This window comes from Lithobates pipiens, unplaced genomic scaffold (genome assembly GCF_037356315.1).
Source record: "Lithobates pipiens isolate NorthernLeopardFrog02 unplaced genomic scaffold, aLitPip1_a1.2 Scaffold_162, whole genome shotgun sequence".
In the NCBI taxonomy this organism is placed as follows: Eukaryota; Metazoa; Chordata; class Amphibia; order Anura; family Ranidae; genus Lithobates; species Lithobates pipiens.
The window spans coordinates 1,230,391-1,365,719 of NW_027507750.1; the positions used below are offsets into that span (position 1 = coordinate 1,230,391).

The 135,329-nt window shown below is 51.3% G+C and overlaps 1 protein-coding gene and 1 pseudogene across 1 annotated transcript; one reads left to right on the top strand and one right to left on the bottom strand.

Annotated features, from left to right (window-relative positions):
* Positions 1-15,519: 15,519 nt before the first annotated feature.
* On the bottom strand, positions 15,520-67,061 carry LOC143986475 (uncharacterized; annotated as a pseudogene).
* A 30,311-nt stretch (positions 67,062-97,372) lies between these two features.
* On the top strand, positions 97,373-133,399 carry DUSP26 (dual specificity phosphatase 26). The gene is made up of 4 exons (XM_077484819.1): positions 97,373-97,558; positions 116,788-116,962; positions 130,317-130,528; positions 132,493-133,399. Exons 2-4 carry the CDS (start codon positions 116,796-116,798, stop codon positions 132,684-132,686), a joined length of 573 nt encoding a protein of 190 aa, XP_077340945.1. The 5' UTR covers positions 97,373-97,558; positions 116,788-116,795; the 3' UTR covers positions 132,687-133,399.
* Positions 133,400-135,329: the final 1,930 nt, after the last annotated feature.

Genomic DNA, 135,329 nt, shown 5'->3' on the forward strand with positions numbered 1-135,329 from the left:
CAGACTGTGACATCTGGTTGATTGGGACTCGGTGGGACGGGAGATGATCGGACATCAGATGTGACATCTGGTTGATCGGGACTCGGTGGGGACGGGAGATGATCGGACATCAGATGTGACATCTGGTTGATTGGGACTCGGTGGGACGGGAGATGATCGGACATCAGTGTGACATCTGGTTGATTGGGACTCGGTGGGACGGGAGATGATCGGACATCAGATGTGACATCTGGTTGATTGGGACTCGGTGGGACGGGAGATGATCGGACATCAGACGTGACATCTGGTTGATTGGGACTCGGTGGGACGGGAGATGATCGGACATCAGATGTGACATCTGGTTGATCGGGACTCGGTGGGACGGGAGATGATCGGACATCAGATGTGACATCTGGTTGATTGGGACTCGGTGGGACGGGAGATGATCGGACATCAGATGTGACATCTGGTTGATCGGGACTCGGTGGGACGGGAGATGATCGGACATCAGATGTGACATCTGGTTGATCGGGACTCGGTGGGACGGGAGATGATCGGACATCAGATGTGACATCTGGTTGATTGGGACTCGGTGGGACGGGAGATGATCGGACATCAGATGTGACATCTGGTTGATTGGGACTCGGTGGGACGGGAGATGATCGGACATCAGATGTGACATCTGGTTGATCGGGACTCGGTGGGACGGGAGATGATCGGACATCAGATGTGACATCTGGTTGATTGGGACTCGGTGGGACGGGAGATGATCGGACATCAGATGTGACATCTGGTTGATCGGGACTCGGTGGGACGGGAGATGATCGGACATCAGATGTGACATCTGGTTGATTGGGACTCGGTGGGACGGGAGATGATCGGACATCAGATGTGACATCTGGTTGATTGGGACTCGGTGGGACGGGAGATGATCGGACATCAGATGTGACATCTGGTTGATTGGGACTCGGTGGGACGGGAGATGATCGGACATCAGATGTGACATCTGGTTGATTGGGACTCGGTGGGACGGGAGATGATCGGACATCAGACTGTGACATCTGGTTGATCGGGACTCGGTGGGACGGGAGATGATCGGACATCAGATGTGACATCTGGTTGATTGGGATTCGGTGGGACGGGAGATGATCGGACATCAGATGTGACATCTGGTTGATTGGGACTCGGTGGGACGGGAGATGATCGGACATCAGACGTGACATCTGGTTGATTGGGACTCGGTGGGACGGGAGATGATCGGACATCAGATGTGACATCTGGTTGATTGGGACTCGGTGGGACGGGAGATGATCGGACATCAGATGTGACATCTGGTTGATTGGGACTCGGTGGGACGGGAGATGATCGGACATCAGACTGTGACATCTGGTTGATTGGGATTCGGTGGGACGGGAGATGATCGGACATCAGATGTGACATCTGGTTGATTGGGACTCGGTGGGACGGGAGATGATCGGACATCAGACGTGACATCTGGTTGATTGGGACTCGGTGGGACGGGAGATGATCGGACATCAGATGTGACATCTGGTTGATTGGGACTCGGTGGGACGGGAGATGATCGGACATCAGATGTGACATCTGGTTGATTGGGATTCGGTGGGACGGGAGATGATCGGACATCAGACGTGACATCTGGTTGATTGGGACTCGGTGGGACGGGAGATGATCGGACATCAGATGTGACATCTGGTTGATTGGGACTCGGTGGGACGGGAGATGATCGGACATCAGATGTGACATCTGGTTGATCGGGACTCGGTGGGACGGGAGATGATCGGACATCAGATGTGACATCTGGTTGATTGGGATTCGGTGGGACGGGAGATGATCGGACATCAGATGTGACATCTGGTTGATTGGGATTCGGTGGGACGGGAGATGATCGGACATCAGATGTGACATCTGGTTGATTGGGACTCGGTGGGACGGGAGATGATCGGACATCAGATGTGACATCTGGTTGATTGGGACTCGGTGGGACGGGAGATGATCGGACCTTGCATGATGATGTGACATCTGGTTGATTGGGACTCGGTGGGACGGGAGATGATCGGACATCAGATGTGACATCTGGTTGATTGGGACTCGGTGGGACGGGAGATGATCGGACATCAGACGTGACATCTGGTTGATTGGGACTCGGTGGGACGGGAGATGATCGGACATCAGATGTGACATCTGGTTGATTGGGACTCGGTGGGACGGGAGATGATCGGACATCAGACGTGACATCTGGTTGATTGGGACTCGGTGGGACGGGAGATGATCGGACATCAGACGTGACATCTGGTTGATTGGGACTCGGTGGGACGGGAGATGATCGGACATCAGATGTGACATCTGGTTGATTGGGACTCGGTGGGACGGGAGATGATCGGACATCAGATGTGACATCTGGTTGATCGGGACTCGGTGGGACGGGAGATGATCGGACATCAGATGTGACATCTGGTTGATCGGGACTCGGTGGGACGGGAGATGATCGGACATCAGATGTGACATCTGGTTGATTGGGATTCGGTGGGACGGGAGATGATCGGACATCAGATGTGACATCTGGTTGATCGGGACTCGGTGGGACGGGAGATGATCGGACATCAGATGTGACATCTGGTTGATTGGGACTCGGTGGGACGGGAGATGATCGGACATCAGACGTGACATCTGGTTGATTGGGACTCGGTGGGACGGGAGATGATCGGACATCAGATGTGACATCTGGTTGATTGGGACTCGGTGGGACGGGAGATGATCGGACATCAGATGTGACATCTGGTTGATTGGGACTCGGTGGGACGGGAGATGATCGGACATCAGATGTGACATCTGGTTGATCGGGACTCGGTGGGACGGGAGATGATCGGACATCAGACGTGACATCTGGTTGATTGGGACTCGGTGGGACGGGAGATGATCGGACATCAGATGTGACATCTGGTTGATTGGGACTCGGTGGGACGGGAGATGATCGGACATCAGATGTGACATCTGGTTGATTGGGACTCGGTGGGACGGGAGATGATCGGACATCAGATGTGACATCTGGTTGATTGGGACTCGGTGGGACGGGAGATGATCGGACATCAGATGTGACATCTGGTTGATTGGGACTCGGTGGGACGGGAGATGATCGGACATCAGACGTGACATCTGGTTGATCGGGACTCGGTGGGACGGGAGATGATCGGACATCAGATGTGACATCTGGTTGATTGGGACTCGGTGGGACGGGAGATGATCGGACATCAGACGTGACATCTGGTTGATTGGGACTCGGTGGGACGGGAGATGATCGGACATCAGATGTGACATCTGGTTGATCGGGACTCGGTGGGACGGGAGATGATCGGACATCAGATGTGACATCTGGTTGATTGGGACTCGGTGGGACGGGAGATGATCGGACATCAGACGTGACATCTGGTTGATCGGGACTCGGTGGGACGGGAGATGATCGGACATCAGATGTGACATCTGGTTGATCGGGACTCGGTGGGACGGGAGATGATCGGACATCAGACGTGACATCTGGTTGATTGGGACTCGGTGGGACGGGAGATGATCGGACATCAGATGTGACATCTGGTTGATTGGGACTCGGTGGGACGGGAGATGATCGGACATCAGATGTGACATCTGGTTGATTGGGACTCGGTGGGACGGGAGATGATCGGACATCAGATGTGACATCTGGTTGATTGGGATTCGGTGGGACGGGAGATGATCGGACATCAGATGTGACATCTGGTTGATTGGGATTCGGTGGGACGGGAGATGATCGGACATCAGATGTGACATCTGGTTGATCGGGACTCGGTGGGACGGGAGATGATCGGACATCAGATGTGACATCTGGTTGATTGGGATTCGGTGGGACGGGAGATGATCGGACATCAGACGTGACATCTGGTTGATTGGGACTCGGTGGGACGGGAGATGATCGGACATCAGATGTGACATCTGGTTGATCGGGACTCGGTGGGACGGGAGATGATCGGACATCAGACGTGACATCTGGTTGATTGGGACTCGGTGGGACGGGAGATGATCGGACATCAGATGTGACATCTGGTTGATTGGGATTCGGTGGGACGGGAGATGATCGGACATCAGATGTGACATCTGGTTGATTGGGATTCGGTGGGACGGGAGATGATCGGACATCAGACGTGACATCTGGTTGATTGGGACTCGGTGGGACGGGAGATGATCGGACATCAGACGTGACATCTGGTTGATTGGGATTCGGTGGGACGGGAGATGATCGGACATCAGATGTGACATCTGGTTGATTGGGATTCGGTGGGACGGGAGATGATCGGACATCAGACGTGACATCTGGTTGATTGGGATTCGGTGGGACGGGAGATGATCGGACATCAGATGTGACATCTGGTTGATTGGGATTCGGTGGGACGGGAGATGATCGGACATCAGATGTGACATCTGGTTGATTGGGACTCGGTGGGACGGGAGATGATCGGACATCAGACGTGACATCTGGTTGATCGGGACTCGGTGGGACGGGAGATGATCGGACATCAGACGTGACATCTGGTTGATTGGGATTCGGTGGGACGGGAGATGATCGGACATCAGATGTGACATCTGGTTGATTGGGATTCGGTGGGACGGGAGATGATCGGACATCAGACGTGACATCTGGTTGATTGGGACTCGGTGGGACGGGAGATGATCGGACATCAGACGTGACATCTGGTTGATCGGGACTCGGTGGGACGGGAGATGATCGGACATCAGATGTGACATCTGGTTGATCGGGACTCGGTGGGACGGGAGATGATCGGACATCAGACGTGACATCTGGTTGATTGGGATTCGGTGGGACGGGAGATGATCGGACATCAGATGTGACATCTGGTTGATTGGGACTCGGTGGGACGGGAGATGATCGGACATCAGATGTGACATCTGGTTGATTGGGACTCGGTGGGACGGGAGATGATCGGACATCAGACGTGACATCTGGTTGATTGGGATTCGGTGGGACGGGAGATGATCGGACATCAGATGTGACATCTGGTTGATCGGGACTCGGTGGGACGGGAGATGATCGGACATCAGATGTGACATCTGGTTGATCGGGACTCGGTGGGACGGGAGATGATCGGACATCAGATGTGACATCTGGTTGATCGGGACTCGGTGGGACGGGAGATGATCGGACATCAGATGTGACATCTGGTTGATTGGGACTCGGTGGGACGGGAGATGATCGGACATCAGACGTGACATCTGGTTGATCGGGACTCGGTGGGACGGGAGATGATCGGACATCAGATGTGACATCTGGTTGATCGGGACTCGGTGGGACGGGAGATGATCGGACATCAGATGTGACATCTGGTTGATCGGGACTCGGTGGGACGGGAGATGATCGGACATCAGATGTGACATCTGGTTGATCGGGACTCGGTGGGACGGGAGATGATCGGACATCAGATGTGACATCTGGTTGATTGGGACTCGGTGGGACGGGAGATGATCGGACATCAGATGTGACATCTGGTTGATCGGGACTCGGTGGGACGGGAGATGATCGGACATCAGATGTGACATCTGGTTGATTGGGACTCGGTGGGACGGGAGATGATCGGACATCAGATGTGACATCTGGTTGATTGGGATTCGGTGGGACGGGAGATGATCGGACATCAGACGTGACATCTGGTTGATTGGGACTCGGTGGGACGGGAGATGATCGGACATCAGACGTGACATCTTGTTGATCGGGACTCGGTGGGACGGGAGATGATCGGACATCAGATGTGACATCTGGTTGATTGGGATTCGGTGGGACGGGAGATGATCGGACATCAGATGTGACATCTGGTTGATTGGGATTCGGTGGGACGGGAGATGATCGGACATCAGATGTGACATCTGGTTGATTGGGACTCGGTGGGACGGGAGATGATCGGACATCAGATGTGACATCTGGTTGATTGGGACTCGGTGGGACGGGAGATGATCGGACATCAGACGTGACATCTGGTTGATTGGGATTCGGTGGGACGGGAGATGATCGGACATCAGATGTGACATCTGGTTGATTGGGATTCGGTGGGACGGGAGATGATCGGACATCAGATGTGACATCTGGTTGATTGGGACTCGGTGGGACGGGAGATGATCGGACATCAGATGTGACATCTGGTTGATTGGGACTCGGTGGGACGGGAGATGATCGGACATCAGATGTGACATCTGGTTGATTGGGACTCGGTGGGACGGGAGATGATCGGACATCAGATGTGACATCTGGTTGATCGGGACTCGGTGGGACGGGAGATGATCGGACATCAGATGTGACATCTGGTTGATTGGGACTCGGTGGGACGGGAGATGATCGGACATCAGATGTGACATCTGGTTGATTGGGACTCGGTGGGACGGGAGATGATCGGACATCAGACGTGACATCTGGTTGATCGGGACTCGGTGGGACGGGAGATGATCGGACATCAGATGTGACATCTGGTTGATTGGGATTCGGTGGGACGGGAGATGATCGGACATCAGACGTGACATCTGGTTGATTGGGATTCGGTGGGACGGGAGATGATCGGACATCAGATGTGACATCTGGTTGATTGGGATTCGGTGGGACGGGAGATGATCGGACATCAGACGTGACATCTGGTTGATTGGGACTCGGTGGGACGGGAGATGATCGGACATCAGATGTGACATCTGGTTGATTGGGACTCGGTGGGACGGGAGATGATCGGACATCAGACGTGACATCTGGTTGATTGGGATTCGGTGGGACGGGAGATGATCGGACATCAGATGTGACATCTGGTTGATTGGGATTCGGTGGGACGGGAGATGATCGGACATCAGATGTGACATCTGGTTGATTGGGACTCGGTGGGACGGGAGATGATCGGACATCAGATGTGACATCTGGTTGATTGGGACTCGGTGGGACGGGAGATGATCGGACATCAGATGTGACATCTGGTTGATTGGGACTCGGTGGGACGGGAGATGATCGGACATCAGACGTGACATCTGGTTGATTGGGATTCGGTGGGACGGGAGATGATCGGACATCAGATGTGACATCTGGTTGATTGGGATTCGGTGGGACGGGAGATGATCGGACATCAGACGTGACATCTGGTTGATTGGGATTCGGTGGGACGGGAGATGATCGGACATCAGACGTGACATCTGGTTGATTGGGATTCGGTGGGACGGGAGATGATCGGACATCAGATGTGACATCTGGTTGATTGGGATTCGGTGGGACGGGAGATGATCGGACATCAGACGTGACATCTGGTTGATTGGGATTCGGTGGGACGGGAGATGATCGGACATCAGATGTGACATCTGGTTGATTGGGATTCGGTGGGACGGGAGATGATCGGACATCAGATGTGACATCTGGTTGATTGGGATTCGGTGGGACGGGAGATGATCGGACATCAGATGTGACATCTGGTTGATTGGGATTCGGTGGGACGGGAGATGATCGGACATCAGATGTGACATCTGGTTGATTGGGACTCGGTGGGACGGGAGATGATCGGACATCAGACGTGACATCTGGTTGATTGGGACTCGGTGGGACGGGAGATGATCGGACATCAGATGTGACATCTGGTTGATTGGGATTCGGTGGGACGGGAGATGATCGGACATCAGATGTGACATCTGGTTGATTGGGATTCGGTGGGACGGGAGATGATCGGACATCAGATGTGACATCTGGTTGATTGGGATTCGGTGGGACGGGAGATGATCGGACATCAGATGTGACATCTGGTTGATTGGGATTCGGTGGGACGGGAGATGATCGGACATCAGATGTGACATCTGGTTGATTGGGACTCGGTGGGACGGGAGATGATCGGACATCAGATGTGACATCTGGTTGATTGGGACTCGGTGGGACGGGAGATGATCGGACATCAGATGTGACATCTGGTTGATCGGGACTCGGTGGGACGGGAGATGATCGGACATCAGATGTGACATCTGGTTGATTGGGATTCGGTGGGACGGGAGATGATCGGACATCAGACGTGACATCTGGTTGATTGGGATTCGGTGGGACGGGAGATGATCGGACATCAGATGTGACATCTGGTTGATTGGGATTCGGTGGGACGGGAGATGATCGGACATCAGATGTGACATCTGGTTGATCGGGACTCGGTGGGACGGGAGATGATCGGACATCAGATGTGACATCTGGTTGATTGGGACTCGGTGGGACGGGAGATGATCGGACATCAGATGTGACATCTGGTTGATTGGGACTCGGTGGGACGGGAGATGATCGGACATCAGACGTGACATCTGGTTGATTGGGATTCGGTGGGACGGGAGATGATCGGACATCAGATGTGACATCTGGTTGATTGGGACTCGGTGGGACGGGAGATGATCGGACATCAGATGTGACATCTGGTTGATCGGGACTCGGTGGGACGGGAGATGATCGGACATCAGATGTGACATCTGGTTGATTGGGATTCGGTGGGACGGGAGATGATCGGACATCAGATGTGACATCTGGTTGATCGGGACTCGGTGGGACGGGAGATGATCGGACATCAGATGTGACATCTGGTTGATTGGGACTCGGTGGGACGGGAGATGATCGGACATCAGACGTGACATCTGGTTGATTGGGACTCGGTGGGACGGGAGATGATCGGACATCAGATGTGACATCTGGTTGATTGGGACTCGGTGGGACGGGAGATGATCGGACATCAGACGTGACATCTGGTTGATTGGGATTCGGTGGGACGGGAGATGATCGGACATCAGATGTGACATCTGGTTGATTGGGACTCGGTGGGACGGGAGATGATCGGACATCAGATGTGACATCTGGTTGATCGGGACTCGGTGGGACGGGAGATGATCGGACATCAGATGTGACATCTGGTTGATCGGGACTCGGTGGGACGGGAGATGATCGGACATCAGATGTGACATCTGGTTGATTGGGACTCGGTGGGACGGGAGATGATCGGACATCAGATGTGACATCTGGTTGATTGGGACTCGGTGGGACGGGAGATGATCGGACATCAGACGTGACATCTGGTTGATTGGGATTCGGTGGGACGGGAGATGATCGGACATCAGATGTGACATCTGGTTGATTGGGACTCGGTGGGACGGGAGATGATCGGACATCAGATGTGACATCTGGTTGATCGGGACTCGGTGGGACGGGAGATGATCGGACATCAGACGTGACATCTGGTTGATTGGGATTCGGTGGGACGGGAGATGATCGGACATCAGACGTGACATCTGGTTGATTGGGATTCGGTGGGACGGGAGATGATCGGACATCAGACGTGACATCTGGTTGATCGGGACTCGGTGGGACGGGAGATGATCGGACATCAGATGTGACATCTGGTTGATCGGGACTCGGTGGGACGGGAGATGATCGGACATCAGATGTGACATCTGGTTGATTGGGATTCGGTGGGACGGGAGATGATCGGACATCAGATGTGACATCTGGTTGATTGGGACTCGGTGGGACGGGAGATGATCGGACATCAGATGTGACATCTGGTTGATTGGGATTCGGTGGGACGGGAGATGATCGGACATCAGATGTGACATCTGGTTGATTGGGACTCGGTGGGACGGGAGATGATCGGACATCAGATGTGACATCTGGTTGATTGGGACTCGGTGGGACGGGAGATGATCGGACATCAGATGTGACATCTGGTTGATCGGGACTCGGTGGGACGGGAGATGATCGGACATCAGACGTGACATCTGGTTGATCGGGACTCGGTGGGACGGGAGATGATCGGACATCAGACGTGACATCTGGTTGATTGGGACTCGGTGGGACGGGAGATGATCGGACATCAGACGTGACATCTGGTTGATCGGGACTCGGTGGGACGGGAGATGATCGGACATCAGATGTGACATCTGGTTGATTGGGACTCGGTGGGACGGGAGATGATCGGACATCAGACGTGACATCTGGTTGATTGGGACTCGGTGGGACGGGAGATGATCGGACATCAGATGTGACATCTGGTTGATTGGGACTCGGTGGGACGGGAGATGATGAGCCGGAAGGTGTGACATCTGGTTGATCGGGACTCGGTGGGACGGGAGATGATCGGACATCAGACGTGACATCTGGTTGATCGGGACTCGGTGGGACGGGAGATGATCGGACATCAGACGTGACATCTGGTTGATCGGGACTCGGTGGGACGGGAGATGATCGGACATCAGACGTGACATCTGGTTGATTGGGACTCGGTGGGACGGGAGATGATCGGACATCAGACGTGACATCTGGTTGATCGGGACTCGGTGGGATGGGAGATCCCAGTAAAGCTGCAGGAGTGGGGGGGAGGGGAGGAACTAGTCCGCCTCTAGGATCTGCTCTATAAAACGGTACCGAGGTGATGCCGGCAGCGGCTCATCCGGTGCAACCACTGAAGGTCGGGTGCCGGTCGGTGGGCGGGAGGAATGACAGGTGGAATTATCTTGGTTGGTAGAATGGACGGGATCTGCACCAATCAGAGAGGGTCTGGGAACGGCGAGCTCCGTCAGTAAATGTTCTCCACGTTGTGAAGTGCCGGCTCCGCCCTCCATCTATAGGGGGAATGAGGAGGACGGCACACCCAGAAGACCAGGGAGGTCACCATGAAGGGGGGGTTGGGGGGACGATGTCTAACATGCTGTTGCTATTAGTAACCAGGACTAGTGGGAATGTGATAGCAGCCAGCGGGGGGGTAGTATTGGGTTTGGGTGACGGTGTCCCCTGGTAGAAGGGGAAGTGGTCTGACCCCCTCCATAGTGCCCCACACACCACCTGGACCGATATCGGGGCACAGGGACCCTATGGACCTACCTGGAGGTACTGGGAGGGAGATGACAACGCATGGCACAGCTGGTGGAGTGGGGGGCTCTGCGGTTAGGATTGCCACCTGTCCGGGATTCACCCAGACAGTTCGGGTTTTGAATCATGCATCTGGGTTTCAGACCACCTGGAACCCGGACACATTATTCAGACTGGACCATGGCTTCCCAGCAGGGTTGCTGGCTGCAGTTTTCTAAGCTGAGAGTGTCTGTTACCCTCTCATTCACACTGCCCAAAGCCGAAACTGACAACCCCCCTCCCCCCCACACACACAGATGGGAGGTGGTGGGAAATTTGAAGTGCAGCAGCCTCAGATACATCTGGATGGGAGGTGCCAAGGGGTGAGTGAGCTCACCATCCATCCCCGTCTGTGACTGAAGTCTCCCCTCCTCTCTCCTGCCTCTGAGTGAGTACACTAAGGCAGCGTACACACGCGGGGATTGTCTGCCCAACTAAGTCCGTCAGACAATCCGACAGACAGTCTGTTCAAATTTTGAATGAACGGACTTGACCACACACGATGAGCAGACAGTCCGCTGAAAGCTTGCGCGATGACGTGTACAGCACGTACGACGGGACTAGAAATACGACGTCCAATACACTGCAATGCAACCTTCAGCCGTGTAAATCCTTTCTGAGCATGCGCCATACTTAGTCCGTCCAACTTGCCTACTCACGAGCGGACTGTCCGCTGAAACCAAGTTTGGATGGACAAAATTACGGAAATTCCGAAAGACTTAGTCCGTCAGACTGTCCGCTGAAAAAGTCCGCTGAAGCCCACACACGAGCGGACTGTCCGCTGAAACACGGTTCAGCGGACTAAGTTGGGCAGACAATCCGCCCGTGTGTACACGGCCTAAGGATAATCAGAGTTCCCCTTTATATCAAAGTGCTGTTTTTACATCAGAGTTCTCAGGGTTCCCAGAGATGTAGGGGAGAACTCTGAGGACTCTGCAGACTCCGATGTAGGGGAGAACTTTGGGGACTCTGCAGACTCTGATGTACGAGAGAACTCTGGGGACTCTGCAGACTCTGATGTACGAGAGAACTCTGAGGACTCTGCAGACTCTGATGTAGGGGAGAACTCTGGGGACTCTGCAGACTCTGATGTAGGGGAGAACTCTGGGGACTCTGCAGACTCCGATGTAGGGGAGAACTCTGAGGACTCTGCAGACTCCGATGTAGGGGAGAACTCTGGGGACTCTGCAGACTCTGATGTACGGGAGAACTCTGAGGACTCTGCAGACTCCGATGTAGGGGAGAACTTTGGGGACTCTGCAGACTCTGATGTACGAGAGAACTCTGGGGACTCTGCAGACTCTGATGTACGAGAGAACTCTGAGGACTCTGCAGACTCCGATGTAGGGGAGAACTCTGGGGACTCTGCAGACTCTGATGTAGGGGAGAACTCTGGGGACTCTGCAGACTCTGATGTACGAGAGAACTCTGGGGACTCTGCAGACTCTGATGTACGGGAGAACTCTGCAGACTGATGTACGGGAGAACTCTGCAGACTCTGATGTACGGGAGAACTCTGGGGACTCTGCAGACTCCGATGTAGGGGAGAACTCTGGGTACTCTGCAGACTCCGATGTAGGGGAGAACTCTGGGGACTCTGCAGACTCTGATGTACGAGAGAACTCTGGGGACTCTGCAGACTCTGATGTACAGGAGAACTCTGCAGACTCTGATGTACGGGAGAACTCTGCAGACTCTGATGTACGGGAGAACTCTGCAGACTCTGATGTACGAGAGAACTCTGAGGACTCTGCAGACTCTGATGTAGGGGAGAACTCTGGGGACTCTGCAGACTCTGATGTACGGGAGAACTCTGGGGACTCTGCAGACTCTGATGTAGGAGAGAACTCTGGGGACTCTGCAGACTCTGATGTAGGGGAGAACTCTGGGGACTCTGCAGACTCTGATGTACGAGAGAACTCTGGGGACTCTGCAGACTCTGATGTACGGGAGAACTCTGCAGACTGATGTACGGGAGAACTCTGCAGACTCTGATGTACGGGAGAACTCTGGGGACTCTGCAGACTCCGATGTAGGGGAGAACTCTGGGTACTCTGCAGACTCCGATGTAGGGGAGAACTCTGGGGACTCTGCAGACTCTGATGTACGAGAGAACTCTGGGGACTCTGCAGACTCTGATGTACGGGAGAACTCTGCAGACTCTGATGTACGGGAGAACTCTGGGGACTCTGCAGACTCCGATGTAGGGGAGAACTCTGGGGACTCTGCAGACTCCGATGTAGGGGAGAACTCTGGGGACTCTGCAGACTCTGATGTACGGGAGAACTCTGCAGACTCTGATGTACGGGAGAACTCTGCAGACTCCGATGTAGGGGAGAACTCTGGGGAATCTGCAGACTCTGATATACGGAAGAACTCTGCAGACTCTGATGTACGGGAGAACTCTGGGGACTCTGCAGACTCCGATGTAGGGGAGAACTCTGGGGACTCTGCAGACTCTGATGTACGGGAGAACTCTGCAGACTCTGATGTAGGGGAGAACTCTGGGGAATCTGCAGACTCTGATGTACGGGAGAACGCTGGGGTCTCTACAGACTCTGATGTACAGGAGAACTTCTACATGAGAGTCTGCAGAGTCCCCAGAGTTCTCCCCTACATCAGAGTCTGCAGAGTCCCCCCTTACAGTGTAATGGAACTCTGCGAGTTCAGATATAAAATGGGAACTCGGTGGACTCTGATGTAAGGGGGGGCTCTTGTGATTAATTTCTTTTGATTTAACTACAAAATTTATGAATATTTTATACCATAAAAAAACAAATTTGCGTGCCGCTAAAGTGTCCGGGTGCCTTTCAGACAAGATGGCAACCCTACCTGCGGTGTCCCCCTAAAATGCTGCATTGAGGGAAGAATCTGTGTGGTGTCACGGGAATTTCGTGTATCTGGCTCACCTCTAAGTTTGGGGTGCCGCCTTAATGCCGATTCTTGCATGACTGCGGCCCCTGTCTAGTTCCCGGGCAGCAGCATGCGCGTCAGCGAGGAGTCCCTGCTTAGGAGAATTTGGCTCCGCCCACACAAGCACATCACTTACCTGTAACAAAGTAGGTCCCGTATCATGTAGAAATCTTCTCTGCAGGGTGCCCGGTCCTCTTCCCGGTGCTGAACTGCCGGCACAGCGGGGGTTAATAACTTCAGGTCTTCTGTCAGCTGCAAAAAACAAACAAATTGCTGAATGGGGGAGGAGAGTCTGTCAGTCATCTGGCTCTCCCCCATTCAGAGATGGTGCTTAAACAATTGGGGGGGGGGGGGGGGGGGGGGGCTGGGTCCCCTTCCAACTATCTGGAAGCTGAACTGACCTGAAGACCTGAAGCTGTGCCAGAAGCCCAGCGCCAGGAAGAGGACCGGACACCCCGCAGAGAGGATTTCTACAGGGAGCAGCAGCCTGCGGGATGTGAGACAAATTTCCCTCTACACCGATTGGAGAAAAATAACTGCTGATTAAAAGTCATCTTTAAACAAATGACGCGAAGCTCTTATGTATCTGTTCTATTCCAGGAATATTCACATATTCTCCAGCATGCTGGTAATTCCGAGTCACAACAAAAGAAATGGCCACTTTCATTTCATTTAACGGCCACCATAAGCTCAAATATCGGGATTTGTCTAGAAACCCCCCCCTCCCCCCCACATATATTCTTTGGAGGGTTGGCCCTTGGGTGGCCCCCTACCTATAGAGGTAGGTGTTCCTTTATGCAGGGCAGGTTGCCTCATTATGGGAGTTTCCTATACAAGGACCACATGTGTACTATTGTACCCTTTTTACCCTCTGTCTCTTCTGCCCCGGGGGGGGGGGGGGGGGGGGATTGTTGGATTTCCATCCCAGCCCCCCTTTTTCTCTCTCTCTGGATGGGTTGGACCCTTGGAGTGTATTGGTGAGTCTTGCATTCTATTATTATCTTTGTTACTGTAATTATGTAATCTGTTTATGTTGTGATTGTTTGCAGTTTTTAAAGAACCCCCCCGAGTCCTCCTGAAGAAGAGGGGGGGGGGTCATCCGTGAAACGCGTTGAGGCGCGTAGACCGTGATGGAAGCTTCCCCTGAAAACGACTGTCTGTGATTGCGGTGGTTTCGGTCTATGTGTGGGGATATGTGTGGGGATATGTGTGGGGATATGTATGGGGATATGTGTGGGGATATGTGTGGGGATATGTGTGGGGATATGTGTGGGGATATGTGTGGGGATATGTGTGGGGATATGTGTGGGGATATGTGTGGGGATATGTGTGGGGATATGTATGGGGATATGTGTGGGGATATGTATGGGATATGTGGGGGATATGTGTGGGGATATGTGTGGGGATATGTGTGGGGATATGTGTGGGGATATGTGTGGGGATATGTATGGGGATATGTGTGGGGATATGTATGGGGATATGTGTGGGGATATGTGTGGGGATATGTGTGGGGATATGTGTGGGGATATGTGTGGGGATATGTGTGGGGATATGTGTGGGGATATGTGTGGGGATATGTATGGGGATATGTATGGGGATATGTGTGGGGATATGTATGTGGATATGGATATGTATGGGGATATGTGTGGGGATATGTGTGGGGATATGTGTGGGGATATGTATGGGGATATGTGTGGGGATATGTATGGGGATATGTATGGGGATATGTGTGGGGATATGTGTGGGGATATGTGTGGGGATATGTATGGGGATATGTATGGGGATATGTATGGGGATATTATATGTATGGGGATATGTATGGGGATATGTGTGGGGATATGTGTGGGGATATGTGTGGGGATATGTGTGGGGATATGTATGGGGATATGTATGGGGATATGTGTGGGGATATGTGTGGGGATATGTGTGGGGATATGTGTGGGGATATGTGTGGGGATATGTGTGGGGATATGTGTGGGGATATGTATGGGGATATGTATGGGGATATGTGTGGGGATATGTATGGGGATATGTGTGTGGGATATGTGTGGGGATATGTATGGGGATATGTATGGGGATATGTATGGGGATATGTATATGTATGGGGATATGTATGGGGATATGTATATGTGTGGGGATATGTATGGGGATATGTGTGGGGATATGTATGGGGATATGTGTGGGGATATGTGTGGGGATATGTGTGGGGATATGTGTGGGGATATGTGTGGGGATATGTGTGGGGATATGTGTGGGGATAATGTGTGGGGATATGTGTGGGGATATGTGTGGGGATATGTGTGGGGATATGTGTGGGGATATGTGTGGGGATATGTGTGGGATATGTATGGGGATATGTGTGGGGATATGTGTGGGGATATGTGTGGGGATATGTGTGGGGATATGTATGGGATATGTGTGGGGATATGTGTGGGATATGTATGGGGATATGTGTGGGGATATGTGGGGATATGTATGGGGATATGTGTGGGGATATGTATGGGGTACATATTGGGGATATGTGTGGGATATGTATGGGGATATGTGTGGGGATATGTGTGGGGATATGTATGGGGATATGTGTGGGGATATGTGTGGGGATATGTGTGGGGATATGTGTGGGGATATGTGTGGGGTATGTGTGGGAGATAGTGTGGGATATGTGTGCTATATGTGTGAGGATATGTGTGGGCATAATGTATGGGATATGTGTGGGATATGTGTGATATGTGTGGATATATGTGGGATATGTACACGATATATTTCACATATATTTTATAGTTGCACTATGTGTGATATGTTGTGATATGTGTGGTATTTGGGGATATGTGTGGGGATATGTGGGGATATGTGTGGTGATATGTGTGATATGTGGAATGTATGTATATGTATATGGATATGTATGGGGATATGTATGGGGATATGTGTGGGGATATGTATGGGGATATGTGTGGGGATATGTGTGGGGATATGGATATGTATGGGGATATGTATGGGGATATGTATGGGGATATGTATGGGGATATGTGTGGGGATATGTGTGGGGATATGTGTGGGGATATGTGTGGTGGCATATGTGTGGGGATATGTGTGGGGATATGTGTGGGGATATGTATGGGGATATGTATGGGGATATGTATATGTATGGGGATATGTATGGGATATGTATGGGGATTGTATATGTATGGGGATATGTATGGGGATATGTATGGGATATGTATGGGGATATGTGTGGGGATATGTGTGGGGATATGTGTGGGGATATGTGTGGGGATATGTGTGGGGATATGTGTGGGGATATGTGTGGGGATATGTGTGGGGATATGTATATGTATGGGGATATGTATGGGGATATGTATATGTATGGGGATATGTATATGTATGGGGATATGTATATGTATGGTGATATGTATATGTATGGGGTATGTATGGGATATGTATGGGATATGTATGGGGATATGTGTGGGGATATGTGTGGGGATATGTGTGGGGATATGTGTGGGGATATGTGTGGGGATATGTGTGGGGATATGTGTGGGGATATGTGTGGGGATATGTGTGGGGATATGTGTGGGGATATGTGTGGGGATATGTGTGGGGATATGTGTGGGGATATGTGTGGGGATATGTATGGGGATATGTGTGGGGATATGTGTGGGGATATGTGTGGGATATGTGTGGGGATATGTGTGGGGATATGTGTGGGGATATGTGTGGGTATGTGTGGGGATATGTGTGGGATATGTATATGTATGGGGATATGTATGGGATATGTATATGTATGGGGATATGTATGGGGATATGTATATGTATGGGGATATGTATATGTATGGGGATATGTATATGTATGGGGATATGTATATGTATGGGGATATTGTTTGGGGTATGTATGGGGATATGTATGGGGATATGTGTGGGGATATGTGTGGGGATATGTGTGGGGATATGTGTGGGGATATGTGTGGGATATGTGTGGGGATATGTGTGGGGATATGTGTGGGGATATGTGTGGGGATATGTGTGGGGATATGTGTGGGGATATGTGTGGGGATATGTGTGGGGATATGTGTGGGGATATGTGTGGGGATATGTGTGGGGATATGTATATGTATGGGGATATGTATGGGGATATGTATATGTATGGGGATATGTGTGGGGATTGCGGTCCGCAGGGGCAAAGTTTCAAAGGCACACATTGCTCGTGTTGCAGTGATGGAATTTTTACATGATTTTGTTTTTAATGAAGTTTTGTACATAAATTTGGTTGTGGCACCTAAAAAGAATCCATCTTTTCCTCTTTCTTTTGTCAGATGGTATTTAGGATGTGGTGATCACTACATTCTACTGAGCCACAGCAAACCCCGAACTGCACCGATCGTACCGGTGACGGACCGGCACTACACGCTGATCCCCTTCATAGCAGAAGTTCAGAGGACGGCTCCTCACAAGAAGAAGGCTTACTATGGCAGCGCAAGATCCTCATCAACCAATCAGAGGCTTTTCTCCAGAACCTCACCACAGAGCGGGGTACTTCCTGTCCCGGGACTTCGCTCTTCCCAGATCGTGCCCCATTATAAAGGGGGTCAAATGTCAGCAACCTCCGATCGATATCAGACGTTCCTCACTTCAAATACAGAAGTTCCACGCTCTATATGCCCATCAACACAAGCCCAAAGCCTGGTGACCCTGGCCTACAGGGGGCGGCCAAGCACTTTCACTTTGCTCTTTTATCCTCTTTAAAGGATTCCCCTCTCTTGACCCCCCCCCCCCCCCCCCCCCACCTCCCATCCTCTGTAGCAAAGGGGCAGAGTCAGGAAAGACATTTGCATAAATGCAGGTGTATAACCCTAAGAACCCCTGCCTGCAGGCGAGTAACTGAAGCACGCGGGTGCACAAGCGGGTCCCGTGCGCATCTGCGTGCGTGCAATTGGCACCAGGCATGCTATTTAAACTGCACTAGTTGTCTACGTCGGTGCCGTTTGGTCTATTACACTCCTGAGCGTCTGTTCCTGTGTTGATCTTCTGTTGCTGACCTCATCTGTACCTGACTCTGCCTGAATGCCGCCTGTACTGACCCCTGGCTTTGCTGCTCCTGTCTGCTCTCTTGGATGATCAGCCTTGCTGTTACTGACCCCGGCCTGGTTCCTGACCACCCTGCTGCCTCCTGCACCTTGATCTGCCTGAACGTTGCTGACCTTGACTGTCTGACCCTCCCTTGGCTCTCATAACTTCATCAGATGACCCATTCTTGCCTCCAGCTCCGATCCTTTCGCATTTTGTGCATACAGCCAGTCATCTCTGCGCACCCTAACGCACATCAGCACCGACCAGCAGAAGACTCTACAGGTACTCCTGCCACTCTGTGCTCCGGTATTCCCTCTTACCTTGCCAGGACTCCTGAACCAGATTTGTAAGAGGCCTACCTCTGCTGCGCTTCACACTCCATTTCCAGGTAAGTTACAGGCAGTGTTGTTGTTTTTTTTTTACTTTTTTTAGGCCTGTTACTGATTAACATTTTCGTGTTTAAACGATTAAAAATGAAATCAATTAATTGATCAACTAATTTTGATTAATTATAAGGCACATACAGATCCAACTACTTTTATCTGATCTCCTTGCATTGCAGCTTTACATTAGTGAGTGGTAAATGTGGTATACACTATATATACAATCACCCGACACTAGTTAGTTTCCACAATCCATGACTTGACTTCACAGTTCACACAAATACGTTCTCAATTCAAACTGTAGCACTGATGTAAGTTGTTTTTTTTCCACATTAGCGCGACAATCCCTCCCCCTCCGGTCTAACCAATCACCCTCACCTTATGGCATGGAGCCCTGTGCAGACAGGTGGTCATGCAAGCGGGTATCAGAAGGGTTAACAGGGACCATAAACTTCTCTAACATCTCCTTAGATCTCAGCAAGGACGCCGGGTCATGGGTAGAAAGAAAAGATTTCAGTGCTCACCGCTTAAAGCGGGGTTCCACCCTAAAGTGGAACTTCCGCTGATCGGAACCCTCCCCCCCCTCCGGTGTCACAATTGGCACCTTACAGGGGGAGGGGGGTGGAGATACCTGTCAAAGACAGGTATTTACACCCACTTCCGGGCATAGACTCCAGTGGGAGTCTACGCCATTTCCTGTCCTGCCGCGCTGTCTGCTGGGACACACACGGGTCCCAGTGACAGCGCGGACAATTCCTATTGCGCTGCGCGGCTCGCGCATGCGCAGTAGGGAACCGGGAAGTGAAGCCGATTCGCTTCACTTCCTGATTCCCTCACCTAGAATGGCGGCGGCAGCAGCCGAGGGCCGAGCGATCGATCGGCCTCGGCATCGCTGGAACCCGGGACAGGTGAGTGTCCATTTATTAAGAGTCAACAGCTGTAGTATTTATAGCTTCTGGCTTTTAATATTTTTTTTTTAGGTGGAATCCCTCTATAACCACTTGCCGACCAGCGCACGACGATGTACGTCCACAGAATGGCACGGGCAGGCAAATGGGCGTACATGTACGTCCCTTTAAATTTGCCGCCCTGCCATCGGGAGCACGCCGGCGGCGGCGCGCTCCCGCGCTGGTCGGGAACCCCGTGAGTCCGGTCGCAGGATCCGCGGACTCGATCGCAGCGGGCATACCCGCAATCGTCTCACGGGGCGGCCGAATGAAGAAAGGCCGTGTAAACAGCATTTCTCCATTCTGCCTAGCAACTAGTGACGCTGATCTCTGCTCCATGTGATTGGAGCAGAGATCAGTGTTCACTAAATGAAAGCCCAACCCCCCACAGTTAGTAACACACCCCTAGGAACACTTAACCCCTACACTGCCACCCACTGGTTAACCCCTTCACTGCCAGTGTCATTTACACAGGAATCACTGCATTTATATAGCAGTGATTACTGTATAAATGACAATGGTCCCAAAAATGTGTCAAAAATGTCCGATGGGTCCCCCGCAATGTCGCAGTCACAATAAAAATCGCTGATCGCCGCCATTACTAGTAAAAAAAAAATAATAAAAAATTATTAATAAAAATGCTATAAAACTATCCCTATTTTGTAAACGCTATAACTTTTGCGCAAACCAATCAATAATGCAGGACTTTTTTTGACTCCCTGCCAGTGCAGCGCCTCAGTGTGAAAGCACTCGGCTTTTACATTGGGATTGCAGTTGCAGCTTCTTTCAGGCGCTTTACATGCGCTTTTTTTTAACGCTAAAGCGCCTGAAAAAGGCCCCAGTGTGAAAGGGGTCTTATATTCAGAGGGTGGGGGGGGGGGGGGCTAGTGGATCATCATTGCGTCATTGCGAGGCCCCACTGGGTGAACCCCGAAGAGCCTCTCGATGATGTCAGAAGACGGGACTGAGGCTGAAGGTCCTCTCAGTTCAGATTTTAATCTCACGTTAAAGCTAAAGCCCCCCCCCCCCATATCTCCTGGGGGGCTTCCAGGCCCAGAATGAATGAATCCCACACAGAATCATAGTAGCCGAAGCCGGGGGTCCTCGGAGGTCCCTAGGCACCAGATCCCGAGCTGCCTTTGGTTATCCAGCACATTTATTAGGAATCGTTATAAAAGCCCCCGGGTGTGATGCGCCCCCAGTAGTTTGTTGGAGAAGCTACAATGGCGAGTCGGGAGAATAAGCGGTTAATGCAGCTGAAGAGTGGAGACAAGAAGTGGCTGAGAAATGCTCGGAGGGGAACCATCGTTCACAGTGCTCTCCGGCCCGGCAATGTATTAAATATGTGACAGAGAGGAATCGCAGCCATAACCCGACTCCGAGACAAAGAACGAGGACCGAGGACCAGGAAGAGCCTTTCCCTTCCACCCTCCAGGTCCCATGAATGATGGCCTGACACCAAGACTAATGCCCCCATCCCCTCCAACTAAAACACAATCAGCTCCTCTGTGGTCAGCAGATCCGACTCGCCCAGCATTGGTGGGAAGTTTCCTCCAAACACATTAAAAAATAAATAAATCTCTAAATGTATTTTTAAGGGGAACCATCACCTGGAAATTAAAGTTTTCATCCCCCCAGCCTGGTCAGGAATAACAGATGGGTTTTTTTCAGGGGGCAACTTTTTGTTGAGGATGTTGATGGATACCCGCTTTCTACTTCCCCCCCCCCCCACATCCACTGCCAATGATGGTGTTTCAACCTTCCTGTAGATCAGACTGGGTCCTCTTTTTGGGTCCTCTTTTTGCTGCACATGCAGGTTGCAGCCCCATTCATTCCTATTGATGAGTTGTCCAGGAGGACTGCGGACCACCACGAGTACGGCTCATCCTTCTTCTGAATGAATGAATGCAAAGAGTACAGATCTTCCCACCCGGTACAGCAACCCAAAATAAATCTATCATTAGTATATCCCCCCAGTACAAATTTCATTCCCAGTACACCCCCCCCCCCCCCCGGTAAAGATTTCCTCCCCAGTACAGAAACCCTCCCCAATACATCTCCCTTCCCAGTACAGATTTCTCCCCAGTACAGATTTCATCCCCAATACCGCCCCCCCCCCCCCCCCCAGTACAGAAACCCTCCCAAGTACATCCCCCTTCCCAGTACAGAGTCTTTCCCCAGTACAGATTTCCTCTCCAGTACAGAAACCCTCCCAGTACAGATTCCTTTCCAGTACACCCCCAGTACAGATTTCCCCCCCAGTACATCCCCCTCCCAGTACAGATTCCCTCCTAAGTACAGCTCCCCAAATATATAGGTGGCCCCCCAGTACAAATCTCCCCTTACCAGTATAGCTCCCCCAGTACAGATTTTCCCTTTGCCAGTACAGGCTCCCCAGTACAGATCCCCCCCCGTGCAGATTCCCTCCCGAGTACACCGCCCAGTACAGATTCCCTCCCCAGTACACCGCCCAGTACAGATTCCTCCCCAGTACACCGCCCAGTACAGATTCCCTCCCCAGTACACCGCCCAGTACAGATTCCCTCCCCAGTACACCGCCCAGTACAGATTCCCCTGCCGAGTACACCGCCCAGTACAGATTCCCTCCCAGTACACCGCTCAGTACAGATTCCCTGCCGAGTACACCGCCCAGTACAGATTCCTCCCAGTACACCGCCCAGCACAGATTCCCTCCCCAGTACACCGCCCAGTACAGATTCCTCCCCAGTACACCGCCCAGTACAGATTCCCCTCCCCAGTACACCGCCAGTACAGATTCCCTCCCCAGTACACCGCTCAGTACAGATTCCCTCCCCAGTACACCGCCTAGTACAGATTCCCTCCCCAGTACACCGCCCAGTACAGATTCCCTCCCCAGTACACCGCCCAGTACAGATTCCCTCCCCAGTACACCGCCCAGTACAGATTCCCTCCCAGTACACCGCCCAGTACAGATTCCCTCCCCAGTACACCGCCCAGTACAGATTCCTTCCCCAGTACACCGCCCAGTACAGATTCCCTCCCCAGTACACCGCCCAGTACAGATTCCCTCCCAGTACACCGCCCAGTACAGATTCCCTCCCCAGTACACCACCCAGTACAGATTCCCTCCCCAGTACACCGCCCAGTACAGATTCCCTCCCCAGTACACCGCCCAGTACAGATTCCCTCCCCAGTACACCGCCCAGTACAGATTCCCTCCCCAGTACACCGCCCAGTACAGATTCCCCTGCGAGTACACCGCCCAGTACAGATTCCCTCCCCAGTACACCGCTCAGTACAGATTCCCCTGCCGAGTACACCGCCCAGTACAGATTCCCTCCCCAGTACACCGCCCAGCACAGATTCCCTCCCCAGTACACCGCCCAGTACAGATTCCCTCCCCAGTACACCGCCCAGTACAGATTCCCCTCCCCAGTACACCGCCCAGTACAGATTCCCTCCCCAGTACACCGCTCAGTACAGATTCCCTCCCCAGTACACCGCCTAGTACAGATTCCCTCCCCAGTACACCGCCCAGTACAGATTCCCTCCCCAGTACACCGCCCAGTACAGATTCCCTCCCAGTACACCGCCCAGTACAGATTCCCTCCCCAGTACACCGCCCAGTACAGATTCCCTCCCCAGTACACCGCTCAGTACAGATTCCCTCCCCAGTACACCGCCCAGTACAGATCTTCCCTCACCAGTACACCGCTCAGTACAGATTCCCTCCCCAGTACACCGCCTAGTAGAGATTCCCTCCCCAGTACACCGCTCAGTACAGATTCCCTCCCCAGTACACCGCTCAGTACAGATTCCCTCCCCAGTACACCGCCTAGTAGAGATTCCCTCCCCAGTACACCGCCCAGTACAGATTCCCTCCCCAGTACACCGCCCAGTACAGATTCCCTCCCCAGTACACCGCCCAGTACAGATTCCCTCCCCAGTACACCGCCCAGTACAGATTCCCTCCCGAGTACACCGCCCAGTACAGATTCCCTCCCCAGTACACCGCTCAGTACAGATTCCCCCAGTACACCGCCCAGTACAGATTCCCTCCCGGAGTACACCGCCCAGTACAGATTCCCTCCCCAGTACACCGCTCCAGTACAGATTCCCTCCCCAGTACACCGCCCAGTACAGATTCCCTCCCCAGTACACCGCCCAGTACAGATTCCCTCCCCAGTACACCGCCCAGTACAGATTCCCTCCCCAGTACACCGCTCAGTACAGATTCCCTCCCCAGTACACCGCCCAGTACAGATTCCCTCCCCAGTACACCGCTCAGTACAGATTCCCTCCCCAGTACACCGCCCAGTACAGATTCCCTCCCCAGTACACCGCCCAGTACAGATTCCCTCCCGAGTACACCGCCCAGTACAGATCTTCCCTCACCAGTACACCGCTCAGTACAGATTCCCTCCCCAGTACACCGCCCAGTACAGATTCCCTCCCCAGTACACCGCCCAGTACAGATTCCCTCCCGAGTACACCGCCCAGTACAGATCTTCCCTCACCAGTACAGGCTCCCTAGTACAGATTTCCTATTCCAAAAAATGGCACAAAACTATTTCCCGCTACAAGGACCCCGACCAGGGATCTGATACAGACATCAGCAAGGGAAGAGCGATGAACAAGGTCGTCATTTCAGATTTCTGAGTATTTCCTACTACACTGGGGGGAGGGGCGCTGCAAATGGGTTCAATATAAAAGACAAGATTGCGTCGAGTTGCAAAATAACAAATATCTCTGGGATAAAACATTTCACACATGGAGAAAGACAAAGACACGCGAAATTGTAAATAGGAGATAAAGAAAAACTTTACCACCCATCAATTTGGTGTCAACTATAATAATTACTCTGTGCAGGGCATGGGAAAAGCAGGGGCAGAGCATAGGCAAAGCGTGGGCAGGGCATGAGAAAAGCAGGGCAGGGCATAGGCAAAGCATGGGCAGGGCATGAGAAAAGCAGGGGAAGGGCATAGGCAAAGCGTGGGCAGGGCATGAGAAAAGCAGGGGAAGGGCATAGGCAAAGTGTGGGCAGGGCATGGGAAAAGAAGGGGGAGGGTATAGGCATGTCGATTGGTATGTAGTGGTAGAATACTGCGCCTGGTGCTGCTTTAGTTGGGGATTTATACTCGATGCACCGAATATCATGTTGTGCTTTTCTGTATTATTGTCAAATGTCAGCAGCTCACCTCACATCTTCATCTCCAGATACTCATCCCGAGAGCCAGAGACTTCTACAGAAAGGATAGAATGTTCTTCACTATAATTGTCAGCCTGGCTCAACCTTCTCATAAAATTCAAGATGGCGGCACCTACTGCGGGGTGACTGGGATTCCCGGGGCTGGAAGGAGTCTGTTCTCCAGAACCCATAAAGGAAGGTCATTGGCTGAGACATCTTCTCTGGCGAAAGGCCAAAAAACCTGGAACTTCATTTAAAAAAACAAAAAAACAATTTAAATCTAAACTTGGGACCTTGCTTTGTGTACTGGCCCCAATCATTTGGTGGAGTGGGGATTATGGTGTGGGGGGAGGGGTGATTATGGTGTTGGAGGGGGGATTATGGAGTGGGGGTGTCTTCCAGAGGTTGGGCTTGGCCCCTTCGTTCCAGTGAAGGGAACTCTTAAGGCATCTTCATACCAAGACATTTTGGACAATTTCATGCTCCTAAATTTGTGGGAACAGTTTGGGGACGGCCTCTTCCTGTTCCACCATGACTGCACACCAGTGTACAAAGCAAGGTCCATAAAGACATGGATGAGTGAGTTTGGGGTGGAGGAACTTGACTGGCCTGCACAGAGTCCTGACCTCAACCTGATAGAACACCTTTGGGATGAATTAGAGCGGAGACTGCGAGTCAGGCCTTCTCGTCCTACATCTGTGCCTGACCTCACAAATGCTCTTCTGGAAGAATGGTCAAACATTTCCATAGACACCCTCCTAAACCTTGTGGACGGCCTTCCCAGAAGAGGTGAAGCTGTTATAGCTGCAAAGGGCCAACTCAATATTGAACCCTCTAGACTAAGACTGGGATGCCATTAAAGTTCATGTAAAGGCAGGCGTCCCAATACTTTTGGTAATATAGTGTATAGTTAATCTGGTTGAAAAAAGACACAAGTCCATCTAATTCAACTAACAGAGGAAAAAAAAAACACAAATAGAAACCTCCATATATACGATCCTATCCACACAGCTAATCCAGAGGAAGGGAAAAGCCCAATAAAGTATGCCCGGGGCCCGGGTTGCCCGGGTTGCCATGGATCGGTGTCGTAGGTTACTGTAGTGTGGGGTGGAAAGGGGGTGGGTGGGCAGCCGCCAGCACCATAACAACCAATAATACTCTAGGGCAGGATGCATGGCGTGGTGGACAAAGGGCCGTACGGGCGTGGTGCCGGCCGGTGAACAGATAAAGCATCCCGAGGCTCGGCACATGAACCCGAATTTATTGGAATAGAGCTGGAAGTCTGCGGCAGTTAATGAAGAATCAGTGAGCTGCCGCCATCTAGTGGGGACTTTGTATTATGGATCTCCTTCCAGTCATTGAGGAGAAAACGTGTGAAAATGATAATCGGCGCACTTTAGCGTTTGCCGGAGACCTTCCATCACCGCCGGTGAAATGGATGTGGGCGGAGATGTGTGAGGTTCATGCTGTGCCAGGCTTGGCGGGGGAGGAAAGCAACATGGAGGGTGCACACCGGGGCACCGATAATCACAATGATCGCAGGAGGCGCACGCTCTCCGCCCGTTATCTCATTCTAAGGAGAGATCGCTGTTCTTTTGGAAGGTGGGGGGAGGGGGGCGCAAGATGTTTAATGAGATTCACCGATATATAAAAATCCAATCAGATTAGTGATGAAGACGCCGGATAACGGGAAGATCCCCCCACCCCCCCGGCACACCGGCCATGGGAAGGGGATTAATGCAGCCGCCCCCCTCAGGGGTCTCACCGACGCCGGGGGATGGTCAGGATTTTTATATCGATTATAGGGACAATAATATTCGGGGACAAAGTGAGAGAAAAATATACAATTACATAAAAAAGAAGATACAATGGCTCTGACCCTAGGAGCTTACATTCCATTCCAGTAGAATGCGTTGTGTCCCGGCAATGCCATCCGTCCTTCTATATATCAGCATAGCGGGCATGCCCCTCCCCCGCCTTACAGCTATAGAAGCACAGAGCTGCTTCTACAATCTGTACCAGCTCCCGCTGGCTGGATGCCAACACCATTCCTCGCCCATCATTTCCTTTTCATTCATATCCAAGTGAAAATCAGCACTGAATGTTGGGGGGGGGGGGGGGGGAGGTACAACAAATTGAGCTGTATTATTTGGAATGATGAATCATTATCGATACAAATTCTACCTCTAGGTCCCTTTTCCATTTCTGGATTTGATATTTCCAATATATGACCAATAAAAGATCAATACCAATACAAAACGTGCCAGTGCCCTCCCTCCCCATGAATAGACCCCTCCCCCGCTGTACATTGGTACATTCCCCCATAGCAGTGCCCTCCCTCCCATGAATAGACCCTCCCCCGCTGTACATTGGTATATTCCCCCATGGCAGTATCTGGCTTCCTATAAATAGACCCTCCCCCACTGTACATTGGTACATGTCCCCCATGGCAGTGCCCGGCTTCCCATGAATAGACCCTCCCCCGCTGTACATTGGTATATTCCCCATGGCAGTGTCTGGCTTCCTATAAATAGACCCTCCCCCGCTGTACATTGGTACATGTCCCCCATGGCAGTGCCCGGCTTCCCATGAATAGACCCTCCCCCGCTGTACATTGGTACATTCCCCCATGGCAGGGGCTGGCTTCCTATAAATAGACCCTCCCCCACTGTACATTTGTACATGTCCCCCAGGGCAGTGCCCTTTTCCCCATGAATAGACTCCCCCCCCCCCTGTACATTGGTACATGTCCCCATGGCAGTGTCTGGCTTCCCATGAATAGACCCTCCCCCACTGTATATGGGCACTTCCCCCATTTCAGTGTCCTCCCTCCATGAATAAACCCTCCCCCTCTGTACATTGGTGCATTCCCCCATGGCAGTGCCCTCCTTCCCATGAATAGACCCTCCCCCGCTGTACATTGGTACATTCCCCCATGGCAGGGGCTGGCTTCCTATAAATAGACCCTCCCCCACTGTACATTTGTACATGTCCCCCAGGGCAGTGCCCTTCTTCCCATGAATAGACTCCCCCCTGTACATTGGTACATGTCCCTCATGGCAGTGTCTGGCTTCCCATGAATAGACCCTCCCCCACTGTACATTGGCACTTCCCCCATTTCAGTGTCCTCCCTCCCATGAATAAACCCTCCCTCTCTGTACATTGGTGCATTCCCCCATGAGAGTGCTGTCATTCCCATGAATAGACCCTTCCCTGCTGTACATTAGTACATTCCCCCATGGCAGTGCCTTCCTTCCCATGAATAGACCCTCCCCCGCTCTACATTGGTACATTCCCCCGTGGCAGTGCCCTCCTTCCCATGAATAGACCCTCCCCCTCTGTACATTGCTACATTCCCCCATGGCAGTGCCCTCCTTCTCATGAATAGACCCTCCCCTGCTGTACATTGGTACATTCCCCCATGGCAGTGCCTTCCTTCCCATGAATAGACCCTCCCCCGCTCTACATTGGTACATTCCCCGTGGCAGTGCCCTCCTTCCCATGAATAGACCCTCCCCCTCTGTACATTGCTACATTCCCCCATGGCAGTGCCCTCCTTCCCATGAATAGACCCTCCCTCTGCTGTATATTGGTACATTCCCCCATGGCAGTGCCCTCCTTCTCATGAATAGACCCTCCTCTGCTGTACATTGGTACATTCCCCCATGGCAGTGCCCTCCTTCCCATGAATATACCCTCCCCCACTATACATTGGTACATTCCCCCATGGCAGTGTCTTTCTTCCCATGAATAGACCTTCCCCCACTGTACATTGGTACATTCCCCCATGGCAGGGCCCTCCTTCCCATGAATAGACCCTCCCCTGCTGTACATCGGTACTTCCCCCATTTCAGTGTCCTCCCTCCCATGAATAAACCCTCCCCCTCTGTTCATTGGTGCATTCCCCCGTGGCAGTGTCTTCCTTCCCACGAATAGACCTTCCCCCACTGTACATTGGTACATTCCCCCATGAGAGTGCCGTCCTTCCCATGAATAGGCCCTCCCCTGCTGTACATTGGTACATTCCCCCATGGCAGTGTCTTCCTTCCCATGAATAGACCCTCCCCCACTCTACATTGGTACATTGCCCCGTGGCAGTGCCCTCCTTTCCATGAATAGACCCTCCCCCTCTGTACATTGCTACATTCCCCCATGGCAGTGCCCTCCTTCCCATGAATAGACCCTCCCCTGCTGTACATTCGTACATTCCCCCATGGCAGTGCCCTCCTTCCCATGAATAGACCCTCCCCTGCTGTACATTCATACATTCCCCCATGGCAGTGCCCTCCTTCCCATGAATAGACCCTCCCCCGCTGTACATTGGTACATTTCCCCGTAGTAGTGCCTTCCTTCCCACGAATAGACCTTCCCCCATTGTGCATTGGTACATTCCCCCGTGGCAGTGCCCTCCTTTTCATGGATAGACCCTCCCCAGCTGTACATTGGTACATTCCCCCATGGCAGTGTCTTCCTTCCCACGAATAGATCTTCCCCCACTGTACATTGGTACACTCCCCCATGGCAGTGCCCTCCTACCCATGAATAGACCCTCCCACACTGTACATTGGTACATTCCCCCGTGGCAGTGTCTTTCTTCCCATGAATAGACCCTCCCCTGCTGTACATTGGTACTTCCCCCATTTCAGTGTCCTCCCTCCCATGAATAAACCCTCCCCCTCTGTACATTGGTACATTCCCCAATGGCAGTGCCCTCCTTCCCATGAATAGACCCTCCCCGCTGTACATTGGTACATTCCCCCCATGACAGTGTCTTCCTTCCCACGAATAGACCTTCCCCCACTGTACATTGGTACATTTCCCCATGAGAGTGCCGTCCTTCCCATGAATAGACCCTCCCCTGCTGTACATTGGTACATTCCCCCATGGCAGTGCCTTCCTTCCCATGAATAGACCCTCCCCCGCTCTACATTGGTACATTCCCCCGTGGCAGTGACCTCCTTCCCATGAATAGACCCTTCCCCGCTCTACATTGGTACATTCCCCCGTGGCAGTGACCTCCTTACCATGAATAGACCCTCCCCCGCTCTACATTGGTACATTCCCCCGTGGCAGTGCCCTCCTTCCCATGAACAGACCCTCCCCCTCTGTACATTGCTACATTTCCCCATGGCAGTGCCGTCCTTCCCATGAATAGACCCTCCCCTGCTGTACATTGCTACATTCCCCCATGGCAGTGCCTTCCTTCCCATGGATAGGCCCTCCCCCGCTGTACATTGGTACATTCCCCCATGGCAGTGCCCTCCTTCCCATGAATAGACCCTCCCCCGCTGTACATTGGTACATTCCGCCATGAGAGTGCCTTCCTTCCCATGAATAGACCCTCCCCCGCTGTACATTGGTACATTCCCCCATGAGAGTGCCTTCCTTCCCATGAATAGACCCTCCCCCGCTCTACATTGGTACATGTCCCTCCTGGCAGTGCCCTCCTTCCCATACTTTATGCTAGCTTGCTTTTTAGCTCTACAAATGTCCAGAATGAAATAAGAAGCTCCCCTCCCCAGTAGATGTGGGGTTCGCTGTAAGGTGCAGGTAGCTATGATGTCCATGGCTGGGGAGGGAATTTGCATTGTCAGATCGGCAGGACTGAGGCCCCCCGGAGGAGGAGTCCTGGCACACACTGCCGACCATTGTATGGCCAACCTGACATCTCACCTCTTCCTGATACCAGGGACAATCCAGGAGAAGATGGGAGAGGATGTCATATACCTGAGAATCCGGTGAGTTCTATTCTTAGCACCTTGATAATATAGAAAGGAGAACGTTCCGGGGAGACATCTCACTTCAATGTGCGGTGATGAGAAACAATCAGAACTCATCTGAAGGGCATTTCCCACTTCTAAAAAAAAAGGTGTAAATGAAATAACCAAAGATGCCAAATCAGCTAGAAACCCTCACTGAAGACTGGAAGAAGGAACCGACTTTCCAGAAAATGAAATACGTGATGTTGGAGACATGGAGTAGGAGGATGGCTGCAATGACTGTATTGTGAGTCAGCTTGGAGCAGAGCTGCTTCCAGGGACACAACCCTACTGGGTTCAATCATGGCGCAACCCTACTGGGTTCAATCATGGCGCAACCCTACTGGGTTCAATCATGGCGCAACCCTACTGGGTTCAATCATGGCGCAACCCTACTGGGTTCAACTATGGCGCAACCCTACTGGGTTCAACCATGGCGCAACCCTACTGGGTTCAACCATGGCGCAACCCTACTGGGTTCAATCATGGCGCAACCCTACTGGGTTCAACTATGGCGCAACCCTACTGGGTTCAACCATGGCGCAACCCTACTGGGTTCAACCATGGCGCAACCCTACTGGGTTCAATCATGGCGCAACCCTACGGGGTTCAACTATGGCGCAACCCTACTAGGTTCAATCATGGCGCAACCCTACTGGGTTCAACTATGGCGCAACCCTACTGGGTTCAATCATGGTGCAACCCTACTGGGTTCAATCATGGTGCAAACCTACTGGGTTCAATCATGGCGCAACCCTACTGGGTTCAACTATGGCGCAACCCTACTGGGTTCAATCATGGCGCAACCCTACTGGGTTCACTCATGGAGCAACCCTACGGGGTTCAACCATGGCGCAACCCTACTGGGTTCAACCACGGAGCAACCCTACTGGGTTCAACCATGGCGCAACCCTCCTGGGTTCAACCATGGCACAACCCTTCTGGGTTCAATCATAGTGCAACCCTACTGGGTTTCAACCATGGCACAACCCTACTGGGTTCAATCATCGCACAACCCTACTGGGTTCAATCATCGCACAACCCTTCTGGGTTCAATCATGGCACAACCTTTCTGGGTTCAATCATCGCACAATCCTTCTGGGTTCAATCATCGCACAACCCTTCTGGGTTCAATCATGATGCAACCCTACTGGATTCAATCATGGTACAACCCTACTGGGTTCAATCATGGTACAGCCCCACTGGGCTCAATCATGGTACAATCCTACCAGTCTCAATCATGGTACAACCCTTCTGGGTTCAATCATCGCACAACCCTTCTGGGTTCAATCATGGTACAATCCTACTGGATTCAATCATGGATGCAACCCTACTGAGCTCAATCATGGTACAACCCTGGGCCACTTGTACTGAGACAGCAGCCACAGGAGCACAGCAACATATGAGTGCCTGTAATCTGTCCAGTAGTCAGTGTGGCAGCAGTAAGCAGGTGGATGTGACAGTAAAGCAGGCTGGTGGTAGATGAACTGGCACTGGGCTTGGCTGCCGATAGACTGTAGTAGGCAGCTGGGAGCAAGAACCAGATGAGAGCTTGCTGGACTGGGAGCTAAAGCAGGCTGGATCAGCAAGATGCAGGGCCAGACAAGCCGGGTTGGTAACGGTTGGGCAGATCAGGCATACACAGCAGACAGCAGGGTGGTTGGTTCACAAGCCGAGTCAGCAACGTGAGATCAATCAAACGTTCCCATTTACCCCTTTGTATTGTGGTGTCATGTGCGTTATCACAAAGCATGGCCGCTCTGATGGCAAGTGATGGTCCATTGTGGTACAATTCATTCTCAGTGGCAGCTCATAGCATTAGAACAGAGCAGAGCGGCACACGGGAAGCCAAGGCACAGGGGAAGACGTGGCATGCGGGAATCTGAGGCACATGGGAAGATGTGGCACACAGAAAGCAGCAGCACGCGGGAAAACACGGCACATGGTAAGACGTGGAACTATCATTCCATGAAAAGGTTGGGGGTCATAACTGATCACATGTGCAGCACCATGACAACTGCAGATCAAAGAGAGGCCAAGATGGCGGCTGTAAAGGAGAGGGGGGTTTAGTTTCACCTGTGAGGAAGACACGGAGACCGGCATTACTGACATTTTCTTTGAGGAATGCTAACTGCCTGGCCGTCATGCTGATCAGGGGCTTCCTTACATCACCTGGAATAAGTATGTAGGCAGACTGCAGTATATCCTCCCACCTGAAGGTGGCACTGTGCCATTTCCTCAGGGTGACAGGAGCCCATTGATGGCTAAATGTCTCCTGCTATGGGCTCCAAGCAGCCATCTTGGGGAGGACAGCAATTCCATTGGATAACAAAATCTTGCCAGATTTGGGCAGCCATCTTGACTGAAGATTCCATAAAGAGTTGAATTCTGTCACTGAGTGTCCCTGCAGCGTGAGAGTAAAAGAGAGAGGGAGCCCCCGCTGGTCATGGAAAGGTACCTGATGGGGGGATTCCCATTAAAGGGGGTCCCCTGTCAGCCAGAACATTGGGGGGCGCAGTGTGACGCCCTCCCAGGGAAGTTCTCCTCCTGAATTCTGTGGTATATAAAGTGCCTGATATATACAAGAGCGCCCCCTTCTGTCTGGAGAAGTGAAAGTCCTGCAACACATAAGGTGCCATCGCAGTAAATTGTCTTCTTTCTTTGATCAGTCGATGTCTTCAGATGGAACGATCCTCCATTACAGACTCAGATTGGCAGCAGGGGGGGGGGGGGGGGCAATGGTGGTTTGCTGCTGTTTCAGCCAATGAGGAGGGAGGGTCCCAGATGGCCGATGCACTTGTGGAGATCGCTGGATGGAGAGGGTGCTCGAGTGAGTATCAGGGGGGCTGCCGCACGCAGAAGGATTTTTATCTTAATGCATAGAATGCACCTTCTGCCTTTAAAACCCCTTTAATTTTAGGACATATAAACACAATAAAATACACAATTGTTCGGTAAAATATAAAAAACGAAGTCACACCGAGTAAATAGATCCCCAACATGTCACATCTTAAATTTGTGTGAGCCTGGGAAACGGCGACAGACTTCAGTCCCTGATATTTTCCATAGGCGACACATTATAAGACCCCCTATAGGTCCTCAGTGTAGAGTTCCCCGGGAGGTCTGGTGTAGAATTATCGCTCTCACTCCGGCATGCACAGCGATATGTAACATGTATATTGCAATCGTGCGTTGTATTTACAGTCATACATGTGTGTTTATGTTTGGAGGGGGGCTCAACATTTTTGGGGTGTTTTATGTTCTTCAGGGTGTATAATAATAGGGGGTGCTGTGAACTTCATAAATTATACTAAATTTTGTGCATTACAAATAAAGTGCATGGAGCTTAACTAAATAATAATGAATAATTGATTGATAATTCAGTGCTGAAATAACAGTGATTTGAAATACTTCAAAACACAATAAATAAATAATGAAACAAAAAGTCTATAAATGGATTGGGATGGGTGAGCTCAGTTATGGGGGGTGGAGGAGATCAGTTATGGGGGATGGAGGAGATCAGTTATGGGGGATGGAGGAGCTCAGTTATGGAGGATGGAGGAGATCAGTTATGGGGGATGGAGAACCTCAGTTATGGGGGGTGGAGGAGATCAGTTATGGGGGATGGAGGAGATCAGTTATGGGGGATGGAGGAGATCAGGTATGGGGGATGGAGGAGCTCAGGTATGGAGGAGATTAGTTATGGGGGATGGAGGAGATCAGTTATGGGGGATGGAGGAGATTAGTTATGGGGGATGGAGGAGATCAGTTATGGGGGATGGAGGAGATTAGTTATGGGGGATGGATGAGATCAGTTATGGGGGGTGGAGGAGCTCAGTTATGGAGGAGCTCAGTTATGGGGGATGGAGGAGCTCAGTTATGGGGGATGGAGGAGCTCAGTTATGGGGGGTGGAGGAGCTCAGTTATGGAGGAGATCAGTTATGGGGGATGGAGGAGCTCAGTTATGGGGGATGGAGGAGCTCAGTTATGAGGGATGGAGGAGCTCAGTTATGAGGGATGGAGGAGCTCAGTTATGGGGGATGGAGGAGCTCAGTTATGGGGGAGGGAGGAGCTCAGTTATGGGGGAGGGAGGAGCTCAGTTATGGAGGAGATCAGTTATGGGGGATGGAGGAGCTCAGTTATGGGGGATGGAGGAGCTCAGTTATGGAGGGTGGAGGAGCTCAGTTATGAGGGATGGAGGAGCTCAGTTATGGGGGATGGAGGAGATCAGTTATGGGGGATGGAGGAGCTCAGTTATGGGGGATGGAGGAGATCAGTTATGGGGGATGGAGGAGCTCAGTTATGGGGGAGGGAGGAGCTCAGTTATGGGGGAGGGAGGAGCTCAGTTATGGAGGAGATCAGTTATGGAGGATGGAGGAGCTCAGTTATGGGGGAGGGAGGAGCTCAGTTATGGAGGGTGGAGGAGCTCAGTTATGGGGGGTGGAGGAGATCAGTTATGGGGGATGGAGGAGCTCAGTTATGGGGGATGGAGGAGCTCAGTTATGGGGGATGGAGGAGATCAGTTATGGGGGATGGAGGAGATCGGTTATGGGGGATGGAGGAGATCAGTTATGGGGGATGGAGGAGATCAGTTATGGGGGGGTGGAGGAGTTCAGTTATGGGGGATAGAGGACCTCAGTTATGGGGGATGGAGGAGCTCAGTTATGGGGGGTGGAGGAGCTCAGTTATGGGGGGTGGAGGAGCTCAGTTATGGGGGAGGGAGGAGCTCAGTTATGGGGGGTGGAGGAGCTCAGTTATGGGGGGAGGAGGAGCTCAGTTATGGGGGGTGGAGGAGCTCAGTTATGGGGGGTGGAGGAGCTCAGTTATGGAGGAGATCAGTTATGGGGGATGGAGGAGCTCAGTTATGGGGGATGGAGGAGCTCAGTTATGGAGGGTGGAGGAGCTCAGTTATGAGGGATGGAGGAGCTCAGTTATGGGGGATGGAGGAGCTCAGTTATGGGGGAGGGAGGAGCTCAGTTATGGGGGAGGGAGGAGCTCAGTTATGGAGGAGATCAGTTATGGGGGATGGAGGAGCTCAGTTATGGGGGATGGAGGAGCTCAGTTATGGAGGGTGGAGGAGCTCAGTTATGAGGGATGGAGGAGCTCAGTTATGGGGGATGGAGGAGCTCAGTTATGGGGGATGGAGGAGCTCAGTTATGGGGGAGGGAGGAGCTCAGTTATGGAGGAGATCAGTTATGGAGGATGGAGGAGCTCAGTTATGGGGGAGGGAGGAGCTCAGTTATGGAGGGTGGAGGAGCTCAGTTATGGGGGGTGGAGGAGATCAGTTATGGGGGATGGAGGAGCTCAGTTATGGGGGATGGAGGAGCTCAGTTATGGGGGATGGAGGAGATCAGTTATGGGGGATGGAGGAGATCGGTTATGGGGGATGGAGGAGATCAGTTATGGGGGATGGAGGAGATCAGTTATGGGGGGGTGGAGGAGTTCAGTTATGGGGGATGGAGGAGCTCAGTTATGGGGGGTGGAGGAGCTCAGTTATGGGGGGTGGAGGAGCTCAGTTATGGGGGAGGGAGGAGCTCAGTTATGGGGGGTGGAGAAGATCAGTTATGGGGGATGGAGGAGATCAGTTATGGGGGATGGAGGAGATCAGTTATGGAGGATGGAGGAGATCAGTTATGGGGGATGGAGGAGATCAGTTATGGGGGATGGAGGATATCAGTTATGGGGGATGGAGGAGATCAGTTATGGGGGGTGGAGGAGATCAGTTATGGGGGACGGAGGAGATCAGTTATGGGGGGTGGAGGAGATCAGTTATGGGGGGTGGAGGAGATCAGTTATGGGGGACGGAGGAGATCAGTTATGGGGGAGGGAGGAGCTCAGTTATGGGGGGGGGGAGGAGCTCAGTTATGGGGGGAGGAGGAGCTCAGTTATGGGGGATGGAGGAGATCAGTTATGGGGGGTGGAGGAGATCAGTTATGGGGGACGGAGGAGCTCAGTTATGGGGGACGGAGGAGATCAGTTATGGGGGGTGGAGGAGATCAGTTATGGGGGACGGAGGAGCTCAGTTATGGGGGACGGAGGAGATCAGTTATGGGGGATGGAGGAGATCAGTTATGGGGGATGGAGGAGATCAGTTATGGGGGATGGAGGATATCAGTTATGGGGGATGGAGGAGATCAGTTATGGGGGGTGGAGGAGATCAGTTATGGGGGACGGAGGAGATCAGTTATGGGGGGTGGAGGAGATCAGTTATGGGGGGTGGAGGAGATCAGTTATGGGGGACGGAGGAGATCAGTTATGGGGGAGGGAGGAGCTCAGTTATGGGGGGGGGAGGAGCTCAGTTATGGGGGGAGGAGGAGCTCAGTTATGGGGGATGGAGGAGATCAGTTATGGGGGGTGGAGGAGATCAGTTATGGGGGACGGAGGAGCTCAGTTATGGGGGACGGAGGAGATCAGTTATGGGGGGTGGAGGAGATCCGTTATGGGGGGTGGAGGAGATCAGTTATGGGGGATGGAGGAGATCAGTTATGGGGGACGGAGGAGATCAGTTATGGGGGGAGGAGGAGCTCAGTTATGGGGGGAGGAGGAGCTCAGTTATGGGGGATGGAGGAGATCAGTTATGGGGGGTGGAGGAGATCAGTTATGGGGGACGGAGGAGCTCAGTTATGGGGGACGGAGGAGATCAGTTATGGGGGATGGAGGAGATCAGTTATGGGGGATGGAGGAGATCAGTTATGGGGGATGGAGGAGATCAGTTATGGGGGATGGAGGATATCAGTTATGGGGGATGGAGGAGATCAGTTATGGGGGGTGGAGGAGATCAGTTATGGGGGACGGAGGAGATCAGTTATGGGGGGTGGAGGAGATCAGTTATGGGGGGTGGAGGAGATCAGTTATGGGGGACGGAGGAGATCAGTTATGGGGGAGGGAGGAGCTCAGTTATGGGGGGGGAGGAGCTCAGTTATGGGGGGAGGAGGAGCTCAGTTATGGGGGATGGAGGAGATCAGTTATGGGGGGTGGAGGAGATCAGTTATGGGGGACGGAGGAGCTCAGTTATGGGGGACGGAGGAGATCAGTTATGGGGGGTGGAGGAGATCCGTTATGGGGGGTGGAGGAGATCAGTTATGGGGGATGGAGGAGATCAGTTATGGGGGACGGAGGAGATCAGTTATGGGGGGAGGAGGAGCTCAGTTATGGGGGGAGGAGGAGCTCAGTTATGGGGGATGGAGGAGTTCAGTTATGGAGGGTGGAGGAGCTCAGTTATGGGGGATGGAGGAGATCAGTTATGGGGGACGGAGGAGATCAGTTATGGGGGAGGAGGAGCTCAGTTATGGGGGGAGGAGGAGCTCAGTTATGGGGGAGGGAGGAGCTCAGTTATGGGGGGTGGAGAATCTCAGTTATGGGGGATGGAGGAGATCAGTTATGGGGGATGGAGGAGATCAGTTATGGGGGATGGAGGAGATCAGTTATGGAGGATGGAGGAGATCAGTTATGGGGGATGGAGGAGATCAGTTATGGGGGATGGAGGAGATCAGTTATGGGGGGTGGAGGAGATCAGTTATGGGGGACGGAGGAGATCAGTTATGGGGGGTGGAGGAGATCAGTTATGGGGGATGGAGGAGATCAGTTATGGGGGGTGGAGGAGATCAGTTATGGGGGGTGGAGGAGATCAGTTATGGGGGATGGAGGAGATCAGTTATGGGGGATGGAGGATATCAGTTATGGGGGATGGAGGAGATCAGTTATGTGGGGTGGAGGAGATCAGTTATGGGGGACGGAGGAGATCAGTTATGGGGGGTGGAGGAGATCAGTTATGGGGGATGGAGGAGATCAGTTATGGGGGGTGGAGGAGATCAGTTATGGGGGGTGGAGGAGATCAGTTATGGGGGATGGAGGAGATCAGTTATGGGGGACGGAGGAGATCAGTTATGGGGGAGGGAGGAGCTCAGTTATGGGGGGGGGAGGAGCTCAGTTATGGGGGGAGGAGGAGCTCAGTTATGGGGGGTGGAGGAGCTCAGTTATGGGGGATGGAGGAGATCAGTTATGGGGGACGGAGGAGATCAGTTATGGGGGGAGGAGGAGCTCAGTTATGGGGGGAGGAGGAGCTCAGTTATGGGGGGAGGAGGAGCTCAGTTATGGGGGATGGAGGAGTTCAGTTATGGAGGGTGGAGGAGCTCAGTTATGGGGGGAGGAGGAGCTCAGTTATGGGGGGTGGAGGAGCTCAGTTATGGAGGACGGAGGAGATCAGTTATGGTGGAGGGAGGAGATCAGTTATGGGGGATGGAGGAGATCAGTTATGGGGGATGGAGGAGATCAGTTATGGGGGACGGAGGAGATCAGTTATGGGGGAGGGAGGAGCTCAGTTATGGGGGGGGGAGGAGCTCAGTTATGGGGGGAGGAGGAGCTCAGTTATGGGGGATGGAGGAGATCAGTTATGGGGGGTGGAGGAGCTCAGTTATGGGGGGGGGAGGAGCTCAGTTATGGGGGATGGAGGAGATCAGTTATGGGGGGTGGAGGAGCTCAGTTATGGGGGATGGAGGAGATCAGTTATGGGGGACGGAGGAGCTCAGTTATGGGGGACGGAGGAGATCAGTTATGGGGGGAGGAGGAGCTCAGTTATGGGGGGAGGAGGAGCTCAGTTATGGGGGGTGGAGGAGATCAGTTATGGGGGGTGGAGGAGATCAGTTATGGGGGATGGAGGAGATCAGTTATGGGGGACGGAGGAGATCAGTTATGGGGGGAGGAGGAGCTCAGTTATGGGGGATGGAGGAGTTCAGTTATGGAGGGTGGAGGAGATCAGTTATGGGGGGTGGAGGAGATTAGTTATGGTGGAGGGAGGAGATCAGTTATGGGGGGTGGAGGAGATTAGTTATGGTGGAGGGAGGAGATCAGTTATGGGGGGTGGAGGAGATTAGTTATGAGGGTTTTGTGATGCAACTTGAATCTTTACACCATCAGCAATGGCAAAGCGTCATGAGAAACCCCCCCCGGGGGATGTGAGTGAAATTCCTCCTCACCAGACCACCATGATGACTCCTGAAGAAGGCCAGTTGGGGTTTTTCTATTGGGGATCTGGCTGGTATATCGGAGGAGTTTGGCCGGAATCTTTCTAATTCTCCACCACAGTAACAGAAAACATGAAAACACAGAATACAGTTTAACCACTTGCCGCCCGCCCTATTACAAATTGACGGCGGCAAAGTGGTTTCATAATCCTGACCGGACGTCATATGACGTGATCAGGATTATGAGCTGCTGCGCTCCCCCGGGGGCGCGCATCGCGGCGATCGTTGTTGCGGGGTGTCAGTCTGACACCCGGCAACTACGATCTCGGTAAAGAGTCTCCGACGGAGACTCTTTACCATGTGATCAGCCGTGTCCAATCACGGCTGATCACAGTGTAAATGGGAAGAGCCGGTGATCGGCTTTCCCTCACTCACGTCTGTCAGACGCGAGTAGAGGAGAGCCGATCGGCTGCTCCTCTGACAGGGGGGGTCTGTGCTGATCGATTATCAGCACAGCCCCCCGAGGATGCCCACACTGGACCAACAGGGACACCACTAGACCACCAGGGAAAAGGTAATAAAAACCCATAATCCTCCCTAGACCACCAGGGTGCCAGTCAGCACAATGGGTGCCAATCAGTGCCCATAATGGATGCCAATCAGTGGCCACAATGGGCATCACTGATTGGCATGCATTATTGTTTGGCACTGATTGGCATCCATTACTATAACACCGATGCCGCCTATGAGTGCCCACCTGTGCCGCCTATGAGTGCCCACCTGTGCCGCCTGAGTGCCCACCTGTGCCGCCTGAGTGCCCACCTGTGCCGCCTATGAGTGCCCACCTGTGCCGCCTATCCATGCCCACCTGTGCCGCCTATCTATACCCACCTGTGCCGCCTATCCATGCCCACCTGTGCTGCCTATCCATGCCCACCTGTGCCGCCTATCCATGCCCATCCGTGCCGCCCATCTGTGCCAGCTATCAGTGCCAATTTGTGCCACCTATCAGTGTCCGTCCGTGTCGCCCATCCGTGTCGCCCATCCGTGTCGCCCATCCGTGTCGCCCATCAGTGCCGCCCATCAGTGCCACTTCATTGGTGCCACATTGGTGCCCATCAGTGCCACCTTATCAGTGCCCATCAGTGTAGCCCCATCAGTGCCCATCAGTGAAGGAGAAAACGTACTTATTTACAAAGTTTTGAAACTGAAACAAAAAAAAACATTTTTTTTTTCAAAATTTTCGGTATTTTTTTATTTGTAGCGCAAAAAATAAAAACCGTAGAGGTGATCAAATACCACCAAAAGAAATCTCTATTTGTGGGAAAAAAATGATAAAAATTTCATTTGGGTACAGTGTAGCACGACCGCGCAATTGTCATTCAAAGTGCGACAGCGCTGAAAGCTCAAAATTGGTCTGGGCAGGAAGGTGTTTAAGTGCCCCCCGGTATTGAAGTGGTTAATTAAAAGAGCGTTAAAAACATGAGCCAATCAGTAGGAGCCTTTCCTCGGCACTGGAGGGATGAAGCATCTGTCACCAGGTAGATGGAAGGAATAGCCGCCGCGCTTGCGCTGTAATGATCGGCGTGCGGTCCTCCTCCTCCTCCTCCTCCTCCTCCTCCGCCGCGGTGAGACAGGAAGTGGCCGGAAGTGAACGTTCCTGAGATGCGCCTCGCGGTCACTTCCGGTTACAGATGATGGCGGATGCTTTATACCTCCAGTGCGGAGTTAAGGCGCCTACTGATCACGGCTCATGTTTTGAACAATTTTTTGTGCTTTTACCTGAATTTCCTATCTCGGTTTTGGGGTCTCCGTATCGCCTCCCCCTGTTTTTTATATATACAGTGGAGTTTATTGGTGGTGACCCCAATCTCTGATCGGTGAGCGCGTCTCATTTACCACGTCGGGAGCATTTCCTCGCTAAGACTTGGCACTTTGTGTCTCCCACACGAAGGTCCCAAGACAAAGCAGCTTTACTAATGCAATTAAAATTCTAATTATTCTCCTCCCAGCGCGTTTCATATCCTCGCCGAGCATCAAAAACTGATTACCGACCCCGAGACTCCTAAATAACTCTCTGAAGAGCGGGGCGGCGGGAGACGCGCGGCCTTCACACAGCACAAAGGGTTAACTAATCACTGGCTGATAAGTACTGAGGGGTCCGTCATGGTGGACCTTCCTCGGCTCTGCGTCCCGGAGATTTCATTATCGGCGTTTAGCAGGGGCGCAGTGTGGCCGCCATGACATACGTCCTTCAAATGAAAGCTCCCCATGAGATTGGTGAAATCCCCTCCAATCCTATTATGGGCGCCAGACGCAATTACCGAGAAAATAAATATGAAGATGACTTCTCCGCCTCGGAAGTCATCGCGGCCCATCGAAGGACCATCTGAAGAGACGCCTCAAGGAATGACAATGAAATCGCTGCAATCCATCAACATTGTGCCCAATCCGCCATTTTACTTTGTCTGCCAATTGTGGAAATGACGTCTCAGCAAACGATTATCGCTAAGTGGGGTCTCATCATCGCCCGCAGGAGAGGAGACTGGGACTCTTCCATAACACGTCCATCACAGAAGGGTCATCATAAGACTGGACCGTGACAGGAGAAGAACAGATAAATGGGGAGGGGCAGTTCTGCCAATGACAACCAATGGGATCTCAGCTCTCCATTTTGGACAGGGATGGGCAGCACCTGATGGTATCAGGAAATCACCGATGAATAATAAAGATGGGACATGGCGGGAAGTGGTTGGTTCGATGAAAATGTTCTGTAGGTTCTCTACCCAGACAACATGGTGGAAATCAGAGATCCCCGGATAAGGGGGGCATGCCTTTAAAAAAATAAATAACTATCAACCCCCCCCAATAAAATCACAGCAGGGTGCCCTAGGTCCCCCCCCACCCACAGTATTGTCCTCTGCTCCCCTTAACATTACCCCCCTCCCTCAGAGTAGTGTCTTCGGCCCCCCCACAGTAGTATCCTGTGCCCCTCTCCCCCCCCCCACAGTATTGTCCTCTTGTCCCCCCACAGTAGTGTCCTCTGCCTCCCCCCCCACAGTAGTGTCTTCTTGCCCCCCCCCAGTAGTGTCCTCTGCTCTCCTTAACATCACACACCCCCCACAATAGTGTCCTCTTGCTTCCCCCCACAGTAGTGTCCTCTGCCCCTCTCTCCCCCCCCACAGTAGTGTCCTCTGCCCCCCCACAGTAGTGTCCTCTGCTCCTCTCCCCCCCCCCACAGTAGTGTCCTCTTGTCCCCCCCCCACAGGAGTGTCTTCTGCCCCCCCCCACAGTAGTGTCCTCTGCTCCCCTTAACATTACCCCCCTCCCTCAGAGTAGTGTCTTTGGCCCCCCCACAGTAGTATCCTGTGCCCCTCTTCCCCCCCCCACAGTAGTGTCCTCTGCCCCTCCCCCACAGTAGTGTCTTCTGCCTCCCCCCCACAGTAGTGTCCTCTGCCTCCCCCCCACAGTAGTGTCTTCTTGCCCCCCCCACAGTAGTGTCCTCTGCCTCCCCCCCACAGTAGTGTCTTCTTGCCCCCCCCACAGTAGTGTCCTCTGCCTCCCCCCCACAGTAGTGTCCTCTGCCTCCCCCCCACAGTAGTGTCTTCTGCCTCCCCCCCACAGTAGTGTCCTCTGCCTCCCCCCCCCCACAGTAGTGTCTTCTTGCCCCCCCCCCCCCACAGTAGTGTCCTCTGCTCTCCTTAACATCACACACCCCCCACAATAGTGTCCTCTTGCTTCCCCCCACAGTAGTGTCCTCTGCCCCTCTCTCCCCCCCCCCCCACAGTAGTGTCCTCTGCCCCCCCACAGTAGTGTCCTCTGCTCCTCTCCCCCCCCCCACAGTAGTGTCCTCTTGTCCCCCCCACAGGAGTGTCTTCTGCCCCCCCCCACAGTAGTGTCCTCTGCTCCCCTTAACAGTACCCCCCTTCCTCAGAGTAGTGTCTTCGGCCCCCCACAGTAGTATCCTGTGCCCCTCTTCCCCCCCCCCACAGTAGTGTCCTCTTGTCCCCCCACAGTAGTGTCCTCTGCCCCTCCCCCACAGTAGTGTCTTCTGCCTCCCCCCCACAGTAGTGTCCTCTGCCTCCCCCCCTCAGTAGTGTCTTCTTGCCCCCCCCACAGTAGTGTCCTCTGCCTCCCCCCACAGTAGTGTCCTCTGCCTCCCCCCCACAGTAGTGTCCTCTGCCTCCCCTCCACAGTAGTGTCTTCTTGCCACCCCCCCAGTAGTGTCCTCTGCTCTCCTTAACATCACACACCCCCACAATAGTGTCCTCTTGCCCCCCCCCCCACAGTAGTGTCCTCTGCCCCTCTCTCCCCCCCCCCCACAGTAGTGTCCTCTGCCCCCCCACAGTAGTGTCCTCTGCTCCTCTCCCCCCCCACAGTAGTGTCCTCTTGTCCCCCCCACAGGAGTGTCTTCTGCCCCCCCCCACAGTAGTGTCCTCTGCTCCCCTTAACATTACCCCCCTCCCTCAGAGTAGTGTCTTCGGCCCCCCCACAGTAGTATCCTGTGCCCCTCTTCCCCCACAGTAGTGTCCTCTTGTCCCCCCACAGTAGTGTCCTCTTGTCCCCCCACAGTAGTGTCCTCTGCCCCTCCCCCACAGTAGTGTCCTCTGCCCCTCCCCCACAGTAGTGTCTTCTGCCTCCCCCCCACAGTAGTGTCCTCTGCCTCCCCCCCACAGTAGTGTCTTCTTGCCCCCCCCCCACAGTAGCGTCCTCTGCCTCCCCCCACAGTAGTGTCTTCTGCCTCCCCCCCACAGTAGCGTCCTCTGCCTCCCCCCCACAGTAGTGTCTTCTTGCCCCCCCCCCACAGTAGTGTCCTCTGCCTCCCCCCCACAGTAGTGTCTTCTTGCCCCCCCCCCCCCCACAGTAGTGTCCTCTGCCTCCCCCCCACAGTAGTGTCCTCTGCCTCCCCCCAACAGTAGTGTCTTCTTGCCCCCCCCCAGTAGTGTCCTCTGCTCTCCTTAACATCACACACCCCCCACAATAGTGTCCTCTTCCCCTCCCCCCCCCCCCCCACAGTAGTGTCCTCTTGTCCCCCCCACAGGAGTGTCTTCTGCCCCCCCCCCCACAGTAGTGTCCTCTGCTCCCCTTAACATTACCCCCCTCCCTCAGAGTAGTGTCTTCGGCCCCCCCACAGTAGTATCCTGTGCCCCTCTTCCCCCCCCCCCACAGTATTGTCCTCTTGTCCCCCCACAGTAGTGTCCTCTGCCTCCCCCCCACAGTAGTGTCCTCTGCCCCCCCCCCACAGTAGTGTCCTCTGCCCCTCTCTCCCCCCCCCCACAGTAGTGTCCTCTGCCCCCCCACAGTAGTGTCCTCTGCTCCTCTCCCCCCCCACAGTAGTGTCCTCTTGTCCCCCCCACAGGAGTGTCTTCTGCCCGCCCCCACAGTAGTGTCTTCTTGCCCCCCCCCCCAGTAGTGTCCTCTGCTCTCCTTAACATCACACACCCCCCACAATAGTGTCCTCTTGCCCCCCCCACAGTAGTGTCCTCTGCCCCCCCCACAGTAGTGTCCTCTGCTCCTCTCCCCCCCCCCCACAGTAGTGTCCCCTTGTCCCCCCCACAGGAGTGTCTTCTCCCCCCCCCACAGTAGTGTCCTCTGCTCCCCTTAACATTACCCCCCTCCCTCAGAGTAGTGTCTTTGGCCCCCCCACAGTAGTATCCTGTGCCCCTCTTCCCCCCCCCCACAGTAGTGTCCTCTTGTCCCCCCACAGTAGTGTCCTCTTGTCCCCCCCACAGTAGTGTCTTCTGCCTCCCCCCCCACAGTAGTGTCCTCTGCCTCCCCCCCACAGTAGTGTCTTCTTGCCCCCCCCCACAGTAGCGTCCTCTGCCTCCCCCCCCACAGTAGTGTCTTCTGCCTCCCCCCCACAGTAGTGTCTTCTTGCCCCCCCCCCACAGTAGTGTCCTCTGCCTCCCCCCCCACAGTAGTGTCCTCTGCCTCCCCCCCCACAGTAGTGTTCCCTGCCTCCCCCCCACAGTAGTGTCTTCTTCCCCCCCCCCCCCACAGTAGTGTCTTCTTGCCCCCCCCCCCAGTAGTGTCCTCTGCTCTCCTTAACATCACGCACCCCCCACAATAGTGTCCTCTTCCCCTCTCCCCCCCCACAGTAGTGTCCTCTTGTCCCCCTCACAGGAGTGTCTTCTTGCCCCCCCCCCCCCCCACAGTAGTGTCCTCTGCCTCCCCCCCACAGTAGTGTCCTCTGCCTCCCCCCCACAGTAGTGTCCTCTGCCTCCCCCCCACAGTAGTGTCTTCTTGCCCCCCCCCCAGTAGTGTCCTCTGCTCTCCTTAACATCACACACCCCCCACAATAGTGTCCTCTTCCCCTTTTGCACAAATGACAGAACAACCCCCCCCCCTCCCCCCCAGATAACAATGACAGGGATGATATCATTTATAATGGCCACAAGACAAAAAATAAATTAGAAATGAATGAAAACAAATAACTTCATTTAAAATGTAATTATGAAACTTCTGAAGTCCCAATCAGGAGCAGAAGAATCCATTGTGAGGATTTCGAGGCTTCAAAGGTTCCATTCTGATTACTAATAATAATATTACGGCGTCCTTCACCTCGAGGGTTCATCTGCGAGTCAAGTCCTCCATTCCCCATCCCGGGGGACCATCAATTCCAAGCCATGCCGGGACATCCAGACACCAGATTGCTTTTATTTCCCCGAAATATCTTCAAAAAGCCCAAATCGTTCAAAAATCAACCGTCTCCCGTCTATAAACTGCATCCAGACAGGACAACGTTCCCCTCTGGCTACACTCTCCACCCAATCTAGACAGTCTAGAATCCGATGTCTATGGGAGCTCCACCGACAACATTCCGAGGTGGAATAATTATTATTATCATTTTCCCAGGAATAAGCTGCTGCCATTGGACACCATTGGACACCATTGGACACATTGGACATCATTGGACACCACTGGACATCATTGGACACCATTGGACACCACTGGACACCACTGGACACCACTGGACACCACTGGACACCATTGGACACCATTGGACACCACTGGACACCATTGGACACCATTGGACACCACTTGACACCACTGGACACCATTGGACACCATTGGACACCACTGGACACCATTGGACATCATTGGACACCATTGGACACCACTGGACACCACTGGACACCACTGGACACCACTGGACACCATTGGACACCATTGGACACCACTGGACACCATTGGACACCATTGGACACCACTTGACACCACTGGACACCATTAGACACCATTGGACACCACTGGACACCATTGGACATCATTGGACACCATTGGACACCACTGGACACCACTGGACACCATTAGACATCATTGGACACCACTGGACACCATTGGACACCACTGGACACCACTTGACACCACTTGACACCACTGGACACCATTGGACACCATTGGACACCACTGGACACCACTGGACACCACTGGACACCATTGGACATCATTGGACACCACTGGACACCATTGGACACCATTGGACACCACTGGACACCACTTGACACCACTGGACACCATTGGACACCACTGGACACCACTGGACACCATTAGACATCATTGGACACCACTGGACACCATTGGACACCACTGGACACCACTTGACACCACTTGACACCACTGGACACCATTGGACACCACTGGACACCACTTGACACCACTTGACACCACTGGACACCATTGGACACCACTTGACACCACTTGACACCACTTCACACCACTGGACACCATTGGACACCACTGGACACCACTGGACACCACTGGACACCATTGGACACCACTGGACACCACTGGACACCATTGGACATCATTGGACACCACTGGACACCACTTGACACCATTGGACACCACTTGACACCACTGGACACCATTGGACACCATTGGACACCACTGGACACCATTGGACATCATTGGACACCATTGGACACCACTGGACACCACTGGACACCATTAGACATCATTGGACACCACTGGACACCATTGGACACCACTGGACACCACTTGACACCACTTGACACCACTTCACACCACTGGACACCATTGGACACCATTGGACATCATTGGACACCACTGGACACCATTGGACACCATTGGACATCATTGGACACCACTGGACACCACTGGACACCATTGGACATCATTGGACACCACTGGACACCATTGGACACCATTGGACACCACTGGACACCATTGGACACCACTGGACACCTGTACAGGCTCTCCATGAACAAAACTACAACCCCCACGTCTTCCATAGAAGAAAGTCTTCCCCCATTCTCAGAAGACATCTGGGCCGGGCTCAGATTTATACATTTTATAGGTTTTCATGTAGGGCGGCCTAGAAGATAAATGTAAAAACTTCCTGACAAATGCCGGAATGAAACACCATGAAATCCAGATGTGAACCCGCTGATATATCATCAACCCAACTGGACCATTTATAGTCATCACCATCTTCTACCTGAAATGTTTCTCCAAAAGAGTCGATCAGTTCCTGGAGATGAGGGCTGAATGGCTTCTGGGAAAGGCTCTTCTCTTGTGATTAGTGGAAGTATGATGAGATATCGGTCACCTTGGGCCACTTTGCCATTCATGGACTTCTTACACCCGGGAGCATTCGAAGGAATTCATGGCCAACAATGAAAATTTTTCACAGAAATAATTCTTCTGGAATCATTTACTGGCTCAAACGCTTGTCTTCAATATGAAGGAACACAAGACTGTTGTATGAAGAATATCCCAACTACCAGAAGAGAAACCCACATCTGACAATCCGACTCTGAGAAGACCAGAAAAGAAATGGCATCTGTGGAGAAGAACCATCCTAAGGCAACCCCAGCACTCAACATCCATCCTAAGATGACCCCGGTACTGTACAACATCCTAAGATGACCCTGACACTGTACAACATCCTAAGATGACCCCAGCACTCAACATCCATCCTAAGATGACCCGGCACTGTACAACATCCTAAGATGACCCCGGTACTGTACAACATCCTAAGATGACCCCGGCACTGTACAACATCCTAAGATGACCCGGTACTGTACAACATCCTAAGATGACCCCGGTACTGTACAACATCCTAAGATGACCCCGGCACTGTACAACATCCTAAGATGACCCCAGCACTGTACAACATCCTAAGATGACCCCGGCACTGTACAACATCCTAAGATGACCCTGGCACTGTACAACATCCTAAGATGACCCCGGCACTGTACAACATCCTAAGATGACCCCGGCACTGTACAACATCCTAAGATGACCCCGGCACTGTACAACATCCTAAGATGACCCTGGCACTGTACAACATCCTAAGATGACCCTGACACTGTACAACATCCTAAGATGACCCCGGCACTGTACAACATCCTAAGATGACCCTGACACTGTACAACATCCTAAGATGACCCCGGTACTGTACAACATCCTAAGATGACCCCGGCACTGTACAACATCCTAAGATGACCCCAGCACTGTACAACATCCTAAGATGACCCCGGCACTGTACAACATCCTAAGATGACCCCGGCACTGTACAACATCCTAAGATGACCCTGGCACTGTACAACATCCTAAGATGACCCTGACACTGTACAACATCCTAAGATGACCCTGGCACTGTACAACTATCCTAAGATGACCCCGGCACTGTACAACATCCTAAGATGACCCCAGCACTGTACAACATCCTAAGATGACCCCAGCACTGTACAACATCCTAAGATGACCCCGGCACTGTACAACATCCTAAGATGACCCCGGCACTGTACAACATCCTAAGATGACCCCAGCACTGTACAACATCCTAAGATGACCCCGGCACTGTACAACATCCTAAGATGACCCCGGCACTGTACAACATCCTAAGATGACCCCGGCACTGTACAACATCCTAAGATGACCCCGGCACTGTACAACATCCTAAGATGACCCCGGCACTGTACAACATCCTAAGATGACCCTGGCACTGTACAACTATCCTAAGATGACCCTGACACTGTACAACATCCTAAGATGACCCTGACACTGTACAACATCCTAAGATGACCCGGCACTGTACAACATCCTAAGATGACCCCAGCACTGTACAACATCCTAAGATGACCCCGGCACTGTACAACTATCCTAAGATGACCCCGGCACTGTACAACATCCTAAGATGACCCCGGCACTGTACAACATCCTAAGATGACCCCGGCACTGTACAACATCCTAAGATGACCCTGGCACTGTACAACATCCTAAGATGACCCTGACACTGTACAACATCCTAAGATGACCCTGGCACTGTACAACTATCCTAAGATGACCCCGGCACTGTACAACATCCTAAGATGACCCTGACACTGTACAACATCCTAAGATGACCCCGGCACTGTACAACATCCTAAGATGACCCCAGCACTGTACAACATCCTAAGATGACCCCGGCACTGTACAACATCCTAAGATGACCCCGGCACTGTACAACATCCTAAGATGACCCCGGCACTGTACAACATCCTAAGATGACCCTGGCACTGTACAACTATCCTAAGATGACCCTGACACTGTACAACATCCTAAGATGACCCTGACACTGTACAACATCCTAAGATGACCCGGCACTGTACAACATCCTAAGATGACCCCAGCACTGTACAACATCCTAAGATGACCCCGGCACTGTACAACTATCCTAAGATGACCCCGGCACTGTACAACATCCTAAGATGACCCCAGCACTGTACAACATCCTAAGATGACCCGGCACTGTACAACATCCTAAGATGACCCCGGCACTGTACAACATCCTAAGATGACCCCAGCACTCAACATCCATGCTAAGATGACCCCGGCACTGTACAACATCCTAAGATGACCCCAGCACTCAACATCCATGCTAAGATGACCCCGGCACTGTACAACATCCTAAGATGACCCCAGCACTCAACATCCATCCTAAGATGACCCGGCACTGTACAACATCCTAAGATGACCCCGGCACTGTACAACATCCTAAGATGACCCCGGCACTGTACAACATCCTAAGATGACCCTGACACTGTACAACATCCTAAGATGATCCCGGCACTGTACAACATCCTAAGATGACCCCGGCACTGTACAACATCCTAAGATGACCCCGGCACTGTACAACATCCTAAGATGACCCTGGCACTGTACAACTATCCTAAGATGACCCTGACACTGTACAACATCCTAAGATGACCCTGACACTGTACAACATCCTAAGATGACCCGGCACTGTACAACATCCTAAGATGACCCCAGCACTGTACAACATCCTAAGATGACCCCGGCACTGTACAACTATCCTAAGATGACCCCGGCACTGTACAACATCCTAAGATGACCCCAGCACTGTACAACATCCTAAGATGACCCCAGCACTGTACAACATCCTAAGATGACCCCGGCACTGTACAACTATCCTAAGATGACCCCGGCACTGTACAACATCCTAAGATGACCCCAGCACTGTACAACATCCTAAGATGACCCCAGCACTGTACAACATCCTAAGATGACCCCGGCACTGTACAACATCCTAAGATGACCCCAGCACTCAACATCCATCCTAAGATGACCCGGCACTGTACAACATCCTAAGATGACCCGGCACTGTACAACATCCTAAGATGACCCCGGCACTGTACAACATCCTAAGATGACCCCAGCACTCAACATCCATCCTAAGATGACCCGGCACTGTACAACATCCTAAGATGACCCTGACACTGTACAACTATCCTAAGATGACCCCGGCACTGTACAACATCCTAAGATGACCCTGGCACTGTACAACATCCTAAGATGACCCTGACACTGTACAACATCCTAAGATGACCCCGGCACTGTACAACATCCTAAGATGACCCTGACACTGTACAACATCCTAAGATGACCCCAGCACTGTACAACATCCTAAGATGACCCTGGCACTGTGCAACATCCTAAGATGACCCTGACACTGTACAACATCCTAAGATGACCCCGACACTGTACAACATCCTAAGATGACCCCAGCACTGTACAACATCCTAAGATGACCCCAACACTGTACAACATCCTAAGATGACCCCGGCACTGTACAACTATCCTAAGATGACCCCGGCACTGTACAACATCCTAAGATGACCCTGGCACTGTACAACATCCTAAGATGACCCTGACACTGTACAACATCCTAAGATGACCCCTGCACTGTACAACATCCTAAGATGACCCCTGCACTGTACAACATCCTAAGATGACCCCTGCACTGTACAACATCCTAAGATGACCCCGGCACTGTACAACATCCTAAGATGACCCCGGCACTGTACAACATTCTAAGATGACCCCAGCACTGTACAACTATCCTAAGATGACCCTGGCACTGTACAACATCCTAAGATGACCCCTGCACTGTACAACATCCTAAGATGACCCCGGCACTGTACAACATCCTAAGATGACCCCTGCACTGTACAACATCCTAAGATGACCCCGGCACTGTACAACATCCTAAGATGACCCCGGCACTGTACAACATCCTAAGATGACCACGGCACTGTACAACATCCTAAGATGACCCTGACACTGTACAACATCCTAAGATGACCCTGACACTGTACAACTATCCTAAGATGACCCCGGCACTGTACAACATCCTAAGATGACCCCGGCACTGTACAACATCCTAAGATGACCCTGGCACTGTACAACATCCTAAGATGACCCTGACACTGTACAACATCCTAAGATGACCCTGACACTGTACAACTATCCTAAGATGACCCCGGCACTGTACAACATCCTAAGATGACCCTGGCACTGTACAACATCCTAAGATGACCCTGACACTGTACAACATCCTAAGATGACCCTGACACTGTACAACTATCCTAAGATGACCCCGGCACTGTACAACATCCTAAGATGACCCTGGCACTGTACAACATCCTAAGATGACCCTGACACTGTACAACATCCTAAGATGACCCTGACACTGTACAACTATCCTAAGATGACCCCGGCACTGTACAACATCCTAAGATGACCCTGACACTGTACAACTATCCTAAGATGACCCTGACACTGTACAACTATCCTAAGATGACCCTGACACTGTACAACATCCTAAGATGACCCCTGCACTGTACAACATCCTAAGATGACCCCTGCACTGTACAACATCCTAAGATGACCCCTGCACTGTACAACATCCTAAGATGACCCCGGCACTGTACAACTATCCTAAGATGACCCCGGCACTGTACAACATCCTAAGATGACCCGGCACTGTACAACATCCTAAGATGACCCCGGCACTGTACAACATTCTAAGATGACCCCAGCACTGTACAACTATCCTAAGATGACCCCGGCACTGTACAACATCCTAAGATGACCCCTGCACTGTACAACATCCTAAGATGACCCCGGCACTGTACAACATCCTAAGATGACCCCTGCACTGTACAACATCCTAAGATGACCCCGGCACTGTACAACATCCTAAGATGACCCTGACACTGTACAACATCCTAAGATGACCCCAGCACTCAATATCCATCCTAAGATGACCCGGCACTGTACAACATCCTAAGATGACCCCAGCACTCAACATCCATGCTAAGATGACCCCGGCACTGTACAACATCCTAAGATGACCCCAGCACTCAACATCCATCCTAAGATGACCCGGCACTGTACAACATCCTAAGATGACCCCAGCACTCAACATCCATCCTAAGATGACCCGGCACTGTACAACATCCTAAGATGACCCTGACACTGTACAACATCCTAAGATGACCCCGGCACTGTACAACATCCTAAGATGACCCTGACACTGTACAACATCCTAAGATGACCTTGACACTGTACAACTATCCTAAGATGACCCCGGCACTGTACAACATTCTAAGATGACCCTGACACTGTACAACATCCTAAGATGACCCTGACACTGTACAACTATCCTAAGATGACCCCGGCACTGTACAACATCCTAAGATGACCCTGGCACTGTACAACATCCTAAGATGACCCTGACACTGTACAACATCCTAAGATGACCCTGACACTGTACAACTATCCTAAGATGACCCCGGCACTGTACAACATCCTAAGATGACCCCGGCACTGTACAACATCCTAAGATGACCCTGGCACTGTACAACATCCTAAGATGACCCTGACACTGTACAACATCCTAAGATGACCCCGGCACTGTACAACATCCTAAGATGACCCCGACACTGTACAACATCCTAAGATGACCCCAGCACTGTACAACATCCTAAGATGACCCCAACACTGTACAACATCCTAAGATGACCCCGGCACTGTACAACATCCTAAGATGACCCCGGCACTGTACAACATCCTAAGATGACCCCGGCACTGTACAACATCCTAAGATGACCCTGGCACTGTACAACATCCTAAGATGACCCCTGCACTGTACAACATCCTAAGATGACCCCTGCACTGTACAACATCCTAAGATGACCCCGGCACTGTACAACATCCTAAGATGACCCGGCACTGTACAACATCCTAAGATGACCCCTGCACTGTACAACATCCTAAGATGACCCCGGCACTGTACAACTATCCTAAGATGACCCCGGCACTGTACAACATTCTAAGATGACCCCAGCACTGTACAACTATCCTAAGATGACCCCGGCACTGTACAACATCCTAAGATGACCCCAGCACTGTACAACATCCTAAGATGACCCCAGCACTCAACATCCATCCTAAGATGACCCTGGCACTGTACAACATCCTAAGATGACCCCAGCACTGTACAACATCCTAAGATGACCCCGGCACTGTACAACTATCCTAAGATGACCCCGGCACTGTACAACATCCTAAGATGACCCCAGCACTGTACAACATCCTAAGATGACCCGGCACTGTACAACATCCTAAGATGACCCCAGCACTCAACATCCTAAGATGACCCCGGCACTGTACAACATCCTAAGATGACCCCAGCACTCAACATCCATCCTAAGATGACCCGGCACTGTACAACATCCTAAGATGACCCCGGCACTGTACAACTATCCTAAGATGACCCTGGCACTGTACAACATCCTAAGATGACCCCGGCACTGTACAACATCCTAAGATGACCCTGGCACTGTACAACATCCTAAGATGACCTTGACACTGTACAACTATCCTAAGATGACCCCGGCACTGTACAACATCCTAAGATGACCCTGACACTGTACAACATCCTAAGATGACCCTGACACTGTACAACTATCCTAAGATGACCCCGGCACTGTACAACATCCTAAGATGACCCTGGCACTGTACAACATCCTAAGATGACCCTGACACTGTACAACATCCTAAGATGACCCTGACACTGTACAACTATCCTAAGATGACCCCGGCACTGTACAACATCCTAAGATGACCCCTGCACTGTACAACATCCTAAGATGACCCTGACACTGTACAACATCCTAAGATGACCCCGACACTGTACAACATCCTAAGATGACCCCAGCACTGTACAACATCCTAAGATGACCCCAGCACTGTACAACATCCTAAGATGACCCCGGCACTGTACAACTATCCTAAGATGACCCCGGCACTGTACAACATCCTAAGATGACCCCGGCACTGTACAACATCCTAAGATGACCCTGGCACTGTACAACATCCTAAGATGACCCCTGCACTGTACAACATCCTAAGATGACCCCTGCACTGTACAACATCCTAAGATGACCCCGGCACTGTACAACATCCTAAGATGACCCGGCACTGTACAACATCCTAAGATGACCCCGGCACTGTACAACATCCTAAGATGACCCCAGCACTGTACAACATCCTAAGATGACCCCGGCACTGTACAACTATCCTAAGATGACCCCGGCACTGTACAACATTCTAAGATGACCCCAGCACTGTACAACTATCCTAAGATGACCCCGGCACTGTACAACATCCTAAGATGACCCCTGCACTGTACAACATCCTAAGATGACCCCGGCACTGTACAACATCCTAAGATGACCCCTGCACTGTACAACATCCTAAGATGACCCCGGCACTGTACAACATCCTAAGATGACCCCGGCACTGTACAACATCCTAAGATGACCCCGGCACTGTACAACTATCCTAAGATGACCCCGGCACTGTACAACATCCTAAGATGACCCTGACACTGTACAACATCCTAAGATGACCCCAGCACTGTACAACATCCTAAGATGACCCCAGCACTCAACATCCATCCTAAGATGACCCGGCACTGTACAACATCCTAAGATGACCCCAGCACTGTACAACATCCTAAGATGACCCCGGCACTGTACAACATCCTAAGATGACCCTGACACTGTACAACATCCTAAGATGACCCCAGCACTGTACAACATCCTAAGATGACCCCAGCACTCAACATCCTAAGATGACCCCGGCACTGTACAACATCCTAAGATGACCCCAGCACTCAACATCCATCCTAAGATGACCCGGCACTGTACAACATCCTAAGATGACCCCAGCACTCAACATCCATCCTAAGATGACCCGGCACTGTACAACATCCTAAGATGACCCCGGCACTGTACAACTATCCTAAGATGACCCTGGCACTGTACAACATCCTAAGATGACCCTGACACTGTACAACATCCTAAGATGACCCCGGCACTGTACAACATCCTAAGATGACCCTGGCACTGTACAACATCCTAAGATGACCCTGACACTGTACAACATCCTAAGATGACCCCGACACTGTACAACATCCTAAGATGACCCCGGCACTGTACAACTATCCTAAGATGACCCCGGCACTGTACAACATCCTAAGATGACCCCAGCACTGTACAACATCCTAAGATGACCCCAGCACTCAACATCCATCCTAAGATGACCCGGCACTGTACAACATCCTAAGATGACCCCGGTACTGTACAACATCCTAAGATGACCCCGGCACTGTACAACATCCTAAGATGACCCGGTACTGTACAACATCCTAAGATGACCCCGGTACTGTACAACATCCTAAGATGACCCCGGCACTGTACAACATCCTAAGATGACCCCAGCACTGTACAACATCCTAAGATGACCCCGGCACTGTACAACATCCTAAGATGACCCTGGCACTGTACAACATCCTAAGATGACCCCGGCACTGTACAACATCCTAAGATGACCCCGGCACTGTACAACATCCTAAGATGACCCCGGCACTGTACAACATCCTAAGATGACCCTGGCACTGTACAACATCCTAAGATGACCCTGACACTGTACAACATCCTAAGATGACCCCGGCACTGTACAACATCCTAAGATGACCCTGACACTGTACAACATCCTAAGATGACCCCGGTACTGTACAACATCCTAAGATGACCCCGGCACTGTACAACATCCTAAGATGACCCCAGCACTGTACAACATCCTAAGATGACCCCGGCACTGTACAACATCCTAAGATGACCCCGGCACTGTACAACATCCTAAGATGACCCTGGCACTGTACAACATCCTAAGATGACCCTGACACTGTACAACATCCTAAGATGACCCTGGCACTGTACAACTATCCTAAGATGACCCCGGCACTGTACAACATCCTAAGATGACCCCAGCACTGTACAACATCCTAAGATGACCCCAGCACTGTACAACATCCTAAGATGACCCCGGCACTGTACAACATCCTAAGATGACCCCGGCACTGTACAACATCCTAAGATGACCCCAGCACTGTACAACATCCTAAGATGACCCCGGCACTGTACAACATCCTAAGATGACCCCGGCACTGTACAACATCCTAAGATGACCCCGGCACTGTACAACATCCTAAGATGACCCCGGCACTGTACAACATCCTAAGATGACCCTGGCACTGTACAACTATCCTAAGATGACCCTGACACTGTACAACATCCTAAGATGACCCTGACACTGTACAACATCCTAAGATGACCCGGCACTGTACAACATCCTAAGATGACCCCAGCACTGTACAACATCCTAAGATGACCCCGGCACTGTACAACTATCCTAAGATGACCCCGGCACTGTACAACATCCTAAGATGACCCCGGCACTGTACAACATCCTAAGATGACCCCGGCACTGTACAACATCCTAAGATGACCCTGGCACTGTACAACATCCTAAGATGACCCTGACACTGTACAACATCCTAAGATGACCCTGGCACTGTACAACTATCCTAAGATGACCCCGGCACTGTACAACATCCTAAGATGACCCTGACACTGTACAACATCCTAAGATGACCCCGGCACTGTACAACATCCTAAGATGACCCCAGCACTGTACAACATCCTAAGATGACCCCGGCACTGTACAACATCCTAAGATGACCCCGGCACTGTACAACATCCTAAGATGACCCCGGCACTGTACAACATCCTAAGATGACCCCGGCACTGTACAACTATCCTAAGATGACCCTGACACTGTACAACATCCTAAGATGACCCTGACACTGTACAACATCCTAAGATGACCCGGCACTGTACAACATCCTAAGATGACCCCAGCACTGTACAACATCCTAAGATGACCCCGGCACTGTACAACTATCCTAAGATGACCCCGGCACTGTACAACATCCTAAGATGACCCCAGCACTGTACAACATCCTAAGATGACCCGGCACTGTACAACATCCTAAGATGACCCTGGCACTGTACAACATCCTAAGATGACCCCAGCACTGTACAACATCCTAAGATGACCCGGCACTGTACAACATCCTAAGATGACCCCGGCACTGTACAACATCCTAAGATGACCCCAGCACTCAACATCCATGCTAAGATGACCCCGGCACTGTACAACATCCTAAGATGACCCCAGCACTCAACATCCATCCTAAGATGACCCGGCACTGTACAACATCCTAAGATGACCCCGGCACTGTACAACATCCTAAGATGACCCCGGCACTGTACAACATCCTAAGATGACCCTGACACTGTACAACATCCTAAGATGACCCCGGCACTGTACAACATCCTAAGATGACCCCGGCACTGTACAACATCCTAAGATGACCCCGGCACTGTACAACATCCTAAGATGACCCTGGCACTGTACAACTATCCTAAGATGACCCTGACACTGTACAACATCCTAAGATGACCCTGACACTGTACAACATCCTAAGATGACCCGGCACTGTACAACATCCTAAGATGACCCCAGCACTGTACAACATCCTAAGATGACCCCGGCACTGTACAACTATCCTAAGATGACCCCGGCACTGTACAACATCCTAAGATGACCCCAGCACTGTACAACATCCTAAGATGACCCCAGCACTGTACAACATCCTAAGATGACCCCGGCACTGTACAACTATCCTAAGATGACCCCGGCACTGTACAACATCCTAAGATGACCCCAGCACTGTACAACATCCTAAGATGACCCCAGCACTGTACAACATCCTAAGATGACCCCGGCACTGTACAACATCCTAAGATGACCCCAGCACTCAACATCCATCCTAAGATGACCCGGCACTGTACAACATCCTAAGATGACCCGGCACTGTACAACATCCTAAGATGACCCCGGCACTGTACAACATCCTAAGATGACCCCAGCACTCAACATCCATCCTAAGATGACCCGGCACTGTACAACATCCTAAGATGACCCTGACACTGTACAACTATCCTAAGATGACCCCGGCACTGTACAACATCCTAAGATGACCCTGGCACTGTACAACATCCTAAGATGACCCTGACACTGTACAACATCCTAAGATGACCCCGGCACTGTACAACATCCTAAGATGACCCTGACACTGTACAACATCCTAAGATGACCCCAGCACTGTACAACATCCTAAGATGACCCTGGCACTGTACAACATCCTAAGATGACCCTGACACTGTACAACATCCTAAGATGACCCCGACACTGTACAACATCCTAAGATGACCCCAGCACTGTACAACATCCTAAGATGACCCCAACACTGTACAACATCCTAAGATGACCCCGGCACTGTACAACTATCCTAAGATGACCCCGGCACTGTACAACATCCTAAGATGACCCTGGCACTGTACAACATCCTAAGATGACCCTGACACTGTACAACATCCTAAGATGACCCCTGCACTGTACAACATCCTAAGATGACCCCTGCACTGTACAACATCCTAAGATGACCCCTGCACTGTACAACATCCTAAGATGACCCCGGCACTGTACAACATCCTAAGATGACCCCGGCACTGTACAACATTCTAAGATGACCCCAGCACTGTACAACTATCCTAAGATGACCCTGGCACTGTACAACATCCTAAGATGACCCCTGCACTGTACAACATCCTAAGATGACCCCGGCACTGTACAACATCCTAAGATGACCCCTGCACTGTACAACATCCTAAGATGACCCCGGCACTGTACAACATCCTAAGATGACCCCGGCACTGTACAACATCCTAAGATGACCACGGCACTGTACAACATCCTAAGATGACCCTGACACTGTACAACATCCTAAGATGACCCTGACACTGTACAACTATCCTAAGATGACCCCGGCACTGTACAACATCCTAAGATGACCCCGGCACTGTACAACATCCTAAGATGACCCTGGCACTGTACAACATCCTAAGATGACCCTGACACTGTACAACATCCTAAGATGACCCTGACACTGTACAACTATCCTAAGATGACCCCGGCACTGTACAACATCCTAAGATGACCCTGGCACTGTACAACATCCTAAGATGACCCTGACACTGTACAACATCCTAAGATGACCCTGACACTGTACAACTATCCTAAGATGACCCCGGCACTGTACAACATCCTAAGATGACCCTGACACTGTACAACATCCTAAGATGACCCCGGCACTGTACAACATCCTAAGATGACCCTGACACTGTACAACATCCTAAGATGACCCTGACACTGTACAACTATCCTAAGATGACCCCGGCACTGTACAACATCCTAAGATGACCCTGACACTGTACAACTATCCTAAGATGACCCTGACACTGTACAACTATCCTAAGATGACCCTGACACTGTACAACATCCTAAGATGACCCCTGCACTGTACAACATCCTAAGATGACCCCTGCACTGTACAACATCCTAAGATGACCCCTGCACTGTACAACATCCTAAGATGACCCCGGCACTGTACAACTATCCTAAGATGACCCCGGCACTGTACAACATCCTAAGATGACCCGGCACTGTACAACATCCTAAGATGACCCCGGCACTGTACAACATTCTAAGATGACCCCAGCACTGTACAACTATCCTAAGATGACCCCGGCACTGTACAACATCCTAAGATGACCCCTGCACTGTACAACATCCTAAGATGACCCCGGCACTGTACAACATCCTAAGATGACCCCTGCACTGTACAACATCCTAAGATGACCCCGGCACTGTACAACATCCTAAGATGACCCTGACACTGTACAACATCCTAAGATGACCCCAGCACTCAATATCCATCCTAAGATGACCCGGCACTGTACAACATCCTAAGATGACCCCAGCACTCAACATCCATGCTAAGATGACCCGGCACTGTACAACATCCTAAGATGACCCCAGCACTCAATATCCATCCTAAGATGACCCGGCACTGTACAACATCCTAAGATGACCCCAGCACTCAACATCCATGCTAAGATGACCCCGGCACTGTACAACATCCTAAGATGACCCCAGCACTCAACATCCATCCTAAGATGACCCGGCACTGTACAACATCCTAAGATGACCCCAGCACTCAACATCCATCCTAAGATGACCCGGCACTGTACAACATCCTAAGATGACCCTGACACTGTACAACATCCTAAGATGACCCCGGCACTGTACAACATCCTAAGATGACCCTGACACTGTACAACATCCTAAGATGACCTTGACACTGTACAACTATCCTAAGATGACCCCGGCACTGTACAACATTCTAAGATGACCCTGACACTGTACAACATCCTAAGATGACCCTGACACTGTACAACTATCCTAAGATGACCCCGGCACTGTACAACATCCTAAGATGACCCTGGCACTGTACAACATCCTAAGATGACCCTGACACTGTACAACATCCTAAGATGACCCTGACACTGTACAACTATCCTAAGATGACCCCGGCACTGTACAACATCCTAAGATGACCCCGGCACTGTACAACATCCTAAGATGACCCTGGCACTGTACAACATCCTAAGATGACCCTGACACTGTACAACATCCTAAGATGACCCCGGCACTGTACAACATCCTAAGATGACCCCAACACTGTACAACATCCTAAGATGACCCCGGCACTGTACAACATCCTAAGATGACCCCGGCACTGTACAACATCCTAAGATGACCCTGGCACTGTACAACATCCTAAGATGACCCCTGCACTGTACAACATCCTAAGATGACCCCTGCACTGTACAACATCCTAAGATGACCCCGGCACTGTACAACATCCTAAGATGACCCGGCACTGTACAACATCCTAAGATGACCCCTGCACTGTACAACATCCTAAGATGACCCCGGCACTGTACAACTATCCTAAGATGACCCCGGCACTGTACAACATTCTAAGATGACCCCAGCACTGTACAACTATCCTAAGATGACCCCGGCACTGTACAACATCCTAAGATGACCCCAGCACTGTACAACATCCTAAGATGACCCCAGCACTCAACATCCATCCTAAGATGACCCTGGCACTGTACAACATCCTAAGATGACCCCAGCACTGTACAACATCCTAAGATGACCCCGGCACTGTACAACTATCCTAAGATGACCCCGGCACTGTACAACATCCTAAGATGACCCCAGCACTGTACAACATCCTAAGATGACCCGGCACTGTACAACATCCTAAGATGACCCCAGCACTCAACATCCTAAGATGACCCCGGCACTGTACAACATCCTAAGATGACCCCAGCACTCAACATCCATCCTAAGATGACCCGGCACTGTACAACATCCTAAGATGACCCCGGCACTGTACAACTATCCTAAGATGACCCTGGCACTGTACAACATCCTAAGATGACCCCGGCACTGTACAACATCCTAAGATGACCCTGGCACTGTACAACATCCTAAGATGACCTTGACACTGTACAACTATCCTAAGATGACCCCGGCACTGTACAACATCCTAAGATGACCCTGACACTGTACAACATCCTAAGATGACCCTGACACTGTACAACTATCCTAAGATGACCCCGGCACTGTACAACATCCTAAGATGACCCTGGCACTGTACAACATCCTAAGATGACCCTGACACTGTACAACATCCTAAGATGACCCTGACACTGTACAACTATCCTAAGATGACCCCGGCACTGTACAACATCCTAAGATGACCCCTGCACTGTACAACATCCTAAGATGACCCTGACACTGTACAACATCCTAAGATGACCCCGGCACTGTACAACATCCTAAGATGACCCCGACACTGTACAACATCCTAAGATGACCCCAGCACTGTACAACATCCTAAGATGACCCCAACACTGTACAACATCCTAAGATGACCCCGGCACTGTACAACTATCCTAAGATGACCCCGGCACTGTACAACATCCTAAGATGACCCTGGCACTGTACAACATCCTAAGATGACCCCTGCACTGTACAACATCCTAAGATGACCCCTGCACTGTACAACATCCTAAGATGACCCCGGCACTGTACAACATCCTAAGATGACCCGGCACTGTACAACATCCTAAGATGACCCCGGCACTGTACAACATCCTAAGATGACCCCAGCACTGTACAACATCCTAAGATGACCCCGGCACTGTACAACTATCCTAAGATGACCCCGGCACTGTACAACATTCTAAGATGACCCCAGCACTGTACAACTATCCTAAGATGACCCCGGCACTGTACAACATCCTAAGATGACCCCTGCACTGTACAACATCCTAAGATGACCCCGGCACTGTACAACATCCTAAGATGACCCCTGCACTGTACAACATCCTAAGATGACCCCGGCACTGTACAACATCCTAAGATGACCCCGGCACTGTACAACATCCTAAGATGACCCCGGCACTGTACAACTATCCTAAGATGACCCCGGCACTGTACAACATCCTAAGATGACCCTGACACTGTACAACATCCTAAGATGACCCCAGCACTGTACAACATCCTAAGATGACCCCAGCACTCAACATCCATCCTAAGATGACCCGGCACTGTACAACATCCTAAGATGACCCCGGCACTGTACAACATCCTAAGATGACCCCGGCACTGTACAACATCCTAAGATGACCCTGACACTGTACAACATCCTAAGATGACCCCAGCACTGTACAACATCCTAAGATGACCCCAGCACTCAACATCCTAAGATGACCCCGGCACTGTACAACATCCTAAGATGACCCCAGCACTCAACATCCAACCTAAGATGACCCGGCACTGTACAACATCCTAAGATGACCCCGGCACTGTACAACTATCCTAAGATGACCCTGGCACTGTACAACATCCTAAGATGACCCTGACACTGTACAACATCCTAAGATGACCCCGGCACTGTACAACATCCTAAGATGACCCTGGCACTGTACAACATCCTAAGATGACCCTGACACTGTACAACATCCTAAGATGACCCCGACACTGTACAACATCCTAAGATGACCCCAGCACTGTACAACATCCTAAGATGACCCCAACACTGTACAACATCCTAAGATGACCCCGGCACTGTACAACATCCTAAGATGACCCTGGCACTGTACAACATCCTAAGATGACCCTGACACTGTACAACATCCTAAGATGACCCCTGCACTGTACAACATCCTAAGATGACCCCTGCACTGTACAACATCCTAAGATGACCCCTGCACTGTACAACATCCTAAGATGACCCCGGCACTGTACAACTATCCTAAGATGACCCCGGCACTGTACAACATTCTAAGATGACCCCAGCACTGTACAACATCCTAAGATGACCCCGGCACTGTACAACTATCCTAAGATGACCCCGAAACTGTACAACATCCTAAGATGACCCCGAAACTGTACAACATCCTAAGATGACCCCGGCACTGTACAACATCCTAAGATGACCCCTGCACTGTACAACATCCTAAGATGACCCCGGCACTGTACAACATTCTAAGATGACCCCAGCACTGTACAACTATCCTAAGATGACCCTGACACTGTACAACATCCTAAGATGACCCCGGCACTGTACAACATTCTAAGATGACCCCAGCACTGTACAACCATCTTATGACAACCCCAGCACGACAACCACCCTAAAAACATCTTGGCACTGGACAACCATCCTAAGATGACCCCAACACTGGACAACCATCTTAAGACAGCTCCAGCACTGGACAACCAATAGGAAGTGACCACATCATGTAGGTGGTAGACACCTGGAGAAGGACCCACCTCGTCTCTGTACAGAAGAAGAGAAATGATTTGGGACCTGAATGTCACATGACTGTGGTATTAGGTTAGTAGAAGGGCACATTTATCTAAAGTTTTTTTATATATATGTCTACAATTAATTAGAGGGGGAGGGGGTGCTTGGGAGGGGAGCCCGGAGATCAACGTTAAAAGATGAATAGCATTCTCCAACTTTCTTCTGTTTAATTGGATTGGCTGAGCCGAGTCTTCTTTCCAGAAAGTAAATAAGTGATATCGCAATCTCCAGTCGCACCTTCAGTAACAATACATAGGAAGCGAGCAGGAAAAATGAAGGGGTCGCTAATGACTCTTCTCCTTAATGGGAGCAATCAATTACGACGATGACCCACTTAGAGCATAGAGCCATATTGGGAGATAACTTACTGAAACCTGCAACGCAGCAAACGCCGCCCCTCCCCCTCCCGCCAACCTGAGAACTCTTTCTCTGCGGTAATTGTTTCTCACACCTGGGGGAATCTGCTCATTTTTTTAAATTTGCAAAAACATTGATATTTGAAAGTGCTTGAAATGTGCGGTGCGTGTTTCTAAAATTGGGTCTGCACACTAGACAATATGACTTTTATCATTCCTCAAATTGTATGTGATCCCCACTCCCGCGGGAAATGCATTATTAGATAAACAGCCCTAAATGGAACTGCTTTTCTTCTAACAACAAAAAGCAAAGCGCATTTTCTACATGATTTCAGATTGGCTAATGCATCCGCCAGCACCTCGGCTACTTTGTCCAAGCGCATGCCACTAATTATATTACCGACGGGCAGATGTGGCGTGATGAGTGCTTTGAAAACCAAATGTGTTGAGGACCAGAGCGAGTCTGAAATTAACATAGAAAGCCGCCATGTACCATTTTCTGTCAATGTCTGCTAATGGGTTATAATGTGAGGGACAAAAGGTTAGTAAGGAGAATAGCAGATCGGGGTCGTTATGTATTCATGGCCTCGTTGTGACGGACCGGGAGGACTTCGCTTTTCCATGAAAGCAATATGCAGTTCTGATGAAGTGAACATCTCATCTGGGCAATGGCAAAGGCTTTGCATACGAGCAAAAAAGAAAGCCTTCAGAAAAAAAAAAAAATGGCAGATGTTTGCCCTACTGGAAGTCCAGTGATACCGCTGTGAAGCCGCCACCAATATTTATGAAGATAATTGACAGAAAACAAAAAAAAGAAAGGAGTGCCGTTGTGTAGTTGCATTTGGTTTTAGGTAGGTGCAGTCCACTTTCTCCACTGTAGGTGGCGCCCAACCAGAGAGGCATCACAACCTGAAGAGGAGGTCGGGGGAAACTCGGTTTCTCGGAGGTTTCTTGGAGACAACGTTCCAGTTGGCTGCACTGGATCCAGGTGACCCTTGATGGCCATCTTGGGTCACCAGATTCTTTTTAAGCCCCTGCTCCTCAGACTTTGGTAGCATAGGGCACCCCACCTTACCCTAAGGGACATCTGTCAGGGACAGTACTAGCGGCAGGGAAAGATTCCAGATGAGGAGGGAAAGTGTAGGGATCGCTACTTCTCTGGACATCTGCCTGCTTGTGTCAGCAAGATGGCCAGGCCACGTTGTGACCTCCTAACAGGCGCTGTCGGTTCGGCTGGGACCTGCTCTCGACACGCTGTTGGAATTCATGAGAGTTCCCACTTGGGTTGTCTTCCCACCTAGTTAGTTGTGAATTGTCTCGCTGTACTTCAATACAAGTTCTTTACATTATGTTGTGTTACATTGTGTTATTGCTGCCCCATCGCTCTGGACCCCACCGACAAGGGGATACCTTTATCCTGATTGGGCAAGACACAGGATCGTAGTCCTAAGTATGGGTTATCCTTCAGGTGATTGGACATTTGCCAAAATTCTGTAGGGTCAACCCCTCCCCTCCCCCCCCCCCCCCCATCCCAAGCAAACTTTTTTTTTTTGTGGTGTTCTTAGGTAACGGATGTCTTCTCTGAACTGAGAGAAGCTTACCTCTTTAAACCTGCAGCTTTCTGGGGTGGCTGACACCAGAGCCTTGGGGAACCATATCAGGACCCCAATGTGAAGGAGGTTTATGACATTGATTCAGGCACTGCGTCCTACATGGGCCCTCAATTTTAGTTAGCAGCAGGGTGCTGTTTAGGTCCAGGGCCACGTTCCATAAGAGGTGGAACCTCTTTTCCTGTAGCCCCTTTGGGGGTGTGATCATCATGGAGGGCAAAGTCAGGATGTGGCATGTCCCTGACATCCTCACCCTATTGATGAAGACATTTGCGGCCTTGAGTTAGGCCTTGAGTCCCTCATGGTCCCGTGATGCTGGCGCTCCAGTCCTTGAAATGAAGGGTCCCCGCCATGGAGCGGGAGTGCTCATGCTTTTCACACCCGGTGCCCTTTTTGGCCTCACTTTTTCACAAGTGTGTCATATAGGCTACTACTGCACCTCCGTGACCTTGACCTACCTGACCCCACCAGGAATATGCGCTTCATTTCTCCAATCAGCAACATCCAACATGACAGACATCACATGACACGTGACCTGGCATTGGATGTCTTCACTGCGCTCCAGATGAGATTCGTCCTGACGGGTTGTAATGACAAAGAGCTTCACTTTCATTGGTCGGGGTGTTTAATAATGGCCGCCGCTGCTCATTACACAGTTGCTAAACCTTAAGCCGTCTGGGATTTCTGAAGATTGTACAGATGGTGAGTTATCCCAGCAGTCTGAAAGATGTTCTCTTTATTACCAGACCACTGACAGTCCACGCGGCCAAAGCTCCTGATTAATGGCGGAATGGAGTCATTAATGACAGCGGCTCCATGCATGGAGCATTTCCATCAAGTGGAGAGTGTATTAAATCACGGAAATAATGGCATCCGGACTCCTCCATAGCAGCCGGAGAATATCATCCATTCCTCTTTCTTCTCATTTTCTCTTTGTGTGTCGGAGCCGTTTAGTAATTCTGAAATAATAATTCTCGTGGAATTCATCTTCACCATAACCAATCGAATCTTTCAGATCAAATCTCTTCTCTAACCTTCCTCTCCTCGCTCGTCCCTCTCATAATTACCCATCGTCTGCCAATTATCAGAATCGTTTCTTGTGGGTATTTTTTACTTGACCTTTCGCCTGGCTGTGTGTTGTGTGCCCTTCAATGATCATAAATTAACCGGACTGGAGACGCCGTGACACCGATTTCCTCTTAATACCATATCACAGCCGGGTGTTCAGGAACTTCATGTCTAGAAATAGGTTGTCCAGAGGGCCAGATATCTGCATCACCCATGCACCTCCCTACACCAACAATCACAACAACAACCACATCATCTACATGTATCTATCACACCATTGACCACCTACCACACCATCGACCACCTACCACACCACTGACCACCTACCACACCATCTACCACCCCATTGACCACCTACCACACCATCGACCACCCCATCGACCGCTTACCACACCATCGACCACCTACCACACTATCGACCACCAACCACACTATCGACCACCTACCACACCATCGACCACCTACCACACCATCGACCACCTACCACACCATCGACCACCTACCACACCATCAACCACCAACCACACTATCGACCACCTACCGCACCATCAACCACCCCATTGACCACCTACCACACCATCGACCACCCCATCGACCACTTACCACACCATCGACCACCTACCACACTATCGACCACCAACCACACTATCGACCACCTACCACCCCATCGACCACCTACCACACCATCAACCACCTACCACACCATCAACCACCTACCAAACCATCGAACCACCTACCACACCATCGACCACCAACCACACTATCAACCACCTACCGCACCATCAACCACACCATTGACCACCTACCGCACCATCAACCACCTACCACACCATCGACCACCTACCACACCATCGACCACCAACCACACTATCGACCACCTACCGCACCATCAACCACCCCATCGACCACCTACCACACCATCAACCACCTACCACACCATCAACCACCTACCACACCATCGACCACCTACCACACCATCGATCACCAACCACACCATCGACCACCAACCACACCATCAACCATACCATGGACCACCTACCACACCATCGACCACCAACCACACTATCGACCACCTACCGCACCATTGACCACCTACCACACCATCGACCACCAACCACACTATCGACCACCTACCGCACCATCAACCACACCATTGACCACCTACCACATCATCGACCACCAACCACACTATCGACCACCTACCGCACCATTGACCACCTACCACACTATCGACCACCTACCGCACCATCAACCACACCATTGACCACCTACCACATCATCGACCACCAACCACACTATCGACCACCTACCGCACCATTGACCACCTACCACACTATCGACCACCTACCGCACCATTTACCACCAACCATACCATCTGCATGCACCTCCCTACACCAACGATCCCCTACCACATCATCTGCATATATCTATCACACCATCAACCACCTACCACACCATCGACCACCAACAATACCATCTGCATGCACCTCCCTACACCAACGATCCCCTACCACATCATCTGCATATATCTATCACACCATCGACCACCTACCACACCATCGACCACCAACCACACCATCAATCACCTACCACACCATCGACCACCTACCACACCATTGACCACCAACCACACCATCAATCACCTACCACACTATCGACCACCTATCGCATCATCGACCACCTACCACACCATCGACCACCAACCACACCATCAACCACCAACCACACCATCGATCACCAACCACACCAACTGCATGCACCTCCCTACACCAACGATCCCCTACCACATCATCTGCATATATCTATCACACCATCGACCCCCTACCACACCATCGACCACCTACCACACCATCAATCACCTACCACACTATCGATCACCTACCACACTATCGATCACCTACCGCACCATTGACCACCTACCAAACCACGACCACCAACCACACCATCGACCACCAACCACACCATCGACCACCAACCACACTATCGACCACCTACCGCACCATTGACCACCTACCACACCATCGACCACCAACCATACCTTCGACTACCAACCACACCATCTGCATGCACCTCCCTACACCAACGATCACCAGCCACATCATCTGCATATATCTATCACACCATCGACCACCTACCACACCATCGACCACCAACCACACCATCGACCACCTACCACACCATCGACCACCTACCACACCATCGACCACCAACCACACCATCGACCACCTACCACACCATCGACCACCAACCACACCATCGACCACCAACCACACCATCGACCACCTACCACACTATCGACCACCTACCGCACCATCGACCACCAACCACACCATCAACCACCAATCACACCATCGACCACCAACCACACCAATGACCACCTACCACATCATTGACCACCAATCACACCCTCAATCACCTACCGCACCATCGACCACCTACCACACCATCAACCACCAACCACACCATCAACCACCTACCACACCATCTGCTTGCACATACCACACCATCGTCCACCTACCACACCATCGACCACCAACCACACCATCAACCACCAATCACACCATCAACCACCAATCACACCATCGACCACCAACCACACCATTGACCACCTACCACATCATTGACCACCAATCACACCCTCAATCACCTACCGCACCATCGACCACCTACCACACCATTGACCACCAACCACACCATCAACCACCTACCACACCATCTGCTTGCACATACCACACCATCGTCCACCTACCACACCATCAACCACCTACCACACCATCGACCACTAACCATGCCATCTGTATACACCTTCCTACACCATCAACCACCTACCACACCATCAACCATCTACCACACTATCGACCACCAACCACACCATCGACCACCAACCACACCATCAACCACCTACCATACCATCAACCACCTACCATACCATCAACCACTAACCACACCATCGACCACCTCGTCCTGGAAATGCCAGTTTCCTGGATGGTGTGTAAATCCCTGACCTCAATACTATGAGGCATTGTTCAGAAACAAGGATGCAGGATGCAGATAAAGAAAGTCATTGAAAAGTCATTATCTTTATGCTTTGATAAGTTATTCAAACTATTGAAGTTCCACCAGACAGCCAGCATTTGCAGTACAACAGCAGGCTTTATATTTCTCTCAGGTCAGCTTTTCATTCATTCACAGCTATCAAATCAAGGTCCAAAAAGACAGAAAAAGTAAGGGGCAATAGGATTACCCAATGTGACCCATCTCCATCTTCAGCTCTTTGTATTAATAAATAAATACAAAATAAAAGTGAGAATCCCTCTTGATATCTGCAGGTACGCTGACTTGGAGCTTCAGTGTAGGATTTGACCTGGATAGACTTGGAGCTCCAGTGTAGGGATAGACCTGAATAGACTTGGACTTCAAGTGTGGAGATAGACCTGGGTAAACTTGGACTTACAGTGTAGAGATAGTCCTGGATAGACTTGGACCTCCAATGTAGAGATAGATCTGGATAGACTTGGACTTCCAGTAAAGAGATAGACTTGCATAAACTTAGATCTCTAGTGCAGAGACAGACCTGTGTAGACTTGGACCTCCAGTGTAAAGATAGACCTGGGAAGACTTAGACCTCCAGTGTACAGATAAATCTGGGTAGACTTGGACCTCCAGTGTACAGATAGACCTGGACCCCCAGTCTAGAGACAGACCTGAGTAGACTTGGACCTCCAGGGTAGAGCTAGACCTGGATGAACTTGGACCTCCAGTGTAGAGATGGATCTTGGACCTCCAGTGAAGAGATAGACTTGGGCCTCCAGTGTAGAGATGGATCTTGGACCTCCAGTGTACCGATAGACCTGGATAGACTTGGGCCTCCAGTGTAGAGATGGATCTCGGACCTCCAGTGTAGAGATAGACCTGGATGGACTTGGGCTTCCAGTGTAGAGATGGATCTCGGTTCTCCAGTGTAGAGAGAGACATGGAGAGACTTGGGCTTCCAGTGTAGAGATGGATCTTGAACCTCCAGTGTAGAGATGGATCTTGGACCTCCAGTGTAGCAATAGACCTGGATAGACTTGGGCCTCCAGTGTAAAGATGGATCTTGGACCTCCAGTGTAGGGATAGACTTGGGCCTCCAGTAGGTTTGTCCCAATACCGATACTGCTACCGAGCATTTGTGCGGGTACTTGTACTCGCACAAATGTTCCAGATGCCTTAGCCGATACCTGTGATGGGAGACACAGGAAGTCAGAGGGCAGAGTCAGTGGGCGGTGAGCGGAGAGCAGAGCGGAGCGTGAGTACTCAAACAGAGTGCATGGCGGAGCCGTCACATTCAGTAATGGAAGTGACGCTCCCTGTTGCTGGTGTAACGACATATTCAGCGACCCATTGCAGTTTACTATGGAAGTGACATTCTTTTGCCGCCATCTTGCTGTACCCCACACTCGTCCACAGTAAGAAGGGGGAAAGCGGACATGTTGTTACACCCATGGGAGTTTCGCATTTTACACGTATTTATAACAGTAAACTGCGTTTATATAGTGAAAAACAGTACTTAGAACTCCCTCTGACTAGTTAGATGTTTAATTTTAAAAGCAGCGGCATCCCTGCTCATCTCACAGGTTTACTAATCTGACAGAAGTTCGCTGCTTTTAAAATTCAACATCTAACTCGTCACACAGAGTTCTAAGTACTGTATTTCACTATATTAAACGCACTTTACTGTTATAAATACGTGTAAAATGCAAAATTCCGGTGGGTGTAACAACATGTCCGCTTTCCCCCTTCTTAGTATATCCTTACTGTGGACGAGTGTGGGGTGTAGCAAGATGGCGGTGATGGAGCGTCATTTCCCTAGCAAACTGCGATGGGTCGCCGAATATGTCGTTACACCGTTGCTTGCTTAAAAATCCAGTCCATCTAGCCAGTGCCACTGCCAGCCACCAGTGTGTTCCACCTATCAGTGCGTGTAAAAAAAAGTATCAGTAAACGGTATCGGCGAGTACTTGAAAAAAAGTATCGGTACTTGTACTCGGTCTTATAAAAGTGGTATCGGGAAAACCCTAGCCTTCAGTGTAGAGATGGATCTTGCACCTCCAGTGTAGAGATAGACCTGGATAGACTTGGGCTTCTGTGTAGAGATGGATCTCAGACCTCCATTGTAGAAATATACCTGGATAGACTTGGGCCTCCAGTGTAGAGATGGATCTTGGACCTCCAGTGTAGGGATAGACTTGGCCCTCCAGTGTAGAGATGGATCTTGGACCTCCAGTGTAGAGATGGACCTGGATAGACTTGGGCCTCAGCGTAGAGATGGATCCCGGACCTCCAGTGTAGAGATAGACCTGGATAGACTTGGACCTCCAGTGTAGAGATGGATCTTGGACCTCCAGTGTAGGGATAGACCTGGGCCTCAAGTGTAGAGATGGATCTTGGACCTCCAGTGTAGAGATAGACCTGGGCCTCAAGTGTAGAGATGGATCTTGGACCTCCAGTGTAGTGATAGACTTGGGCCTCCAGTGTAGAGATGGATCTCGGACCTCCAGTGCAGAGATAGACCTGGATAGACTTGGACCTCCAGTGTAGAGATGGATCTCAGACCTCCAGTGTAGAGATAGACCTGGATAGACTTGGGCCTCCAGTGTAGAGATGGATCTCAGACCTCCAGTGTAGAGATAGACCTGGATAGACTTGGGCATCCAGTGTAGAGATGGATCTCGGACCTCCAGTGCAGAGATAGACCTGGATAGACTTGGACCTCCAGTGTAGAGATGGATCTCAGACCTCCAGTGTAGAGATAGACCTGGATAGACTTGGGCTTCCAGTGTAGAGATAGACCTAGATAGACTTTGGCCTCAGTGTAGAGATGGATCTCAGACCTCCAGTGTAGAGATAGACCTGGATAGACTTGGGCCTCAGTGTAGAGATGGATCTCAGACCTCCAGTGTAGAGATAGACCTGGATAGACTTGGGGGTCCTGGTATAAAGATTTCACCATTAAAGGCTTTGAGAGATAATGGAAAAGGTGGGGGTTTTCACTTGCTGAAACATATACTATATACTGTACTGTATATGGTTGGTAAAGTTTCATGGGACTCAAGCTATCTAAACAAACATATACTGGTAAAATCCATATTGTTTATTATAAGTCATGATAAGACCATAAAACTGACAAAAATGACCATCATCAAGAATTGTTACATCGATATCACATTGACATCCTCCTTTAATGTGCCTCCAATCAATAAGAAGCACAGGCATAGTCACCCTTCATATTTCCATGAGATGAAGAGACATTGAAGCAAGACTCGTACATTCTATGTGGATAGGGGGCCATCCACAGTACAATTATAAATTGCTGAAATCTACATAAAGCTGAAATGGTGTTTTTGGGTTGACGTCTTGTTCCCACGTCCCAGCCGTCCTTGCCTCCATTTACTACAGAGCTGTCACTGCTTCATCATAACCAAACACATTCATCAAACCGTTCTACATACATGTAGAGCACCCCCTAAGGAGCCGCCGGTGAAACTGATCATCCCCCCCCACATTAGTGCACACACAGCCAGGCACACAGCATTTTCCTCCCTCTTCCACCTGCTTGAAGGAACAGTCTAGGGTCCCTTCTTTTTAGGGTTTTTACAGGAACAATGAACTTGGATGGGGTGAAGGGGAAATGAGATCCCCCAAAACTGATGAACTGCACACTTTAAGGGCCCCTTCTCTATCTTAGAATAAAGTTAAGGTATCCCCGCGCTATCATCAAGGGCATAGGCTATCACTAAGGATAGGTTGCAGCAAACCACTGATAGGGGTATAAACCCTACCCCCCCCCAAATAACAGTAATGTGAAAATCAAATAAATGGTGTTGCGCTACCTTAAGAAATGAAATGATACTATAGTGCTTTGTGCATAAATGTATATTAACAGTTGTGCTAAATAATAAACTAAAAGGGATAATGTTTCCTCCTATTAAGTAGGTGTAGTAGAATTACCATAAGTTAAACAATTATATATTGCACAGTGTATACAAAATAATTCAAAATGTATAAAGTGCCTCAAGCAAATACAATCGTGAATAAATCGAATAGGTGAGTAAAGTGTCCAGTGCCTAAATATAGAAGCAGCAATAAACAAATAACAAGGTGTCTTGTGCTTTAAAATAGCTCAAAAATAATATATTCAAGAAAGGTATATGGAATTCCAAACGTGGCACACACCGTGCAGACTAAACAAAAACAAGGACAAAACAGCTCATAAACAGAGTCTTTATGTGGGCTTGAAGTGAATAAAGTGACCAGTGACTTATTCATTGCTTCTCCAGATAAGGTGCCAAAAACCGCGTCTCTAATCCTTATTTCCAGTGTTTCAGGGCACATCAGGTGGAGTGGCCCCTTACCTTCCTGCTGTAAGGTAAACAGCAGAATAAACAAATGGAAAGATCCAGGGATTATACAGTGGTGTGAAAAAGTGTTTGCCCCCTTCCTCATTTCCTGTTCCTTTGCATGTTTGTCACACTTAAGTGTTTCGGAACATCAAACCAATTTAAACAATAGTCAAGGACAACACAAGTAAACACAAAATGCAATTTGTAAATGAAGGTGTTTATTATTAAAGGTGAAAAAAAAATCCAAACCATCATGGCCCTGTGTGAAAAAGTGATTGCCCCCTAAACCTAATAACTGGTTGGGCCACCCTTAGCAGCAACAACTGCAACCAAGCGTTTGCGATAACGTGCAATGAGGCTTTTACAGCGTCCTGGAGGAATTTTGGCCCACTCATCTTTGCAGAATTGTCCCTAATTCAGTTACATTAGAGGGTTTTCGAGCATGAACGGCCTTTTTTAAGGTCATACCACAACATCTCAATAGGATTCAGGTCAGGACTTTGGCTAGGCCACTCAAAGTCTTCATTTTGTTTTTCTTCAGCCATTCGGTGGTGGACTTGCTGGTGTGTTTAGGATCATTGTCCTGCTGCAGAACCCAAGTTGGTTTCAGCTTGAGTACACGAACAGATGGTCGGACATTCTCCTTCAGGATCTCTTGGTAGACAGCAGAAATCATAGTTCCTTTTATCACGGCAAGTCTTCCAGGTCCTGAAGCAGCAAAACAGCCCCAGACCATCACACTACCACCACCATATTTTACTGTTGGTATAATGTTCTTTTTATGAAATGCAGTGTTCCTTCTACGCCAGATATACTTGGACACACACCTTCCAAAGAGTTCCACTTTTGTCTCATCGGTCCACAGAATGTTGTCCCAAAAGTCTTGGGGATCATCAAGATGTGTTGTGGAGAAATTGAGACGAGCTTTGATGTTCTTTTTGCTCAGCAGTGGTTTTCTCCTTGGAACTCTGCCATGCAGGCCATTTTTGCCCAGTCTTTTCCTGATGGTGGAGGCATGAACGCTGACCTTAACTGAGGCAAGTGAGGCCTGCAGTTCCTTGGACGTTGTTGTGGGGTCTTTTGTGACCTCTTGGATGAGTCGTCGCTGCGCTCTTGGGGTCATTTTGGGCGGCCGGCCACTCCTGGGAAGGTTCACCACTGTTCCATGTCTTCGCCATTTGTGGATAATGGCTCTCACTGTGGTTCGCTGGATTGCCAAAGCTTTGGAAATGGCTTTATAACCCTTTCCAGACTGATAGATCTCAATTACTTTCTTTCCCAATTGTTCCTGAATTTCTTTGGGTCTCGGCATGATGTGTAGCTTTTAAGGCTCTTCTGGTGGACCTTACTGTGTCAAGCAGCTCCTATTTAAGTGATGCCTTGATTGTGAACAGGTGTGGCAATAATCAGGCCTGGGTGTGGCTAGAGAAATTGAACTCAGGTGTGGACAACCACAGTTATAGTATGTTTTAACAAGGGGGGCAATCACTTTTTCACACAGGGCCATGATGGTTTGGATTTTTTTTCACCTTTAATAATAAACACCTTCATTTACAAATTGCATTTTGTGTTTACTTGTGTTGTCCTTGACTATTGTTTAAATTGGTTTGATGTTCCGAAACACTTAAGTGTGACAAACATGCAAAGGAACAGGAAATGAGGAAGGGGGCAAACACTTTTTCACACCACTGTATCCCTATTCCTGGCGGGTAAGTGCTGGCCACCACGGCTGATGTTTTGTATCTCTATAGCTTCCACACAGATCTCACTGCTCAATATTTTTCCCAAGGATCTCATAAGAAAGAGAGATAGTGAAGTACATATGGAAATTTATGTAAACAGATGTATTAAACAGGTACTCACAAAACGGGTAACAAAGACAGCTTTAAAAACAACCAAACGAGCGTTCCACTTGTCGTATGGACGTCACTTCCGGTATCCTAGTTCCTCCTATTCCGACGCGTATCGTCACCAATCGCGTGACTTCCTCAAGACCCCCGAAGTCGGAAGAAGAGGGCGGCGGCGAAGAAGAAAGCCGGGCTCCTCCGCTAGTAAAAGAGCTAGCAGAAGATAGTGGAGGAGTACGGCGAGAAGACCCCTGAAGACGGAAGAAGACCCCCGGAGCTGTGCAATAAACTATTTTAACCCTTGTGTGTTGTGTTTTTTTTTTACTTTTTTTTTACAGGTGAATGGGTAGGGGTACATTGTATCCCATACTCATTCACATAGGGTGGGGGGCCCCCTTATTAAAGGGGGCTCACGGATTCCGATAAGCCCCCCGCCCGCAGACCCCGACAACCAACGGCCAGGGTTGTCGAGAAGAGGCCCTTGTCCTCATCAACATGGGGACAAGGCGCTTTGGGGTGGGGGGCCGCGCGGCCCCCCCTTCCCCAAGGCACTCCCCCATGTTGAGGGCACGCGGCCTGGTACGGCTCAGGAGGGGGGGTGCTTGCTCGCTCGTCCCCACCCCCTTTCCTGGCCGGCCGAGTAGCGTGCTTGGATAAGGGTCTGATATGGACCTAGGGGGGGACCCCCACGCCGATTTTTCAGCGCAGGGGTTCCCCTTTAAGTCCATACCAGGTGACGGGGCCAGCGACGCCTCCTTCGCTGGTCCCGGCTACATGGAGACGCGTTCAAAATGAACAGACTTTTCTCCAGGCGGGAAAAGTACGTTCATTTCAAAAGTACGGCATACGCATGGTCGGATTGTCCGCCGAAATGCGAGTCCGGCGCACAGATTGGAGTGCAAAAATACTTTCTAAGTCCGCCGGACTTTTGGATAAAAAAAGTCCGCCGGAGCCCACACGCGGCGGGATTGTCCGGCGGACTTGAGTTTGCCGGACTTTTACACCGGATTGTTTGATCGTGTGTACGAGGCATTAGAAAAAACCTGTTAGAGTCTACAAAAGACTTGAGACCGGGGCGGAGGTTCCCCTTCCAGCAGGACAACGACCCGAAACATCCAGCCAGAGCTACAATGGAATGGTTTACATCAAAGCATATTCATGTGTTAGAATGGCCCAGTCACAGTCCAGACCTAAATCCCATTGAGAATCTGTGGCCAGACCTGAAAATTGCTGATCACAGACGCTCTCCATCCAATCTGACAGAGCTTGAGATATTCTACAAAGAAGAAGAATGGGCAGAAATGTCCTCTCTAGATGGGCAAAGCTGGTAGAGACACCCCCAAAAAGACTTGTAGAGAAAGGGGGTTCTACAAAGTATTGACTCCGGGGGGCACCATACAAATGCCCCTCCCCCACACTTTTCACATATTTATTTGTATCATTTATAATTTTCCTTCCACTTCACAATTATGTGACACTTTGTGTTGGTCCATCACATAATAATATATATATATATATGTATATAAATATATCATATACATAAAATCCCAATAAAATAAATTTATGGTTTTGGTTGTAACAAAATGTGGGGAATGTCAGGGGGTATGAATACTTTTTCCAGGCGCTGTATAGATGGTATTTGAATGACACCATAGACATAGGCTGGAGAATTCCAGAAGTATTTATTGTTTATTATGGAGCCATTCCTCCGGGATGAGTCTATTGGGTGACATCGGAGCGGCCGTCACCTTGAAGGACAATAATGGGAGTTTCCTCCATGGCTCCGCACATAGAAGTAGCTTGTAGAATATTTATTTGGCCTTTGACCTCGGGGACCTCGGGGGATGGTGAACACAGCCGCTCCCGGACAAGGAAAGAAGAAATAGCCGGGAGGAATCCATTCTAGGAGAAGCCGGACCTTGTGATATGAAGGTTAATTACTATATGGGAATCCCTCGTATCCGGTCTCATCACCGCGTTACAAACGTCTTCTGAAGGAGTCTTCGCCGCCTTCGCTTTACATCCAGGGATCCTTTCAGTTCTGCTGCCTGTGGGACGGAGGGATCGGCGCGGGAACGTTCGTTGTGTCGGACCCTCCCGTAGATCGTTATTAGCGACGGATCATCTCCCCTCATCTGATGCCGCCGTCTGTAGAAGGGGTTAAGGTGCGATGGGCGCTGCCAGGTGGGTCACCCCCCCCCCCCCCCCCCCCCCGGGTGGCGGCTCTTTGTGCGTCTCGGGGAAAAGGTGTCATTTCCCTGACATTGATCTTCTGAGAGAAAACACGAGGCAGGAGATAATTCCGGGATGAGAGCTTATTACACCTTGATTGGCAATTGTGATAAATGTCGGTAATTATCTTCTGACTCGGAACGTGTTAAGAAGATGCAGAAAGGTGACAGACAAAGCGCCGCTTATGTACTTACCTCCGGGAGGGTGAGCGGGATTCTGAAGAGGTTTGGGGAGGGCGGTGGGGGGGGGGGGGTCATTATTCTCCTTACAGAGAACGTTTACTAAGGCCCCTTTCACACTGGGGCGGTTTTCAGGCGTTACAGCGCTAAAAATAGCGCCTGTGTAGCGCCTGAAAAAAACCGGCCCCTTTCCCTCCAGTGTGAAAGCCGGAGGGCTTTCACACTGGAGCGGTGCGCTGGCAGGACAGTGAAAAAAGTCCTGCTAGCCGCATCTTTGGAGCGGTGAAGGATCGGTGTATTCACCGCTCCTAAACCGCTCCTACCCATTGAAATCAATGGGACAGCGCGGCAATACCGCCAGCAAAGCGCCGCTGCAGCGGCGCTTTGCGGGCGGTTTTAACCCTTTTTCGGCCGCTAGCGGGGGTTAAAACCACCCCGCTATCGCCCGCAGACCGCCGCTAAAACGACGGTAAAGCGCCGCTAAAAATAGCGGCACTTTACCGCCAACGCCCGCACCGCCCCAGTGTGAAAGGGGCCTTACCTGTCTGCAGATCGTTCCTCCACATTTCCCAGATATCATCTCCGGGGAGGTCCATGTTAACAGGAGCCGCGCCGCCAGGAGGCGTCTGATTTCTACTTTCCAGCGAACTGATTGGATTAGTAACGCTCCGGCATGTTGGGGCCCCAGAGTGAGCGCTCCAGCAAAGTTTCGAAAAAAAAAAAGGAATTCTTGATTTGTTATATCGCAATACATGTTCCTTCCATCCAGCCGCATCCAAACCATCCGTCCTGCTGAGGAGCCAACCGAGAATTCATTCAGTTTGTTTATTGATGAATAGAGAGGTCGGGATGAAGAGATCAATGTCAGTGATTGCTGATAATACCGAATGATGCCGGAAATAACTTCATCAGAGGAGATGACATCATCACAGAACGTGACATCATTCTAGGAAGACCTTCATGAAATAGGGGGATGGGGGATGAGGTTCAATATTGAGAAATGTAAAGTTATCACCATTAGAAGGGGCTCCCCTCCCCCACTGACTGTATACAATATATATATAGATATCCCCATATACAATGAACACACATTATCTGAGGCTCCCCTGGGAGGAGCGTAATGGAGAAGGATTTGGGGTGCTGTAGATCTCAGATTTAGCAATTGCAAAAAATATCAAGTCAAAGATAACAAAGCCAGCAGACTACTACTCAGATTCAATCGCCCCCCCCCTCTGGAGAACACTAAACCCCTTTATCTGGAGTATGAGGTTCAGTTTTGATCATCAATACTCAGGAAAGACATTGTTGAATTAGAAAGAGTACAGCTAATGGCAACAAGGGGGGAGGGGGTATGTTATGGGGGATGGAGGAGCTCAGTTATGGGGGGTGGAGGAGATCAGTTATGGGGGATGGAGGAGATCAGTTATGGGGGATGGAGGAGCTCAGTTATGGGGGATGGAGAACCTCAGTTATGGGGGATGGAGGAGATCAGTTATGGGGGATGGAGGAGATCAGTTATGGGGGATGGAGGAGATCAGTTATGGGGGATGGAGGAGCTCAGTTATGGGGGATGGAGAATCTCAGTTATGGGGGATGGAGGAGATCAGTTATGGGGGATGGAGAATCTCAGTTATGGGGGATGGAGGAGATCAGTTATGGGGGATGGAGGAGATCAGTTATGGGGGATGGAGGAGCTCAGTTATGGGGGATGGAGAATCTCAGTTATGGGGGATGGAGGAGCTCAGTTATGGGGGATGGAGGAGATCAGTTATGGGGGATGGAGGAGATCAGTTATGGGGGGTGATGGAGATCAGTTATGGGGGATGGAGGAGATCAGTTATGGGGGATGGAGGAGCTCAGTTATGGGGGATGGAGGAGATCAGTTATGGGGGATGGAGGAGTTCAGTTATGGGGGATGGAGGAGATCAGTTATGGGGGATGGAGGAGTTCAGTTATGGGGGATGGAGGAGCTCAGTTATGGGGGATGGAGGAGCTCAGTTATGGGGGATGGAGGAGCTCAGTTATGGGGGGTGGAGGAGATCAGTTATGGGGGATGGAGGAGCTCAGTTATGGGGGGTGGAGGAGATCAGTTATGGGGGATGGAGGAGCTCAGTTATGGGGGGTGGAGGAGATCAAGTATGGGGGATGGAGGAGATCAGTTATGGGGGATGGAGGAGATCAGTTATGGGGGGATGGAGAATCTCAGTTATGGGGGATGGAGGAGATCAGTTATGGGGGATGGAGGAGCTCAGTTATGGAGGATGGAGGAGCTCAGTTATGGGGGATGGAGGAGATCAGTTATGGGGGATGGAGAATCTCAGTTATGGAGGATGGAGAACCTCAGTTATGGGGGATGGAGGAGCTCAGTTATGGGGGATGGAGAATCTCAGTTATGGGGGATGGAGGAGCTCAGTTATGGGGGATGGAGGAGATCAGTTATGGGGGATGGAGGAGCTCAGTTATGGGGGATGGAGGAGATCAGTTATGGGGGATGGAGGAGATCAGTTATGGGGGATGGAGGAGATCAAGTATGGGGGATGGAGGAGATCAGGTATGGGGGATGGAGGAGCTCAGTTATGGGGGAGGGAGGAGATCAGTTATGGGGGTGGAGGAGCTCAGTTATGGGGGATGGAGGACCTCAGTTATGGGGGATGGAGGACCTCAGTTATGGGGGATGGAGGAGCTCAGTTATGGGAGATGGAGGAGATCAGTTATGGGGGATGGAGGAGATCAGTTATGGGGGATGGAGGAGATCAGTTATGGGGGATGGAGAATCTCAGTTATGGGGGATGGAGAATCTCAGTTATGGGGGATGGAGGAGCTCAGTTATGGGGGATGGAGGAGATCAGTTATGGGGGATGGAGGAGCTCAGTTATGGGGGATGGAGGAGATCAGTTATGGGGGTGGAGGAGATCAGTTATGGGGGATGGAGGAGCTCAGTTATGGGGGATGGAGAATCTCAGTTATGGGGGATGGAGGAGCTCAGTTATGGGGGATGGAGGAGCTCAGTTATGGGGGGTGGAGGAGATCAGTTATGGGGGATGGAGGAGCTCAGTTATGGGGGGTGGAGGAGATCAAGTATGGGGGATGGAGGAGATCAGTTATGGGGGATGGAGGAGATCAGTTATGGGGGATGGAGAATCTCAGTTATGGGGGATGGAGGAGATCAGTTATGGGGGATGGAGGAGCTCAGTTATGGAGGATGGAGGAGCTCAGTTATGGGGGATGGAGGAGATCAGTTATGGGGGATGGAGAATCTTAGTTATGGAGGATGGAGAACCTCAGTTATGGGGGATGGAGGAGATCAGTTATGGGGGTGGAGGAGCTCAGTTATGGGGGATGGAGGAGCTCAGTTATGGGGGATGGAGGAGATCAGTTATGGGGGATGGAGAATCTCAGTTATGGGGGATGGAGGAGCTCAGTTATGGGGGATGGAGGAGCTCAGTTATGGGGGAGGGAGGAGCTCAGTTATGGGGGATGGAGGAGCTCAGTTATGGGGGGTGGAGGAGCTCAGTTATGGGGGATGGAGGAGCTCAGTTATGGGGGATGGAGGAGCTCAGTTATGGGAGATGGAGGAGATCAGTTATGGGGGATGGAGAATCTCAGTTATGGGGGTGGAGGAGCTCAGTTATGGGGGATGGAGGAGCTCAGTTATGGGGGGTGGAGGAGCTCAGTTATGGGGGATGGAGGAGATCAGTTATGGGGGATGGAGAATCTCAGTTATGGGGGATGGAGGAGCTCAGTTATGGGGGATGGAAGAGCTCAGTTATGGGGATGGAGGAGATCAGTTATGGGGGAGGGAGGAGCTCAGTTATGGGGGATGGAGGAGCTCAGTTATGGGGGGTGGAGGAGCTCAGTTATGGGGGATGGAGGAGCTCAGTTATGGGGGATGGAGGAGATCAGTTATGGGGGATGGAGGAGATCAGTTATGGGGGATGGAGAATCTCAGTTATGGGGGTGGAGGAGCTCAGTTATGGGGGATGGAGGAGATCAGTTATGGGGGATGGAGGAGCTCAGTTATGGGAGATGGAGGAGCTCAGTTATGGGAGATGGAGGAGCTCAGTTATGGGGGATGGATGAGATCAGTTATGGGGGGTGGAGGAGCTCAGTTATGGGGGATGGAGGAGATCAGTTATGGGGGATGGAGGAGATCAGTTATGGGGGATGGAGGAGCTCAGTTATGGGGGGTGGAGGAGATCAGTTATGAGGGATGGAGGACTTCAGTTATGGGGGATGGAGGAGCTCAGTTATGGGGGATGGAGGACCTCAGTTATGGGGGACGGAGGAGATCAGTTATGGGGGATGGAGGAGATCAGTTATGGGGGATGGAGGAGATCAGTTATGGGGGGTGGAGGAGATCAGTTATGGGGGAGGAGCTCAGTTATGGGGGAGGAGCTCAGTTATGGGGGAGGAGCTCAGGTATAGATGACAGTTGAAGACTGTAGAGAGGAGGTGGTCGGGGGGGAGGTGGGAGGTGGTCGGGGGGGGGGGAGGTGGGGGGTGGTCGGGTGGTCGGGTGGTCGGGGGGGAGGTGGTTGGGGGGGGGGTGGTCGGGTGGTCGGGGGGGAGGTGGGGGGTGGTCGGGTGGTCGGATGGTCGGGGGGGGGGGGTGGTCGGGGGCGGAGTGGTCGGGGGGGAGGTAGTCGGGGGTGGTCGGGGGGAGGTGGTTGGGGGGGGGTGGTCGGGGGGGAGGTGGGGGGTGGTCGGGTGGTCGGGGGGGGAGGTGGGGGGTGGTCGGGTGGTCGGATGGTCGGGGGGTGGGGGTGGTCGGGGGCGGAGTGGTCGGGGGTGGTCGGGGGGGGAGGTGGTCGGGTGGTCGGGGGGTGGTCGGGGGGGGAGGTGGTCGGGTGGTCGGGGGGGGGAGGTGGTCGGGTGGTTAGGTGGTCGGGGGGGGAGGTGGGGGGTGGTCGGGTGGTCGGGGGGGGAGGTGGTTGGGGGGGGTGGTCGGGGGGGGAGGTGGTTGGGGGGCAGGTGGTCGGGTGGTCGGGGGGGGAGGTGGTCGGGTGGTTGGGTGGTCGGGGGGGGAGGTGGTCGGGTGGTCGGGGGGGGGGTGGTCGGGGGGAGGTGGTCGGGTGGTCGGGGGGGGGAGGTGGTTGGGGGGCAGGTGGTCGGGTGGTCGGGGGGGGAGGTGGTCGGGTGGTTGGGTGGTCGGGGGGGGAGGTGGTCGGGTGGTCGGGGGGGGGGTGGTCGGGGGGAGGTGGTCGGGTGGTCGGGGGGGGAGGTGGGAGGTGGTCGGGTGGTCGGGGGGGGAGGTGGTTGGGGGGAGGTGGTCGGGGGGGGGGGGTGGTTGGAGGGGGATATGACGTACAGACATATAATGGTGACTCCGGTAACTGTAATAAGCTGGTTACTCTTGGCTCCCTGAGGAGGACATTGGCCACGATTTGAGGTTCCAAGGAAAGGAGATTTCCTCTTAGATTTAGAGAAGAGTTGATCACTATTAGAGCTGTAAGGATGTGGAACCCCCTCCCCCGGGAAGTGGGATGAGCTGAGGAAAGAGGTTTCCATGTCATCCTATGGAAGCGGAATATGGGGGGGGGGGAGGGGCTCTGGGGACGGGATCCTATCTGTATAAACAGTTGTTCATCATGGTGATAATAACCGGCGGGACGGAGGAAGTCCCCACTTGTCAGGCAGTCCGGCACTCCTATAAGTAGTCAGCCCCACCCCCATCCAGCGATAAGCATGAGAGCAGAGGCTCTCTCAGCTCTCTGCCTCCTCATTGGCTCTTGCTGATGTCAATCACAGCTGGTGAGGAGGGGGCAGGGCTGAGCCACCCTCTGTGTGTCTATGAATTCCTAGGTCCCCCCATTCCTGCACAGCCAGGCAACACGCATTTTCCAACTTCCACACTGAGGCAGTAACCAGCCCATCGGCTTGTTTTTTGTGGTTTTATTGGAGGAAACGACTTGGATGGGGATGAGGGATTATGGGATGTCTAACTTGATGCATATTCTGGGCTGCACTCCCTCCGGAAGTCTCTATGGATCAGTAGCAAGATTTTCTCTTTACAGGAACGCTGCATCCCCCTAGGAGAACCTCACAAAGGCCCAACACTTGCAGAAAATACCAGCCCACCTGGCTGCCTTGTAAAATGTCCCAGAGCCAGCGATTTAGGTTAACCGTGACACTGTCCCTGTGACCACATGCTGCATCTGGCGGCCTTCTCTGGCGGTCTTCTCCCCTGTAGGCCCTGGGGGTGTAGAGGAGCTCACACTCTCCTTGTGACCACATGCTACATCTGGTGTCCCTCGGTGCTAGCCCGAAGGCAGAGCCCCCAGCCCCGGGGTCTCCTCCCAGGCCACATGACACAGCCTCTGCACTCCATCTTCCACCCTACTCCCCCACTGGCCTGGCTTTTCAATATTTATGGGCAAGTCTGACCATCCTGCCAGGCCTCCTGCCTGGGGATTGGTCCAAACTGCCATCAACATTCAGACCCCACCCACTAGCTTCTAGAAGTTTCCATGGACCTCCAGAACCAGGAGAAGGTGATAGAGGCCGGGTCTGCAGAACCTTCCAGCCTGACATTAAGCTGAATCCACGGCATTTACCAGACTCACCTAACTACTCAGAGTCAGCAAATGTACCTCACTACACTGTACACTAGAGGGTGCTACATATGGATGCCCACAGCCTGGCTCGAGAGCGAGCACGCATGTCTGCCTCCATAGCCAGCGGCTTCCTATGGGATCAGACTTAGAAGAGGAGGAGCCGGGGCGCCGTTGGGGGGATCCAAGAGGAGGAGAAGCCAGGAGCACCAACATAAATCCAAGATGGTGGCACCAGGGACCCGCGGAGGTTAGAAGAACCATCTGCAGGAAGACGGCGCTGGACTCCATGGATGGAAGGACGCGATTTGTAGCGGCTGTTTTTACATTTTCTACAAAGTGGGCGGAGTTTCTCTTTAGGTTGATGGAAGAGCGGAATAGAAGGATCCGGAACGGTTCAGCCAATAATTGTCTTCGATGGGTTCAGGTGAAAAAGTTAACGGCTGGAAAAACGAGTGACAATGCGGCGATAATGGCGTCCTGTCCTGGAGGGGGGAGGGAGAAGAATGGCCGGCGGCGGGGGGTCTCTCCGGTTATGGTGGAGAAATTGTCTCCATTTACGGTATAAATCGCCTCATAAGACTTCATTTCTGCACTTTTGCCCTTTATTCGGCGGTCACCTCCCGGCCCTCCGCTTGTATCGCTGCTCACAAAAGATATCCGGAGATAGAAGCCGAGGCCATCGCTGAATGGAGGGAGAAGAAGGCAAGAGAAAGGTCAACGCTTTCACATCTCCGCGCCATTCGTCCCCTCGCTGCCCTCTGCAGACTCATCCACCTTCCTCAACAAAAGATGGCATTTCTGTGCCGGGGACGCCGGATTTATACAGACCTTATCCGTCTCCGGAGGATTAACCCTTCCCCCACCCACCCATTGTAATCCCTTCCATGTGCCGAATCATGAATGCCGGATACATTGATAGATGATGGAGGGGAAGACATGGATGGATGGATAGAGACATGGATGGATGGATAGAGACATGGATGGATGGATGGGAAGACATGGATGGATGGATAGAGACATGGATGGATGGATAGAGACATGGATGGATGGATGGGAAGACATGGATGGGTGGAGACATGGATGGATGGATGGGAAGACATGGATGGATGGATAGAGACATGGATGGATGGATGGGAAGACATGGATGGATAGAGACATGGATGGATGGATGGGAAGACATGGATGGATGGAGACATGGATGGATGGATGGGAAGACATGGATGGATGGATGATGGGTGGGAAGACATGGATGATGGATGGGAAGACATGGATGATGGAGGGGAAGACATGGATGGATGGATGGGAAGACATGGATGGATGGATAGAGACATGGATGATGGAGGTGAAGACATGGATAGATGGATGATGGATGGGAAGACATGGATGATGGAGGGGAAGACATGGATGGATGGATGGGAAGACATGGATGGATGGGAAGACATGGATGATGGAGGGGAAGACATGGATGGATGGGTGGATGGAGACATGGATGGATGGATGGATAGAGACATGGATGGATGGATGGGAAGACATGGATGATGGAGGTGAAGACATGGATGGATGGATGGGAAGACATGGATGGATGGATGATGGATGGGAAGACATGGATGATGGAGGGGAAGACATGGATGGATGGATAGAGACATGGATGGATGGATGGGAAGACATGGATGATGGAGGTGAAGACATGGATAGATGGAGAGATGGATGGATGGATGGGAAGACATGGCGGCCATTGGATGGATGGATGGATGAAGACATGGCGGCCATTGGATGGATGGATCTACATGGTGGCCATTGTGGTGTGCGCTAAAGGGAACGCCGGTACACCCACGGAACCATTCCAGACCGCCAGACCAGTACACGGCATCCGAGCACCACCAACCGAAAACACCATTTCATTCATTTCTATTATTCAGATCAACCCCCAATCCATCCATCCATGTCTCCATCCATCCATCCATGTCTCCTTCCCTCCATCCATGTCTCCATCCATACATCCATGTCTCCATCCATCCATCCATGTCTCCATCCATCCATCCATCCATGTCTCCATCCATCCATCCATGTCTCCATCCATCCATGTCTCCATCCATCCAATGGCGGGGGCCTTGAGGTTTGTCTTCCACCAATGGTGGGTTGGTAGGGGGGTTTGGGGTGAAGCTCCAGGGAAGGTCACCAGTAGGAAGTCAGGAGATCCTTTGGGATCATTGATGGACCAATGGGAACTCCTCATCAGACTTCAGGAGTTTATCCAGAGTTAGGGAAGGACTCCGCTCCTCAGGAACTGCACCCTGATAGGAGGGAAAGAAGATCCCCTCCCCCCTCCATACCTCAATGCTTCTCTGAGGATGTGGACAGGAACAGGGAGACCAGGAACCTCAGCAGAGGTATCGGGGGAGGGGGAGACCTTTCCAGAAAACCCGCCACTGTGTCCCGATCGAGGAATTCCTATCGATGAATTCTTCCTTTTATTATTTCTATATTTTATTATTCAAATTCTATAATTTAATTTTTAATTTTAGTTCAATTTTATTTATTTTTCTATTTTTATTTTCAATTCTTTTATTTTTTTATGTCTTTCTTTTTTCACTGAATGGATTTTTATCCTCCCGACTGAAGACGTAACAAATGACAGGTTCTCTTCAGGGCTGAAGACACGGAGGGAAGGGAGAAGCTATTATAAGAGACATTTGTCTTGGGATTGTCGGAGGGACACACACGTTACAATCATGGCAGATCCCGATGTGCTCCGCCAATCATCTCCACAGACTGACAGATATTGTATTGGAGGAGATCTCGGGAGGAATCTTCTGAATGGCCACAGCCTCATCTTGTGGCCGGTTCAGTGAACTGCAGGTCTGGGAAAATCTCTAACGCTGTCAAATTCTGATCGCTGAGAAAACCCGATATTGATTGGCATTCCGCGAATCCCTTCCACTAATGAGAGCGACAATCTGACATCTGCATGCGCTGGCGGTGTGAGGAGCCGGCGGGAGAATTATTCAAGTCGTGTGATTATTCGGGAGCAAAGGTCACAATAACGCTCCGCCGATCAATACTTCATCCTCCTCTCTATAGAGATAACATGGCGGAGCGCGGCGGACGCAGACCACCCGCCCCTCCCATACGGGATTGTCACTATGACACTACCATTCATGATTATTGATCCAGAGATTATTGATCCAGGGAATGTCTAATTATTGATTGTAGGATTATTGATCCATAGAACATGTATACAGTGGGGAGGTTTTCTATTATTGGTTGGACTTTATGCGTCTTTTCCAGCTTAGCCATATTGTAGTGCTCACCCCCCAAAGGAGCCACCATTTTCTGGGGTCCCCAGAGGCCACAACTCTCCAAGCAGCACCCCGCTCTCTGAAACCCCCCCCCCCCCCCCGGGGGGGAGGGGGGGATATTTATTATAACAATTCCCCATAATTCTACAATCAAAGAATGGAGAACGGCCACAAACACTTCAATAAGTGGAAGAGATGCAAAATGAAAGATACACACTTTGTATTACACAAGGAGGAGCAGAGAATGACCCCCAATCACTATAATAGTATGGGGGGGGAGGGGCCGCCACTGGGGCAATGGTCCACCAGTCTTTATCAAACCTTCCCTGCTGGCCAGTACGTTGGGGCCCAAATCCAGCATCGTATTGCTCAAAATGAAGTCCTGGGAATTCAGGTGTAGGTGTCGGATTGGTGTCCCCAGGAAGCAATGCGGTTCCTCTCAGTATGGGGTGGAGGTGGGGGGGTAAGGATACCAGCAATAAAAAGAAAATATAATCTGCTGCACCCAAATAAATTTGAACAATGAATGAATGAAATACTTGTATAGCGCACAATGGGAACTGAATCGCCTCTAGGCGCTGGATGAAAGCAGCAAGCACCGGTGGGGGGGGGGGGTAGTTTTGGTATTTCATATTGGTAGGGTACGGCCAGCGGCCTTTCACCAGCTCCTAGGGGGACGTTTTGGTATTTCATATCTTTCCTCTCCGTGATCCCAGGTGGGATGGGGCTTTCCTCTCCGTGATCCCAGGTGGGGCGGGGCTTTCCTCTCCGTGATCCCAGGTGGGGGGGGGATTTCCTCTCTGTGATCCCAGGTGGGGCGGGGCTTTCCTCTCCGTGATCCCAGGTGGGGGCAGGGATTTCCTCTCTGTGATCCCAGGTGGGGGCGGGGCTTTCCTCTCTGTGATCCCAGGTAGGGCGGGGCTTTCCTCTCCGTGATCCCAGGTGGGGCGGGGCTTTCCTCTCCGTGATCCCAGGTGGGGCAGGGCTTTCCTCTCAGTGAACCCAGGTGGGGGCGGGGCTTTCCTCTCTGTGATCCCAGGTGGGGGTGGGGCTTTCCTCTCTGTGATCCCAGGTGGGGGTGGGGCTTTCCTCTCTGTGATCCCAGGTAGGGCGGGGCTTTCCTCTCCGTGATCCCAGGTGGGGCGGGGCTTTCCTCTCCATGATCCCAGGTGGGGCGGGACTTTCCTCTCTGTGATCCTGGGTGGGGGCGGGGCTTTCCTCTCAGTGAACCCAGGTGGGGCGGGGCTTTCCTCTCTGATCCCAGGTGAGGGCGGGGCTTTCCTCTCTGTGATCCCAGGTGGGGCGGGACTTTCCTCTCTGTGATCCTGGGTGGGGGCGGGGCTTTCCTCTCAGTGAACCCAGGTGGGGGCGGGGCTTTCCTCTCTGTGATCCCAGGTGGGGGCGGGGATTTCCTCTCTGTGATCCTGGGTGGGGGCGGGGCTTTCCTCTCAGTGAACCCAGGTGGGGGCGGGGATTTCCTCTCTGTGATCCCAGGTGGGGCGCAGCTTTCCTCTCTGTGATCCCAGGTGGGGCGCGGCTTTCCTCTCTGTGATCCCAGGTAGGGCGGGGCTTTCCTCTCCGTGATCCCAGGTGGGGCGGGGCTTTCCTCTCCGTGATCCCAGGTGGGGGCAGGGATTTCCTCTCTGTGATCCCAGGTGGGGCAGGGCTTTCCTCTCAGTGAACCCAGGTGGGGGTGGGGCTTTCCTCTCTGTAATCCCAGGTGGGGGTGGGGCTTTCCTCTCTGTGATCCCAGGTGGGGGTGGGGCTTTCCTCTCAGTGAACCCAAGTGGGGGCGGGGCTTTCCTCTCTGTGATCCCAGGTGGGGCGGGACTTTCCTCTCTGTGATCCTGGGTGGGGGCGGGGCTTTCCTCTCAGTGAACCCAGGTGGGGGCGGGGCTTTCCTCTCTGTGATCCCAGGTGGGGGCGGGGCTTTCCTCTCTGTGATCCCAGGTGGGGCGGGACTTTCCTCTCTGTGATCCTGTGTGGGGGCGGGGCTTTCCTCTCAGTGAACCCAGGTGGGGGCGGGGCTTTCCTCTCCGTGATCCCAGGTGGGGCGGGACTTTCCTCTCTGTGATCCTGGGTGGGGGCGGGGCTTTCCTCTCAGTGAACCCAGGAGGGGGTGGGGCTTTCCTCTCTGTGGCCCCAGCTGGGGACGGGGCTTTCCTCTCTGTGATCCCAGGTGGGGGTGGGGCTTTCCTCTCCGTGATCCCAGGTGGGGGCGGGGCTTTCCTCTCTGTGATCCCAGCTGGGGGTGGGGCTTTCCTCTCTGTGGCCCCAGCTGGGGACGGGGCTTTCCTCTCCGTGATCCCAGATGGGGCGGGGCTTTCCTCTCCGTGATCCCAGGTGGGGGCGGGGATTTCCTCTTTGTGATCCCAGGTGGGGCGGGGCTTTCCTCTTCGTGATCCCAGGTGGGGCGGGGCTTTCCTCTCTGTGATCCCAGGTGGGGGTGGGGCTTTCCTCTCTGTGATCCTGGGTGGGGGTGGGGCTTTCCTCTCTGTGATCCCAGGTGGGGGTGGGGCTTTCCTCTCTGTGATCCCAGGTGGGGGTGGGGCTTTCCTCTCAGTGAACCCAGGTGGGGGCGGGGCTTTCCTCTCCGTGATCCCAGGTGGGGCGGGACTTTCCTCTCTGTGATCCTGGGTGGGGGCGGGGCTTTCCTCTCAGTGAACCCAGGTGGGGGCGGGGCTTTCCTCTCTGTGATCCCAGGTGGGGGCGGGGCTTTCCTCTCTGTGATCCTGGGTGGGGGTGAGGCTTTCCTCTCTGTGGCCCCAGCTGGGGACGGGGCTTTCCTCTCTGTGATCCTGGGTGGGGGTGGGGCTTTCCTCTCTGTGATCCCAGGTGGGGGTGGGGCTTTCCTCTCCGTGATCCCAGGTGGGGGCGGGGATTTCCTCTCTGTGATCCCAGGTGGGGCGGGGCTTTCCTCTCTGTGATCCCAGGTGGGGGCAGGGATTTCCTCTCTGTGATCCTGGGTGGGGGTGAGGCTTTCCTCTCTGTGGCCCCAGCTGGGGACGGGGCTTTCCTCTCTGTGATCCCAGGTGGGGGTGGGGCTTTCCTCTCCGTGATCCCAGGTGGGGGCGGGGATTTCCTCTCTGTAATCCCAGGTGGGGCGGGGATTTCCTCTCTGTGATCCCAGGTGGGGCGGGGCTTTCCTCTCCGTGATCCCAGGTGGGGCGGGGCTGTCCTCTCTGTGATCCCAGGTGGGGGTGGGGCTTTCCTCTCAGTGAACCCAGGTGGGGGCGGGGCTTTCCTCTCCGTGATCCCAGGTGGGGCGGGACTTTCCTCTCTGTGATCCTGGGTGGGGGCGGGGCTTTCCTCTCAGTGAACCCAGGTGGGGGCGGGGCTTTCCTTGCCGTGATCCCAGGTGGGGGTGGGGCTTTCCTCTCTGTGATCCTGGGTGGGGGTGAGGCTTTCCTCTCTGTGGCCCCAGCTGGGGGCGGGGCTTTCCTCTCTGTGATCCCAGGTGGGGGCGGGACTTTCCTTTCTGTGATCCCAGGTGGGGGCGGGGCTTTCCTCTCTGTGATCCCAGGTGGGGGCGGGACTTTCCTCTCTGTGATCCCAGGTGGGCGGGGCTTTCCTCTCTGTGATCCCAGGTGGGGCGGGGCTTTCCTCTCTGTGATCCTGGGTGGGGGTGAGGCTTTCCTCTCTGTGGCCCCAGCTGGGGGCGGGGCTTTCCTCTCTGTGATCCCAGGTGGGGGTGGGGTTTTCCTCTCTGTGATCCCAGGTGGGGTTGGGACTTTCCTCTCTGTGATCCCAGGTGGGGGCGGGGCTTTCCTCTCTGTGATCCCAGGTGGGGGCGGGACTTTCCTCTCTGTGATCCCAGGTGGGGGCGGGGCTTTCCTCTTTGTGATCCTGGGTGTGGGGTGGAGGTATTTATACTGGGGGTGATTTGGGGGGTATTTGTACTGTCCTGGCATTTTTAGGCCTCAAGAAATGAGATTGGTCGTCAGTACATCAGGATTGGTCTCTATAACTTTCACACAAGCCAATCACACTTACTGGATTTTACCAAAAATTTATGAAAATGATGATTTTATTGGATGTTTTTGATTAAATATCACCAAAAGAAAGTTGTATTTGTGTGAATAAAATGATAGAAATGTCCTGTGGCTAGCGTGTCACATGACGGTCACATGACCGTGCAATCACCAGATAAAGTAGTGCAGCACTGAATAGCAGAGAATGATCATGAATGGGGGGTAAAACATTCCGGAGCTGAAGGGGTTCATAAACAAATATTTATGCCACGTAATGAATGGAATGATCGGTCTCTGTGACGCCGCGTATCTTTTCATATTCAGGCAGATTGAAGAACAAAGCTGAAGATACATCTACAGAGACTGTGGGGCGGGGAGAGCGATTGTTCTGTTGGGCCAATGGCAGTATGTCAGGGCCGGGCTCAGTCCTTCCTTCTCTGGGCTGGCCGCTCAGCTGACGGCTAATTGCCGGCTCCCATCTCTCTCCACAGTGACTCAGCTGTTGATGATATCCTGCTCGTCAGTCCTGCCTACTTAAGCCGTTCAGCCCAGAGGATCTCTGCCTTTACTTGGTCAACATCACAAGAGACTGTCTCCTGTGTTCCTGTTAAAGACTGGCTTTGCTGACATCCCTTCTGGCTCCAGATTCTGCTTGCTGTTCCTCTACATTGATCCCTGACTCCTGGCTTGGCTGACTATCCGTTCCGGTTACTGAACTCTGGCTACGTTTTGACTACGTTTGTTCTTTTTACTTTTATTATTAACCACTTGAGACCCGCGCTATAGCCGAATGACGGCTACAGTGCGGATCTCTTTTTCCGGGACTATGTCTATTGACGTAGTCCCGTGCACGAGCGCGGCACGCTCTGTGATCGGCGAGTCTACGAGACTCGCCTGATCACCGATCCGTGCAAGGGGTCGATCCCGACCCCTTATCACGTGATCAGCTGTCAGCCAATGACAGCTGATCATGTGATAGAACGGAGCCGGTAATCGGCTATTATTCCTCCTCGCGCTGACAGCACGAGGAGAAAAAAAAAAGCCGATCACCGGCGGCCCCCTGCCAGTGCCCACCTGCCCCCTGCTTTGCCTGCCTAAATAAAAAATGTCAGTGCCACCCAGCAGTGCCCACAGTGCCACCCAGCAGTGCCACCCAGCAGTGCCCACAGTGCCACCCAGCAGTGCCCACAGTCTGCCTCAACAAAGGTGCTGCACCCCAGTGCCACATATCCGTGCCCAGCAGTGCCGCCCATCAGTGCCCAGCAGTGCCGCCCATCAGTGCCCAGCAGTGCCACCTATCAGAGCCACCTATCAGTGCCCATCAGTCCCATCTATCAGTGGTACCTATCAGTGCCCCTTAGTGCCACCCATCCGTGCCACCCATCCATGCCACCCATCCGTGCCATCTTATCTGTGCCCGTCTTTGCCCATCAGTGCCTATTAGTGCCGCCTTAACTATGCCTATAAGTGCCCACCAATGCAGCCTATCAGTGCCCACCAGTGCAGCCTATCAGTGCCGCCTAATCAGCGCACTTCAATGAAGGAGAAAAATGACCTGTTCGCAAAATTTTATAACAAACTATTAAACATGATTTTTTTTTTTTTGCATCTTTTTTTGTTTGTTTAGCAAAAAATAAAACTCCGAGCTGTAACTAAATACCACCAAAAGAAAGCTCTATTTGTGGGAAAAAATGATAAAAATTTCATTTGGGTACAGTGTTGTATGACCGCGCAATTGTCATTCAAAGTGCATCAGCGCTGAAAGCTGAAAATTGGTCTGGGACTGAGGGGGGTTTAAGTGCCCAGTAAGCAAGTGGTTAAACAAGTGAGATTTGATTGTACTTCTGTCTTGGTCTTGGGTAGGACAATCCTAAGCGACCTCCTCCGCGCGTGTCATGGCGGGCTCAGAATCTGCGCATGGATCTCAGAGACGATTGGTCGATATATATAGACGGGTGGTGTCCCGGATTCCGCTGGTCGGGATTACGTCTTACTGACGATCATTGAGGCTTCTGTTTGGTATTCAGGATGGGGGAGAACTGAAAACTTCCCACAGAACTGCAACTAAACGTTTCCTTAGTGGGGGAGGGGAGGGGAAGGCCTCGATCACACGGATGTTGTCTGAGGGCTGCTCACTTCCTGTTTTCCTCTCCAAGACAGGAAGTGAAGGGAAATCTCCCTAGTGGGACACAGGCAGCAAAAATAAAATCTGATTGGTTTGAAGTCTTCTCTGCTGAATCCATTAAGATAAAAAAACAAAAAAACCTTCTGCCATTAGAATCACTGTAGCAGGGCTCCCACCAATCAGAAACAACTTTGCCCTGCGACTTCGTGTCCGACTGCCATGAACGGGATCTGACTTTGATCAGACCATTCCAGGCTCTTTGAGTCTGGTATGAATTTTAAGGGGGAACCCCATGTAAAAAAAAAAAAATGTGCCCCCCCCCCCAATATCCATACCAGACCCTTATCCAAGCATGCAGCCTGGTAGATCATGAAAGGGGGGGAGGAGAGAACACCCTTCCTGGACCATAACAAGCCACATGCCTTCAACATGGGAGGTGTTTCGGGGTAGGGTTAGATGGGAGCCAGCGTTGGAGGAAGAAGTCATCGGCGGAGTGAGAAGACCAGAGGGAGCTACGATGGGGGACTTTTCCCAAACCGCCTCTTGTAACACTGGACTTTTCTTTCGGTGACTGGGTAGGGGTACAATTTACCCGTCCTCATTCACATAGGAGGGGTGTGGGGTCTGTTAAAGGGGGCTTCCACCTTCTGATAAGCCTCCAGCCCGCAGACCCCCACAACCACAGACCAGGGTTGTCGGGAAGAGGCCCTTTTCACCTTAAAAAGTGCTTTGGGGTGGAAGGCGCAAAGCCCCCCTGCCCCAAAGCAGCCACCCCCCCATTTTGAGGGCATGCGGCCTGGTGTAGTCCGGGGGGTGGTTGCTCACCCCCCCTTTCCTCGGATAAAGCATTTCGGTGTGGTGTTCCCCCTAAAGATCCTCGGGGTACAAGTCTGATCACAGAAGAGTCATGTGACTTGTGCTCTGGAAGTCGGATCAGTGTGAACCGAACCTTAATGGAAGAAGCTGATTGGTTCCCATGAACAGCTGCCCCCGTGCTCCAGCTTTAGTAAATCTCCCCCATGGAGTCATTTTATTGGGACCAAATGTCTGTGTGTCTGTGTCTCCGTCCCCCTGTCTGTCTGTGTGACTCTCCGTCCCCCAACCCCCACTCCCACCGCCTAAAATAGAAGATTGCACAGCAGACTGGGAGTGCAGAGCGGAGCTGGAGTCAGGAGATACAATGGAGTCTGACAGACGCCGGGACATGTGAACCCCCCTCACCCACCATACATAGAGGTAAGTGAGCCATACACTCCTCATACACAGAGGTAAGTGAGCCACACACCCCTCATACACAGAGGTAAGTGATCCATACACCCCTCATACACAGAGGTAAGTGAGCCATACACCCCTCATACACAGAGGTAAGTGAGCCATACACCCCTCATACACAGAGGTAAGTGAGCACCTCAATGATTTCTATCTCATCATAATTAATGGTGGGGGGTTGTTTTTTGGGGGTTGGGCTTGGCCCCTTAGTTCCAGTGAAGGGAACTCTTAAGACGTCGGCATACTAATGCTGCGTACACGCGATCGGACATTCCGACAATAAGGTCGATGGATTTTTTCTGACGGATGTCGGCTCAGACTTGTCTTGCATACACACGGTCACACAAAGTTGGTCGGAAACAAGACGTACGACGAGCCGAGAAAAACGACGTTCTGTAGCTGGTGCGGCTCTTCTGCTTGATTCCGAGCATGCGCGGCGCTTTGTGCGTCGGAATTGTCTACACGCGCTCGCAATGCGATTTTGTTGTCAGAAAAGTTGAGAACCAGATCTCTAATTTTCTGCGACAGAAACTCCGATGGAAAGTGTCCGATGGAGCTCACACACGGTCGGAATTTCCAACAACGAGCTCCGATCGCACATTTGCCGTCGGAAAGTCTGACCGTGTGTACGCGGCATGAGACACTGCGGACAATTTCATGCTCCCAACTTTGTGGGAGGAGTTTGGGGACTTCCTGTCCCAACATGACGGCCCACCAGTGCACAAAGCAAAGTCCATAAAAAGTCCGTTTTTCTTTTTGATAGAAAATGACTTGCAGTCCATCCCCAAACATTATATATATATTTTAGCAGAGATCCTAGAGAATAAAATGGCGGTCATTTCAATTTTTTATGTCACACGGTATTTGTGCAGCAATTTTTTGAAACACAATTTTATTTGATGAATTAAAAAAAAAAAAACGATATATACCGGAGCGTTTTTGTATGATGTGAAAGGTGATGTCACGCCGAGTAAATAGATACCGAACATGTCACGCTTTAACCACTTGCCGCCCGCCCAATAGCAGAAGCACGGCGGCAAAGTGGTTTGAAAATCCTGACTGGACGTCATATGACGTGATCAGGATTTTGAGCCCCCGGGGGCGCGCATCGCGGCGATCGTTGTTGCGGGGTGTCAGTCTGACACCCGGCAACTACGATCTCGGTAAAGAGTCTCCAACGGAGACTCTTTACCACGTGATCAGCCGTGTCCAATCACGGCTGATCACAGTGTAAATAGGAAGAGCCGGTGATCAGCTTTTCCTCACTCGTGTCTGTCAGACGCAAGTAGAGGAGAGCCAATCGGCTGCTCCTCTGATGGGGGGTCTGTGCTGATCTATTATCAGTGCAGCCCCCCCGAGGATGCCCACATTGGACCACCAGGGATGCCACCAGACCACCAGGGATGCCCAGCACAAGGTATGCCACCCTAGACCACCAGGGATGCCAGTCAGTGCCCACAATGGATGCCAATCAGTTCCCACAATGGATGCCAATCAGTGCCCACAATGGGCATCACTGATTGGCATGCATTATTGTTTGGCACTGATTGGCATCCATTAGTACAGTATAATACAATACAATGCCGCCTATCAGTGCTCATCCGTGCCGCCTATCAGTGCCCATCTGTGCCACCTATCCATGCCCATCCATGCTGCCCATCCATGCCCATCTGTGCTGCCTATCCATGCCTATCTGTACCGCCTATCCATGCCCATCCATGCCAATCCGTGCCAGCTATCAGTGACAATTTGTGCCTCCTATCAGTGCCTATCTGTGCCGCCTATCAGTGCCACATATCAGTGTCCATCAATGCCAACTCATCAGTGGCACTTCATTGGTGCCACCTTATCGGTGCCCATCAGTGAAGGAGAAAACGTACTTATTTACAAAGTTTTGAAAACAACAAAAAAATATTTTTTTTCAAAATTTTCGGTATTTTTTTATTTGTTTAGCAAAAAATCAAAACCGCAGAGGTGATGAAATCCCACCAGAAGAAATCTCTATTTGTGGGAAAAATTGATAAAAATGTAATTTGGGTACAGTGTAGCACGACCGCGTCATTGTCATTCAAAGTACGACAGCGCTGAAAGCTCAAAATTGGTCTGGGCAGGAAGGTGTTAAGTGCCCCCCCCCCCCCCCCGGTATTGAAGTGGTTAAAGTTGCGCACACTTGGGGAATAGCGGCAAACTTTGCCGCATTGAGGGGCCAATGGACGGGGTCATGTATTGTAAGATCTTGGAGAGAACCTTCTTCCCTCATCCAGAACACTGAAGATGGGTCATGGACGGGTCTTCCAGTATGACAATGAATCATAACATACCGCCAAGGCAACAAAGGAGGGGCTCAAGAAGAAGCACATTAAGGGTATGGAGTGGCCTATCCAGTCTCCAGACCTTAATCCTATAGAAAATTTATGGAGGAGCTGAAACTTCGAGTTGCCAAGAAACCTTCAGGATTTAGAGAAGATCTGTAGAGAAGAGAGGAGAAAACCCCTCCTGAGATGTGGAAACCTCATCACCACCTACAAGAAACGTCTGACCTCTGTGATCACCAACAAGGGTTTCTCCACCAACTACTAAGGGGATCAAATACTTATTTTACTCCATTTATAACATTTGTATTGTATTGTAAAATACACCTCTGATAAGAATAAAGCCGCGTACACACGGGCGGACTGTATGGCGTACTTAGTCCGTCGAAACACATTTCAGCGGACAGTCCGCTCGTGTGTGGGCTTCAGCGGACTTTTTCAGCGGACAGTCTGGCGTACTAAGTATTTCGGAATTTCCGTAATATTGTTCCGTCGTACTTTGGTTCAGCGGACAATCCGCTCGTGAGTAGGCTAGTTCGACGGACTAAGAATGGCGCATGCCCAGAAAGGATTTACACGGCGAAAGGTTGCATTGCAGTGTATTGGACTTCCTATTTCTAGTCCCGTCGTACGTGCTGTACACGTCATCGCGCAAGCTTTCAACGGACTGTTTGTGCATCCGTGTGTGGTCAAGTCCGTTCATTCGAAAGTATGACGGACTGTCCGTCAGATTGTATGACGGACTAAGTTGGCCATACAGTCCGCCCGTGTGTACGCGGCTTTATAGACCCTTCATTTCTATGTAAAACTTACACAATCCGCAGGGGGGACGATCGTTATTTCCCCCTCTGTATAGTGTGGAGGAGTCCCGGGGACAGGTGGTTTGGCCGGGGTCACAGTATTGTGTGTCAGGAACGTGTGCTTTCCCAACATACCCACAAATGCAATGCCCTTTAACAGACACATGGGGGTGTTATTAGTTCTTAATGGGACCCCCGAGCATCTGCTAATGCATAGACCATGGTGCTGCAGCACGATTGTGGAAAAGGGTCACTCTTCTTTTCTGCATTTCTTGTGTGTAGGAACGTCCCACAGAAGTGATTGGGCTGCCCTACGATCGACACGTAGGGAACACGCTGAACATACGAGTGACCCAAAGACAAGGCAGTGATCTGCATTGTGTGCGATGGGCAGATATCCTCAGACTTGGGCTGTCTGGCTCGGCTCCGGTTATTATTAGTCTATGGCCGTCTGCCATCTCTGCGTCATGGACGTTCGTCCTCTAGGAGGACACCTGTTCCGGGAGGATTAGTGAGGCTGCAGAATGTTCACATAACAGAGAACATAAAATCACAGATTACAAAACAGCCGTTCCCGATTTCTTATACGAGAGCCAAACAATATCCGGCACCGAGGTCCAGGAACCGGGCCTGAGCCCCATTTCTGGAGAACTCCATCCCTGGCTCCTCCTCTTCTTGGTGTGCCACCAAAGTAAGCCACACCCTATTGTCACACACCTACACGTTTGATCATATTCCCATCCCGTGTCCCCATTCTTACATTCCCGTCCTGTGTCCCCATTCCTACATTCCCATCCCGTGTCCCCATTCCTACATTCCCATCCCGTGTCCCCATTCCTACATTCCCATCCCGTGTCCCCCATCCTACATTCCCGTCCCGTGACCCCATCTTACATTCCTATCCTGTGTCCCCCATCCCAAGTCCCCCATCTTACATTCCCATCCCATCCCCTGTCCCCCATCCTACATTCCCGTCCTGTGTCCCCATTCCTACATTCTCATCCCGTGTCCCCATTCCTACATTCCTATCCCGTGTCCCCATTCCTACATTCCCATCCCGTGTCCCCCATCCTACATTCCCGTCCCGTGACCCCATCTTACATTCCCATCCCGTGTCCCCCTTCCCAAGTCCCCCATCTTACATTCCCATCCCATCCCCTGTCCCCCATCCTACATTCCCGTCCTGTGTCCCCTATCCTACATTCCCGTCCCGTGACCCCATCTTACATTCCCATCCCGTGTCCCCCTTCCCAAGTCCCCCATCTTACATTCCCATCCCATCCCCTGTCCCCCATCCTACATTCCCGTCCTGTGTCCCCTATCCTACATTCCCGTCCCGTGACCCCATCTTACATTCCCATCCCGTGTCCCCCTTCCCAAGTCCCCCATCTTACATTCCCATCCCATCCCCTGTCCTCCATCCTACATTCCCGTCCTGTGTCCCCTATCCTACATTCCACTCCCCTGCCCCCCATTCTACATTCCCATCCCTTGTCCCCCATCCTACATTCCCAGCCCGTGTCCCCCATCCTACATTCCGTCCTGCGTCCCCATCCTACATTCCCATTCCGTGTCCCCCATCCTACATTCCCATCCCGTGCCCCCCATCCTACATTCCCATCCCTTGTCCCCCATCCTACATTCCCACCCCATGTCCCCCATCTTACATTCCCATCCCATCCCGTGTTCCCCATCCTATATTCCTATCCCGTGTCCCCAATCCTACATTCTCATCCCGTGTCCACATCTTACATTTCCATCCCGTGTTCCCCATCCTATATTCCCATCCCATTCCCCCATCTTACATTCCCATCCCCTATCCCCCATCCTACATTCCCATCCCATCCATTTCCCCGATCCTACATTGCCATTCCATTTCCCAGATCCTACATTGCCATCCCGTGTCCCCCATCCCAAGTCCCCATCCTACATTCCCATCCCATGTCCCCATCCGACATTCCCATCCTGTGTCCCCATCCTACATTCCCATCCCATCCCGTGCCCCCATCCTACATTCCCATCCTGTGTCCCCATCTTAAATTCCCATCAACTGTCCCCCATCCCAAGTCCCCCATCCTACATTCTCGTCCCGTTTCCCCCATCCTCCATTCCTATCCCGTGTCCCCCATCTTACATTCCCATCCCGTGTTCCTCATCCTATATTCCCATCCCAGGTCCCCCATCCTACATTCCCATCCCAAGTCCCCCATCCTACATTCCCATCCCGTGTCTCCATCTTACATTCCCATCCCGTGTTCCTCATCCTATATTCCCATCCCAGGTCCCCCATCCTACATTCCCATCCCATGTCCCCCATCCTACATTCCCATCCCATGTCCTCCATCCTACATTCCCATCCCATGTCCCCCATCCTACATTCTCGTCCCGTGTCCCCCATCCTCCATTCCCATCCCGTGTCCCCCATCCCGTGTTCCTTATCCTATATTCCCATCCCAGGTCCCCCATCCTACATTCCCATCCCAAGTCCCCCATCCTACATTCCCATCCCATGTCCCCCATCCTACATTCCCATCCCATGTCCTCCATCCTACATTCCCATCCCATGTCCCCCATCCTACATTCTCGTCCCGTGTCCCCCATCCTCCATTCCCATCCCGTGTCCCCCATCCCGTGTTCCTCATCCTACATTCCCATGCCAGGTCCTCCATCCTACATTCCCATCCCAAGTCCCCCATCCTACATTCCCATCCCATTTCCCCCATCCTACATTCTCGTCCCGTGTCCCCCATCCTCCATTCCCATCCCGTGTCCCCCATCCCGTGTTCCTCATCCTACATTCCCATCCCAGGTCCTCCATCCTACATTCCCATCCCAAGTCCCCCATCCTACATTCCCATCCCAGGTCCTCCATCCTATATTTCCATTTCATGTCCCACAACACTGCAGATGGCGGGAAGAGGTGAGTGGCGGTAAACATGGAGAAAATCGCGATCATATCTCCGGCTGGACATGATAAGAAATAATTGGAATTTAATGACTTTCTTTGTGAATATTATAAAATGTAATTGTAGGAAAAGTAATTAAATGGAGGAGAGAAAATGAAATTATTCTAATATTACAATCAGAGATATTACCGGAGAGTTCATTCCGGAATCTTCCTCTTCATTCCGCTGGAGTTCATAAAAGATTTATTAGAGAGATAATGGAAGGAAGAGAATTATCCATCGGAATACAGAGTGGAATTATTCCACGTTTCCTGAGCCGAGCGTTAGATGGAGAATCGGAATGTTCTGTTTCCTGAACCCGCCAATGGCGTTCCCAGTCCCGGAATAACGGGTCAGTATCGGGATTGTTCTTCCTGAGCTCCACAATGAGGAATATATAGAAATAAAAGTCACATCAATCCTGAGGGAAGGCAGGCAGAGGACATCGACTATTACATCCAGTCTTCGTCTCCTCCATGTAATCTCCATCTTCTCCATCCAGTCTTCGTCTCCTCCATGCAATCACCATCTCCTCCAGGTAGTCTTCTTCTCCACCACTCCTCCACGTAATCTTCGTCTTCTCCATACAGTCTTCATCTCTTCCATGCAATCTCCATCTCCACCATGAAATCTTCATCTCCTCCATGTAATCTCCGTCTCCTCCGCGCAATCTCCTCCGCGCAATCTCCGTCTCCTCCGCGCAATCTCCTCAGTGTAATCTCCGTCTCCTCCATGTAATCTCCGTCTCCTCCGCGCAATCTCCTCAGTGTAATCTCCGTCTCCTCCATGTAATCTCCGTCTCCTCCATGTAATCTCCGACTCCTCCGTGTAATCTCCGTCTCCTCCATGTAATCTCCGTCTCCTCCGTGTAATCTCCGTCTCATCCTTGTAATCTCCATCTCCTCCGTGTAATCTCCGTCTCCTCCATGTAATCTCCGTCTTCTCCGTGTAATCTCCGTCTCCTCCGCGCAATCTCCGTCTCCTCCGCGCAATCTCCTCAGTGTAATCTCCGTCTCCTCCATGTAATCTCCGTCTCCTCCGTGTAATCTCCGTCTCCTCCGTGTAATCTCCGTCTCCTCCATGTAATCTCCGACTCCTCCGTGTAATCTCCGTCTCCTCCATGTAATCTCCGTCTCATCCGTGTAATCTCCGTCTCCTCCGTGTAATCTCCGTCTCCTCCGTGTAATCTCCGTCTCATCCGTGTAATCTCCATCTCCTCCGTGTAATCTCCGTCTCCTCCATGTAATCTCCGTCTTCTCCGTGTAATCTCCGTCTCCTCCGAGTAATCTCCGTCTCCTCCGTGTAATCTCCGTCTCCTCCATGTAAGCTCCGACTCCTCCGTGTAATCTCCGTCTCCTCCGTGTAATCTCCGTCTCCTCCGTGTAATCTCCGTCTCATCCGTGTAATCTCTGTCTCCTCCGTGTAATCTCCGTTTCCTCCATGTAATCTCCGTCTCATCCGTGTAATCTCCGCCTCCTCCGTGTAATCTCCGTCTCCTCCGTGTAATCTCCGTCTTCTCTGTGTAATCTCCGTCTCCTCCGTGTAATCTCCGTCTCCTCCATGTAATCTCCGACTCCTCCGTGTAATCTCCGACTCCTCCGTGTAATCTCTGTCTCCTCCGTGTAATCTCCGACTCCTCCGTGTAATCTCCATCTCCTCCGTGTAATCTCCGTCTCCTCCGTGTAATCTCCGACTTCTCCATGTAATCTCCGTCTCCTCCATGTAATCTCCGTCTCCTCCGTGTAATCTCTGTCTCCTCCGCGCAATCTCCTCCGTGTAATCTCCGTCTCCTCCATGTAATCTCCGTCTCATCCGTGTAATCTCCGTCTCCTCTGTGTAATCTCCATCTCCTCCGTGTAATCTCTGTCTCCTCCATGTAATCTCCGTCTTCTCTGTGTAATCTCAGGCTCCTCCGTGTAATCTCCGTCTCCTCCGTGTAATCTCCGTCTTCTCCGTGTAATCTCAGGCTCCTCCATGTAATCTCCGTCTCCTCCGTGTAATCTCCGTCTCCTCCATGTAATCTCCGACTCCTCCGTGTAATCTCCGTCTCCTCCGTGTAATCTCCGTCTCCTCCATGTAATCTCCGCCTCCTCCGTGTAATCTCCGTCTCCTCCATGTAATCTATGTCTCCTCCGTGTAATCTCCGTCTCCTCCATGTAATCTCCGACTCCTCCATGTAATCTCCAACTCCTCCATGTAATCTCTGTCTCCTCCGTGTAATCTCCGTCTCCTCCGTGTAATCTCCGTCTCCTCCGTGTAATCTCCGTCTCATCCGTGTAATCTCCATCTCCTCCGTGTAATCTCCGTCTCCTCCATGTAATCTCCGTCTTCTCCGTGTAATCTCCGTCTCCTCCGAGTAATCTCCGTCTCCTCCGTGTAATCTCCGTCTCCTCCATGTAAGCTCCGACTCCTCCGTGTAATCTCCGTCTCCTCCGTGTAATCTCCGTCTCCTCCGTGTAATCTCCGTCTCATCCGTGTAATCTCTGTCTCCTCCGTGTAATCTCCGTTTCCTCCATGTAATCTCCGTCTCATCCGTGTAATCTCCGCCTCCTCCGTGTAATCTCCGTCTCCTCCGTGTAATCTCCGTCTTCTCTGTGTAATCTCCGTCTCCTCCGTGTAATCTCCGTCTCCTCCATGTAATCTCCGACTCCTCCGTGTAATCTCCGACTCCTCCGTGTAATCTCTGTCTCCTCCGTGTAATCTCCGACTCCTCCGTGTAATCTCCATCTCCTCCGTGTAATCTCCGTCTCCTCCGTGTAATCTCCGACTTCTCCATGTAATCTCCGTCTCCTCCATGTAATCTCCGTCTCCTCCGTGTAATCTCTGTCTCCTCCGCGCAATCTCCTCCGTGTAATCTCCGTCTCCTCCATGTAATCTCCGTCTCATCCGTGTAATCTCCGTCTCCTCTGTGTAATCTCCATCTCCTCCGTGTAATCTCTGTCTCCTCCATGTAATCTCCGTCTTCTCTGTGTAATCTCAGGCTCCTCCGTGTAATCTCCGTCTCCTCCGTGTAATCTCCGTCTTCTCCGTGTAATCTCAGGCTCCTCCATGTAATCTCCGTCTCCTCCGTGTAATCTCCGTCTCCTCCATGTAATCTCCGACTCCTCCGTGTAATCTCCGTCTCCTCCGTGTAATCTCCGTCTCCTCCATGTAATCTCCGCCTCCTCCATGTAATCTCCGTCTCCTCCATGTAATCTATGTCTCCTCCGTGTAATCTCCGTCTCCTCCATGTAATCTCCGACTCCTCCATGTAATCTCCAACTCCTCCATGTAATCTCTGTCTCCTCCGTGTAATCTCCGTCTCCTCCGTGTAATCTCCGTCTCCTCCGTGTAATCTCCGTCTCCTCCATGTAATCTCCGTCTCCTCCGTGTAATCTCCGACTCCTCCGTGTAATCTCCGACTCCTCCATGTAATCTCCATCTCCTCCGTGTAATCTCCGTCTCCTCCTTGTAATCTCCGTCTCCTCCGTGTAATCTCTGACTCCTCCGTGTAATCTCCGTCTCATCCGTGTAATCTCTGACTCCTCCGTGTAATCTCCGTCTCCTCCATGTAATCTCCGTCTCCTCCATGTAATCTCCCTCTCCTCCATGTAATCTCCGTCTCCTCCATGTAATCTCCGTCTCATCCGTGTAATCTCCGTCTCCTCTGTGTAATCTCCGTCTCCTCCGTGTAATCTCCGTCTCCTCCATGTAATCTCCGTCTTCTCTGTGTAATCTCAGGCTCCTCCGTGTAATCTCCTTCTCCTCCGTGTAATCTCCGTCTTCTCCGTGTAATCTCAGGCTCCTCCATGTAATCTCCGTCTCCTCCGTGTAATCTCCGTCTCCTCCATGTAATCTCCGACTCCTCCGTGTAATCTCCGTCTCCTCCGTGTAATCTCCGTCTCCTCCATGTAATCTCCGACTCCTCCGTGTAATCTCCGTCTCCTCCATGTAATCTCCATCTCCTCCGTGTAATCTCCGTCTCCTCCTTGTAATCTCCGTCTCCTCCGTGTAATCTCTGACTCCTCCGTGTAATCTCCGTCTCATCCGTGTAATCTCCGTCTCCTCCATGTAATCTCCCTCTCCTCCATGTAATCTCCGTCTCCTCCATGTAATCTCCTTCATGTAATCTTCATCTCCTCAATGCAATGTTTATCTCCTCCATCCAATCTCTGTCTCGGAGATAAACCAAATTGGATGGAAACAAAATCATTGGCCGCCAACAGAAGAGTCTGAAAGGAATCTGAAACAAAGTAACACCTTCATCATTAAAGAGGAACTTCACTCCTCCATCACCAGGAACGCCGTGTGATCCTCATCCTGCCCTCATTAGTACACAGAGAAGAAGGGAGATTATATTTGCTTGTTTTACACTTTTTTTCTACATTTCTGAAAGTGATACTAAACACGTCGTGTGATGTACATTCTCCTATCTCTGTATGGGGGTGACGGCTCTGTAATTATTGTAATTAAAAAAAAACATCTAAGTCCCTTTTTCCCAATGGATATCCAGCTGTCACGGGACCCAGCTCTCTCCCAGCCTGTCTGCAGGGAAACATAAGCAGGAGTAGCTTCTAGTCCTCTGCTGCTGGTCACGTGTTCATCCTTTGGAATACAGAGTAAAAATAAATAAATAATATCAATAAACAGTTTTAAATTGTCTTACAAAAATATATTTATTATTTTTTGGCAATATCATTGTGTGGACGGATTTCTCTGTCACGCCCCTCCAGCCTGTGTCTTAGAATAAGAGGGAGGTGAAGCCTCCATCAATCTACATGTAACATCCCGCCTCCATTGTGTTTAGCTGGTTAGTTGGCATGGAGGAGGAGGGAGGGAGTGGCCTGTCATTGTGTATACGCCCACATGTGTGACTCTATAGTCATATGGGCTGCTCAGATGTGATGGGAAGGAAATGCTCAGAATAGAAACACACTGAAAACTGAGCATGTGAGGAGCTGCCACCACAGCTCTGCAAAATCCCTAGCTGCATTGGGGACATGGACAGAAGGGGGAGATAGCGAGCAATGGGATCAGCCAGAATTTTCAGAAAAAAGGAATCTCATAGTGATGAGTGAGGATGAACAGCATGGACTACAACATTTATTCTTTTTTTTTATGGTGTGGGTTTAGTGACACTTTAAGTGTCTTCCTGGTTTCTGGCCTAGGCCAAAATGATGTCATACATCCCTGAGATAAGGGCAGTTGGGTTACCAGGAAGTAACTGCTACATGAATAATCTGCCCTTACGCAAGATGGCCGCAGCTAGAAATGCTAGGGGGTAGGGGGATTTCTTAGCAAAATAAATCAAGGAGACATGGGTGGATGGTGACATGGATAGATGAATGGAGACATGGATGGATGGATGGATGGATGGCGACATGGATAGATGAATGGAGAGATGGATGGATGGATGGATGGATGGATGGAGACATGGATAGATGAATGGAGAGATGGATGGATGGATGGCGACATGGATGGATGGATGGAGAGATGGATGGATGGATGGAGACATGGATAGATGGATGGAGACATGGATGGATGGATGGCGACATGGATGGATGGATGGTGACATGGATAGATGAATGGAGACATGGATGGATGGATGGAGACATGGATAGATGAATGGAGACATGGATGGATGGAGAGATGGATGAATAGGTGGAGACTGTGACAGACTCACCTGTGATAGAAGGCTTTTGGAGGGGACTGAATGCTAACCTCTTACCTACAGACTATGGGCCCTGGCATTCTGGTTTACTCCAAAACTGGTACTGCCTAGTTCTTGGTTGTAACATGTGGCTATAATATCTATTATCTATATTTAGACTGAAGAAAGTGGTATATGACGGAAGCACTCAAGCAGAGCGTGGGACATTCCGTTACATTGGTGGCAAGCAGTGGGACATTCCCTGCAGTCTGAGACATTCAAACCTCCACCTGGATCCAAGGTCCGGATAGCAGGAGAGGAGAGGAGAGGAGGAGGAGAGGAGAGGAGGAGGAGGAGGAGGAGGAGGAGGAGAGGTACAGATACCAGCCGCCATGGAAGAGGGATTCGGAAGGAGGTTGCGAGAGATGCAGATACAGCACAGAGGACCGGTATCAGAGCGGGTTCTGCTGGGATGGTTTGATTCTATCCGCTGGGAACTCTGGAAAGAAGCTCTAGCCCGTGAGCAGCAACACCAGGGAAAACTTCTCTCCCCCTTCCAGGAAAGGTCCTGGTCGCAGTACGAAGTGCGAATGGTGGTTTTACAGGTGGCAACCACATAAGGAATTGAAAGCTCCGTTAACCAGGCTGGTCCAAGCGGAGAAGTGGTTGGACGAGAGCTGGAGAGCCCTCCGCTGGTATGTACCCCAAGTGTGCCCGTGGACAACGGACGACACCCCAACAGCAGCCTTTGGCTACGGCGTTCTGGGGCTGTTATTGGAGAGGCTGTCTGCAGACCCTGACTTTGGGAGCAATTTGGAGTGGCGTTTGGAGGAAATCTCGGAATACAGAGAACGGATGCTGAATGTCTCAGAAGTTCCCTGGGCACTGGAAGATTTGGAGTTTTTAGCCAATCAGGAATGGGAGCTGGAGATCACCTACAGACAGCTTCTAGATTCTGCTCAGCAGGTCTGGGCTCCCTTTGCCTGGGACTAGCCAGAAGTACCAGCCGGCTGTCCTGAAATCCTGGCTGAAGAGTCGGCAACGTGGCAAAGTAACAATGCGTTTTGCTCATCTCCACCTGCAGCTTTGGATGCAGAGCTCTTATAATAGATGTAGCAAGTTTTGACTGACCTTGAGGATCCTGTTCCTGCACAGGATGAGCTTGGATGGAGGAATGCATCTGTCCAGCAGTCGGGTAAAGGTATGGGAGATGGAGGAGCTGGTTCATCTTCCCATTTGTAGTCCCAGAGCTCAGGAGAAGACGTATGCCTGGGGGGCCCTTGGAGTGATTCAAGTCTGCTATAATGTAAGTAGGTCTAGAGTGCCTCCTAAGGGTCTTTCACCCATTGTTATGTGTGCTAATTAACTCAGCTATTGTCTGAAGGTGTTCTGTGTTTATACTTATGAAAATGTGAATTGTTCCTTCTGAGCTTGGAGCCGGCAAGTCTGACCTGCAATGAGACATCCAGGTGGGTAATTAAAGACCCTCTGTGATGGGATTAGCCACCTCGTAATACTAAACCACTGTGTGATGTTTTGGGTAAATATTTGGGTCACTGTGTATGTGGTGAGTGACCTCCTCCTCAAGTGTATAAAAACCTGTATTCTTGTTCAAATAGACAGTACCAGCTTTGCAGCCAAATGAGTCCCACCTAGTTCTTAATTGTAATTTGTGGTTATAATATCTAATATCTATATTCAGACTGGAGGAGGTGGTATATGACGGAAAAACTCAAGCAGAGCATGACAGGGTTCTGTTACAGAGACATGGATAGATGAATGGAGACTTGCATGGATGGAGACATGAATGGATGGATGGATGGGGGCATGGATTGATTAAGAGATGGATGAATGGAAACATGGATGGAGACATGGATGAATGAATAGAGACATGGATGAATGGATGGAGAGATGGATTGATGTAGACATGGGTGGATGGAGACATGGGTGGATGAATGGATGGATGGATGTATGGGGACATGGAAGGATGAAGACATGGATGGATGGAGACATGGATGGATGGATGGATGGATGGATGGAAACATGGATGGATGGGGACATGGAAGGATGGAGACATGGATGGATGGATTGAGACATGGATGGATGGTCACATGGATGGATGGATTGATGGATGGAGACATGGATGGATGGATTGATGGATGGAGACATGGATGGATGGATTGATGGATGGAGACATGGATGGATGGTCACATGGATGGATGGATTGATGGATGGAGACATGGATGGATGGATTGATGGATGGAGACATGGATGGATGGATTGATGGATGGAGACATGGATGGATGGTCACATGGATGGATGGATTGATGGATGGAGACATGGATGGATGGATTGATGGATGGAGACATGAATGGATGGATTGATGGATGGAGACATGGATGGATGGTCACATGGATGGATGGATTGATGGATGGAGACATGGATGGATGGATTGATGGATGGAGACATGGATGGATGGAGACACGGATGGATGGATTGATGGATGGAGACATGGATGCATGGATTGATGTATGGAGACATGGACGGATGAATGGATGGAGAGATTGATGGATGGGGACATGAATGGATGAATTGATGAAAATATGGATGGATGGCTGAAGACATGGATGGATGGATGGAGACATGGATGGATGGAGAAATGGATGGAGACATGGATGGATGGATAAATGGATGGGTGGAGAGATGTATGAAGACATGGATGGAGAGATGGATGAATGGAGTCATGGATGGATGGATGGGGGCACGGATGGATGGAGACATGAATGGATGGATGAATAGATGGAGAGATGGATGAATAGATGGATGGATGGATGAATAGATGGAGAGATGGATGATGGATGAATTGGTGGAGACACAGATGGGGACATGGATGGATGGATGGGGACATGGATGGATGGATGGAGACATGGATGGATGTATGGATGGGGACATGGATGGATGGAGAGATGGATGGATGGAGACATGGATTTATGGATTGATGGAGACACAGATGGTGACATGGATGGATGGATTGGGACATGGATGGATGGGGATATGGATGGATGAATGGATGGATGGAGACATGGATGGATGGATAAATGAATGGAGTCATGGATGGATGGATGGGGGAGTTCAGTTTGAATAATGAAAAGGAATAAAGGTGTTTCAGTTTGTGGAGTTCGGATCTGATGTGGCTGATGTTTCCGTTTTAAATGTGTATTTTGTTCCTATTTTTCCCCAGTAGATGGAGCTAAAGCCTTCTTTTTTTCATATAAAAAAAATGCTATAAAAAGCCGCGCTAAGGTATATACTAGGTTGCTGCCGCCCTATAAATCCTCAGCCCCCAACAGAAGGCTGGGGATGTGTAAATTTTATATAAAGAAGTACTAGGGCCCCCCTAGGCACTACCCCAAAAAGTTATTATATGAACTAAGTCAATATTTTGGGGGAGTCTCCAGATTCCTCTCTACCACTCGAGGCCGGAGACCCTCCTAAGCAATGGGAAGAGCTGAGTGTCTTCTCTATCGGGAGATCACGCTGCGGATATTTTATCGAATGATATTGTCCAACGAGGCTATGAAAATGGTATATAGAGTATTTCCTGTGCTGAGTGCGTGTGAACTACACACCCCGTCCTCTGCATGGAGCCCATTGTGTAAAGCAACGCAGAGTGTTGGATGGAGAATAAAAATAATCAACAATCCTGGATAACGATATCAAACCAAGAACTCCATATAAGTCACACTATAAATATAAATGTAAAATCCTCCATAATCTCTCCATTTATAGTGTGACTTATATGGAGTTCTTGGTTTGATATCGTTATCCAGGATTGTTGATTATTTTTATTCTCCATCCAACACTCTGCGTTGCTTTACACAATGGGCTCCATGCAGAGGACGGGGTGTGTAGTTCACACGCACTCAGCACAGGAAATACTCTATATACCATTTTCATAGCCTCATTGGACAATATCATTCGATAAAATATCCGCAGCGTGATCTCCCGATAGAGAAGACACTCGGCTCTTCCCATTGCTTAGGAGGGTCTCCGGCCTCGAGTGGTAGAGAGGAATCTGGAGACTCCCCCAAAATATTGACTTAGTTCATATAATAACTTTTTGGGGTAGTGCCTAGGGGGGCCCTAGTACTTCTTTTTTTTCATGTTTGTTTTTCTGTTTCCTTTGCTCTTTCATTGTAAGATGCCCATTGTTCACAGAGCTCAGTAGCTTAAGCTGAACACTCTTTACACAGTCTGGTGAATGAAGTGGGGGGAGGGGGCTCTTTCCAGTGTTTCGGGGAGAGTTGCAGGGTGCAAGAAGACAACTTCCGCTCCGCTGTCTCCTCAGATAATCCATGGGGCTGACATTGACCAATCACACGTCTTACAGGTGTATTTGTAAAATATATAGAAAGCATTCATTCAAAAATGAAGAAACTTAGTTACATAGAGTTATATATTGTTACATATAGTTACATAGTTACATATAGTTACATATAGTTACATATAGTTACATATAGTTACATAGTTAGTGAGGTTAAATAAAGACACCAGTCCATCCAGAGTGAGTGTCTACAATTGCCCCCATCCCCCGTACATTGCACCCTCATCGGTCCCGGCCCTCGAGGAGCCACATAACAATTAAAATCGAACCGACTAATAAACGTTTTATACTTTTAACAAAGCGATTTATAGAAAAATGGGGCTGCCATTATTATCATCTTCTAAAAATGCTCGCTGCCTGGCAGTCATAATGGGCTTACCTACCTTACTGAGTTACCGAGGAGCATCGGGATTGTAAATCGGGACTCCGGACCTCTCGGATTATCCGGACGCTTTCAGGTCAGTGAGGATTTATACGTAGTGTGCCAGCGTAGCAGCCGGGCATTTGGCATTTTCGATGGGAAGTAAGCTGGCACTGAGATCACGCCTGTGGCAACTTCCTAACCAGAGTAAGCTCATTGTTCCTGAAGAGCTTACAGGGCTGTGAAACTTATCATAGCATGCAGTACCACCAGTCACCACTAGAGGGGGATTCACCCAAATCCTGCTGGCTGAACACACAGGAAGATACAAATCTTGCCTACAATCTGGTGCACTCTAGGGGTTGTAGGTAGGTGATTCCCACGCTCCTCTGAGATGCCCCAAGCTATCTTATGAGCTGAAATCCTTGTTTACTTCCACCTTTCCACTGTCCACACACACCCACCCACCCACCCACTGGTCACATGACTTGGGGTAGGCGTCTCAGAGTAGCTGACTTGGGGTAGGTGGCTCAGGGTAGCTGATTCGGGGTAGGTGGCTCAGGGTAGCTGATTCGGGGTAGCTGGCTCAGGGTAGCTGACTTGGGGTAAGTGGCTCAGGGTAGCTGACTTGGGGTAGGTGACTCAAAGTAGCTGACTTGGGGTAAGTGGCTCAGGGTAGCTGACTTGGGGTAGGTGACTCAAAGTAGCTGACTTGGGGTAGGTGGCTCAGGGTAGCTGACTTGGGGAAGGTGACTCAAAGTAGCTGACTTGGGGTAGGTGGCTCAGAGTAGCTGACTTGGGGTAGGTGGCTCAGGGTAGCTGACTTGGGGTAGGTGGCTCAGGGTAGTTGACTTAAGGTAGGTGGCTAGTGGTAGTTGACTCAGATTAGGTGGCTCAGGATAGTTGACTCAGGGTAGGTGGCTCGGGGTAGTTGACTCAGGGTAGGTGGCTTGGGGTAGTCGACTCAGGGTAGGTGCTTTGGGGTAGTTGACTCAGGTTAGGTGACTCAGGATAGGTGCTTCAGGGTAGTTGACTCGTGGTAGGTGGCTCGGTGTAGTTGACTCAGGGTAGGTGACTCGTGGTAGGTGGCTCAGTGTAGTTGACTCAGGGTAGGTGGCCGGGGGTATCTTTCCAGTAGTTCTGGATTGGCAGCTTAGTACACAGAAGACACTTCATTTTCATGTACAGAAAATGACGGGAAATATCCGAGATTCACTAGAAGATAAAAATAGAGAAAACAGAAACAAAGCGCTCTGATTGGGCAGTTTTTATCCTGCTGGTGGGGAGAACGCCGGAAATTTCCGTAACCACCGAGCGTCCAACACTCCGAATAAATTCCAAATGTTAATATTCATCCCATCTAATGTATGGAGGCCGTGATGAGGGCCGGACTCTCCCCCGACCAATCACTTGTGGAGGTGGCCTGTCTGGGGGTTTGGTAGGTCGGCCGGTCGGGGCGGATGGCGGAGTCGGTATTCGGATCTCCAACGTCAGAGAGTCGCCCCGATCTCAGCGAGTCCAAACACAACTGTAGTGATGGAGTCACAACGACAACAAGGTGGTCCATGAGATGGGTTAGCTGGTCTGTAGGGTGGTCTGTAAGGCGGGACGTACCATTGTGCACCCCCCATGTAGCTCAGAGGTGGTCCTATCAGAAGGAAGAGCTCTCTGATCTGAGAGGTGAAACGCGCCGGGGTTGACAACTTATGAGCTAAAGGGGGCCTTAAATGTGGCCCCTGACATCACCCGGCCTTGAGGAGCAATCGGTGTGCTGGGTCCCGGGGCACTTGTTGAGGCGGGGGGGGGGGGGGTAGCAGCTTCCCATAAGACTCTGGTGATAGCCGGCAGGCTCTGGACACTTCCAGCCGGGAAAACGAGGTTCTTATCCAAATCATCTTGTAGGATCTGCGGAGGAACCACCTCAAGATATGTTCTCCACCGAGACCACCGAGGACCCCAGGCCTCAACCGCGTGGTCAGGCGTGTCCTTCCGTGTACATCGCACTCCGGGCAGACTTCTCACCCATCCATCGGAGACAAACACCCCGAGCGTACTTTCTCCAACCCTCATCTTACTCGGGAACTGCCCCATCTTACTCGGGAACTGCCCCAGTGTTCTCTCCAACCCCCCATCTTACTCAGGAACTGCCCCATCTCCAACCCCCCATCTTACTCGGGAACTGCCCCATCGTTCTCTCCAACCCCCCATATTACTCAGGAACTGCCCCATCGTTCTCTCCAACCCCCCATATTACTCAGGAACTGCCCCATCGTTCTCTCCAACCCACAACACGTGGCGGCACTTCCTTATCCTCCCGCCAACGGAGTCCATTCCTATTATCATGAAGATTCCGTTCCATCAATAATAGCCGGAAACATTCGGCCTGTCCGGATATAAAAATAATATTGCCCCCCCCAATTATAACAGAATATGATGTTCTTATTACCCCCCAATATAACATTATATAATGTTCTTATTACCCCCCCCCCCCCCAGTATAACAGAATATAATGTTCTTGTTACCCCCCCCCCCCAGTATAACAGAATATAATGTTCTTATTACCCCCCCCCCCAGTATAACAGAATATAATGTTCTTATTGCCCCCCCCCCCCCCAGTATAACAGAATATAATTTTCTTATTGCCCCCCAGTATAACAGAATATAATGTTCTTATTGCCCCCCCCCCAGTATTACAGAATATGATGTTCTTATTGCCCCCCCAGTATAACAGAATATAATGTTCCTCCATCACTTCTCACCCCCAGGAACTGTCATGGCGTCCTCCCGGTACCCCCACCTTGGATCCCTGAGTCGGCCGCCATTGAGGAGGTCCAAGCCCCCAATCCTGGGGGTGTATGACCTGGAGAAGATTCTCTACACCGGGAAGACCATCCGGAACCACGCCGATGAGGTTTGGCCAAAACTCTACTTAGGAGACCAGTAAGTCGTTCCACCCTTTCACTGCCACTGATGCCAGTACTAAGCACAACAACCCCCGACCATGAGATCCTCTCTGAAGGCAGACGCCCTGGAGAATAAAATGGCGGAAGTTCCAATTCTTTATGTCACACAATATATGAGCCGAACGCTTTATGAAACCCGACATTTCAGTAAAAAATACACTGAAGGAAATTTTAGGTCACACAAACTCAATATATTACCCTTTGTTATGGTAAAATAGGAAAGATGAGGTCACACCGAGTACACAGATACCCCACACTCCACACTGAGTACACAGATACCCCACACCGAGTACACAGATACCCCACACTGAGTACACAGATACCCCACACTCCACACCGAGTACACAGATACCCCACACTAAGTACACAGATACTCCACACCGAGTACACAGATACCCCACACTCCACACCGAGTACACAGATACCCCACACGCCACACCGAGTACACAGATACACCACACCGAGTACACAGATACACCACACCGAGTACACAGATACCCCACACTCCACACCGAGTACACAGATACCCCACACGCCACACCGAGTACACAGATACCCCACACTCCACACCGAGTACACAGATACCCCACGCTCCACACCGAGTACACAGATACCCCACACTCCACACCGAGTACACAGATACCCCACGCTCCACACAGAGTACACAGATACCCCACACTCCACACCGAGTACACAGATACCCCACACGCCACACCGAGTACACAGATACCCCACACTCCACACCGAGTACACAGATACCCCACACTCCACACCGAGTACACAGATACCCCACACTCCACACCGAGTACACAGATACCCCACACGCCACGCCGAGTACACAGATACCCCACACTCCACACAGAGTACACAGATACCCCACACTCCACACCGAGTACACAGATTCCCGACACTCCACACCGAGTACACAGATACCCCACACTCCACACCGAGTAGACAGATACCCCACACTCCACACCGAGTACACAGATACCCGACACTCCACACCGAGTACACAGATACTCCACACTCCACACCGAGTACACAGATTCCCGACACTCCACACCGAGTACACAGATACCCCACACTCCACACCGAGTACACAGATACCCCACACTCCACACCGAGTACACAGATACCCCACACTCCACACCGAGTACACAGATACCCCACACTCCACACCGAGTACACAGATACCCCACACTCCACACCGAGTACACAGATACCCCACACGCCACACCGAGTACACAGATACGCCACACTCCACACAGAGTACACAGATACCCGACACTCCACACCGAGTACACAGATTCCCGACACTCCACACCGAGTACACAGATTCCCGACACTCCACACCGAGTACACAGATTCCCGACACTCCACACCGAGTACACAGATACCCCACACTCCACACCGAGTACACAGATACCCCACACTCCACACCGAGTACACAGATACCCCACACTCCACACCGAGTACACAGATACCCCACACTCCACACCGAGTACACAGATTCCCGACACTCCACACCGAGTACACAGATTCCCGACACTCCACACCGAGTACACAGATACCCCACACTCCACACCAAGTACACAGATACCCCACACTCCACACCGAGTACACAGATACACCACACCGAGTACACAGATACCCCACACTCCACACCGAGTACACAGATACCCCACACGCCACACCGAGTACACAGATACCCCACACTCCACACCGAGTACACAGATACCCCACGCTCCACACCGAGTACACAGATACCCCACACTCCACACCGAGTACACAGATACCCCACGCTCCACACAGAGTACACAGATACCCCACACTCCACACCGAGTACACAGATACCCCACACGCCACACCGAGTACACAGATACCCCACACTCCACACCGAGTACACAGATACCCCACACTCCACACCGAGTACACAGATACCCCACACTCCACACCGAGTACACAGATACCCCACACGCCACGCCGAGTACACAGATACCCCACACTCCACACAGAGTACACAGATACCCCACACTCCACACCGAGTACACAGATTCCCGACACTCCACACCGAGTACACAGATACCCCACACTCCACACCGAGTAGACAGATACCCCACACTCCACACCGAGTACACAGATACCCGACACTCCACACCGAGTACACAGATACTCCACACTCCACACCGAGTACACAGATTCCCGACACTCCACACCGAGTACACAGATACCCCACACTCCACACCGAGTACACAGATACCCCACACTCCACACCGAGTACACAGATACCCCACACTCCACACCGAGTACACAGATACCCCACACTCCACACCGAGTACACAGATACCCCACACTCCACACCGAGTACACAGATACCCCACACGCCACACCGAGTACACAGATACGCCACACTCCACACAGAGTACACAGATACCCGACACTCCACACCGAGTACACAGATTCCCGACACTCCACACCGAGTACACAGATTCCCGACACTCCACACCGAGTACACAGATTCCCGACACTCCACACCGAGTACACAGATACCCCACACTCCACACCGAGTACACAGATACCCCACACTCCACACCGAGTACACAGATACCCCACACTCCACACCGAGTACACAGATACCCCACACTCCACACCGAGTACACAGATTCCCGACACTCCACACCGAGTACACAGATTCCCGACACTCCACACCGAGTACACAGATACCCCACACTCCACACCAAGTACACAGATACCCCACACTCCACACCGAGTACACAGATACCCCACACTCCACACCCAGTACACAGATACCCGACACTCCACTCCCAGTACACAGATACTCCACACTCCACACCGAGTACACAGATACCCCACACTCCACACCGAGTACACAGATACCCCACACTCCACACCGAGTACACAGATACCCCACACTCCACACTGAGTACACAGATACTCCACACTCCACACCGAGTACACAGATACCCCACACTCCACACCGAGTACACAGATTCCCCACACTCCACACCGAGTACACAGATACCCCACACTCCACACCGAGTACACAGATTCCCGACACTCCACACCGAGTACACAGATTCCCGACACTCCACACCGAGTACACAGATACCCCACACTCCACACCAAGTACACAGATACCCCACACTCCACACCGAGTACACAGATACCCCACACTCCACACCGAGTACACAGATACCCCACACTCCACACCGAGTACACAGATTCCCGACACTCCACACCGAGTACACAGATACCCCACACTCCACACCGAGTAGACAGATACCCCACACTCCACACCCAGTACACAGATACCCGACACTCCACACCGAGTACACAGATACCCCACACTCCACGCCGAGTAGACAGATACCCCACACTCCACACCCAGTACACAGATACCCGACACTCCACACCCAGTACACAGATACTCCACACTCCACACCGAGTACACAGATACCCCACACTCCACACCGAGTACACAGATACCCCACACTCCACACCCAGTACACAGATACCCGACACTCCACACCCAGTACACAGATACTCCACACTCCACACCGAGTACACAGATACCCCACACTCCACACCGAGTACACAGATTCCCCACACTCCACACCGAGTACACAGATACCCCACACTCCACACCCAGTACACAGATACCCGACACTCCACACCCAGTACACAGATACCCCACACTCCACACCGAGTACACAGATACCCCACACTCCACACCGAGTACACAGATACCCCACATGCCACACCGAGTACACAGATACCCCACACTCCACACCCAGTACACAGATACCCGACACTCCACACCCAGTACACAGATACCCCACACTCCACACCGAGTACACAGATACCCCACATGCCACACCGAGTACACAGATACCCCACACTCCACACCCAGTACACAGATACCCGACACTCCACACCCAGTACACAGATACCCCACACTCCACACCGAGTACACAGATACCCCACATGCCACACCGAGTACACAGATACCCCACACTCCACACCCAGTACACAGATACCCGACACTCCACACCCAGTACACAGATACCCCACACTCCACACCCAGTACACAGATACCCGACACTCCACACCCAGTACACAGATACCCCACACTCCACACCGAGTACACAGATACCCCACACTCCACACCGAGTACACAGATACCCCACACTCCACACCGAGTACACAGATACCCCACATGCCACACCGAGTACACAGATACCCCACACAGAGTACACAGATACCCCACACTCCACACCTTATAATTGCATGTGCCTGCGAAACAGCGACAGACTTCAGTACCTGATATTTTCCATAGATGGCGCTTTAAAAGTCCCTACAGATCATCCGTGTAGGAATGATTCTTCTCACTCCAGCGTGTGCAGTGATATGTAACGTGTGCGGTGATATGTAACGTATGCGGTGATATGTAACGTGTGCGGTGATATGTAACGTGTGCGGTGATATGTAACGTGTGCGGTGATATGTAACGTGTGCAGTGATATGTAACGTGTGCGGTGATATGTAACGTGTGCGGTGATATGTAACGTGTGCGGTGATATGTAACGTGTAGCGCATTCAATGTTTTGGGATGTTTCAATGTGAAGCCAAAGGGTCAGCATGACGGCCAGGCAACTCCTCTCCTCCACACACAGTTAGTAAACACCCCATGATGTTAACCCCTTCCCAGCCAGTGTCATTAGTACAGTGACAGTGCATATTTTTAGTACTGACTGCTGTATTGGTCCCCAAAAAGTGTTACTTCATGTCAGATCTGTCTGCCGCAATGTCACAGTCCTGCTAAAAATCACTGATCGCTGCCATTACTGGTAAAAAATAATAATTCCATAGCTTGTAGACGGGATAACTTTCACACAAACCAATCAATATCCAATTATTGGGATTTGTAGCAGAATACATATTGGAATAAATTGATGAAGAAATTTGATTTTTTATTGGATATTTTATAGCAGAAAGTAAAAAAAAATTTTTTTTTGTTTTTTTTTTTTTCAAAATTGTCCATATTGTTTTTGTTTATAGTGTAAAAAAACAAAAAAAAACAAAGAGCTGATGGAATATCACCAAAAGATGTGGGGGAAAAAAAAGGACAATATCACACGACCACACAATTGTCAGCTAAAACCACGCAGTGTCACGTCAAGAAAATGGCCTGGTCATGAAAGGGGGGGTAAATTTTTCGGAGGGCAAGTGGTTAATGATGATTTCTATCGCTCTGCAAATTACATCCCCCGGGGATCTCAGCGTTCTCCAAGAATTCTTCATAGAAAGAAGGATGCAGTTCAGTGAAATTCCACTAGATGGCGGCACACACCCAGAAATCACATGTATTCATTTATTTATTATGCAGCTCATATATATATATATATTGTAGAGTCACATCAGTTCCCCCCCTCCCCCCCGGTATATCTTCATATGGAAATAAAGATGTCGGAATATACCAGAAGAAATATATAAAGCGTCTTCTATATATTCCAACATGAGGCTTATATTCTGAATAGAGAGGAAAGAATGAAATAAAAGGACCCCCTCTAGGGGGCGCCATACACTTCCATATAAAATCTACACAAGAAAATGAAGAGCGACCTTCCTTTTAGGTCACACTGGGATCTCGTTAGATTTTAGTCTGATAATATCCAATATCGGGTTCAGTTACATTGTAATCCATTATTTCACCATTTCTCTGGAATGTCCAATCCGTATCCGTCCTCCGGGAGTCGGGAATCGAATAAAATGCGATTATTTCCCGGTATGAAGGGCTCAGCCGGCACCCCGGGCTCAGATTCACCCGCTGCGGAGGTAAGTACAACTTTTTTAAAGCGGTTAAGGCTCCATGCACACGAGACGCAGATGCAAACTCTGCTGGACACATGTTTTTAAAAGCCGAAACCGACGTTTAGAAACGCCCGTTTTGCCGCGATTTTTACCGCGTTTGTGTCTAGAAGCGTTTAGTTAAGCTAACATCATAGACCCTCCCCAAGCTCAAAAAACAGTATTTCAGCAATTTTGTGAGACCATAGTGAGTAGCAGCAGCTGTGAGAGTAGCAGTGTACTTGTATTTAGCGTGTCACTTGCCACGGCACCTGCCACAAGTTGTGGATTGTCCACTTGCCACATCACCTGCCAGGTCACTTGCCACGGCACCTGCCACGAGTTGTGGGATTGTCCACTTGCCACATCACCTGCCAGGTCACTTGCCACGGCACCTGCCACGAGTTGTGGGATTGTCCACTTGCCACATCACCTGCCAGGTCACTTGCCACGGCACCTGCCACAAGTTGTGGATTGTCCACTTGCCACATCACCTGCCAGGTCACTTGCCACGGCACCTGCCACGAGTTGTGGATTGTCCACTTGCCACATCACCTGCCAGGTCACTTGCCACGGCACCTGCCACGAGTTGTGGATTGTCCACTTGCCACATCACCTGCCAGGTCACTTGCCACGGCACCTGCCACAAGTTGTGGATTGTCCACTTGCCACGTCACCTGCCAGGTCACTTGCCACGGCACCTGCCACAAGTTGTGGATTGTCCACTTGCCACCTCACCTGCCAGGTCACTTGCCACGGCACCTGCCACAAGTTGTGGATTGTCCACTTGCAATTGTTTAAAATAATTTTTTATGGTTTTTCATCATTTGCAATCATTTTTGAGATTTTTAATGTAAAAAAAAATAGGTCACCTTTAAAAACACTTCTAAGCGTTTTGCCGCGTTTTGCGTCTGAACCCATTTTTTTGCTTCTGGAAAAACGAGGTTAAACGCAACTGCCTAAAAACTGCAAAAAACCGAGACAGTGTAGATGGTCACATAGGAGAACATTGAATGAGTTCAGGGGTTGAAAAAAGTGTCCAACTGCCTCTGAACTCTGAGCGTTTATCAGCGTCTCGTGTGCATGAAGATTAAAGGATAAGTTCCCCTTTCGACAAAAATAAATAATATGCTATTTTTTTTTCCTTTTTGCAGGTAAAAAAAAAAAGTGCAATTATTATTTGTTGTTGCAGGAGGCGGGAAAGCATTGCACCTGGGATCAGCAGACGGGGGCGCCACGCGGGTCTCCTGCCGACTGTCAGTGTATCTGCTTCCTCCTACCAGAGGTGTAACTAGAACCTTCAGGGGCCCCGGTGCAAGAAACCATGGAGGGCCCCTTCATTCCCTCTTCCCCCAGATCATGGGGCCTTTTATTATGGCCCCGCGGTGGCCCTCCCTCCTACTGTCTTGGGGCCCCTCCCACGGTGGCGGAACTCCAGGGCCCAGTCACAAGTGTGGCCTCTGTGACCCTGGTAGTTCCACCACTGTCACCAGTGTTTTTTTATTTTGTTGTTTTATTTTTTAATTTTTTTTTTACAGTTTTCTTTTTTATCATTTTTACATATATTCTTGGGACCCCCATTAGGGGGGGGGGGGGGGGGACTTTTGTGAAATATCAGGGGTCTAAACAGATCCTTGATGTCTCACTTTTGAGACAAATAAAAAGGACAGAGAACACAGATTCATCTCAGCTGAACAGAATTAATGAACAGGAATAGCTTTGTACAGAGGCTTCCTGTTCATTGATAAACTGAAGCATAGGAAACAGTTTACTATGCCTCAGCTATGAATGAATAAAAAAAAAAAAAAAAGAAGCACAGTTGGTGAACGGTATGGATCACTGACTGTATTTTAGGACAAGGAATGGGGCGGCTCCTTTCCCGCTCTCTATCCTCACAGATCCCCCCGCAGCAGCCCCCGGGGAGGTGGGAGGGGAAAACCCAGAAATGCTGTGGGGGAGGGGCGAGGGGGCTAAGGAAGCACACCGGGGCAGCAGAACGGGGATAGGGAGGCAGCGGCATGTAGAGGAAACAATGCCCTCCATTCCTCTCCTGCAGCGGCTACTTGGAGGGATTGGTTCCTCTACATGCCGCTGCCCTCCTATTCAGGCGTACAAGGGGGGTCTGTATAGGAGGAGCCGGGTCACAATGGTGACCCCTGAACATACGCCCCCGCCTCGTATGAGAAAGCCGATACATGCTGACAGGAAGAATCAATGAGAACTTCATTGAGATCTACAAGCCAACAGCCGCTAAGACTCCTGGGACTTGTAGTTTTCCATTCACAGAACAGAATTTTTTTTTTGAATTGTGACCATTTGCAGGAGGAGAAGATCCCCCGATGGCTGTCAAAGGGGGGGGGAGGGTATATCGGGGGCCGGTCCTTTCATAACATGTTACACCCTGAATATGGGTACGATGAACTTATCCTTTCATTTACATGGATTGCCTCGAGTGACAATGGATAAGGAAGCGGATTCGCACATTTCACAGCCTGTCACCCAGAAACAACAACAACTTCCATGTTTAAAGCATGAAATTCAGAAGTGGAACCTGCAGGGGGGTGTGTCCTGGTTCTGGAGGGGGGTGTGTCCTGGCTCTGGAGGGGGGTGTGTCCTGGTTCTGGAGGGGGGTGTGTCCTGGCTCTGGAGGGGGGTGTGTCCTGGTTCTGGAGGGGGGTGTGTCCTGGCTCTGGGGGGGGGGTGTCCTGGCTCTGGAGGGGGGTGTGTCCTGGTTCTGCAGGGGTTGAACGCGGCGGCTGACTTTTGGTGGAGGCTTCAATAGGCCGAGTACGAAGGGTGACGCATTCAGTCATCAGCCATGAGAGCTTTGTGGTTCCACCACTGCAGGGGGGATGGAGCTTCCTCACAAACCTTCTGTAACATTCCCCATAACTCCCCCTGTGGCCCCCCCCACCCCAAAGCACCTTGTCCCCATGTTCATGATTCCCGACAACCCTGGCCGTTGGTTGTCGTGGGTCTGCGGGCGGGGGGGGCTTATCAGAATCCTGGAGCCCCCTTTAATAAGGGGCCCCCAGATTCCAGCCCCCCCACCCTATGTGAATGAGTATGGGGTACGATGTACCCCTACCCATTCACCTGGGGGAAAAAAAGTGTTAATAAAAAAACACAACACAGGATTTTAAAATACTTTATTAGACAGCTCCGGGGGTCTTCTTCTGTCTTCGGAGGTCTTCTCGCCAGACTTCTCTGCTATCTTCTGCTATTTTACCCTTACCACTAGCTCTTTTACTAGCGGAGGAGCCCAGCTTTCTCCTTTGTCGCCGCCGTCCGGGGGTCTTCTTCCGACTTCGGGGGTCTTGTCCCGCTCTTCGGGTTCTTCTTGCCGGGCCTCCGCTATCTTCTTACAGCTCTTTTACTAGCGTCGGCCCGGTGTTGTCGCCTTCTTCTTCTCCTTCTTCCTTTCCGATGTTGACACAACGCTCTCTCCGGCCCGTAATCGCAGGGACGCATTGAGCGGTGACTTATATAGGGATAAGGGGCGGGGTCACCGGGTGATGTCACATGGTGACCCCGCTCCTTATGATGTCACAGTCCCAACGGATGCTGGTACATCGTACCCCATACTCATTCACGTAGGGTGGGGGGCCTGTCAGGAAAGGCTGGCTGGGGACAGTGGTCCGTCGCCTGTCTGTGCACGCCTGCGGGTGCCTGGGCGTGTCCGTGCGGGTGCGCGCCGGCGCGCGCGCCCGGTTACTGGCGTCAGGCGGGCTATTTAAACCCAGTTCTCCCTTCAGATTTTGCTTCTTGATCTACAGCGTTCCTGAGACTATTTCCTGAATCTGATCTGTTGGTGTATTGACCCGGCCTGACCTGTGACCTTCCCTGCCTTCTGCCTGCCTCTGACCTCCGGCTTGTCTACGACTCTGCACCTGTCTCATCCTCTGGTCCATCCGTGCTCATCCATTACCGACTCGGCCTGTTCCACATTCCTGCCTCTGCCCGCTGCATCTGTTCCTGTACTGACCATCTGGTTTGACCCGGCTTGCCCGACTCTTCTGTGTGCCTGCCCCTGAGCGATCCACCTGTTCCTGTTGGTCTCCTGCTGTTTACTGGTTCCTGTCCGCTGCCACTGAGGCCTGCTTGTGCAGCTACAGTTCCTGAAGTCAGCCTGATCCCTCCTCAGGCTGTTGATCCTGCCAGGCACTCGTGCTACCTTTGACTCCCGTGCCTCCTGCCACCACCACCAGGGGCTGTGAGTCGGGGGGGCAAGAGAGGTCTCCTTCTGCATTCCGGGCTCACCACTAGGTACGTGACAGGGCCCCTTATTAAAGGCGGCTCCCGGATCCTGATAAGCCCCCTGCCCGCAGACCCCAACAACCAACGGCCAGGGTTGTTGGGAAGAGGCCCTTGTCCTCATTAGCATGGGGACAATGTGCTTTGTGGTGGGGGTGGGGGGCCGCAAGGATTTTCTTTCGAGGTGGTTTAATTCTTGGTGAAGGCTACAAGATCATCCATGAATGCTACATATACGGGAGGATATGAAGAAAGTTTGTTTTGTCTACTCAGCAAAAAATGTATATCCCGTGTCCCCGGCTCTAGCCAAAATCTTGGATGCCTTTACAATCAGCGATAAAGGTTGGTCTGGAATACAACTCCTTTAGAGAATGGATCTCTGCCTTATCCTCTTTCTTAGGCTGCAGATGGGTGGAAGAGCCATTCACCAGATGCTTCATGCAGGCAGTAATCCATATACAAACCCAAAGGAAACCCTTCTTCCCTTCATGGGACTTAGGATTGGTTCTGAAAGCACTGGTGCCGACACCCTTTGCTCCAATAGCTTCAATTTCCATTGAGGTTCCTCGTGGTAAAACTAGTTCCTCTGACAGCAGATGCTTCAGACAGAAGGATGTTGGAGTCACTGCAGGAAGACTTCAGCTCGTCACACATGGTAATACATGGTCATACATGGTCACACATGGTCACACATGGTCACACGTGGTCACACGTGGTCACACATGGTCACACGTGGTCACACATGGTCATACATGGTCATACGTGGTCATACATGGTTACACATGGTCCATACATGGTCACACATGGTCAAGCTGTATCAATGTACTGGAAAAGGTAAAAATGGTGAGGAAAGTGGACAATCTTTTCATTTTGCCATCAGGTCCTCAAGAATCATCTTCTATTGGACTACAGGGGGGGAGGGGGGGTATTTGATTGGTGTGAAGGAAGTCGGCCTTTCTGGTGCAGAACGGGTGTTTTGGGGAGGTTGTGCCAGGATTTCGGTGGAAGATATATGTGAGGCGGCTACCTTAAGTTCTTGTGCGGCCTTCATTTGACTTTACAAGGTGGGCGTGCGGTCAGCAAGGTCTGCAAAGTTTGGGACAAGAGAGAGAAATTCTTTGTGTCTTTAACGGCTTTCCTTTGGTTGTCTCTTACCGAAAATGTTATTTTCCTGGCCTATCCTCACATTGGCACCGGACTCCCTCCGAGTGGCCTGTGGCAGGCCGGGTTATCAAACATTTCAGTGGGGGAGGGGCTGTCTTTTATTGAGCTAGGAAGAGGTGGTCCTGTGGGTTCCAGAGGGGGACTTAACCCATTGTGTGCTGACGTGAGGATAGGCTAGGAAAGGAAAATGACGGTAAGTATCTGATAACCATTTTCCGTAATATTGTATGTTTTCTATGTATTCCAACATGGCGATTACATTCTGAATAGAGAAAGATTGAAGGAAAATAAATACTTGGGGCGAAGTAACCAATATCATCCAATCACGTTTCAGTACACGGAGTCTATCTGTTGTTGGAATACTGATGGCTTGAATTGCTGCATTTGGCACATCGCTATTTCCTTATGGAATATTCTGATATTGGAAGTTGGAATTGATATTTGATATTTGACTGCAAAGTGACCAGTTCCCGGCATTCTCCCGTCCCCAACGGGACTTTTCTAAATCCAAAATATTTCCCATCAACATCCATTGCAATGAAAATGTAACAAGATTTATCCCCAGAGAGCAAATGAGAGGCTCCATCCTGAGAAAAGACAGGAAATCCAGTCATATGATAATTATCTTCCGGTATCAATCACTTCCGCCATTACATCCCATCATCACAGCCTACAATCGCCTCCCATTAGAACTATAACCTCCCACCATCATCTCCCACCATCATGCCCCACCGCCTCCTCCCACCATCTCATCCCACCATCATCTCCCACCATCATGCCCCACCGCCTTCTCCCACCATCTCATCCCACCATTACCTACCACCATCATGCCCCACCGCCTCCTCCCATCACCACCTCCCACCATCTCATCCTACCATCTCCTCCCACCATCATGCCCCACCGCCTCTTCCCACCATCACCTCCCAATCTCATGCCCCACCGTCTCCTCCCACCATCTCATGCCCCCATTTCCTCCCACCATCATGCCACACCATCTCCTCCCATCATCACCTCCCACCATCTCACCCCACCTTCACCTCCCACCATTACCTACCACCATCCTGCCCACCACCTCCTCCCATCGCCGCCCCCACTATCTCATTCCACCATCACCTCCCACCATCATGCCCCATTGTTTCTTCCGACCATCTCCTCCTATCACCGCCTCCCACCATCTCATCCTACCATCTCCTCCCAACATCATGCCCCACCGCCTCTTCCCACCATCACCTCCCAAGCTCATGCCCCACCGCCTCCTCCCACCATCACCTCCCAATCTCATGCCCCACCGCCTCTTCCCTCCATCACCTCCCAATCTCATGCCCCACCGCCTCCTCCACCATCACCTCCCAATCTCATGCCCCACCGCCTCTTCCCTCCATCACCTCCCAATCTCATGCCCCACCGCCTCTTCCCACCATCACCTCCCAATCTCATGCCCCACCGCCTCCTCCCACCATCACCTCCCAATCTCATGCCCCACCGCCTCCTCCCACCATCACCTCCCAATCTCATGCCCCACCGCCTCCTCCCACCATCACCTCCCAATCTCATGCCCCACCGCCTCCTCCCACCATCACCTCCCAATCTCATGCCCCACCGCCTCCTCCCACCATCACCTCCCAATCTCATGCCCCTCCGCCTCCTCCCACCATCACCTCCCAATCTCATGCCCCACCGCCTCCTCCCACCATCACCTCCCAATCTCATGCCCCACCGCCTCCTCCCACCATCACCTCCCAATCTCATGCCCCACCACCTCCTCGCAATCTCATGCCCCACCGCCTCCTCCCACCATCTCATCCCACCATTACCTACCACCATCTCATTCCACCATCACCTCCCTCCATCATGCCCCACAATCTCATCCTACGTCACCTCCCACCAGTATGAACGGCTCCATTGCCAGCAATGGGGTGCGACTTGTCATGCCATTTGGAACTGTCAAGTGAATGGGGGTTTAAGCTCATCTTTTGGCAGTCTGATTCCTTTCTATGATATGATAATATAACACTAATTACCGCTTCTCTTTCTTCTGAATCTAGGGAGATCGCGGCCAATAAAGGGGAACTCCTACAGCTGCGGATCACTCACATCCTGAATGCGGCTCATAGTCGCTGGAGAGGAGGAGAGGAATACTACCGCGGGATGAACATTCTGTACATGGGGATTGATGCTCAGGACAGCCCGCTCTTCGACATGAGCGTCCACTTCCAGGCCGCCGCTGATTTCATCCATCGCGCCCTCAAGGAGAGAGGTGAGACGAGTCCTAGAGAAGTCTTCCTATATGTCTGGGTTCCCTGGCCCCATCCATGGGGGGGAGGGGGAGTTTATTAAGACTGGAGCCCACAGAATCTGGTGCAGCTGTGCATGGCAGCCAATCAGCTTCTAACTTCAGCTTGTTCAGTTAAGCTTGACAATAAAACCTGGAAGCTGATTGGATGAGCTGTGCCAGATTCTGTGTGCTCCAGTTTCAGTAAATTCCCCCCCCCCCCCATTATGACTCTAGACTTTCTTCTGTACATCTGTGAGGTTTTTGTTACCTCTGTGGTAAATTGCAACCAACTTCAGCTCAAAAAAGCAATGCTTTTGCCAATCTATATAACAGTCAGAGCTTCAGAGCCCCTCCCCTGCTCACCAGGCCCCTCCACCTCATCATCGACCCCTCCCCTTCTCACAAGCCCTTCCCCCTTATCACAGGCCCCTGCTCTCACCCCAAACAATCCCAGGAAAGAGTCCACAACAGCACGAGACAACACACAAAATTATATTATATTATAATTATATATATATATATATATATTATATTATATTAATTATATTAATTTTTATATAAATTATATATTATAATTATATATATATTATATACACAGACACACACATAAACACATATATATATATATATTTATATTATACACACACACACACACACACCACATTCCAGTGCGGCTGTACAGCGAGCCCTACTAGCACAGATCAGACTGGGGTTCTCGGTCACCTTGTGCCCCTAATAGACACAGGGTGACTTACACACAGGAGGGTCCGGGGGGGCTGGACACGGATTTTCCAGAGCTCTGCAAGTTAAGCCGAGTTTCACAAATCCCCCACCCAAAGTGACTCCTGTCACAGTTAAAGAACAAGAAAAATGTAGGAGCTCTCCACCACATCCAATGTCTGCTTCTCCAAAGTGACCTATAGGTGAAGGTGGAGGAGGAGGAAAGGAATATAGAGATGAGGGGAGTTATATGGAGGGAGGGAGAATGGGAGAGAGAGAAAGGTGGAAAAAAGAGCAATGTGGAGGAGGAGAGTGATAGTGGTATGGGTAGGGAACATTAAGGGAGGAGATCGATGAGGAGAGAAGTGTGCACTGGTGGGCAGTCTTGTTGGAACAGGAAGGGGCCATCCCCAAACTGTTCCCACAAAGTTGGGAGAATGAAATTGTCCAAAATGTCTTGGTGACATCTTAAGTGTTCCCTTCATTGGAACTAAGGAACCAAGCCAAACCTCTGAAAAACAACCCCCACACCATAATCCCCCCTCCCCCCACTCCATAATCCCCCCCTCTGACACCATAATCCCCCCCTCCCCCCACTCCATAATCCCCCCTCTGACACCATAATCCCCCCCTCCCCCCACTCCATAATCCCCCCTCTGACACCATAATCCCCCCTCCCCCCACTCCATAATCCCCCCTCTGACACCATAATCCCCCCCTCCCCCCACTCCATAATCCCCCCTTTGACACCATAATCCCCCCCCTTCCCCACTCCATAATCCCCCCTCTGACACCATAATCCCCCCTCCACCAAATGATTTGGACCAGTGCACAAAGCAAGGTCCATAAAAGACATGGATGAGTGAGTTTGGGGTGAAGGAACTTAACTGGCCTGCACACAGTCCTGACCTCAACCAGATAGAACACCTTTGGGAGGAATTAGGGCGGAGACTGTGAGCCAGGCCTTCTCGTCCAACATCAGTGCCTGACCTCACAAATGCTCTTCTGGAAGAATGATCAAACATTCCCATAGACACCCTCCTAAACCTTGTGGACGGCCTTCCCAGAAGAGGTGAAGCTGTTATAGCTGCAAAGGGCCAACTCAATATTGAACCCTCTAGAGGAAGTATAAAGGCAGGCGTCCCAATACTTTTGGTAATATAGTGCGTGTGAAGTCTGATTTTGGTCAGCGTTAGACTTTAATTGTCTATTCTGATTGTCTGTAGGGAAGATCCTGGTGCATTGTGCGGTAGGAGTGAGCAGGTCGGCCACATTGGTTCTCGCCTATCTTATGATCTACCAGCGAATGACTTTGGTTGAAGCCATTAACACCGTGAAGGACAAGCGAGGAATCGTCCCTAACCGCGGATTTCTGCGCCAGTTATTGGACCTGGAGAGCAAACTGAGACCAAACCACTAACTTTATACAGGAAGCTGGGCCGCCGCCATACACCGGGAGACTTTCCAGCAAATGTTCCTCCCGAATGTCGTGAAAACATTTGATTGTGGAATGAAGGAACTTTCTGGAAGGAAAAAATCACAAATCACTGATAGAAAGGAGTTTGAGAAATTGTCCCCTCCCCCTCCTATGAATCGTCTTGTCAACGTCATCAACAACGAGCGCCAATTTCACATCCGTTATTATAAAAAGCTCTTAAAGCGGAAAGTTTGAAGGAAAGTCTAGCGGTGTATGGAGAGCGTGATCCAGCCCGGGCTCAGCCCGGACGTGCCGTGTGCATTTCTTGCAGCTCCCAAATCCATGAAGATGATTTATACTGAAAACTGAAACTATAATAAGAGCAATATAGAGAGTAGAGAGGACTGACATATTTCCTCTTTGGGGGAAATGCTTCTCCCGGCTCATTCAGCTCTGGGCAGAAGGATCCTCCACGATCTCATTTACAAACGGAGGTCCCTCGGCATTGTTGGGATTGTACGTTCCTGGATAGAATCCAGGTTATAGGAGGGCGTGTCCAGAGGGCGGGGATTAATGACGTCTCTTTTGATTGGTCTGGAGTTGTCAGCAGGCTGTCCCCCAAGGATCTGTCCTGGAACCAACTCTGTAACTTGTCCATAAATGATACAGAGGATGGAATAAAGAAGTCTCAGTGTTTTCTGAGGATACAAAGCTAAGGAGGACAATCACTTCACCGCAGGGTATAGAAACTCTACAAGAAGACCTCAATATAATAATGGGGGGGGGGGGAGGGGGGGATATTTGGCAAATGAGGTTCGATGTAGAGAAATGTAAAGTGATGCACTTGGGGGCTAAAAATATAAATACAAGTCACTCGCTAGGAGGAGAACCTCTGGGGGGGGTTCCAGGATGAAGAAAGATCTGAGGGTCCTAGTAGATGACAATGACATCTGATGCCAAGCTGCAGCAAGCAAGGCCAGCAGAATATTAGTGTGCATTATAAATGGGATTTACTCCAGAGATAAAACTATAAAATTCTAACACCGGCCGGGTAGCGTGCTCGGATAAGGGTCTGATATGGACCTAGAGGGGGACTCCCACGCCATTTTTTCGGCGTAGGGCTTCCTCTTTAACTCCATACCAGGTGATGGGCCAGCGACGCCTCCTTTGCTAGTCCCGGCTACCTGGAGCCGTGCTCAAAATGAGCGGACTTTTCTCCGGGTGGGAAAAGTCCGTTCATTTCAAAAGTGCAGCGGACTGGCACACACACAGCCGTATTGTCCGCCGAAATGCGAGTTCGGCGGACATATTTAGGTGCAAAACTACTTTCTTACTCCTCCGGTACCATCTCCAGCTCACTCACGGTGGTCTCCGGTATTAAGATGGACGGCACCTTCGTGGCGACAGCTTCCTTTCTACCTCCGACCACAACTGGTTCCCCATTGGCTGAACCTTCTCAACTCAGTTGGACTCCAATACGGCAGTCCCAACTCTACGCTGCTTCTCCAGCTCCTGGATAGGCCTCAGGGAACCTAGCAGCCAGGTGTCCCCAGGATAAGCCTCAGGTTTCCGGCCTAGCAACCCGGGGCGACATAACACACGACCACCCAGACAGCCGCCCCAGGGGCACAGAACTCCAATCACCTGACTCCACCCAAATAAATAGACCAGGGAAATGCAATTAGCGGACCTCCAGCTGTTGTAAAACTACAAGTCCCATCATGCCTCTGCCTCTGGGTGTTATGCTTGTGGCTGGCAAAGTCTTCCTATAACTCATGGGAATCAATTCCCCAGGACAATTACTACCTGGCAAACTAGATCTGTTAGCAACCCTGTCTATACCCCAGGGTGCTACACTATAATTCTACCACTTTAGAAAAATCTGGTCCAGCTGCATCTGGAGTATTCCGTCCACTTCTGGTCACCAGTCCTCAGGAAGGATGTGCTGGAGATGGAGAGAGTCCATACAAGGGCAACAAAGCTAAAAAGGGGGATGGAAGACCTCAGGGTATGGGGGGGGGGATGGAAGACCTCAGTTAAGGGGGGGGATGGAAGACCTCAGTTAAGGGGGGTGGAAGACCTCAGTTAAGGGGGGGTGGAAGATCTCAGTTAAGGGGGGGGGTGAAAGACCTCAGTTAAGGGGGGGATGGAAGACCTCAGTTAAGGGGGGGTGAAAGACCTCAGTTAAGGGGGGGTGGAAGATCTCAGTTAAGGGGGGGGGTGAAAGACCTCAGTTAAGGGGGGGGATGGAAGACCTCAGTTAAGGGGGGGGATGGAAGACCTCAGTTAAGGGGGGGGATGGAAGACCTCAGTTAAGGGGGGGATGGAAGACCTCAGTTAAGGGGGGGATGGAAGACCTCAGTTAAGGGGGGGATGGAAGACCTCAGTTAAGGGGGGGGGGGTGAAAGACCTCATTTAAGGGGGGGTGGAAGACCTCAGTTAAGGGGGGGATGTAAGACCTCAGTTAAGGGGGGGATGGAAGACCTCAGTTAAGGGGGGGATGGAAGACCTCAGTTATGGGTGGTGAAGGAGCTTGGTTATGAGGGGGGGATTTAGGTTATGGTAGAAAAACAAAACATTGTGTACACCCAAAAGGCCACCTCCTCCTACCTCTTTGTATTTATTAATCATTTGCAAAAACAGTAC

Coding starts and splice junctions, on each gene's coding strand:
- DUSP26 (XM_077484819.1), top strand. CDS start 116,796: ATGGCGTCCTCCCGGTACCCCCACCTTGGATCCCTGAGTCGGCCGCCA. Junction 116,963..130,316: donor AAACTCTACTTAGGAGACCA/GTAAGTCGTTCC, acceptor TTCTGAATCTAG/GGAGATCGCGGCCAATAAAG. Junction 130,529..132,492: donor TCGCGCCCTCAAGGAGAGAG/GTGAGACGAGTC, acceptor GATTGTCTGTAG/GGAAGATCCTGGTGCATTGT.